Source organism: Empidonax traillii, unplaced genomic scaffold (genome assembly GCF_003031625.1).
Source record: "Empidonax traillii isolate 1590-97213 ecotype Southwest subspecies unplaced genomic scaffold, ASM303162v1 scaffold229:size1690559, whole genome shotgun sequence".
Lineage (NCBI taxonomy): Eukaryota > Metazoa > Chordata > Aves > Passeriformes > Tyrannidae > Empidonax > Empidonax traillii.
The window spans coordinates 1,033,157-1,144,531 of record NW_020955422.1 but is presented as its reverse complement, the minus strand read 5'-3'; the positions used below and the strand labels follow the sequence as shown (position 1 = coordinate 1,144,531).

At 38.4% G+C, this 111,375-nt stretch overlaps 4 protein-coding genes and 1 long non-coding RNA gene across 23 annotated transcripts in view; 3 read left to right on the top strand and 2 right to left on the bottom strand.

Annotated features, from left to right (window-relative positions):
- The window catches only part of ABRACL (ABRA C-terminal like), a 5,146-nt gene extending 3,343 nt beyond the window's left edge, over positions 1-1,803 (bottom strand). The window contains exon 1 of the mRNA XM_027888024.1: positions 1,725-1,803. The gene's annotated coding sequence lies outside the window, so the exon portion shown is untranslated. The remainder of the gene's footprint in view (positions 1-1,724) is intronic.
- A 17,200-nt stretch (positions 1,804-19,003) lies between these two features.
- Positions 19,004-79,267, top strand: REPS1 (RALBP1 associated Eps domain containing 1). 10 transcript variants are annotated; one of them, XM_027888049.1, is made up of 20 exons: positions 19,004-19,229; positions 34,506-34,629; positions 37,898-38,097; positions 44,402-44,555; positions 49,830-49,957; positions 50,444-50,606; positions 50,911-50,974; positions 51,835-51,989; positions 56,546-56,685; positions 61,215-61,295; positions 64,221-64,308; positions 65,132-65,233; positions 67,574-67,646; positions 69,843-69,961; positions 70,699-70,763; positions 71,801-71,986; positions 73,196-73,291; positions 73,835-73,940; positions 74,645-74,750; positions 75,840-79,267. In XM_027888049.1, exons 1-19 carry the CDS (start codon positions 19,077-19,079, stop codon positions 74,722-74,724), a joined length of 2,277 nt encoding a protein of 758 aa, XP_027743850.1. In that variant the 5' UTR covers positions 19,004-19,076; the 3' UTR covers positions 74,725-74,750; positions 75,840-79,267. The 10 variants fall into 10 exon arrangements, with proteins under 10 accessions (XP_027743850.1, XP_027743847.1, XP_027743846.1 ...); XM_027888046.1 differs by having other exon boundaries at positions 19,005-19,229; positions 49,830-49,894; positions 73,835-73,983; XM_027888045.1 differs by having other exon boundaries at positions 19,005-19,229; positions 56,567-56,685; positions 73,835-73,983.
- An 8,096-nt stretch (positions 79,268-87,363) lies between these two features.
- On the bottom strand, positions 87,364-93,970 carry CCDC28A (coiled-coil domain containing 28A). Of its 6 annotated transcripts, XM_027888037.1 has the most exons (6): positions 93,801-93,905; positions 93,086-93,286; positions 90,877-91,040; positions 89,777-89,931; positions 89,130-89,152; positions 87,364-88,111 (listed from the first exon to the last, which is right to left on the bottom strand). In XM_027888037.1, exons 2-6 carry the CDS (start codon positions 93,241-93,243, stop codon positions 88,057-88,059), a joined length of 555 nt encoding a protein of 184 aa, XP_027743838.1. In that variant the 5' UTR covers positions 93,244-93,286; positions 93,801-93,905; the 3' UTR covers positions 87,364-88,056. The 6 variants fall into 6 exon arrangements, with proteins under 6 accessions (XP_027743838.1, XP_027743836.1, XP_027743833.1 ...); XM_027888035.1 differs by lacking the exons at positions 87,364-88,111; positions 89,130-89,152; positions 93,801-93,905 and adding an exon at positions 93,927-93,970 and having other exon boundaries at positions 89,604-89,931; positions 93,086-93,280; XM_027888032.1 differs by lacking the exons at positions 87,364-88,111; positions 89,130-89,152 and having other exon boundaries at positions 89,604-89,931.
- A 1,333-nt stretch (positions 93,971-95,303) lies between these two features.
- LOC114059514 lies at positions 95,304-102,213 on the top strand. The gene is made up of 3 exons (XR_003571682.1): positions 95,304-96,310; positions 97,887-98,017; positions 101,072-102,213. It is a non-coding gene; the product is annotated as an uncharacterized LOC114059514 (long non-coding RNA).
- Positions 102,214-110,853: 8,640 nt separating this feature from the next.
- The window catches only part of NHSL1 (NHS like 1), a 177,422-nt gene continuing 176,900 nt past the window's right edge, over positions 110,854-111,375 (top strand). For 3 of the 5 annotated variants that reach the window (XM_027888001.1, XM_027888000.1, XM_027888009.1), the window contains exon 1: positions 110,854-111,355. In XM_027888001.1, the coding sequence (XP_027743802.1) occupies positions 110,998-111,355 (358 nt within the window). In that variant the 5' untranslated portion in view covers positions 110,854-110,997. The remainder of the gene's footprint in view (positions 111,356-111,375) is intronic. The other 2 variants (XM_027888003.1, XM_027888002.1) reach the window with 1 other exon arrangement.

Here is a 111,375-nt window from a genome sequence, read left to right as displayed (position 1 = left end):
CACACACGATGTCTGAAAGGACAGCAGCTCCTGCATACGTGCTACTAAGAGCAAAACTGATCCAAACTATGCCAGTGACCTAAGGCAGTCAACATTTATTTTCATTCATAGTGATCCCAGGGAACTGCCAAACATATCCTGGATACCTCTTTGCTATGAAACACAGCAATTTTTACTAGTGTACACCAATGCCTTGCAACAATGTAGCCATACGCAGCTCAGCATAGGGCAACACTACAGTCACACAAAACGCTATTCGGCCACAAAGCGTCCACGGTTAATAACTGCAGACACCTGGAAGGTATTTTGTCATCTAAGCTGTGCAAAGCAGCATCAATACAATGAAACCTTTAGATGTTGAACTCCTTAAGAAAAATCTTTGGCATTGAGGTAAGCACAAGAAACTGGGCCTCAAAGGTGCCAAAAATGAAGCCTGGAACAAAAACCACTGAGAGCTTCTGGAGCTGATCACTGTCTAAAAGGTGCTCATTGAGAACCGAGAGCCACTCCATTGTTCAAGAAGCCAGGATTTCTGCACTGGTACGTAAGTGGAGTTAAAAAATTGACATCTGGATGCATTACAAACTCTTCCTAAGAGAAAAATTTCCCCTCCTTTCTTTTTTTTTATTGAGCTAAAACAGGTAAGAGTGACATATTTACACCTCTTACAATAACCCCTTACAATTTATCCAAAGGGCAAAAAACCCCTTTGCAACAGAGCCTGATTTCTAGATCCCAAAATCACTTGCAAAAAAATCTGTCTTTTTAACATGCAAAACTGAGCAAGCTTAACTATCAGCATGGGTTTTGGGCAAAGCCCCTTTCAAACTACAGTTTCATCCCTAATACATGGTAACAGCAACAATTCAGAGCTGCAATTGCCTTGGGTAAACTCCTAGTTTTGTTTAACTCAGCCCTAAAGAGATTGTCACACATCATTAAGGAAAATATGACCCATTTATCAGAAAGCTTACACTCTCATTATTCATTTGTCAGACTGCCAGTTTTAATATTGGTCATCACAATAGCATAATTAGCTTCTCTTCAAAGATGTTCCTTTCACTTTAAAGGCTTGTTTTTTACTTTTAGTTGTTTAGGTTCACATTAATTTAATATTATTTTCCCTCATATACGTATACCATCAATTTAAATAGCAGTACTCAGAATGAAAAAAAAAATTAATTCTACATTATTAGGGCAAGACTGAGAGAAGTGTGGCTACGCAAGAAGTAAGGAAGTAGGGACGTATCACAATACTTGAATCTTTATATCGTCACCTACTCAACACAGCAACCATCAAAAGTGCACGACAACTATTAAGACTGTAATATTTCTGACGCCAACACACCGCTGGAAGCCAGCGTGGTTTTTCACTACGTGGCACGAAAACTAAACTTCTCCTTATTTGGTGGGAGCGCGCCGAACCGCTGCGAGCGCTCACACATCTCTCGCCCACCGCGCCGACCTCTCCCCTCGCAGACACCGATGGCTCCTCGGCGGGGCCGCGTCGGGAGCACAGCGCGGTCTCCCCTTCCCACACCCCGCCGGGATCCGATTCCCGCCGCCGCCCGCGCAGGAAGCACCGGGAAAGGGGCCTCGCCCGGGCCAGCGGCAGCCGCACCCGCTGCCCGGGCAGCGCCTCCCTGCCCCCGGGGCGGAGGGGTGGAAGCGCGGCCGCCCCGAGCGCGGTACCCCCGACCCGCTTCCCTCTCACCGCCACTCACCCGGTGCCGCCGCCGCTGTCGCCGCTCGAAGCCGTCGCCGCCGGAGCCTCGTCAGGCAGCGCGGGGGTGCCGGGCAGGGGGCGGGGGCAGGGCCAGGGGGCGGGCGGCCGTAGCCCGGCCTCCACCAGGGCCGGGCCGCCTCCCGGGCTCAGCTCCCACCGCCCCGGGGCGGTGCTCCCGGCCATCTTGGGCTCTGACGCTGCTGGAGGTAGGGGGAGTCACTGTGACCTGGTCTCCGTCTCCGCGTTGCGCCAGGGCTAAATTGTTAGTAAGGTGGGGTTTTTTTTAGGAAAAACGCCTTCCAGGGCCAGCAGCTCCCTCTCTTCTAGTGGGTCAGCTTTCAGTAATGCAATGTGTTCCTTCAGTCACTGTCACTGTACCGTGGCCCCATGCTCTCCATCTCTGCTGGCTTCCCGGGGTAACCTCGTGCCAAGTTCTCTTCCTATGCCCCCCACATTTATTTTCTTCTAGAAAAACAGTTCTCTTTCCAAAGAAAATGAAGCAGGTAGGTTAATGTTATTTAACTTCAATAAGGCTGTGTTGCAGTTTATCTGTTTTTTCATTCAGCACCCATATCCTTGCACTCTGCACTGCAGAAAGAACGCAGTTTACTTTTTTCTGTCTTATGGCATTCACTACTGCTCTCGTCTCTCTTGCTTCCTCTTCACTTGACAGAAATATTTACGTCTTCTCTCAAGGACTTGGGCATTAATGCTGAGTTGCATTAACTCCTACAAAGCAACGAAGCTGCCGCCAACCCCCTAGTCATAGTCAAGGCTCACACCAAACCTCTCCAGAAAATTCACACTGGCACTGCTGAAGGCGTTGCAGTTCCCAGCTGTCTCTCCCACCTCCTTATCAGGCATGACTGCCCTTAAAGCAGAGTTGATAAGAGAAACTATTTCCAGCCCTTGCACTTCACATTTTCATGCACTAGATTCTAAAGGTGAGGCTGAGATACTTTCTCAGACTGTGAGCTGTGCCAGTTGGGGCTGGTCCCTTATTACATTCTCCCATCCGTGGTGTGGGCGTGAGTAAATAGCTAACAGCACCTTAAACCACTGAGGCTAGCTCTACCAGGGCTTGAACCTTCAGCTAGATAAACGATTTGCACAGTGGAAATGATGTCAAGAAGATCACATTATTATCACTCCAGGGACCATAGTCCAAGCCCATTGCTTTTCCCAGGGATTTTTTTGATGGTGTTTTTAGGAAAAGATTAGCTTTTCCTTAGAATAATCACTATTTATCAGGAACAGAATATTTGGTTAGTCAAAAAAACCCCCATGCTGCTTTCTGCTCAAGGAGCTATATATTCATCTAGTGATAGCATATCAAAACATTTTCCGGAAGAGATTAGCTGTATTTTACATCAGTAAGGAGTGGTCTTTTAAAAAAAACCAAATCCTAATAGTTCAGAAAACAAGAATTAAAAGGGCTACATTCCTAAGTTGATAATAAAGTAACTGACATTTAAATCTGAATTTAATCAGAAGACAGTAAAAATTCTCAGAAAAATGTAGTATCTAAATAGCCCTGATGCTCTCTGGATGTGGTGCCGTATACACATACTGCTTTTCTGAAGGTCTTCATTTTGTTGGCCAACGCAATGCTAAATACTACAGTAAAAAAGGGTAGTTTTTAAAGATAAATCTGAGATAAACCTTTTAAAAGGTAATCTAATTAGTATGTTAGCAAATATGGTGAAGATTTCGTTTGTTTAGCAGTATAGAATAAAAGTGCTTACCTTCCAGTTTTATTGTTAACAACATGCTTTCAGTTGCACATACTCTAGATTTCTTAATCATCAAAACACCATTACGTTTGCACAAATATTTAGGCCTTTGCTTTGCATAATGTGATTGTTCTTATGGATAATTTACGTTTCATTGAGTAATAGTTTGGGACTTTTCAGACCAAAAGTATTATTGTTATGCTGTTGATGAAATTTATGTTAAAAATTCTTTTCTGTTTTGAATCATAACTCCTAATTTATGAGAAGCAGATCAACTATACATCTGAGAAAGATGAACAAACATCTGTAATTCCTTTTCTAATTTTTAACTCTTTTTTTGAGGAAGTACAATAATTTTTTTTAATTCTGTCTTTTGAAAAGAAAGTGTTATACCCAAATATTGGTCCCCACGTACAGAGGAGATTATCAAACCACAGGATGCTTTCCTTACTATTTGTTTCATATCCCTTTAACATTTAATGTTAAAATACTTTTAAGTAAATAAGAAATAAAAAAAAAAATCTATATACCATGAAAATTAAGGGAAGGGTGATGCTGCCAAAGTATGAAAATTAGCTACCCAGCATCAGAACTAAGTGACTGATTATGTCATTCCATGGGCAGCAGCAGTGAGCAGGAAATGTGAAAATTATGGAGATGGTGATTTTCAGTCATTCTACTTACATAAAATGATACTTTTTAAAAAAAGAAAGAAGTGCAAAATTGTCCTTTGCAAGCTCTCAGGACAGACATGGAAATATTGCTTATATATATTTCATATCACTGGTGAAAGTCATCATCAGACTTGTAATTCATTATGCATTTTAGCTGCATTTACTAGAAGTGCCTTAAAACAGACTATTCTAATTTGGCATCTAACTTCATTGCTGCTATCTCCCCAGATGCACAGTTTTACGTGAAGGCAGACAGAGGAATTAGACAAGATGTATCTTGAGAGCACCACAGTAGACATACTGCATCTGATCAAACCATCAATTAACTGGACACTTTGCCTCCAGCAGTGACCAAGAGCAGGCATTTGGAAAACAGTAAAATCAGTGAAATCTCCTGGTTTCTTTCCTGGCTTTTATTGGAGCAAGTAATTATTACATCTTCTCCTTTCTCCACCACAGTCAATGCCTTTCCATGTTGCTGATCCTTCTTGTTTCTCTTTATAATTTTTCAAATAATTCTGTGTTATTTTCTGGGATTGCATTAGTAGAACTCAGTAGCACTACTCAGCACATGTCTATAGTATATAGTATATACGAAGACATAAGGATGTTTTCTGTTTCGTTCTCACTCCTAGTAATTCCCAACATTTTACTTGCCTTTTGGAAAAGTGCTAAGCACTACTCACAGTGATGTAAAAAATTATTTCCAAAGTGGTAGTAACTAATTGTTCTTTTACAGATAAGTGGAATTATTTCTCCCATACTACTTCACATTTTTCAGTATCATCAGCTGTTTTGCTCTATGATTTAAAATAGGATCACCCAAACTTTGTCACCTATTTTCCCATGTCTTCAAAGACAGCTTTGAGCAGTACAAGTCCAAACCGAAATGGTACTAAGAATGCTCTAGTAACCTCTCTCCCTCATGACCATAAGTTGACCATCAGCTCTACCTTTTTGACTCCTCCTACCTTTCAGCTGTTTATTGATTCTGAAAGGAGCCTGTCTTCTTACCCAATGAGAAATTAATTTTGTAAAAATATTTAATGTTTACAGTAAACATGTTATAAACATCTCATTGTGACAGGTTTCTCCAGAGACAGGTGTGTAACAGCACATGGCCAAGACTGAAAAAAAGTAGGAGAAAGTCACAAGGTCATTTGCTAGGTAATGGCCATTTTTAATGTTTTCTAGCATATATTAACTAAATATTCTCATTTTACTAGTATATGTTGGTAACCTATGCTGTTCTTGTTTTGTAAAATACTGTTCTCTTGAATTTTTGTTGTGTTATATGTGCTTGTGAATAGGCAGACGCATCATGTGTGCATACACACAGCTTTCTGTTGAGATCCTCCCCAGCTAAAAACTGTTAGAACTGACACCATGATTTGCAGATTTCACTGTTAGATGAGATAATCTTAACAGTCTTTTTACATACTCCAGGTCTTGCTTTTGTCTTCCAGCACGTTTTTGTTTGACATGTTGATTTAGAAGAGACATGAATTCCTGCCGCATGTGCCTGTGTCCCATCTCTTTGCTTTAGTACCAGTAACTTACACCTGTGCAAAATGCCAGATTCTCCTTACTTTTTCCAAAGCTAGAAGGAAACTGTGGGGCTTTGATTCAAACAGGAGTGTGCATAAGTGTCTTGTCTTAGCCCAGTCCCATCATGTATGTATGTCATCAACCTGCCGTGAGTCACTTCTCATCATGGGTGTGCTGTATTACTCAACCCACCGCAGGGTTATGACTCAACATGAAGTTATAAAGCCACTTCAGCCCAGGCTAAAGCAGGTCTTAAAAAAAATATGTCTTCATACGATTTAAAGATTTCAAGTGGTAGAGGATCTACTACATTCCTTATTCCTGTGGATTTTGTAACACCACAGAGAAAGTAAAGTATCTTTTCTCTAGGACAGGACGGGGTCCTTGGGTCCGATGAGAAAATAAAACCCACTACAAGTCAATGCTGTTACAGAAATCTGAGGGGAATAAGCAATATTCAGAGAGTATGGATATTAGAGATGGTCAGAACAACTGTATTTTTTAAGACAAGCCAGTCAACCAGGAAAATAGCGCTCTCTTACGAACTTCGTATCCAAAGCATCTTCATAATTTTTGGTCTGATCACTGTCCTACTCGCCTACTCTCTCTGTCTTAAGTCAGCAGTTGTTTCAAGGGAGAAAATAATTTTACCAAAATGAAAAGCATAGCGATGCTCTGAAAAACCTTCCATGAATTTGCCTGTAGAGCCACATTTCAAATTATTAATTATATGGGCTCATAGCTTTACTTTTCCCATAATGATGAAAAAATCCCAAACCAAAAGAGAAAACAGAAAAAACCCACCAGTTTCTACTTTTTACTCTCTCAGTGAGTTGAAAAAGTAACCTAACAAAACATAAGCATTTCTTTTAATGTAAAAGCAAACACACCAGACCAGACCCAGAACAAGAGAGACTATAAATACAAACACAGTGGCTGCTGACAATCTTGGCACTTGAATGAGCACTTCCATTGAGGTAAATGGAATTATTCACTTGTGCTGTTACTCACTGGTGTCTGTCCAGGAGAGGGGACTTATTTCAGGAATGGCCTCAGTGCATCACACTGTTCTTGTTTTTCACTAAGTGCCTCAAACAATGTAATGCTGCTTCTTCCTAAATTTAGCATGTAAATCTTTGCTATAGTGGAATAGAAAAGAGAAGGAGTACATAAAATCCTGGAGTAAGTCACCGAAATGACTTGTTCTACATCTAAGCCAAGAGTAAACCTCTGCATAGAATAACAAAAGGATGCTGTATCAGTATAGGCTAAAAGACTGGACCCATAATGTTTGTTATACAGCACACACTATAAGAGGAACTATAGGATGACCCTAACCATATGTCTGAGACTAGTTACATGAATTGTGTTACACTTATATGTAATTGTGTTACATATATATAAATATATTTGCTTCTGAAGACACTGTGATGTCATATGTAAGATTGAACTCAAAGTGTCCTTAAATAGGCACAAAGTCAGAGTTAGTAGGGGTGTTGGCTTTGGTGATGCTTTTCTGCACAAGAGGATGTGAACTAAAGAGGATGTGCAGTCTTGAGTGAGCAGAGTATCAAAAATTGTTTGGAGATAGTTTACAAAGAGACAAAGAAATATATAAATAGCTGATTGTATTAATGTGTTACATACTGTTCTTTGCTATAACAGCTGAATATCTGAGAGAGAGGAACATGAAGACTGATTATTTTCTCAAATTCCTGGTATCAAAAAATCTCATGTCACAAGGAAACAGAGTACATCTCCTGATCCAGACGGCATGGTAGCAGCTGACTAATCCTGTTCCTCTGTCCTCTTGTTTGGCATGTGTAATGACAAAAAAAATCACCTCCCCTTCTGCCTTTCCCTCTCCACATATACATACTCATACTGGTATTTTGGGGACTTTTTCAGAAAACCAAAATAGAGGCTTTGCATAAAAGATGTCAAATAATGGCAGCAGAGATGACAGTTACATTAGTAGGGAATTACTATTCACATCAAATGCAGCTCTAGGTGTAATATCTTTATTTATTGCTTTCTTATAAATTTCCTTCCTAGAGCTCAGGCATTTATAGTGACTCATGACACAAGTACATCAAATCTTTTCCTGAAGGAAATCTTACTGAAATGGAACTGTAGATTCACATTTGTCAGAATGCAAGCATGGTTCACAGAAGTTTACAGCTGGCTAAAAAGAAGTAAGAAATCTTTCTTTATCACTAAATTAATAAATGTTAATAATCACTTACTGCAAGATTGCTGTTCATAAGCATTTTTGGGGATAAACTTGTAATTTTTTTTTGGTCTACATGCCAGGTTCTTAGCTGAAAAACTGTGCTTAAGGTGCAAGTTGGATCATATGAATCTGATAATATTTGCAGTTACACTGAATTTATACCATATTTTGAAGTCATATACAGAAGCATTTTATTGGTGCCTGCATATGGGGAAGTGTATTTTTTAGCGTATGATTTATATAAAAACTGCCTTTTAGGAATTCTTTTCTGGTTTTGTGATACAATGCCAGCACTGAAGTCCAAATGAGATTGAAATCTGCATGCCATCAAGCTTTATTAATTTCACTGGCACTGCAGCCACGAGTCATTTGATCCTAAATAATTTGATTTCATGATGTTTGAAACTGCAACAGGGAACAAGGATGAGCTTCCCACTGTGGCTTCCTACAGAGCATTGTGTGTGGGTCTGACCTATTGACCCAATAGCATAGGAGAAATTCCTGTCACAATGTAGCAGGTAAAACTGTACGTTGATTTCAAAGAGTTAACAAACATCCACCAGGGAAGTACTATGAGAACATCAAATCAATTTACACTTTTAAAGACACCATATGGTTTGATTACAAATTACATGCCCATTTTCTTCTTCATCTCACACCAAAGTGTTGTGAATTTTTCATCTGCAAAGTTAATTGTAATTGTGAATCGCAAGCTTCTGGGATAAGTCTTACCCTTTTTTTATTTTTCCTCGTGGAAATTATGTCCAAATATCTCTGACCTATTGGAGAAGCTTAGATTTAAAAACATAGTTAAGAAAAAAAGATATAACCATCTTCTTGTTTGCTTCATAGTTATCCTATGTAATTGTGTTACATATATATAAATAATACTTGCTTCTGAAGACATTGTGATATTACATTTTGAAATGTTATTTGTTCTGTGTCACATAAATAGCATAAATGAATCCCACTTCCTTTATGTTTACTGAAGGAAGCACAAAAACTGTCTTGCACACAGGCAAGCGTTTTCTTTGTGAACAGTTACAGAAAGTTTCCAATGTACTTCCTCTGAATCCAACTCTTCCTTAAGCAAGTTTAAACCAGCTTCAACTTCCTCCCATTTTTAGGAACCAGCATATTACTCCATTTTTAACAGTTAATCTCCATTTTCAATACAATATAATATTAGATGACATGAAAGTAGGCTTCTGATGGCCTGCAAATTTGCCAGAAATGATGGGAATGAGTGAGGGGGCTGATGATTCGAGCATTTGAGTATCTATTTCTGCTCTAAAATCCAGAAATATCTGTAATTACAGTGCTAACAGGAAACAGAAGTTGGAGGGGTAGTTTTATTTTTTCTTTAGAGGATCAGTTGTATCATACACCAAGCAAAATGCATCAGTGTTAAGTAATAATTAGTTAAGTGTTAACTAATACAAAGGCTCAGTATTAACAGCTTCTCATAATAGCAAATAGTCATCAATAAAGACTTGGTACATCGGTTAATTTTTACTATGGATCAAAATGCTTCCATCACAGAGGAAAACAGAAGTTGGAAAGACTAGTATCTCACACCAGAAGAAATGCAGGCATTTTTTCGTTTACTAACTTTCTAAGGGTATACACGTCCTTTATTTCACTACTGGGAAATAGAGCTTGTATGTGTTCCCAAGCTAAAAACTGACTGCACAGGCTATTTTTCTCACAGGTCAGATGTGAGGAAACAGGGCCATTTCACTTCCTTCATAATCTCTGTATAAAGAGAAGAGGAAAATGAGACCAGACCTATTGTTCTTGCAGTTTCCTGCCTCCCTTTTCACTATGCCTCATTCAAAAAACCATGGTTTGCCACTTCGAGTGCATCATCACTGTTTAATTTGGTTATCTAATTATATATATATATACGTATATATGGTTTTTGCAGTACACAGATGATATCAGAAAAGCCTTTACTGATAAAATGGTTGTATGTCAAAGTTAGCTGCTTTTTTTTCTTTTAAATAAAATGGGGTAGCTCTTAATAAAAACTGTTCTCTCTCTTCCAAGATAATCAAACTACACAATAAATCTTCCCAAAAATCTCAATAAACTATTTTTGAGTTCCTTTTTTCTCAGCTATTTTTCCTAACTCTTCAGTCAATTGAGTGGCTAGAGTACGATGATCAAATATAGAGAAAGGTTGGAGTTACAGAATCATAGAATCATTTAGGTTGGAAAAGACCTCTGAGATCATCAAGTCCAACATTACGAAATACATTTGGTGCACTCTTGGCTATCCTAGTCCCAGGCTTTTTGCCAGGCCTGCAGCGATTCTCATTAGAATGAACTGGGAAGTGGGACAAGAAATTTCTGTTCTCATTCAGCCACGAGCTGTAACTGGAGATCTGGGGAAGAAAGCGTGAGCCCACTCTGTGCTCCCAGCAAGCCCTATTTTACTATCTGGTGCTATTTCTTCCAACGATATGACATCCTCCATAAAGGAATTGCAGGGATCATGCCTGAGGCTTTCCCTCACTGTCTCTCAGCCATCTGTAAGACACCTATAAAAAGAAGCACTACCTGGATATTTCCCTTGAAGAAACCTACTAGTACATCACTCCATGGGTCAGGAGAGGATGAAGATGAGATAGTCTGCTACTTTCTGTCTCCAGTTCAGGCTAAGAGATCTAGGCTGCCACCTTAGCCAGGTAACAGCAGTGCTTGGATTCCTGCAAAAAATCAGCATTGCCTTTTAACACAACTGTTTTTTGGTCTATTGGCTAGTACAGAAAAGACACCAATTTGGGACACAGCCTTGCAGTCAGAGGGGTGGCTGTGCATTCTAATCACTTTCTAATTATTTTCTATAAGAGAGCTATACTGCTCTTAGCCTGAAAAAAAGGCACATGGGAAGAGTAATGATGCAAAGTTCTGCTTTTTCTTCACCTTTTATTTCATATTCCAGTATAAGAGAGATATATGCTTCTTGCACTCAAGAGCATTCTCTCTCCTCCGTCAAAGACACAAATGCTGGCAAATGACTTTGGTGGAAAGCACACAAAAGTTGACAGTTCCATGAAAAAATGTGCGGATAGCAAAAGATGCAGTCATCTCTCTTTATTTATGCACATATATTCATTCCATCCTGCCAGTCTCTAACATGCTCATTTTAGGAATAATTTAAATAACTGTAAGATCTGAACTTTTTTTCCTAAAGAAACAGGGAGAAATAAAGTACTTGGCAATGATTCCACTTAAATTCAGAAAGCTGTAGCACTATATAGGCTCAGCCCCAATTCTACCAAAAACAGTCCCTCTAAAATGACTGGAACGGAACATGATGTTACAAAAATAAAGACATTACATTTCTTTAGAACACTTGAATGTGTGTTAATTAAGTATATTTCCACTCTGTTCAAATCATGGGTTCAGTTCAAATAGCATTTATTGATTTTACATTACAGGACTGTCATTAGCATTCACTAACTGAGTCAAGTTTAGCAGGAAGTTCTGATGGTAAGAGCTTTTCTTCAGAAATTATTTATACACTAACAGGAAAACTACATCTTTCTTCTCTGGCATCTTGAGTCTCTTAATGCAAACAGAAGAAGTTTCAGTTCTGTGTATGTTGTATATATCTTACTGTCAAAATAAAAAAATGGAGTCTGTGAATTGAAATGGTAGTAAAATGAAAATGCTACCATATTTCTAAATCAATTTCTTCTCCCAAGTATACTAATGTAAATGCAAAGTTATGCTCCTCAGTGTGATGGAATTATTCTAGCTTTTATAATATATGTAAGCTGGGGTCATGGAGATGAGGTCAATGAGCTAAAGTGGGGATTTGGCTGTGGGGGTCAGGGTCAGTTGTGAATAGGCTGCCGGAGGGGCAGCCACAGCCAAGTCCAACCTTGTCCTATGGGATCTGCCTTCATCTCCCATTCTGCTGCAGGGCTTGGCCGGAGCTGCAGCCCCACTGCATTGTTGCCCTGCGTGTTCCTGGCCATGGGCTGCTGGTCCAAACCACCCAGCCCTGCTTGCTGCTCTGGCTGGGGGCAGCAGAATGGGACCTTTGTCAGCAAAGATGATCACTGCCTGTCTTGTCATCATGCTCAGATCCTTGCTTCCCTTGCTAATCTCACAAAACAAATGTGGATAGAGATGTAATTGGAAATAGATCTTCAAAATAAGTCAAGAGGTTCAGAAATTAAAAAAAAAAAAGAGAAAAACATAAGAGAGGGGACAGAAAAGAAAATAACATAAATATTGGAAAGTGTGAAGATATAAGAGTCTGGAAAACATATTAAAGCAAAGCTAGAGAGAGAGAGAGAGGACGACCTTTAATTATCAGATTCCTTCCTGCAGCCACCACAGATGGAGCATCTTAATCTCCCTCCCATACCTGACTGAAACATCAGAGAAATGTCACAACAATGTTGTTTTTAACAGATGAAGCATATTTGAAAGCACATGGGGGTGTTTTTGATCTAGAGGTCTTTAAGAAAAAGAAATAAACTAGATTACTGCTATTTTAAACAAATATAAGACACAGACAGAATTTTATTTTTTATTTAACATACCAAGAACAGCTCACATCACCATGGACAAAAAAGGCAGAGACTAAAATCCTTGGGAAACTGATATCGATGGAAAACAACTTAAAAAAACAGGCTGAGTAAAATTTTGACCAAGAGGGAGAATCACACTGTGAGATAAACACAGGAATCCAGAATTAAGAAGGTACCAAAGCACAAGGAAAAGGCAAGCTGGAGTACAAAACCCATGACTATCAATATTGTGGAGGATTGTATTGCTGGCTGTGAGGAAAAAAAATATGTAGAAAGAAAGGTTAAAGGGGAAAATTAAAAACCTTGTGTAACTGATTATAACTGAAAAATCTTTTCGTAAAAAATACTAAGATGTAAACTAAAATATAAGTGAAGTGGAAAAGGCCAGATACATTTATATACACAGCTAAAAGCAAGGAACAGGAAAAGAAGGGAGGGTTTAGTATGTATGCAATATGGGAGAGATATGAAATTTTGCTTTCAGCATTCCTTCCACCTTGTAACCAATTTCTGACAAATTCAGTAATGTGCCAGAAGCTTCCTGAAGGAGCCATTAACAACCCTCCCAGATGGAGACCATTATTCAGTGGAATACTGAGGAATAATCATAAAGAAATAATGAGGAATAATCCCATCAGGAAGGGATAACATCCTATTCCATCAACAAGTTACAGTGCACTTGCACATTCAGGGAGCAAGAGGAAGTAGTAAAAAGTATGAGAACAATGAGAACTGCTTAAGAATACAGGGAGATGGGAGATGAGTAAATAAAGGTAGTGGAGGAGGTTAAAACTCTTTTCAGACTAGCTGGGACTTCAGTAGTGAAAATTTTAGGGCTTCAAAAGAAAGATATTGAAGGACTACAAATGTAACCCAAATAATTAAGAAAAAGTAATTTGAATATACCCTTATAACACTTCAAGGAAGTTGTTATCAATATAGAAATAATTTCATTAATAATTATGTGTGTTAGTGTCAAAAAGTACAAACAAAAGTTAAATTATCTTACCACTCCTGACTCTGCAAATTATAGAGAATATATTTATAACAGAGAATGTAGACATTGTCATGAATAATCTGTAAATAAATATAACAGCAAGATTAGAGGGATTTATAGTTGAATGTTGTAAGGCTCTAAAAGGAATTTAATTTTTATAAGAGACTTATTTGATAGTATCATGCAAGGAAAAGACATCCTTTCCTTTGGAAGAAACAAGGATAGTTTTAAAATCTAAAGAGAGGTGGTATTTGACCAGCTGCTCATGCTTTTGAGGTGCTGAGGTAAATATGAAAAGTCACTCTGCCTTCAATACATCCTGTAAAGGAAATCCTCTCTGGAAACTACATATAGCTCTGCTGGGGTGAGGGTAGGTGGCCTCCACCTTTTGAGATGCAGAGATGAAATCTCTTATAGAAATTTGCCAAAATCATAAAAGAGTAAAGGTTGCCTCTTTCCAGTATCTTTCATTTTGATTGCTTTAACCAAAAAACATTTACTTTCGAGGCTTTCATTTAATTGCTGACAAAGAAATTATTATTTTCCATTTCAGGATGTGCCTGCACAGAAGTGCTGGAGGGACCAGAATGACCTTATTTTGATGAGTAATCACATTGGTTTAGATCCACTGTTTCCTTGATGAACATTCCTTGCAAAGGTGCTCTCCTTGTACAGAAGGAGAAGAACAACACCCTCGTTGTTGTTACTGTCTGCTCCATGGCTCTGTGTGGACAGGATTTTTTCATCCACCATGGAAAATTTCATAGCCTTAAATGTACGATGCACTTTTGATGGAGAAACAATCCCAGCAGGACTGGTAGAACTGGTAAGTTCTTTGAAATATGGATGCCACTTTGAAGAAGGTAAAAACAGCTGCAGATGAAACCTGACCATATCATGAAACCGATGTTTTTCAAAATTGAAAAAAATGCAAGGTTGGAAAAAGGTTGTAAACTGTAACACAGAACATACATGCAGAAATTTACAAAAGTCGGGGTGCAAACATCTCTAAAGTGGCTACACTTGCACTAAAATGTTGCTTCTGTACAAAGAAAATATAATATAGATGCTTTAAAAAAAGCACAACTGGGACTTCTTTCATTTTTAAGTGTTAGCACCATTCTCAAAATCTTTTATCTAGAATAAAGTACCTTACCTCCAAAGGTATTTTCTTTTTTGAAAAAAAATCAGGCAATAACAATAAACCAGTTTTAAAGTCTGAGACAGCAGATTTTTTTAAATATCTCCCCTTCTTTTCTAGCCTTAATCTACTTGTCTTTACACTGAAGAATCAGGATAGAACAAGTTCCCAGAACTCCTGATGAGCTGCAAGGAAAGGAGTATGTTGACAGAGATTGTAAAACCTGCTCCACAACATTATGTATGTGGAAGAATTTAGAAAGGCAATGACAAATAACCTCAGGGCCATTTTTCTAAACTTGGAGAACCAGATGCAAGATGGGAAGTGGACTTGCATACATACTTTACAAGGTTCAAAGTTATTTGGAGGTGTTTTAATAAAAAAAAGTAATAATCTGAGCATATAACTTACTTTAGTGCAAATAATATAGTGTATGAGATCTACTAAATGTAATTAGAACATTGAAAACAGGTAGACTCTAGACATGGCACACCCACATCACCTGATGAAAACTAGACCCTGCACCTGTTTATGAGCTATGTTTATCTTTAGAAATGAGTCTCAACATATGTAACAACTAGTTTTCAGAAACCAATTGTAAGTTCATAGCTGATAAAAGATACTGAAATGAGTTGTAACTGGTACTTACTTAAATGAATAATTTTTTTTTTTTTTTTTAATTAGCAATGAACATACATATTTTTGGTCACATATCAAATTGTAAAAGTATTCCTTTTCTAAAAATAGTGTTTCATTGTTCTGTAATTTAGTTCTGATTCTGCGTTTTGGGCAGCAAAATAACCTTGTACGCCCTTCCCCCTGGGTCATTAGACTTGGCCTTCCGACGATGATGATGATGATTTTTTCTGACTGTAATCTCTTAAAAGGATGATTGCTTTGATATCAATACATGTCATCTAACAGTTTTTTCACTGAAAATAAAACACAGTAAAATTAGGCACCATGTGGAGAGTAGCTTAACTCTTGGGTATTCAGAACTCTGAATTCTAAGAAGCTATATTAAAAAGAGAGAATAAAAGGTACAATACCTAAAAATCAAAAAATAAAGTTCCTCTTCTCGTTCTGTTTAAAACATAAATCAAAGCAGTTTAATCAAGTGTTTCATGTACCAAATGCTGAAACTACTATATCAAAAGTGTATCACTGATGTTATAGTTTGGTGGGTGTTTTGCCATAAACCTTCTTCTTTGTATATCTAATATGAGCTTTGGGAAATGCTGTGATGCAAATCTTTCCAAACAAAAACAACTAAAAATCAAAATGTGGTTTCACTGTTTAGGGTAGTTGCACTGGAAAGTGCAAATACAGAGAAATTACTTACAAACATGCAGGAATACTATTTTCTTCAATTCATTTTATAGCACACAGCACATTCTCCAGCCAAACAAAATGAATTATCATTGAGAAACCACTGAAAAGATTTAATATTTTTATCTCAGTAGATGCTAAGTCTGGCCTGATGGGCACCAGTAAAGTTCTGATGAGCAGATTCCTCCCTGGCCTGGAGGTTTCCAAGGGGCTGATTGAAGCCTAAAAGGGAGGTCCCACAGCCAAACACAGACACATTGTACTGGGACTCTCTGAGGCAAAGACTCTCTGAGGCAAAGATCACATGCAGATTGTGGGAGTTAGAAATTAATTTGCTACATGTCATGTCATTTTTATTGTTTCTGCTCAGTCTTTGAACTAGCACAAAGCAAGTAGGTAAGTTTATGGCACAGGAGTTGGAAATGTGACCCAACAATCTGATTTCCAAAATATCTACCTGAACAACTTCAGAGTGATGCTATAGCACAGAGAAAAGCCTGGCATATTCCCCTAATCACTGTAAGAAGCAAAGGCACTTGGAACCCAATCACCTACTGATAAGTGATTAAAAAACCTCTTCTAAAAATGGCTCTGAATAACTAATAGAGTTGCAATATGTAATTTAGCTGTGGAGAAAAGGTTTCAATCAGTTTACTCGCAGAAATACTGATGTGACAATAACTCCAAGTAAGTGACCTACAATGCTAAATTGTCCTATTCAAGTCTATAAAATCATAATAACTAGATGTAATATAAAAAAGTTATTTCTTTGGTATGGGCTATATTGAGAAATTTTGATCAATCTGTGGTTTCATCATTAGTATAACTTTGGGTTGCAAGGCTTGATAATGGTACGTTTCTGGGAAGATCCTTTTGTTATTTTATTTATATGCTAACATACAGGTGATTTTCAGAAACTTTGGTTAGCAGCAAAAGCATATATTGTGTATTTCAAAAGCAAGGAAGATGAATGCCTGCTTTAAGTTCCAAATGTAACTCCTTTATGAGGCAGAAAGGATAAGGTGCTTAAGGGAAGTAGAGCATTCAGCAACAGCAATCTGGAAAGAGAAAAATTGGAAGAGATGTGAAGGAAAGTGAAGTGGAAAAAGGGAAGAACCATAAATTCAAAATGAAAGGATGTATCTAAGTATGAAGTAGTGAACTGCCAACTCATCAGGATTTAAATCAGATCAGGTACTCAAAAGGGTCAAGCAGGAGACCACAGCTTTTGTTCGATTCTCTCTAGAAGCCACAGTTTGGAGGGAACTTTGTTACTGTACCGCAGCAAAAGCATAAATCTTCTGGGGTGACCTGACTGCGACCTTCCTGTAGCTGAAAGGAGCCTACAAGAAAGATGGAGAGAGTCTGTTTACAAGGGCATGTAGTGACAGTACAAGGGGGAATGGCTTCAAACTGAAAGAGGGCAGGTTTAGATTAAAGAAGAAATTTTTTACTGTGAGGGTGGTGAGGCACTGGAACAGATTGCCCAGAAAAATTGTGGATGCCCCATCCCTCGAAGTGTTCAAGGCCAGGCTGCATGGGACTTTGAGCAATCTGGTCTAGTGGAAGGTGTCCCTGCCCATGGCAGGAGGACATGGGAACTAGAGGAACTAGTTGATCTTTAAGGTCCCTTCCACACCAAACCATTCTAGGATTCAAAGAGAATCAAAGAGAAACTGTGAAAACATAGCCAAGAGAGACACAGAGAGCAAGAGCTCTGGCTGTGGAGATAAGTGAGCTCTTGTCTATTCTTCCCTGCAAGGCTGATGTACAGAGTTATTATCCAGGCCACTTCTTGCTTGTTGCTGCACGCAATGGTGGACAGATGAAGCACGCAGAGGAAGGCAACCACTTATAGCTGGGCCTACGTGTCAGAATCAGCAATTCTTCACCAGTTATCAGCAGAACCTGTACTGGTGATGATCCCATGTGCCCTGAGCCCATGGAAGTGATTTTTCCCCTATACTCGGCACTGGTGATGTACTTGAAACCTTGAGCCCTGTGTCCAGCTCTGGGCCCCTCAATTCAGGAAGGCCACTGAGGTGCTGGAGTGAGTCCAGAGAAGGGCAAAGGGCTGGTGAAGGATCTGGAGCACAAGTCTGAGGGACTTAGCTCAGAGATTTGGGGTTGTTTAGCCTGGAGGAGGTGCAGGGGTGACCTTATCACTCCCTATAACTACCCGAAAGGACGTTGTAGCCAGGTGGGGCTCGGGCTCTTCTGCCAGTCAGCTAGTGACAGGATGAGAGGACATAGTTTCAAGCTGTGACATGGTTTAGGCTGCCAGTTTAGGTTGCTGTTTAGGTTGCACATCAGGAGGAATTTTTTCACTGAAAGCGTGATTAAACATGGGAATGGGCTGCCCAGGGAGGTGGCGGGGTCACTGTCCCCGGAGGTGTTTAGGTAAAGCCTATACACGGCACTTGGTGCTCTGCTCTACTTGACACAGTGGCGTTCGGTCATGGGTTGGACTCGATGATTTTTCCAACCTTATTAATTCTGTGATTCTGTGAAGCCGCCTGGCACCGCCTCAGCCACTCACACGGCCCCGAGCCGCGCGGGACCCGGAGGGCCACTATGGCGGGGCAGCCGAGCATCCCCGGATGCGCTGGGCGGCTGCGGGCCCGTGCAGTGCCGGCCGAGCCAGGGAGCGAGACGCCGCCGCCGCCGCCGCCGCCGCCCTGGGGAACGCGGGGCGCAGCGGGGGCCGAGCGCGGACGGGCGGACCCGCCGCCCCCCGCCGCACCGCAGGGGGCGCAGCCGCGCACGGCCGGGCCGTGGGGCGGGGCCGCCCCCCCGGCCCCGCGGGCAGCGCCGATGCCGCCGGCGGGGCGGGGCGGGGGCAGCGCCGTCGGCCCCTCCGCGCGCTCGCTCCGCCCCCGCGCCCGGCGCTTCCGCCGCTGCCGCCGCCGCCGGCGCGGAGGGGGCGGGCTGTCCGCGGCTGGGCTGGGCGCTCCCCGCCCCTCGCTGTGCGCAGGCGCGGGGGAGGGCGCGCAGGCGCGCGGCCGCGTGGGCGGGTGGCGGGGGAAGGTGCGAGCAGCCGCCCGCGCGCGGCCGCCGGCGGCGCGTGTGTCCCGTGTGTGTCCCCCCCCCCCCCCCCCCCGCCCCGCTCCCCGCCCCGGGCGCGGATGGTCCGCGGCGCTGGAAGATGGAGGGGCTGACGCTGAGCGAGGCGGAACAGCGTTACTACTGCGAGCTCTTCTCCTACTGCGACACCGAGAGCACCAAGAAGGTGGCGTCCAACGGGCGCGTCCTGGAGCTCTTCCGCGCCGCGCAGCTGCCCAGCGACGTGGTCATGCAGGTACGGCCGCCGCCTCGGGGCCCCCGGGGGGCGGCGGGCCCGGACACCGCCCAGCCGTGCCGTGCCGTGCCGTGCCGAGTCGGCCCCGGCCTGGCCCGCGCCCCCTGCTCGCCCCGCAGCCCTCGGGCCGGGGCGGGACCCGACGGGTAACTCGGGAATCGCAGAATCCTTGGAGTTGGAAGGGACCTCTGGGGATCATCCAGTCCAACCCTGCTGGCAAGGCAGGGTCACCTAAGAGCAGGTGGTACAGGAACGCGTCTAGGTGGGTTTTGAATGTCTCCCGAGAGGAGATTGCATGACCACCCTGGGCAACCTCTTCCAGTGCTCTGCCACCCTCAACGTGAAGTAGTTCTTCCTCATATTGGGGTGGAACTTCTTGTGTTTTAGTTTCTGGCCACTGCTCCCTGTCCTGTCACTGGGCACTTTTGAAGAGTCTGGCACCATCCTCGTGGCACCTGCCTCTGAGATATTTATGTGCATTGATTAGATGCCCTGTCAGTCTTCTCTAGACTGAATGGGCCCAGCTCCTTCAGTCTCTCCTCATATGAGAGATGCTCCAGACTCCTAATCATCTTTGTGGCACTCCACTGGACCCTCTCCAGCAGCTCCTTATCTTTCTTGTACTGAGGAGTCGAGACCTGGACACAGTAGAGCTCCCTGCACAGAGTAGGGAGCTATTGTCTGGCCAGGAGCCGGCCACCTGAGTCCCTCCGGCGGCGAGGGAGGGGCAGGGGGGGCGCAGCAAGTGCTGCGCTGAGCAGCGTGTTGCTGCTCCCTCCCTCCTTGTACCTGCGAGGGCTGGGAAGGGGCTGGTGGCTGCTGGCAGCGTCCAACAGCTGGCAGGAAACTCTGTCTTGTTTGTTCCATGCCGGCAGAGGCCATTCAAAGAATGGGAATCCCGAAGCATTTTGGGGAGGTGGGTGAGATTCAGCCCACAGTCTGCTGGTGAAGAGCAACACAGAAGGAATTCTGGGTTTGTGTCACTGGGAGCTACTGATGCCGATCCACTTCACTTAAGCCGTGCAGTGTTTTGTGAACATCACTTGCCAGCAGGAATTAACTTACCTGTAGTCATCAAAGCGTATCTAACAACGAAAAATTCAGTGTTAAGACTGACGCGGGCCCGTACTTGTAATCTGTGTGCGCGCAGTTTTAGCTCTTACTTCCTTGGCCAGGTAACATCCAAAAGGTGTAGCAGTATTGCAGATCTACCGGCACAGGAAAGGGAAAGTCTTGCTTTGATGTCCATGTGTAATTATTTGAGGAACGCATTCCCAGTGAACCATTGTTATGAACAGCTACTGGTATTAATTTGCTGCTTCTGCAGCTCCCTCTGTCAGTGTTCAGTACTTTAGAATTCACGTATAGTCTTTTGAGCTGCTGTGGGTAAAGCTGTATTTAGAAAGCCATGCCGCCTTTCATGTGGTTTCATCCTCAGCCTGGTGAGATAAGCAGCCCTTTTAACAGAAGTATTAAACTTACTGTTGCCAGAAGTAGAGTGCAGAAACTTCAACATTCTGTAATTTAGTACCAGGAGAACGCTTACTGATTAGGGTTACTGTTGTGTTTTGGGCTTTCCAAGGGCAACTTGTTTTGCTGAAACGAGTTTGAGACACAATGAAGTGGAAGAGGGCTGAATAAGAAGTGGTTCTTACTGGTAAAACTAGTAATCTCTTATTTGATGACTTGCTAGACTGGACTTAAGAGAGTCTGCATGCTCAGTATTATGAGTGAGATTTCTCAAGGGCCACCCACTGCTGCTTTTGAGTGTGGCCAACCAGATTCAGAAAAATCATCCTAAGAAAGTGAATGTTTAAATCTTAGCTGTATTTAAAATCTCTTTTACATAAAACTTGTCTGGATCGGTGTATAAATAAAGTTATCTAGTGCTAGAGATTGTCTTATGCAGGAATTTAGTGCAAGAACTCAGAAAGACTAGGAATTTTGAATATAAGTGGATACAGATTATATCCTTATCTTTGGCAGAGGAGGTCAGATATTTTCCTGCAAAGTAGATTGCATCTGGGGAAGAGAGACTACTCAGGCGTCATTCAAGAAGCAGACCTGGCTTATCACTGTAGTAATCTCAAGGAAAACCTTGCAGTTAAAATGGCAAACAAGATATTAGATTGCCTGAGGAATGAGACTGTAAATAGTAAAAAGAAAGTCAAAATGCCCTTAGCAGTGTGACCCATTATAAATATTTTGTGCAGTGACTGTTGGTCACCTGTAAAGTACCTCGTATTTTGAGAAGAATTCAGTTGTCTAGTTATTTTATGTTCTTTTAAAGTATGGCTCTACTTCAGGTTAACACAGGCACGACTGCGTTGGATTGGGGTTCTTCAAAGGGAAGTCACATTTGATGCTTTGAAAGCTGAGACTTTGTAACTTAAACCTCAAGCTAATATAGCTTAAGAAATAAAGAAACCCTGTGAAGGAGATGGAATTTTCTTTTGACCACATGGTGGCTGTGTTCTTACCTGTTCATTTGAAGCACCTGATGCTTGTGGGGAAAGGAACTTGATTCAGTTACCCAATACTTACATAATCCTGGAATGCAAGTGCAGTACTAGTCACATGAATGCTAAGTACCTTTGTAGGTGTGCAAAACAAAGTATAAAATTGTTGCTCTTCAAACTCAAGGGGACCAAGTAGTCACGAAGAACTACCTCAAAGTTTTTCCTCTTTGGTAGTCCAGGTTTGTAGATACCTTTGAATAGTTCAGAACTGATTCTGTTGGAAATGAAAATGTGTGATGGTTGCATTTTTAGGCTCGTAACTTGTTTTGCTTGAAAATCTGTTGTCTAAAGGCTGGATATACGTGCAACCTTTGTTGCAAAGAGTTATGTCTATGTGAGAGATCTGTCTTGCAGCGGGAAGAGTTATGTGGGGCTCATTGTTCCTAATCATTTTCATTTCTGCCTCTAAGGGACACTGTCAGCTGCCTATTAAATAGGAATAAATGACCATGTATAAGACTAAAACAGTTATGATTGTTGTATACAAAGCTACAGCATCCTGGAAAACAAAAGCAATATGTCCACTTAATACACATATACAAAAGGACAACCTTATTCCCAGAACAAAAATACCACACCAGTGTGAGAACACCAGCCTCTCTTAACCCATATTTCTTCCTGTTTATGCACATCCCTGAAATGAGCACTAAGGTAGAAGACTTGCATAAAACAGTGAATAAAAGTATGTGTGTTGGGATAAAAAGTCCAGCTACTTCTCCATAGTTATGAGTCTTCAGATCGCTCTCAGAGTGTGGTTTCACACTGCAGCTGACCCAATCTGATGGTGAGTTGCCACTGAAGGAGATAGTTCAGTCTTCCCCCAACCATGTGTTTCTGCTTCTCCTTGCAAAGACATTAGCGTCTGTCCAGTGCTGGTGTATGCTGGCATCAGGGGCTGTGCAGGCAGAAAATTAATCACAGCTCTTTGTTGATAATAACTCTGTATCAGGTAACAGTGGAGTTGAATCACAGTGCTGGCACAAGAAAGGAGGCAGGAAAACTGCTGAGAGAGGGGGAAGTGGAGAACTTTACTTTTTCTAGAGCAGTTGGGTATTTCAGTTGTGACCTAGCATGGGTTTCGTGGTAGCTTAAACCACCGAAAGCTGGAGCAGCCTCATGCTGGCTCTGACTTCTTTCAACAGACAGTGAGCTAGTTCAGGGAGTATATTCAACCAGAAGTTAGAAGGTTTTGTCAGAGTTATTTTTCACTTGCCTCAGCTCATGGCTCAGTTGCATGTGCATTGGTGTTTGTATTAGTGTGTAGTATGGCACACAGTAAGTTATGCTGAGGAGCTGTCATCTGCCCTGTTTACGTATTTCAGAAGCTTTCCTTTGGTAAAGTTCCTGTACACTGATAAAACTTTGATAAAGTTCCTGGTCCTGTACGTTGAATGTTAGCTGGGATTCATTATGTGCCCTGCTTGGGTATATCTTTTCGGTTAGCCTCATACAAAAGAAATGCAGTTGCCCGTTCTGGAGTGGCTGCACAGAGGAGCAAGTGTGATCAGGAAATTGGCTTCAAAGGCACATTCCCCATTGGGCCTAAAATGCTTATATAGGTGTGCTAATAAAATCAGTTCTCGGTGTCTCTGGACCAGTGCTGAAGTTACTTGTAAAAGGAATTGTGAAGTTCATTAGTTGTGCATGACATTAATATGATAGCCATTCCATTTGTTAGATTTGTACAATTCTTACTTAGATGAGGTAATCATAAAATGTTTTATGGACTTGTACTCTTGATTATGAATCACAGAAACTTCACAAGATGAAACAGAACAGTTGTGCACGATACTCATCTGAAATTAATGAGTTAAGTCATCTTGCTTTAAAATACAATATTACTAGAAAACATCAAATATATGAGTATTAGCATGTGTTTTCTCTAAAATGAGTGGTCATCTTCAGTGCTGGCATTGTACAGCGTTACCTGACTTCTAATTTACTGTTAGAAAGTCTTTGAAATGACAGATGTATTGTACAATCATGATCAGTTTCTTCAATTACAGTATGCTTGCATTAGTTTGGTAAAAACCTAGTGTAAAGCCTATTATTGACTCGTTAGGCAATTTCAAGCTGTTTGTTTGTTTTTATGGAGTCCTTACAAGCGGATTAGTTTTGATTGTTCTTGTATCATTGATGGAAAAAAAATTACTGTCTCTGGTTGTCTACTTCAGCTCTCTGTCAGAGTTTCCTTCCTCATCAAAAGTTGTAAGAAAGTATACATACCTGTGACAGAGCTGCTGCGGTGAGAAGTACAGACTGAGCATAGAGCCTCATCCATCAGCTTAATTTTTGCACTGTGCGGGAAAACAGCTTAAGTGCAGGCATATGCTGCCTTGTGTTGTTGTTGGGGTGGTAGTTTTTGGCAAGCATGGGGAACAGAACATGCAGTGGTAGTTTTCTCAGATGCCCGAGCTCATCTGCTGACAGGCAGCACAATTATTAATGGAATTATAATCCACGGGCAGAACATGGCAAAATCAAATTGCAGGTTCTTGATTTAAAAAGTTGGCTTCTTTGCTGGAAAACGGATCTAGAGGGAAAGGGATCTAGGGAAATAAAAGCTTGTTCACAATGATTTTATTGTTTCAGTGAATTTTCCGACAGAAAGACTAACTCTGTCGAATCAGTAGAGTCTACTAAATGCCAATTTTAAATGGAAGCTGAACGAGGGCATGCTTAGGATTACCTGTGTGGTGGAGACATGCAGAAGATAAACTCATTCTGATTAATATGTGGAATTTGTTACTCTTTCGGAACTGATGGGGTAAGAAGTTAGAATTCTTTATGTGTAGCAAATTCTGTGCTTTCCTTTCAGTTGTATGGATTTGGAGTATATTTAAAAGTAGTAGTACTTTCAGATCTTTAAAAAACTGTGTGCTGTGTGAAAAGCTTTCCTCTCCTCATACGGACCTTTAACTAGTCTTCAACAAGCCCAAATTAAAAAAAAAAAAAAGAAAAATCACTCAATTGAATCCAACCGATACATTTATACATTTTGGGGTTTTATTATTATGTTATAACTTTTCTATGTGACATTTTAAAACAAAATTATTTCAAATTTCTTCTGAGGTAGTATTCGCAACAGGTCATTATCAAGGTGTTCTTCCAGTGTAGAAACTTCTAACTTATAGCAATTTTCCTACTAATCTGTAATAAATTGTTAACCTGAGTGCCATAAAGTTGATGATTCTGTAACCTTTTGTGAGTATAATAATCCATAATTTATATATAATATTTATATATGAAGGGTACATGCATTATGCTGTATCCCAGTCCTCTTTTAGGAAATAATAGTTATTAGAAATCTGTGCCTCAATCTGCAGTTAAGAATATTTGATTTGTGAATTACCTATTTTTTTCCCTTCAAATGTCACCATAATAGAGTATTTTGTTTTTAGCTGAGCAGTAGGTTAGCTTTGTTTCTGTTTATTGGTAAGATATATAAGCAGTGTACTTTGTTTTGGTGGCAGAAATGGCTCTTAGTATATGGTGTGAATTGTGCTTCGAGTTTCTGCAGAATTCTGGTAAAAAATATTTACTTAATGATGTTGCTTTCACAGAGACTATAGTGGGCTGCAAATTAATTTCTTTTTACATTTAATTAGTTTGAGTAGTCTCTTATCTCAGCAGCATTTAGTCAGAGAAGAGCAATTGTTTTTGAGACAAAAGGCAGGAAGTTAGTGGCAAAACTTTAGGAGTATAGATTAACTCTATTAGACTTATATTTGTTTTCAGTGGATTTCTTGGTGTAATTGTTTGTGAGACTTTGAAATTGACTGGCATTCATGCTGCACAGTCACTTATATAGTAAATAATTCCTTTATAATTCTGTATGCCAACACAGCACTCAGATCATGTTAAGTATCACAGCTCAGCTTTGTTGGAAAACAGTTTATTTTTTTCTTTTTAAATGTGCTGTCAGATGACAGCAGGACTGATTATTACACTTTCTGACATGGCTGGATAGAATTCTAAAATCAAATATCAGGCCTTTGGCAAATGCAACTGTCTTAGAATCAAAGCTGTGCAAAATTATTGATTGTAAACATGGTCTTTTTCCCGTAAAGATGATTCTTCTGCATTAGAAGTTTTAAGTACTTCGCTGACTGTGAAAAATGGCAAACATGTCTTTATCTTAGTCTAATCTTCAATAAATGTTACTGCAGATATTGTGAAATTATAGGAATTTGCTGTCAGTCTTTATGACTTTTCAGTTGTATTTGCTAGCTGTCAAAAATATTAGTCCATGCAGACAAGTTTCACACCTATCAGGTCATAAATGTTTGCTCTTTAGGTTAGTCTCTCATGTGGAATTCCTAGACTTTAAACTGGAGTTTTGCTCTTGGCTTAAAAAAGTTTGAAGTCAGAAGTGAGTGTGGGAGAAATATGTTGACTATCAGATTTTTCTCAGTGGAGTTCCAATAATGATTAATGTAAGATTATATTACTCATTTGTTTCCTTCAGTGTTTCTTTAGACCATATTCTTAAGCCAGTGCCGTCATTCTTTCTAAACTGATGTACTGAGCTGGCAATCATGTTCCTGACTTGCTTGTTTATCCACCTGGGGCTAGTGTCTGAAGAGTTAAACTATCACTACACTTATTATACAAAAAGTACATTATACTTAAGCGTTTCTATCTGTGTATAGGGACTGTGTTTTGATAGGTTAAAGGACTTGGAAAAGATAACAGTCTGACCTGAATTTCTGGAATGGTTGATTTCTGACATCTAAAATGCTTCTTAAGTACGGTAGCAGAGCAATGAGTAGGCTCAATTTTGAAGATCTTGAAAGATTTTTCAACTTCAGTAATCCCAGAAAAGGGTGACCAGGACTGAGCTGTGTAAAATTTAGCATTTGCTGCTAACTATACTCCTGCTGCACACTAGTAGTCGGGAATTTTGTAGAAAAGTCTATTATCACTTCAGTAGTGTGTGTGACTTGCTTTTTTCTGAATTGAAGCGTCTTAAATCATTTAAGACCTAGTGTTAACAGCTGAGTCTCAAGTGTAGCTCTGCAAACACACAGCACACTGTTTTTAGAACTTTAAGGGAGTTTGTTTAAACTTTGATAGACACATTGTTAAGGCTTGTAGGCCATGGTGGGAGAAGAACAGTGGAAAGCTAAGTAACAAATCAACACCGCTCAGATTGATGCTCAGAGGAAAAAAACATTGAGATGGAAAGCAACTTAAAGTAATGGGTACAGTAGCTTCAGGTAAACTTACATGCATGTGCTCAGGAATGTCAGGAACAGGCTGGAACAGTCCTATTTGTCCAGGCCACAGCACAACCACTAATTCTGGGATGAGAGAATGTGTTAATCTTCACCTTAAATTAGCAAAAAACCAGAAGCTTGTGTTCATTCTCTGAGGTTTTTCTGTGTTATATTTGTTCTGGTATAGTATGTGTGGAGAAAATGTTAAAACTGAAAAACAAAGAAAATAATTATTAGCAGGGAATATCAATCACTGGAATGCTTCAATTATAAAGATGGTCTGAAAATAATCAAAATGTCTATATAAATGCTACTGTCTTCAGTATTTAGCATTAGGAAAAACAGGAAAAATATTCAACCTAATGCTGCATGGCAGGAGCATCCACAATTGGAATATCTGTAAAATATCTCTCCAGTGCCTGCTGAAGCTAGATGCTTTCTTGCTACTTGTATGCAAATAGTTCTGTTCATTTGCTTACGTTTCAGGAAATTACATTTTGAAGATCAGCAAAGCTTCAGAAGTTATTTACTTAAACTGCAACCACAAGCTCAAGCAAGCAATATATAAAGTAAGGACAAACTTGATTAGTTTTCATAGGTATTCAGCTGAATTTTTAATTATTGCAAAAATAAGATGAAGTGCCTCAAAAGATTACAAATTAAGAGTATCATTCCACGTGTGCCAACTGGGGCTTGTTTGCCATTTCTACTTCAGAGTTTGTTGTCAGAAGCATAAACTGCAACCATAAAAACGAATACTAGATGTCTGATGTTGACCAGTGAGTGAGAGATATGTACTGAAGAGATTCATTGCAGCATGTTCACAAAAACTTGTACTTTTTCTACTGTAAATAAAGGTTGTGAGGAAGTAACTTCTGAAGTTCTGCTGAGGTGTTTGTTGGTTGTACAGTGGACAGATTCAGTTTAATAAAAGAGCAAATAACTAACATAGTAACTTTTTGTTGGTTGACTGAGTGGAGGAATCATCCTGTGTGACCATATAGAGGAGCAACAGGTAGTGCTCAGGAATGGGGAACCACCGTGCAGCTGAGAGCAGAGCAGGGAGAAGCTATTTAGATTAAGCAATATTGAAGAATTACGTAGTGGGAGAAGATAGGTATGTGGAATATCTCATTTTAACCTCTCTTTATGCATCAAAAATTAGAAATGGTTCTTATAAGTCCCTAGAATGTATCTTAACTGCTTCAGCTTTTTTTTATTTCCAGTTCTTCTGGCTGCTTTATTACCATTTCTACTTGTAAAGTGCCTTTCTCATGAACACCTACTCTGCCAGAAAAACAGCAGTAGAGAGAATCTTAATATAAGCAAAGAGCAACTGCCTTGAGGTCTTCTAGGTGTGGCTTGTTACTTGGGAGGATAGTAGTTGTTTTCTAAGTGAATGTTAGTCTGGCTGCCTGGATTTTCCCTTGTTGGTGCTATTGAACATCTCAGAAAGGCATACAATTCTTTTTTCTGCCCTCTTTTTGAGGCCATTTGGCAATAATTTAAGTTACAGTCAAGTAGGACAGCCTATGACTTAATATTTGGAAAAATTACCCCTCTAAGTCAGTATCTTGAACTCTTTTGTAGTTGCATGTAGGGGTGCATCTGCTTAGCTTTGTGGATTGATTGATTGATTGGTGGTGTTCACCATGTACTACCAAATCAAGAAGGGAACTGCTGACCTGTGGAGAGCTGTGGAGCTCTGCATGAGAGACTCTGCAGGTAAGACTCATGTATAGAGCTTGTAACAGCTTTTGCAGGAGCTGTTAGCAAGATCACAAACTTTGATTGTAAATGGAAAAATCAAAGCTACTGCATTAGGAAGTGTCTTTGATAAATGAGGCTTATCCACCATGAACTTCCATGCTAGTGGAAACAAGAGGTGTCACAGACCACTTTTGGAACAGCTTGAGGTCAGGAATGACCTAAAATATAACTGGTTCAAAAAGGACCACAGTAGTGAAAGTTCTATGAGGTTTTTTCTGTGCGTGTGGAGTTCAGCATATTAACTTGTTAAGGTTTACGTGCTTCTGTCATAAATCAGAGTTTTAAATTTCCAGTGCTTTTTGCTGCTTTTCTGTTTACACTATTATCAGAGTGTAAGCATGACTCCAAATCTGCCAGCACTTAGTCAGGGAGTGGACATGCTTGTAAAACAGATCCCAAAGTACAGGGGCAGAATAATTTGAGGCCTAAAATACTGGATCATTTTTTGAACAACTAGTTTTTATTTCCGATGTGATTAATTTTGAAATTTCATTTAAATGAAACAGATGTATGTTTGAACCTGAGATGACCTGTGGAACAGGGAGTTTAGTTCTAAGTATCTACAGAGAATTAATGGTCCAAGCTGATGAGTAGCTTGTTCTCCCTGCTGATATTTTAGCGGTCTGCTTGCACTGTGGATATGTGCAGCGTGAAAACCAAGAGCAGAGAAGTATTAGGAGAAGCTCAGACAGTAAGAGGCTCTAAATAGTTCATTGTCAGAGTGCGTGTGTCATCTTGGAAGTCCTCCAATACTATTTGGTTTATTTCTTTCAAGGACTGTGTTCTGAAGCCAGGTTTGTGGCATTGACTGAGATCCGTCTTCATGGAACAATCAGTAAGACTTAAAAGGAAGACCTTACTATTTGTTATGCAACGAAGTACAGCAATGCCCTAAATATACTCTGTGCCTTGGAATTCTCAGTATGAACTAATTAACTCTATTTACTGCAATGCTTTGAAAGTACCTAATAAGATAAATGTATATATTAGAGGTAATTTTATACTTGCTGTTCAACACGTGAATATTTCCTGCTTCACACTTACTGAATATCAAATATAGCATTTTTAGTTATCCTTCACAGATGCATTTTGCAAATGATCTTTGGATAGGTGTAAGACTGTTTAAATGTTTGTCATGTGCTGAAACATAGAATTCAGAGCAATACTTGGACTGTTTCTTTTAGTAGCATGTTTTTGTTCTGTCTACAATTGTGGTTTTTTTTTCCTGTGCTCCCACCATGTGCCAAGGTTTGTGGAGCGATGCAGAGAACTGGGTCAGAGACTTGACTTGGTTTAAAAATAACTCATCAAAAGAAGGATCTTTGTCAGTTCTCTGTCTTGTTCTTGCTGTGCAGTGCTGTCAACAACTGTTGCATCTGAGAAGCTGTCAAGTGAGGTTTTTTGAAGAGAAGTTAAAAATTCTAACTAACATTAGCAAGCTAATCAATATTGCTTTGTCCATTTGACAATAGGTGAGAGACTGTGATTAAAAAACTGTCACGCTGTGGTCTGCAATTAGTGAGGCGGATGGATATAAATGAAGTGACAGGAATTGATCTAACAGTGGTTGCAGAATAACAAGATTAGAAGGTAACTAATTGTGAGGAAAGAAATGAGTGAAGGAGTTTTTCATAGTACTTTGGTGTGTAGTGGTGGTCAGCAATGATTAGGAAGCATTTTTTCAACTTGTTATACATCCCTGATTACATTACTCTGCATTCTAGTACCCAATTTGAGGTTGTATTCCAATAAACTTTTAAATTGGAAAGCACCCAGTCATACCAGTTTAATGGTTAAGTTTGCCAAGAGCTTTAGAATTCTCATCAATGAATTGCTGCATATGACATACAGAAATAATCTTGATATGATACATTTTTTAGTTTTGAACTGTGAATTAAGATCCATGATCAGTTACATTTATATTAACTAACAAAACTGAAGCAAGTTATTCTATTTCATTTTTTCTTTATCTGAAGTAAAAAATTAGCTTTCTTTAATGTATTGCTTGTTTTTAATTTAAAGGTTATTGTTAATATGTGCAGTAAAACTCAAAATAATATTCTAAATATTGAAGGACAGGTATATTCATTTATCTGGTTTAACTCCAGTGCAGTGAAATTAATGTGGAAACTTGTTTTGTATTTCTGGTGCACGGTTTACATTATATTGTTCATAGTGATTGTTTCATTTAAGCGTAATAGAAAGCTTTCTTACTGTAAAGGTGATCAAACACTTGAAGAGATTGCTGGAGAGGTTGTAGAGCCTCCCTATTTGGATATACTTAAAATCCTAACTCAGTATAGTCCAAAGCAACCTGGTGTAGCTGAGCCTCCTATGAGGAGGGAGAGTGGAGCAAATGATCTCCAGAGGGCCTTTCCAAGCTGAACTATGCTGTGATTCTACACAGGAATTCTTTGTGTTTATTAGTTTTAAAAAAAACCAAACAAACAAAAACCCCACAACAAAACAAAATACAAAGTCTTACACCAAACAATACAAACGTGAAAGTCATTAATGTCCTGTTCAGATGAGATGATATAGAAGGTCCTTTTCTGAGTTTGTGCACTACCTCCTCTCATCAGCACATACCATGTGTTGTAATTTCCCACTCACAGAAGTTGTCTCCAGGTCTTGCCTCTTACCATCCTCTGGTGTGGAACAGTAGGTACTTCAGTAACTCTCTCCAAGCAGAAGAAATACTTTTATCTTTACTGTGTAGGTGGCATGCGTGTTGCTTCATTTACTGTTTTACCCTTGAGGTCATCCCTGTTTAAATACTGTTGTACTTTTACAGATAATGGGCTTGATTTGCCTTGTAGAAGAACCTTAGGGCAGGGAGACTGTGATATTCTGGAAGACTTTCCCAGATAGGTTTTCTGATTTCTGGAAAGTGTGTTTCACCGCATTTGATAGAGATGTGATTTGTTCCACTTCACCTGGAATTTGTAAAGGTTCTCAAGTTTTTTCAGTTCACAAACCTTTCCAAGTTCAAGGGTCTCTTATTGGAAACCTGGTAGAGTTTTAGAAGGTACATACTTCAAAGGGTGCCTTTGAGGCTATGTACTGCTTCTTATACATGTCTGATTTGCACCAAGTCGTCATATTGCTGATGCTGCTGTTAGTTCTTTCCAGACTTTTTTGCTGACTGAGAGTGCAATTTCATAATTTCCACCTACTGCACTGGCAGGGGGTTTTTTTTTGGTGTGTTTTTTGTTTTGTGAGTTTAGTGTTTAGTGGTTGGCTTTTGGGCTTTTTTTTGTTGTTTTATGGGGGGCTTGGTTTTTTTTTTTTGTTTGACTGGTTTGTTTTTTGTTTGTGTTTTGTTGGTTTTTGTTTGTTTTGGGGTTTTTTGTATCAATGTCTTCCAACAGTTCTGGAGTTTCACAGAGTTGTTGGCCTTTTTAATTGAAGTTGTGTGACCTCAGGATCTTCATATCTAAGGAGATTAAACAGTAGTGAAGCATTTTGTCTTGAAGATGGCTCTGCAGTCACTGAAGAGTTAAAGAGAGTTGCTTATCCTCTCTTCCTAAGAAGATGAAAGCCCTAAAGCTAAATCTCAGAGAAGCAATCCCTTGATTATTTTTTATTATTTTTCTCCCCTTCAGAATAGCTTATTACCTGTTGAATGTTTAAATCCTCCTTCAAGAAGATTATAGGTATGCTGTTTGGGTATGTTCAAGCATACAGTTAGCAGAGGAATCTCCACAAGATGCTTGTATTTAATGATTTTACTCAACCTTCAGTCACGTTTCTGGTTGGGATATATCCTGTATTTGAAATATAGCTATCGATGGGTGGATTTGACACCTACTTGTTCAGCAGCTGCAGAATATTCTTTCTTTTTTGGTTCCTTGTTGGTGGTGGTGTGGGGTTGTTTGTTTGTTTTGTGGTGGATTTTTTTTTTTTAATCCTTAGCTTTTTCCTTTTCTTGATACTTATGTCTGGTGTATTTTCTACATTTATATCTATTGACTTTGAACTGATGCTTGCTTTTCCTTTCTAATACTTATCTGTCATGGTAGCTTAATTATTAATTTGGGGTTTAGCTGAAGTTTTTTTTTTCAATCTGTTGGTATTGACTAGCTGCAAACAAGGTAATTTGTAGTTCAGTAGTGGCTTTGAAACTGAACAAAGCAGTTACTGCCTAATGATTCCATAGGCTCAAAATGCCTGCGTCATTGCTTCTTTTGATAAGACATTAGAGTCTGGTTAATTCGTTTGTTGATGCTAGGCCACGGAATCCACAGGCTTTTTTTGTTTTGGTTGTAGTCAAGTTTGTGGGTGCTGCATCATTCTTCCAGCATACAGTGCTTTAAAAAAATGAGTTGCTTTTCCTGTTGCACTGCTTTCAATTGCCAGCTGTCTCTTGAGTCTCCACTGCCTTAGCTCTGCTGTTACTTAAACTTAGTGTAATTATTTTTCGCATTAGGTTGAGTACAGGCAATGTATTTTAGATGTTGATGCCTCAGAAGTTTTATTTGATTTGTCATCTCTCAATGTACACTGTCACTTCTTTCCTGGTGGCACTTTTCGTAGTCCAGCCAACCTGTTGAAACTACTGTATCACATTCAACTATATTGAATTATTTTCTTTCATTTATTGGATTTTAGAAAATGTCATGTTGTCCCCTGACATCTCACCAGACATCATGCTGCAGAAATACCACAGTGGGAAAATACAAATATGCAGGAGCTGTAGGATGGTGTGTGAAGGTGATGCAGACATAACCGAGTGGTTTAATGCAGCTTGTTTCCGTCCAGTAGGATTTGAGCTGCATGTACAGCCCTAGACATGCTGATCCTCTTGGGACTTCTTTGGTACTAAGTGTTTGTCAACATCCCACACCTTCCTGTGACAGGTGTTACAGCAACTTATTTTCATGAGATCCTAGAATCCTGGTACATGGCAAGGAGATAACTAACCAGCTTTTTGCTGAGCCACATCTAGTTCAGTTGTAGTTGATAAACCCATCTGATTCATTGTATGGACTTACTGGAGTGGTGCTGAAGCACAAAGGCTAACTGCTTGTGGATCATGTCGTTCAGTTGTTGCTATGTGAAAATGTAGTTCACTTTTTCAGTTGGAACTTGCCTAACTCCCAGTAGTCAGGAAATGAGCAGATGAGATGAGACCAGGTCTGCCAAAAAGAGAACATGATTGAGCTCTGGTGGGAAGCACGAGGACAGAAATTAATGCCCGTGGATTTAGATCCTCTGTACCTTCTCTGCATTGATATTCACAGGCGAAGTCTCATGGACCAGGGTAGTCAGCTGCAGTTTGATCTCAAATCTGCTTGGAAACCATTTCTAGGCATATGAAGGTGAAAACAGTAAGATTGCCAAGGGTACTTGTCAATCAGATTATCTGGTGCAATAGAAAGACTACAACTGGTTGAGGAGAGAGCAGCAGTGATGCCACCTGCACTGACTTCAGCTAGTCTTCCACTGTGGTGTTCCATGAGCATCCTCATGTCTCATTTGGAACAATGCAGTCTAGATAAGACTACAAAGTAGATAAAAAGGTAGTCTGGATCATTTAACTCTGAGAGTCTGATTTGGGATGTGTCATTCTGAGTGTCTTATTAGTGACCGGCACAGGTCACTGTGCAGGGATGCACCTTGAGTAAGACTGCAGATCTTGAGTGTGAAGAGGGGTGCAGTCATTAATGTTTGGATCCGTGGCATGCTGCTCTGAAATGTATGAAGTCACCTTTGTAAAGCAGCTGTGTTTAAAGTTTCTTTATACCAGTAACTCTGTTTCATTTCAGATTACGGAGCTCTGTGGTGCAACAAGACTTGGCTATTTTGGAAGAAGTCAGTTTTACATAGCTTTGAAACTTGTTGCTGTGGCCCAATCTGGTCTCCCTGTAAGAATGGAAAGCTTAAATACAGGTAAATCACAGGACTGGGTGAGTTGCTAAGTGGAATTATTGGTAATTGGCTCACAGATTCTTACACAATAACCCTGTAAATTAGAGTGGTATGTGTTTCTATAGATGTTGCTAACTTAAAAAATGGGGAGAGACTATGAGAGAGTGTTTTCTTACCATGCAGTAAATATGAGGTGAAATACTCATTAAATAAGTATTGCATTCATCATGGAGTGGATGAACAGCTTGTACCTACTGTGTAGGTACAAGTTAATTCTGTATGTGACTAATGTGAGAACTTGTGTGCTATATCCTCTAATTAAAGTACTAATAAGGGCAATGTAAACTGGAATGAGAATAAGGCAGCATTTGCAGACTTTTGTAGTTGCTGGGTTTATGAAACCTTGATTGTGACGAACAAAAGGTTGTCTTTTCTGAAGTTACGTTTCTTGGCACTTGGCTTGATGTTTTTTTCCCTTCTTAGTGCAAATATGAAGATTGGTTTAAGATTTTTTTCTAGTGAAAAACCTGACCTGTGAAAGATCTTTGAAGTCTGTTATCAGCCAAATCACCTGTTATCCTACTTTTCGAAGGTCAGCTCTGGTGTGGGTGGGTGGTGAAATAGGAACATGAGAAAGACTTAGTCTAGGAAGATGATTCAGAACAGCAGGAAGAGCTTTGATATGAGTCTCTATTGTAGCCTTCTGAATGAGGTAAGTGAATCCATGTCCTTGTTGCTCAGTAAGATGAAAAGATACTTCGGAAGTTGAAGTAGTGAGTTTTAAGTCACTGTAGCCCTTGCAGTGTAGTAAACAACTCACAAGTTAAAAATATCTTTGGAGCACAACTTTGTGTTAAGGTGATTTCCCTAGTAGGTTTTATATCTGTAAAATACATGATATTATATGATTTTGATACGCTAGTAGTTAAAAAAAATCTTATGAGTTTTTTGCGTCTAAAGATTGTAGATTAAAAAGAGTAGTTAAGGAGATTATATTAAAAACAATCTGGTATAACTGAAGTATCTGACAAAGATATAAAAAAGAAAGAAATTGCTATGTATACGTTTACAGCTGTGTTTATTCTAGGCTCATACAGACTGTATATACTGCTTTCGTGATTTTTTTAGTTTTTTGGAAAAGTGCATTGTTTTAATCAACATTTTGGTAGTATTAAAATTCCTTTCTGCTCATAAGTCACCGTATGTTTATAAACCATTTCCCTAGTTTTCCTTATGAGCATTCCCAAATATAAAACTTTAGCAAGTTGTAGCAGAATGCCCTAGAATCAGAAAGTTCGAAAAACGACCTTTGACTCTTAATATCTGATAGAACTGGAACTTGATAAAACAATTGAGGGGTTTCTCATCAAATGCATGTTGAACAAGTAAAAGACAAATCTGTATGTAGCTTTTTTCAGGGCTTTTATAAGCTTTGTTTTAGTGCAAAATACGTTAACCAGAAGGAACTTTTCTATTAAACAAAAAAAAAAAATCACAAGAAATATGAAGCAAATAATTGAAATAAAGATACAGGGTTAATTCCAAAATATCAAATATGTTGCTGTAAAATTAGCAGCCATTGGAATTGTTATAATGGCATACACTTTCTTGATTCATGACAATACTAGCAATACTTGTAATGATTTCTGGATTTCTAGGAACAATTTTGTGTAAGAGGTTCGAAACCTACTAAAATACACCAAGTACAGTAGACAGAACATTTATTTTTACACTGTTTTTAGCTATGGCCTGTTGCCTTGGTTGCAGTGGTTCCAGTCCTATCTATGAATTTCCTGCTTCTAGAATGATTCAAGTGTTGTTGTAACAGCTAAAATGCAGCAGGCTGAAGAAAGATAAAATGATTCTGAACTTGGGTTCCCTTCCTTTGAAAACTGGCTTTTCCCTACAGTCCATTTCTAGATGTCTTGAAGAGGAACTGTTAGAGCCATCAGAAACTAAACTGTATACTCTCTCTCTTCAAAGTAAAATATTTTAAATTAGTTAAAGCTTATATTTATAAAATTCATTTTATGTATGTTTATTGATTTTCTTAATTTTATTCACTCTTTTATCTTAGAATTTTCTTTCCCCTTCACGTCTCTTTTTCTCTTTGGTGTGTGTCTCTTCAGTGGACAGGAAGCTTGCTTTGTCTGAGTTGCTGAATGGAAACTCAGTCAAATTTTGAATCCTAAGTCCAACATAAGTGTGGTCCAGTTAATTCTTAAGTGTGTGCTTTTTTGATTATTTAGATATGCAGTACAATAAGAATACTGGCATACTTATTGTACTACAAGCCTCTAAAGCTTGTTGTTCCTTTGCTGTCCCAGAAGATTTTTCTTCCAAGGAAGCTAAAAATTGAGACATCAGTGAGCAATGTCTATTTCAAAGTAATATTTATTTTCCAAGTATGGAATGCTAGTTATGGTGTAAGACAATGTTAGGAACGATGTGGGCATAAAAAGTATTGAGAACTTTTTAATTTATTCATTATCAAGCGTTAGTTCCATTCGTAACAGCTATCACATTTATAATTGAGGGATTTCTGAAGGGTAACAAATACTGTAGTGTTGAAATGAGGTTTTTCTACTGTTAGGAAGAAAAGTCAGAGAACAGATTAACATGTAGGAACTTAGTACAGCTAAACAAACCTATATTTATGTAGTCTTGTTTTTAAAGAAGACAATAGAGTGTTTTGTGTTTCTTTTGAGTCCTCTGTTTTTTTGTGAAATTGTGCTAGAGAACTCACACCAAAGTCTTATGTTGGAACAGCTGGTTGCATGAACTTTACCTCTGGATCATTCAGTATCTGTATTATTCCGTGTTTTGAGAACATAAAAATTTTCACTTGTATGCAATGACTTTTTCACTTTTTGGCTGGCTGTGATTCACTGTTTAGTTACGTGTTATGTAGGTGCTAGAAATAGTAGATAAATTTTGAAAATTACACTTGAGTAATGAAATGTTGGCAATGCTAAGAAAAAATGAACTAAATCCAGATTTTCTAATTGCTACTGCATTTAATGCACAGTTGTGCAGAACTGTTGTGGAGGTGTGTGAAGTCATCTTTGTATACCAAAGCCAGAACTTGGGTAGCAGGGTCCTGAAGTATAATGCACAATAGGTATTTGAATTTTTCCAACTGCTAGGTGTTGACTTGACTAGAGCAGTCTCTGTGTGTAAGGAATTGGTTCACATGTGAAACTTTTAACTTCAAAATAGAACTGCATTTTTATTTTTAAGCATCGTACTCATATATAGTAAATGGCCTGCTGTATTTTGTTTTTAACAGTAAAGGACCTCCCTCTTCCCAGATTTGTTGCATCAAAGAATGAACAAGAATCAAGACACACAGCCTTGTATTCTTCAGATGCTGATAACCCAGCTTCGTATTCAGGTGTGATTCCTCCTCCTCCACCTGGCAGGGTACAAGTCAAAAAAGGCTCTGTGAGCCATGATGCAGTTCAGCAGCGTACATCAACTGATCAACAGGTAAATGATCTTAAAAGATTAAATGGGACTCTTAATCACTACTTTGCTGTGTTCGTGTCAATTTGATAGGGCTTCTAAGCTTTATTGCTTTCAATATAGGTTCTTTTTAAAAAAAAAAAAGTTACATATTATACATGAAGACTATAAATGCCTCTGAAACACTTGCATGTAGGAGACATTTTTAATGAAGGCTTATAATCTGTGTTTAAAATATTGGGGGTAATGGACATAGAGTGTAGACAGAAAAGAAAATCAGTGTGTTAAGGTATGATGGCAAATAGCAAGTTGTAATCATTATGATACTAGTAGCTCATTTATTAAGTAGTTCCTGTCAGTTTCCTGGTCATCGGAACAGTGATACTGAGTCCCATGGAAGACAAGATTTCTAGTCCTTCAGCATTCTCCAATACATGTAAATCTGAAATACTTTATTTAGAATTTTTTTTTAAATTTTCACAGTTGCTTTTCTCTGCTTTACATTTTATTGTTCTACTGTTTACTTTTTGAGACAATGAGAACCAGAAATAACAGACAGAAGTTTTCACATAGCTTTTTATTGTGTTTGAATAAGAAGAAAACTGATTTCTTTTTGTTCACTGGTTCTTTCGTCCTCAGCTGCAGGATGTCTGAATAAATGAAAACTGTAAGGGCTTACAACTCTGTGCCACCTCATACATAATTCCTTGGGCTTACAGTCTTTATGCTCTTTTTCTATGGGGAAATACTTTCTGATTGTCTTTTCTACTAGCAAGAACTGAGTACAAATGCTAAATTTTGCTCTGTGTATTGAATGACCTGTTTTCTTCCCTATGGTATGCTTTTTTTCTGAGCTTATTTTGTAAAGAATCGAGGAACTTGCAAATGTCCCTTAGTGTCTCTGGGAATCAAAGAATCACTCATAAACATTTATTCGTCTCTATGGAAATAGCCCAGACTGATCCAATATAAAGAAAAAGTAAATTACTAAAGGAAATCCATAATCAGTATTTATCTGCCACTTTGTTTCTCCCAAAGGGGAGATGACTGTAATGAAAGAGAGCTGGCAGTAGGTCTGAAAATACCTTTTTGTTGTCTAGTTCTGGGAGGTGTGTTTGAGAGAGCTCCAAAACACTTCATGAAGAAATCAGGAATCACAGATTTCTGTGATCTGATGGTGGGGCAGAAATTGGTTTGGTTGAAATTGTGTTTTGTAAGCTTCCAGCATGATGTTGAGTTTATTTAGTGAACATCTGTAATTTGATACAGGAATCTGTAGTGGTGTAATTTCAAAATAACAACAAAAAATCTGGTGTTTGAGGTCTTCAATTTCAGGATAAAAAAACCCACGTATTTACAAAGGTGTATGAGCATCCAAATTTCATTTCTCTGTCTTGGCTGATAGAAGCAATGTGGTATATCTTTCACATAACTCTGTATGGGATCATAGGAATAAAGAAACTGTATAAACCCTTTGAGAGATCTGGCCCAGAAAACAGAACTTGGAACAAATGTAACAGACAACATAGCATTGAGTCCCGCAGTTTTAAACTGTATTTATGGTCTAGAACATCAGGGAAGTATTGCCTGATTTTGCACCGTATTGTAAAACTGCATGTTCTGTGGCTCATGCTACGTTTCTGACTGTACAATGAACCCATTCAAGCAGCCTTATTGTCCCAGTTATTATACTTACTGATTTAGATACCATGTTAGAAACAAGCTGAGAAAGGGGCTTGAGCCCAGATTTCTCATTTAATCACGTAAGTGCTCTAATTGGGTTATTTTCCAAAAGATGGGTGCAGCTTTATACATGTTTTTATGGAAATTGCTGATTCAGTTGTCTTCACCTGGAGATACCACTGAGATTTATAAAATCTAGAAAGAGTTTCAGATTCTGAATTCTCATGCCACCTTTTTGAGCAATGAGGATGAAAAGAGCTGAAACCTGAGAAGTAAATAACAATGTATCATTTCCTAGGCATAACTTTTTTCTGGAGGAATATGTCAGTTAAGCTTGGATATTTCACTTTTGGAACTTATCTGTATCTGTTATTATCTGTTAGATACTTCCTTAGGGAGTTTTTTTTTTTTTTTTTTTTTTTTTTTTTTTTTTTTTTTTTTTTTTTTTTTTTTTTTTTTTTTTTTTTTTTTTTTTTTATTTAAACTGTTTACTGGGTTTGATAATATGCCTGACACTTGAAAGTACATTGATTTCTTAAAACACTGTGGCTGAAATATTATTTGTATGAAATTGTAAGGTATCCTAATCTTCATCTTTAAAACAGGGTTCATTTATGTCCAGCTTTCCGTATTAGTGAGATTTGTCATGTGTAGTATATCATCTTATAACTGTAAAAAATTTATTTAGAAGAATTTCCCTTAGTATATTGTCTACTGAAATGTGCTAGCTAGAACTATTTCTTAACAATGCGTTATTTTGGCAGTTCCCCTCAGTGAACTTCACTTGGAGGCAAGGCATCAGGAAATGGCAGTCAGGTTGTTTCCAAAGAGTAACTATGAATTAGGTCATCACAAATACCTTTTTCTATCTCTAGCCATTTTTATGGTAGTGTTTTTGGTTTATAATGGCTAAGTATTGTGCAAATATAGCACTGGCCAGGAGTTTATATCTTTTTAATATTGTTAGTGTTATCAGAAGATGACTGAAGTCACACCCAGCTGTCATGTAATCTGCAGAACTGATTCTAGGAGTCAAGCTGAATAATGAAAGATGCTTTCACTCACTGGATGGCATGTTGACTGCACATCCTAGTGAAAATAAACAGTGGATGAAAATTTTTGTTTTTTTCTTCTGGCAGGATTTCTTCTTCCTTAAAAATAGAAGCTAAGTAGATTTGAGCACTTCTGGTGACAATGTGACATCTATACAAGCACTTTTGGTGATGTGGATATGTTACCACAGTGTATATACAGATTTCTATACCTTAATAGTAGCAACTATGCTACTAAAAATGTTAATGTACTGCAAATTTTCTTTGAGAAGTAGCAATGCTGAGATTAGGAAGAATTTTCTGTCTTCTTAAAGTAACTTACAAGTGACTAAATGTTCTCAATATTTGGGATATTTTATGTTTTGTTGTTAAGGCCAAAAAGCAAATACTTTTTCCAGTGTCATTAAGTATGATCCAGATGTTGATCAGGTACTGCTTTAGGATACTTTCACCTGTTTCCCAGGAAAGGGGAGTATCTGGCTTCAATAGATACTGATACTCTAACACTGAAAAGCATGTATCTGACAAATGCTCATAGGCTGAACCTTGCTATGTCCAGGTGAAAATAAAAGGTAAAGCTGAAGGTACTCATCTATCTTTGTGTGCATTGAGCATATTACTGGCACTCCAGATGATACTGATTTATTGCCATATTAGTGCAACCTTAGGAGGAGACAGCTCAAGTTTGCCACCTATAGCAGTCAGAATTTGATAATTTCAACATTTTTGACTATATGAAAAGTAGTGTGATTTTCTTTTAAGCTTTTTCCAGTAGTCCATTTCTGTTTAGGAGCACAGAACTGGAAAAGACCTCATATATAATTTAGTCTAACCATCCATTATTATGAGAAATTGTATTTGGTCATGAGTTCTTAAAAAAAATCAGAGTTCTCTCGTGGAATCACAACCTTTTATCCACACTGACCGTGTTGGGGAAAACTATTCCAGGGCCTTAGTGGGAATACAGTGAAATATCTGTTGGAATACTGTGTGAATTCCCAATTAACTTAGCTCACCCTGTTCTTTTAACAGCTTTGTCACTAGTACTTGCTGCAGAACTCTACCAGTATTTACTAGAAAACTATTGCATTCCCCTTCAGCTTTGTTTCGCTTGACAAGACGAAACAATCCATTGTCTCAGTTTCATCTCATAGTTACTAGTAGTCCTCATAATCCTTCTCTGCCTGTGATCCAATTTGAATTTGTAGTGATTGAAAATATTTTACATTTGCATTTCTAATTCCAAATGCTATTTCACCACTATTAATACTATTTTGTAGGGTTCTTCCCTACTTCTTCTTGATATATCTTATCTGATATACCTTTGCATCTGTGAATAAAGCAAATCTGTCATACTTGACATATTGTAGGGGTCTGATAGTTGACCTGTGCATCCAGTCTTCTCCTTATGCCCTTTGGTATTAGTTTTCATAATGCAAGAAACTGTGTTTTACATTTTAAAATTTGGTAGCTTATTGTTACTTATGTTCTGGAAGGGATCCATCCATCTGCCACCTTACATTTGCTGTCAGAATGCATCAGCGTGCTATTTAGTGTGCATAATCAGTTACCTGAAGTATCAAATGAGTTTGTTACCTGAATCAGTCATTCAGGAGCATTATTAGAAACATCCCTTCAGTCTCATAGTTCCCATTCTAATACAATGCAGCATTGTTCCTTCTGTAGCCTTCTGTTCTTTTACACCTTAGATTCTTGTATTAATCTCCACATTGTTGTAACTTTGTTGTATGACACCCCACTGAGGTATGCTGCGCTTCAGGGTAAATATAGCACAATTCCTTTTTCTAGAAAATCACAAAAATGTTTGCCAGTTTGAGTAAAATTTCTCATGCTGTGATTGATCCCTTTTTCATTTGTCTCTGTTGTAATTATTATTTTCCTGAAAAATCTAATCTAAAACCTTTCAAACTGCTGAGGTCAGACCAGCAAGTTTGTAATTGGCTGAACCACACGCTCTCTCTTGAAAGACATGTGGTGCTGCATTTAGAGTTCTTGTTGAACCTTGGGCTGTTTGTAATCAACTAGTAGTCATTCTGAAGAACATTTCATGGGTTCTGCAATGCAATTACCCTCTCTAGCATAAATCTATCATCATGATGGGTTTGTTCCCTAACTCTGTGTGGTATCAGAGTTAGTTTCTGAATTAAAAGTTGAAGTGAATTAGTGCTGCTCCTAGCCATTTTGTAATAGTCTTTTCCAGTACATATGGGCATCACTGAAATACTTTGAATGGAAAATTTGAATCTTGTGGCATAGAAACTTATTTAAAGAAATCCGACTCAATGATCATAACTTCTAGAAAATACTTCAGTTGCAGAATTAACCAGACTGGCCATGTTTCCCAGGAAATATGAAAATCAGAGGGCAACAAAAGATAAAAGTTTACATCAACACATTAGAAAGTAACTAATCATTGCCCTAAAACTCTTTTGTTAGGATGTGTGTGGTTTTAGAATGTACCACTTGGAGAAAAGCATGTTTATAGAACCTTGTTGCTGACTGTTAGACTCTTGCAAATGTAATGGTTTTTAAAAAGCATAATGGTCTTAGGATGTTCCAAAGAGTAAGCCAGTTCACTTAGGGGAATGGTGTGGAAGCCTACGATCAATCTGTCTGTTGGGACTTGATAATATGTTAACAGTTTTTGACATAGAATAGCAAACTTTTTGTCTACTGCTGAAACAGTATTGAGAATTTTAGCTTCGTTTTTACTTTTAAGGATATTCAGTCCAAGTTTTGCTTTCCTGTTTTTTGCCCTAGTACAGTTTAGCTCAAACAGGGAGAACTGGCAAATAAGAATTCCAAAAGGTCTAGGTATAGGGAAGAAATTGCTTTCTACTAAATAAATACTTTGTACAATATAAATGATTTTTTTCTTTGTATTTTATTTGAAATGGAATGATCTGGTAATCTGAGTGTCTTATGAGAACTGATTCCAGGTAGAAACTGCACATGTGATTCTCTCTTTTCCTACCTGTTCAGGAAGAATATAGTACACTATGGAATTAAGGAGAAGTGTGATCCTTAACATCAGGGCAAAATTACTTTGTAATTTGTAGAGCAGAGAAAATTACATCAATGTTTTTGCATATTAAAAAAACAAGTGACTTGTCTGATGATTCCCCCCCCCTCCCCAATGCTTAATTCTGGTTTGTTTTTTAAATGAGAGTAACTGATTGTGAATTACTTGATGAACATTAGGTACGATAATAAGTTGTACAGTAAGTAATTTTTTCTTTTGAGACCTGGTTTTAGATGCAACTTTTATCACAAGTGAAAGTGAGTCTTTAATTTGCTTTGTAGCTAAGTGATTTAACGCGGCACTGCTGTTGTCTTAAGAATGCCAAGTTAAAAACATATAAGATGACGTTGTTTGAAGTGAACATGTCCACTCCCAGTCATACTGTACCTGACTTCTCCTGTTCTCTCGTTTTAATAAGTACTAAAATTTTCACTCTCTGAAATGAGAGTTTAACTGAAGTGATGATTGTTTCTAGAAATAATGGTTTTAGATAGGCTTTTATGTACTTGGTGGTTTAGAAAAAACTTAAAAGATTCCTTTGTTTTATTAGGAGTCCACATCTCCAGTTGTTTCACCACAGCAATCCCCACCAACCTCTCCACATACATGGAGGAAGCACAACCGCCATCCCAGCGGAGGGAATAATGAACGACCTCTTGCTGGACCTGGGCCTTTTTGGGCTCCGTTTAGTGAAGTACAACCAGGTATAAACATCTTATATTATGCTTCAACTGTAACACAAAGTTGTGGAATTCTTAAATAAATATAATAAATGAGTTTAGGGCAGTTTATCATTGTACTTTTCAATCCTGAAAACTTTCTTATGGAACTTTCTCAGGTGTTTATACAGATGGCAGCACTGTGGAATCTGGGATCTTGAATATGACAGATCCATTTCTTAGTGTCACATGGGAAATGCTAAGGGTTTGGAGGGAGGGAAATAAAATATGTAAGTTTTCCAGTAGAAGGTTTTTGATACAAGTACTGATAATCCTATTGAAACTGTGCAGGAACTGTCGTTATACTTGAAAACACTGGGAACTCAAGGGAAGGCAGAAGATAATGTATAGTTTGTTTGAATTATGTTTCTGGTAGATTAGTTGACTTAAAAAATTTGGGAACAGTGGAGCACTTGTAATTCAGGTTCTAATGCTAAATGATATCTTGCATTTTGTCAACTGTGGTTTGAGACTGAACTGTGGTTGCTTGACTTATTTCAGTTATGATATTCGAAAGTTATTCTGATGCCTTTCAGTTTACTGTCATTCTGTAGTTGCAAGCATCCATGGAGGACCAGGGATTCTGTTATTAAAATTAGTTGGATAAGAAAATAAAACTTTTTCAAAATGAAATGGGTTGTATGCAGAGATTTATATCAGTGTACTCAATGTTGTTTGCTAGTAAGTGCCAGTCAATTTAGAATTTAAAAAAAAAAAAAATTAGTGTGGGCATTACATATATAATGACTTCCAAGAGTTCAATCCAAGCATTGTTATTTTTCAACACTCAATTTCTCAACTTTTTTTCTTCCATAGTTTAGCTAATTTGTGTTTCTTGGAAGCTGAAATACAAATATGTCTAGTGGCTGATTTTAACTTGCAAAGTTTTTCTAACTTACAATCAAGGACTCCAGGGCAGTATGCAAACTGTTCCTGGTGTTGAAGAGTTCAGTACTGACCTCTTAAAGCTAAAGGTGTTATTCCGTGTTAATATTTCAATTTGGCAGTGCTTTCCATGTGATGTTTAATAGATAAGTCTTTCACTAGTAGTCTGAAAATATTTCTGAACTAACTCAGGATTCCCCAGTTTTATATTGCATACTGAAACACATTCGTAGTGTGTTTAAAGTAATTTGAAAATACTGTTACAGAAAGATTGTCTGTTCTTCCAATGCTAAGCATAAAGCAAATTTTCATATATTAGTTTAACAAAAATTGCCATCCTAATTTACTGTTGGTGATTCTTTTGCACTGCAGATGACTAATTTTTCTTTTGACCTTCAGCTGTTGTAGGCAGTTCATAATTTTTTTTCTTCTCTAGAGGGAAGAGGGCATTTTAAAGACAGTGTTTGTAGAAAAATCATGTTATGATGACATTGAGATAGAAAACCAGATAGACTGTTAGTTACTTTTCTTACAATCAGCACTGCAAGCTCATCTTGATTCCAATGCAAGATGCTTTTGGGAAATCAGGTGAATTGCAGATGTGTGATATCATTTCAGTAGGACTATGCCTTTTCACTTGTTATCCAAGAAATATAAGCACCCAGGTCTCTCTGCTTGTATTTCACTTTATTCTCAAACACTATTTCACATAATGGGGTTGTCAACTGAAATAATGTGAAAATATTTCTGGTGGGTCATACAATAAACAGCATGTAGCTTTAAACCAGAAGGGTGAAAATCGAAACTTATTTTTTTTCTGTTTGGAGAATGATGTATTTAAATGGAAGGATTCTGACTTTACTGAGTTAAGACTCCATTGCATCACCATACTCCTACTGTGAACAAAGTTACAGTGCTTTCCTTATTGAATTGGACTGTAGAATAATGATTAGATAATAACTCAGTTGTTTTAAAAATCTTACACCTGGTACTACATTAGAAGTCCTAAGCATAACTTAAAGCTGTAGTTCTCTGTTTCTTAAGAAGAAAACCTGTTCGCATCTCAAAAGAGCAAAGGAATGTACTTTTTAGAATTTTTTGTCACTGTGTTGTCCAGTAATTCGGTTAGGATAGTGTTAGTGATGCTTTGTACGTAACTGGTTTTTGAGGCACTGTTACAGCTAGCTCAGTGTGCTTACACTTAAAGCTGTTAAAAAATCATGATGTTATGTCCCAGTTCTGGCTTGCATCTGTGATCTGGATTGGATCTGTCTTCACAGAATAATACAGTAGATGACTGAACTGCTTGTAGGAAGCAGAATTGCATATGAAATGAGAGTTTCCTGTTCCTATAGTTACAAGAGAGCAAAACCCAAAATACTCCATACTTTTACCTTTTCAGCTCATTTTGCACTACAGCTTCAGCAGCTAGAAGGTTGCTGATGTTGACGAACTTCGGAGAAAGAATTCCTTCCCTACTTCAACATGAGTGGCATGTCAGAATAGGGACTAGAAATTATTTTTTATTACCTTATAGTCTGTTTGGACTGGAAACAAAGCAGAACGTTTATGTTGGTAGTATCCAAATAATGATTTCAAACTACTAAAAAAAAAAAAACTTCTCTTTTGTCATAGGACACTTGTTAGCTTTTTTTTGTCATTACATCAGAGTTCTGTGTTGGTGTCTGAACATGTATGAGAAGTTGCAGCCCAAAGGCACACTTCTTTCTTTTCTCTTTGGGAGAGATTTTGTAGCAGTTCATGAACACTTCAAAGACAGAAGTGGAACATGTCTGTGCTAACATTTCAGTCGCATCTTTAAGGCCCTAAGATATTTACTGGGCTTGCAGGGTACTGAATAGTACTTTGTCTCCTCCTTACTCCTTCAATAATTGATGATAATTAGCCTTGTTACAAGCTATGGGTTACTCTTACCTGGGTGTGAGAGCTCTACAGCATTTTATCTTATGGTCAAAATTGTACTGAGCTTCTGGTTTTGTCTCACCACAGGTTGATGGTAAGGGGAACTCTTGCTAGTTTACAAAGTTAGTTGAAAATTTGGTCCTCTGTAGGTAAACCTGTATTTGTATAGTAATTGAAAAGTACGTATTATCAAGAAAGAACATTTCTTACACTTACATTTGTATCCTGAAGTGAGAGGGTAACTTTTATTCTAGGAAATGAGATCATTTTCCACAAGTTATCAATGTGTTGGTAAGATATTCAAGCTAGAGGAAGATACAGCACAGCAATGGGAATTTGTTAGGTCTTTGTACTAAACATATGCCATTAGACTTTGCCAGCTAGTTCAAATCTGATAATTGGTCTTAGGCTTACTCTTCATTCAAAGTGTTGTTAATGGTGTCCTTACTGATTAAAATTAACAGAGGCTGTTGAAGGTTGCTTCTTCATTGGGTTACAAATCATAAAATAAAAATACACTGATTGTTTCAAGTCTTCTCTGTGGCTGAGTTTTCTTCCAGTTTCTCCTCCATCTCTGTGTTTCCAGTCTGGTTTTGTAGTTGGAAAAAGAAGGTGTCCTTCAGCCATCCCATCCTGTGTCCTAAAAAGTTGCATGGCAGAGTGAATAACAGGAACAGTAAAGCAATAATATTCTTGTTGGGGTTATTTGAACAGGGGAGAAAGGAAGCAATCCTTGTAGTACTTGTAGACTACTCTGAAGGTGTGACAGTTTGGTGCTACTGGTATCTCCATTGCCGTCAAGGTATTGCTTTGGAAGAGAAATTCGGCTAAATGGGATATGAATTGAACTGTACCAAGACATGTTGTTGGGAGAAGTGAAGGAGGAGTAAACATGTATAAGGTTAGTGGTAATGTCAAGTGTCTGAGAGGCAGAGAAGGGTAAAGCCATTGTAGCACAAATAAAATTTGAGTGTGGCATATCCATAGGAGAGGTGGGAAAGATCTTGTCTGCATCTAGCTGTCCATTTGTGCTGTGCTGAGAGAGACCTGGCAGAAAGAGACTGAGCTTTTCTCTAGATATCTTTCTAGTGTTTGAGACTTAGGTGAACTACCGAAGAAGAACTTCATTGTCAAACTCATTGCCTTTATTCTCAGCACTTCTGAATACACTAGAAGCTCCAGCCCACATCAGAAGCTTCCAGAAGTGGTGGACAAATCTGGGACAAAAGGAGTAGTTGATAGAGCCTTTTTATTGTAGTAAAGCTAAGTTAAGAAGAAAAAATCATTTGATGAAATTCTCATGCAGATATTACTTTTTACTCAATGTAATGCAAGATTAAATGTGCTCTGCACAATTGTGACTATTTTATGTAGGAGAAGGGCATAGATAAACCGATTCTAAGCATTTTTCTTATTACATTTTATTTATGGGATGAAAGAGTAATTACATATTGCCAGATATTACATAGATATATTATACAAATGATTATATTATTTCATTTAATATATTTCAACAGAAAGCATTTAACTGTGCAAGAACAGTAGATTAATCAGTTTCACCACTGTTTAGATTTAAGGAGCTCATGATTTCTTTTAGGAATCAAAGAACAGAATGGGATTCTACTAGACTTATTCTAAATGGTTTGTTTTTTTCTTTCATCAGAGTTCCTTAAATTTTTAATCTGCAACTACAATTTAAGATATTTTTGATAGTTTTGTACATAGAGCAGTGGATGGCCAAATCTTTCTGTAGTTGCTTCATCGTTATTTTAATATTCAGATGTTGAACATTGACAGTACTTCAGAAGTAGATTATAGCAAGGCATTGGTTGCATCTCAATTGTTGTGTTCCAGATACTTAATACACAGCAGATGTCATCATTCTATACGGATACCTTTTATTACTCTTGGCCTGTTTTTAAGCAACTGAGTTAATCTAAAAATGATGTAGAAAAAAAATTACCTGTGCCAAAAAGGCTGATTCTTAAAGAGAATTTCCAAGGCTTTGTTCCTTGAATGGTGAGCTAAAATCTAAAAAAAAAAAGTTTAATAATAATGATAATGAAGTTGAATGCTAATATCATATTTCACTTTTAAATAGTATTTGTCCATACAAGTGTTGCTTATTTCAATTAAATGAAAACGTGGAGTGTTAATTAACTCATTCAAAACCCATTAATGGGTAAAATCCTATTTCCATTTTACATGTTTTGCAATAAGCTCATTCCTTAGTTCTGTCTTTTTTAGTGCAGATTGAAGCCGACCTAATGCAAAAATCTACGGGAGTGACTTGTCAGGAGGCAAATTTTGTCACCTTGGTGTAATTTGGTTTTTCTTTTTTTTCATCATTCTAGAGTATATCTCCCTGACAGGAGATATTTCCATATCCATAGTTCTTTCTTAGTTTCTGAGGCTGTCTTTTTGAAAAGGAAATATTTCTTCTACTTTCAGGCTCATCTACTTCTAGTGATCCCATATGGTCTGGCCATTCACCACCACCCCATCAAGAAAATTGGGTCAGTTTTGCAGATACCCCACCAACCAGTGCTCTTTTAGCCATGCATCCTGCTTCTGTCCAGGTGTGACACTTTATTGGTATTTGATTTGCCTCATTCAGATTGATGTTGCAATCCTTTTTTTTTTTTTTTTTGTTATTTTTCTTCATAATTGTCATTGCAGATGTTTACTGTGTATCTGTGCTATAGTCTATTCAATGCTATTTGCCCAACAGATACTTGTTTCAATGAGTTGACTTCATTTGGAATGGTTAAATAAAAGCTACTAACTTTAAAAATGTCAACAAATATGACTTTAAAACATTTATATTTAGCTTTTTATACATGTGTGCCATACTTTTTTTCTGCTTGCATATCTGCAGTCATTCCATATGTATCAGTGTGCAAAAATACCCCGTCATTATTCTGCAGATGCAATCTGCCAATGGTTTCCTGCAGTTTTTAAACTACTGCGAGATTTAACTATGCTTTATTTTTTGAAGGCAAGAAGTTGAGAATTCGTAGAAGCATTTTAGGTAGATAATACTGAGGAAAAATATTTCATTTCAGGACCAGACAACAGTACGAACTGTAGCATCAGCTACAACAACAAATGAAATTCGTAGGCAATCAAGTAGTTACGATGACCCCTGGAAAATAACTGATGAACAAAGGCAGTATTATGTTAATCAGTTTAAAACTATTCAACCTGATCTAAATGGATTTATACCAGGTAAGTTATTCTTTAAACAAATATAATTATGGGTGCATCTGTTCTGTTAAAACGATTTTGTTTGTACGTAGGTTTGCATACTATTTTGAAGGAAGTTCTGCATTTGGCTGATGTTCTAGTATAGTTCAATGTAATTCAAGAAGGACTAGAAACTAATTTGCCTCTTTCCTTTGTTTAACCCTAGTAATTAGTGCCATTTTTCCCAAAACCTTTGCTAAATAACACATCACCTTTACAATAAGCCTAAGTCTTCTAATGATTTAACTTGCCTTGAATATTAAAAATGGTTGTTGCCATTTTTCAGGATCTGCAGCTAAAGAATTTTTCACTAAGTCAAAACTACCTATTCCTGAACTTTCTCATATTTGGTAAGTGTGATAATTAATTAAAATAATTATTCATAACAATTGTTTAGAAAGAGGACAGCTCTCTGGTAGCTCTCTCTACGTAATAATCTACCTACTATAAAGTATTATTAAGTACAATTTCATTAGTACTCTAGTATGTTCAGTCCTGCTCGTATTTATGCCAGTATTACTTTAGTGGGCTTTAATGGTTGTAGGCTGGCACTATTGACAAGGTACTTTGAGTAAATTTAAGACTCTTCAGAGTTAGAAGTAATTTATTTGAGGTTTTGTTGTTAAAAATTCATTTAAATTTACCTAATTCCTTATCTGTGTTGATTTATTTCTTTCTAAGTAGGTTTAAATGAAACATGAAAATATTTTTAAATGGCCTTTGTGAAACATGATGACAAATTTAGCTTTGACTTGGTGCAAGCCTTCTATTTCATTGTATTCTGGAATTTGTACTGCATTACTGCATGCTATCATTAAATGGCTTACACTGGCAGATGTTATCTTCCTTTCAGTGTAATGATTTCTATTTCAGGTATTTTCCCATTTAAAATAAATTGCATTGCCTCAGCACTGTAATTTGGGTAGTATACTTTGCCAAAAATCTGAGACCAGTAATACTGTGTAGTAGTGTCTTAAATGAGTTTAAAATCTGGAAAGATAAAAGTGATTTTAAATGATCTGTACACTGTTATTAATAAAAACTCATCATCTTTGAAGGGTAAAACATGTAGCACTAATATGAAGGTTTAATAGGGTAAAATGAATTATAAACTGTATTCTTTGATCTTCTAAATAGCAAACCAGAGGTATGTTTTTTGGAAACAAAATAACCTTAAGAAATTTTATTTATACCAAGTTTTTCTTCTTAGGGAACTGTCAGATTTTGATAAAGATGGTGCACTGACACTGGATGAATTCTGTGCTGCATTTCACCTGGTAGTTGCTAGGAAGAATGGGTATGATTTACCGGAAAAGTTACCAGAAAGTTTAATGCCCAAGCTGATTGATTTGGAAGACTCAACAGGTAAGATATGGTTCTACACATATTTCATTATTTTAAAATTATAGTGTAATTGTTACAGTGCATCAGCAGGTATTTGTATGAGCATAAAGCATTAGTCACTATGAAGTAAGGCAGTGTGAATTTTTAGAAGGCTTAATAAATGCTCAGAGCTAATTTGAGCATGTATGTATTTCTGTACAGGGAAGTTATTTAGGAACATTAACACATTCACTATTACATTCGGAAATACTGACTGGCCTTTAAAGGTTAAGGAAAACAAAATTGTTCACACTATGGTTTTTATTCATGACCAACTATTGTATTCCAAATTCCCAGCTGAGGTTTCCAGATTTGCTTTCAAATGAATATGCTTTCTCTTCACCTTAGTTTGTGAAAATATGGCATGACTACTGAAGGTATTTAGAAAATACTCCCAGATTCAATGCTAGGTAGGGACAGTATTTTCTTTTAATTCAACTTCTGACTTGACAGCATGTTTATCCTGCATTGTGTTGGCACCTTGTATTTGTGTGCAGTCCTTTACCTTTGAGTGCTCCCAGATAAACGGTTGAATGTGTGAGTTCTGGTTGTTAATATGTGCCAAAACATCAGTCCCATAACTGCAAATATACCTTAGATTATTTTTTAACAAGCAGTCTTTGCGTGGGAAGTCGGGTTATATTGTGGGTGCACACTTACTAGAATTTACTAGAATTTTATTTCTTTTTACTAAATATTTCAAAGGGAATCTCTTCATATTGTGTTTGTAGGTTGTAAAAGATTAATCTCACAATTACAATGAGTTCTTTAACTAGATACTGTGGCTCTTATTTTGTATGCTTTAATAATGAAGCCTTTTTTATGGGAGTAAATTGGCTCGTCAAAGAGCTGGCACTGAAGGGTTTTCAGTATGAGTAAGCATTTGCTATGATGAAGACATTCATAAGAAATATCTGCAGTTAATTGAGTGAATACCTAGCAAATGTCTAAAACCTCCCTGTTCTGTCTATTTTTGTGTTAAGGTAATGGCCAAGCAAAAATCTTGGTGGGAAATGAAGTAACATTTATTTGTATAAACCGTTTTTGTTCAGGAAAAAAACCAAATCACACAACAATTATATTTGGACCTGATCTTCTATTGCCTTTATGGATTTCAACTGAAGTTATCTGGAAACTTTATACATCAGGCATTCAGACAAAAAGTGTCATATGTATGTTTATTGCTCTTATTTTACAGGCAACTTTGCTAATATAAAACTTCTGACTTATTTTCATGAGGTACAAAGTGGTCTTTAAATCTGAGGAAAAACTACTTTTGAAAGTTTTTCCCTCTGTTATTAAAGGGAAGTTACCCTGTTCTAGTGAATTATAAATGGTTACCGTGCTATGTAAGCTGTGCTTAAAAAAAAATCTGATTGATACTTGATTCTGCCATTATTAATAGCTACAATGAAAAGTGATAGTTCTTGCAAACTTGTGAGATTTTATCCAATTAACTAGATTTTTTTAAAATAATTTTGGTTTTTATTTGGGCACATAAGATATGCTATCTTATGTAGCATATACATGATTTATCACCGGAACTTCTGTGTTGAATAAAATACTTTAAAAGGAGTTACTGATGTGGCTGTAGTTTTACTTCTAGTTACACACAGTTCAAATCTCCAGTATACATTTACTTTTTTAAAAGGTACCAGTAGGTCTATTTGCCGACTAATGCACAGGCTAAATTGTATGAGTTCTTATGGACTCTAAATCAGTCTAGAAAGATCAACCAATTAACTTTTGGTAATTTTTTGGTTTTGGTTCCCATAGAAGTTTTATTTCAATAAAGCTTACTTCCAGCAGTCATCTTAGAAATAGGAACTGTAAAGTGTGGCACCGGAGTGTCTTTTTGAGTGCACTTTTTTCATGGGTTAAAACTTTCTCAAAGAAAGAAATTGTTAATGATCTTTTGCTGACGTGGCTCAGTTCAATAATGTACAAACTGTTTTAGAAGATGAATTGCTTGAATACCGGTGTGTAAGGTGGGAAACTTTATTTCAGAAGTGTTAAAGGTACTGTTATTGATTCTTTTCTTCTGTTAGAAACTTTCCCACTGATCTTCCACACTTCTGCTTTGCACTTGAAACTTGCTGTCTCCTTCCATTTTGACTTTTGAGCTAGTGGTCAGCAGAAGGAAGAGTGAAAAAAGAACTCCCTGCATCCTGTGTCTATCTTTAGACAGAGGGAAGGAAGAACTCTCCTGGTCTGGCTCTGGTAGCCCTCTGTTTCATCAGCCCCTGTGTTCTGAACCTGTTTTAAGATACAGCCTTGTCTTACATGTGGCTTCATGACCAGAGATATGTATTTCTCTTACATGACTCAGACCTATTGGATAGTCGGTCATTTTTCTGTTATAGCAGTACATCTCCACAGAATTTTAATTCCTTCAAGCTCAATTTTCTCAGTTAGTAAAAGCTACCAACCCTTTACAAAACTTAAAGCAAGTTTTGATTTTCTGTGGACTTGTTTTTTGTTTGGGTTGCTGACACAATGCTGTTTTCTTGTAAGAAAAATAATCTGCCATGCTTTATGTCTTACACAATGTAATTACTTTAATGCCTGAAGATTCCCATGGAACATGTTCTGCATGTTTCATGTAGATGTTCACAAAATTCCTTGAATTACAGGTAGCTGTGTAGTCTATCCACAACAGTTTTCAGCCTTGTCTTTTTGACTTTGTATTTAACACTAGAAGTTAGCTATCCACTACTGAAATGAGAACTTTGAGTTTTTTAACTTATAAAAAAAAATTTATTCCTATTGCACTTCAAAGTAACTGATATGCAGTACATATTCTCAAAACTTTGCCACTGGCATATATCGAATTTAGTGTATTATTTTGTGTACAGTGACTGCAGCACGTCAGCTTGACTACTTGGTGACATCATGACACCTTATTGTAACCTGCTTTTTATTGCTAGATGCTCTCTGTCTGACATAAGCTTTATTAGATGCTATTCCTGCCTGAAATAATTTATGATGCCGTTTTCCCTAAAGGACAGTAGTACAAGATGCTAGGTGCTAGTCACTATTTTGGAAACATGAAATCTCAACCTGATGTCTGACTGTTTACAGGAAGTTTACATGACCTTTGAAATTTTGATGAGTTATTGGTTTCTGTGTGTGGCTTTTTTCATGTTAGTACCTCACTTGCCCTTGACCTCAAGATAGCACAATTAATTTCTTTTTGTACTTCAGTGTTTTGGGTGTTCCTCTTGCTGTCCTCAGTGTCTCTTTGGAGACAGTAATGGGTCATTACTTTTCAAAGACGCAATTGGTTACCATTGATTATTCAAGTGTTTTCAGTTGAATTTGACACTGGATTTGTTATTAGTTTCTTCTGAATGAAGATCAGCAGGCAGAATATTGAACTATGGTAGCAGAAGAGCAGGCTGCAGAGTTCAGCTCTTCAGGAACCTAAAACTAGTCCGTGTTATAAATTTATTTCCATCAGTTTTTGCATTTCACATACTCTGGTGGCAGTCACCTTCAATCACACACCCATCAAGCAGTCCTTTTAAATGGTAATTAATTTAACCATCTTTCCTCTTGTGTAGTATTTTGTCTTGCTCAGAGTTTTTAATTTTGTGGACTACTGACATCATGTTAATATGTCTAGGTACCTATCAGTCACTCTTTTGGCTGTTCCTATTACTTACATTGTACAGTTTTGATTGGAACTTCCAGATTTTTTGAGGCTTTCAGTGCCTTGCTTTAGCTTTCATTATGGTATCTAGCAGAATAGGAGACATCATAAGCAAGATTTTCCTGTGTTAGGCAGAATGCTTAATTTGCTCTTCATATGTTTACTTTGCCCAATTCTTTTATAGTTTGAACAGAACAGAAATAAATGTGCTGCATCATGAAAACTTGTACAGTTCTAAAAGAGTTTCTGCAAGGGACTGTACTTGCTCAAAATTCAAGGAAAACTAAAGAATACCAGTGGTCATTTGCAAAGTGTCAGCTGCTAGACTTGTTCAATTTGCAAAATGTTTGCCACTGTTTTAGTAAGGAGGCTTGAAACTAATATTGTTTGGAGAATAATCCAAATGAATGGCTTTCTTAATCGATTTACATATTTTTGTTTTGTGTTTGCATTGATATACTGGTTTTGATTTGACCTTTCCTATAAGAAAGTATTTTATTCTGTAAGCTGAACTTCTCAGTGCAGAATTTGATGTAATAAACATTAGAGTGAAGTTATTCTCTCATACTGGAAGAAAAACTGCGTTTAATTCTATACGTAATCAAAATCTAAAAAACCTAGTCTAAGGCCAAAGTACAGGGAGATAGTATGGTACAGAGTAGTCTGCAAAGTCTAATTTTCAGAAAAATCCTTAAAATAAGAGTAGGATCTGATAAACAGTGTATTTGACTTAATTGACTTATTGAGCAGTGGTGGGGGTTTTTTTGTTTGCTCTTAAGTATTTACTTGCAAAAGAAAACAAAAAAAGTGTGCTTTGCATTTGCCATGAAATGTGAGAAGCTCTTCTAAAAATAAACTGAGTGCAGTTTATGATTTTGGTTTATAGTGATTTCTGTCTTTCCAGAAGTTGGGGAACAGACTGGTGAGGTAGGTTACTCCAGCTCTCCAGCCGAAGCACCTCCAAGCAAGTCTCCATCAATGCCATCCCTAAACCAGACCTGGCCAGAATTGAATCAGAGCAGCGAGGTTAGCGCTTGTATTTAAGAGTTATTTCATTGTCAGTCAATAACTAAATTGTGTTTGCATCCATAATTTGTCATAAATGGATTGTTGATCACAAACTGTGAAAAAGTTAGCAGGACAGGTTCTGCATGTCACGAATTGTAAAAAAGGTAATGTTTTCCTTGATTTTTCTGTCTCACTGTGAGATGAGCTAATATTTAAAATGTTGTCATTAATGGTAATCAAGTTTTATATTAATCACAAAATTATTTCATAGCATTTATTGGAAAAGTTGAAATAATTTCTGATTTTTTCATTTAGAGCATGTTTTTGGTTGGATTTCTTTTTGTTACCTCTGAAGAACTTTTATAGCAATCATTTTGCAAAACTACAGAATTCATTTCTGACAGATCTGAACTTTTAAGAGTTATTTCTGTAAGTGATTTTAGCCTGAAGTATAAAATATCTCACTAGTAGCACAGAAGAGTCATAGCCCTGGGTCTGTTTCAAAAGCAAAGACTCAAAGTTGAATTTAAAATCAGCTATTGGCTAGATTTATTTAAATCGTAAATTTTTACGTCTCCTGTATCATCCTTAACCATACATATTTGTTATATAAGCAGTGGTGTGTAGTAGAGCTGTATTTTCTCAGAATTTCAAACTGAAGTTAGCAAACAGTATCTTTTCTCTTCTCCACAAAATGTCCGTTGTTTAAAAGGCTTGTAAGGGATTGATTCCTAGATTTTTCTTGTTGCTCTGTTTTAACCTTTTTTTGCGTCTGACTTGGAATAAATCGATGTTTTATTCTAAGAGCTACTTCAGAGTCTCAAATGAGTTTCTGACGGGAGCCATATATAAAGATGGTGTAGGCTTGTTTTCCATTATGAAGGGGGAAAAATGAAAAAGTACCAAAATTATATTTGGAAAACTATTTTTTGATTATTTAAGACTAAGAATTGAAAACTTGTTTTAACATCTAAGACGTTTCTGTCAGTAGCCAAGTATGACCTTCTTCTCTTATTGAAAGAGCTTTTTGTGGCTTTTTTTTACTCTCTTCGTTAGAGTTCAAGTTAATAAAACACTGGTAATAAAAGATTTAGACAAACCAAAGGAAAGTCAGCATGGAGCAGAAAATAAGCAAATTTTCAGGATTAAAGTTATGAGTAGATGAAACTTTCTTTCTTGGGAGGAAAGGACTTTTTAAAATCTGCCCTTCTTTTTAAGCGCAAATGCCAGCTTGGAAATTATTTAGTGATTCTTAGTTGTTCTGTTTGACAGAGTTGACTCTTAGACTGCTGGTAGGAAGCTGTGTTTTAGGAGGGAGGTAGAGCAGATATTCAGTTGTTGCTAAACACCTGTAAATGTCTGCATCTGTATTACAATTTACATAGATAAATTCCCTTGTGTTGTCAATAAAGATTTAATAAGCTAATCATTTGGTAAACTGCATCATAATTTAACAGATTTCTTCAGTGTCTAATGCACCTTGAACCACCTGAATGGGGTAATTGCATTAGTGGAAAAGAGTGAATTACAATTCTATCAGCCAAAATCTTGTCTTACATAGATAATGTGGTATTTTCTTTCTGAAAATCTACTAAAACCTAAGTGGTTTGGAAAAGTTCTCACACTAGCTATACTACTGGATACTAACTATACTAAAATAAGAGTTGAATATTTACTAAATGTTAAGAGTTTTTTTGTTCTAACACAAAGGAATTTCTGATTTTTCAGCTGTGTTGCTGTGCATGCTTCTTGCTCCTCAGCATTTTGTTTTCAGCATGAGTCAGATCAAAGTCCTCAAGGTTTTAATTCCATGGAAAATTTGCTGGTATTACTGTAGGCACCAATCGAATTGTTTCCTCTTTCAACCTCTTATAACTGTCATCAACAAATTAATTGCTTGTAAAAGCTCTGCATCCTTGGATCATCTGCTATACCAGGCAGTTTAATCCTTTTAGTTTCAAAACTGTTGGTTACTCTGTTCTTTGTAGCTCATAGTTGATTTATAGACTCCGTTTACCAGGCTCAGTTACTGTAAGCTCCCAGGTATAGACCAAGGCATTGATCTCTAAGTTCAGAATAAGGGGCACCATGAAAACCTACCGAACTCTGGGTACTACGTGCTTCACGTTTTCATCTCTTCACTCATCGCTTCTTTCTCACTGCAGACGTCTTTTCCATCCAAGTCTCAAGGCTGAGCACTTAGTTCTGGAAGCTTAAAAAAATTAAAAAGCCTACTAATTTTTTGTTGAAAACTGTCTCATGTCATATGGTCATATTACTTTAACATAGGTAGGGAGATTTGCTTTTAATTTCACAATTGTTACACCTTGTTTCAAATGTCTTGGTGTACTCTTAGCGTTCAGGTTTCTATGAATTTTACTTTCTAGTAATTAACCTTTTGAAAGTCTTTTTGAAACATTTTTGCTATTCTAGAAGACAAGTATTTTAGTTTTAGCTAGCATGAGTTTTATCCTGTCAGTACTCTTAAATTTTGCACAGAGTTTGAGATACAGTCCAGTAGTTCCTTAATATATTTAGCTTTCTATTAACCAGGGAATTGGCAATAACTACCCTCTGGTAGTATTTCAGGATGGAGCACAACAGGATATTTCCTACAGCAGTCAGGAGGTGTTGGTGTTCATTTGTGTGTGTCCAGCTTGGGAGCCTGTGGACAAGTAATAAATGTATCTGCAGTTTGGCTTCAGAGCACTAGAGCATCATCTGTAACAAATGATATCACTTATCTCAACTGTAACATAGATGCCCTATACCCTATGCAAGTTTTGAAAAATTAAGAAACAGTATTTATGTGATCAAATGCTGTGTTTGCCAGTCTCACTAGTAACTTTGAAGCCACTGGCAAAATCAAGTTTAAAAGGTAACCCTAAAACAAATATTAATACATTTGATGAAAATGAGCAGCTGTGTAAACGTAAGAGGCCAAATCAGGGGAAAGGCTGGCAGAACTTGGCCATTAAGTTTCTGAGTTAGTAAAAACTGCCTCACTCAACTGGTTTGTATAGCTCCAAACTACTTGCAGTGCTGCCTTTTCATGAAAGGGATGTAGTGGCACAGAGATGAACTGTTTAATACAGAGAGTATTAAACAGGGACAGAGCAGTTAGGAAGCCTTACTAAAAAGGTTTTGTTAGATTCTGTCCATGAAAGAGGATAGTTTTCTGTGTTAAAAACAAATACAAACAAGCTAAAACCTCAAACCAACACAAAATAATCACAGCAAAAAAATAACCAAAAAAAAATACCCCCAGGAAAATCCCATCTGAATAGAATTCCATAATGTTTGCCCTAATTTAAAGTTTGAAATGAGGAGATAAGGCTCTGTCTCTACTAGAAGTGTCACCACACGTGACAACAGTTACAAATTTAGTTAATCTTTTTGAATTTAATTTCATCAGATTGAAAACAGTTATTTAGGGATTTCTTTAAGAACTTATTCCTGAAGTAACTATTTTAGACTTGGTTCACATACAGGCCATTCACTGAATATAGTTTGGAGCACTTATATGGGAGCACATGAGATTAGGTTGACTAACACTGTATAGTTTGTCCTATATCCTCTGGAATCGTTTACGTTGATTTGCCTTTAGAGATGGAACAAGAATATTGATTTGTTTTCACAACTGTACTGACATAATTTTTGTCAAATTTTCTCAGCACTAAAAATTCTGTATTTGTAATTTTTGAATCTTCTAGTGTTTGAAACTTGCTTAATTTTTACTTGTTATTTACCAAAATATAACAAGTTTAGCATTCCTGTTGTGATTTGTAATTTGGTTTCCGGATCACAGACTAATTTTATGTACTTCTATACTTTTTTCGATCGACTCGTGGCTGTAACTTGACTCAGTTTGCATGAGGACTCTTGACAGCCATGCCTATATCTTATAAAATTGTTCAGAATTTGACTTATTTGCTTTTAGCAATCAACAATATGTTTGAATTTAATTCTTTGCCTTGTCAGTGATTTAGACTTGTAAAAATGCTCTTTTGTAGCGTAGAATCATTTCTCAGGGGTTGCACTGGCAAGCCGAACTGGTGTAATTGGAGTACTCTGCTCAGTGTTCCTATGTCTGGATTTTTTGAGAAAATCAGCATTTACTAAATATGTTTGAAACTTGGCAGCTACAAGCTGAGGAACCTTTCTGTGGACTACAGGTCCACACAGTGTGTGTCTCTTATTTTTATCTTTACAGTATTTGAATGGCTTAACTAGTTTTTTTACTTGGATGATTTTCATTGGCAAACATGAACTCTGAAGGTACTTCTGCGCTGACTCTGCACCTGTATCTTCATTGCAAAATGTGAATGTAAAGATTAATACTGACAGATAACAAGCGTGGTTCCACAACAATATCAGGCTGAAATAGAAATACTTAATATTTATTAGTGTGATTTCCAAGTCGAGTACTGTCCAGTGCAAATATAGTACTTTCCAGTACAACCTCTGAACTACTATGCTAAATCTCCTCAGTGATCTTTTACTCCCATCTTCCTTATCATGCTGACTTCTCTCCTCTGTCTGTTCAGCAGTGGGAGACATTTAGCGAACGCTCTTCAAGCTCACAAACTCTGACCCAATTTGATTCTAACATTGCACCAGCTGATCCTGTAAGTCAATCACTTAGCTTGCTTGTTTGAAATTAATTTTATTAACACTGAATTTCCATTCATTGTATTTATCTGTTATGCATGATTCCATGGACTGCTTTTTGGGGAATGGTGGCAGGTTTCTTAACTTTTTTTCCTTATTTTAGGAATATAAATTTTCTAGTTACTGCTCATGTTTAATCTCTGATTGCAAAGAATGCTTTTTTCCCTCTTGATTTTGCCGTAATACAACACTGCTGTCAAAACCTATCGTACTCAAAGCATTTAAACATAATGTGTTTTTGAAAAGATTTTTAAGTCAATCCAAGGGCCACTCCCAATGATAAACCAATCCTGGTTTAGATTTTGTCTTCAGTGTTGTTTTGGTTTTTTCAAGTTGCAGAGCCTGATTTGCACAAACTCTTAGGAGTTGACAGTATCAACTTCACTGAAAAAAAAATACTGGACTTTAATGTGTGCGGTATTTCATATTCCAAATGTTTTCACCAAGTTGCATATTAACAAGGCTTTTAGTATTTCTACAGCTAAACCTGTGGTGTTCTAATGCTTTACTCAATGAGGAGTACTCTGAAGGATTATGTAGTTAAATATCTTGCCAAGTTTTGGAGCCAGAAATACACTACAGTGTTTCAAGTTCTGCCGGTTTTAAGCTTCACAGCATGTGACATTAAAGCAGTTTTGAAAAGCATTAGAAATGCTGTTTTTAGCTGCTGCTTTCATCCTGTTTTTCTTACAGACTTAATTACCACTGAGTGTCCATTTTAATTTAATTAATTACAGGGTTGGTATCCATTTGATTCTGTAACAAAATATAATAGGTGTACATAATACACATTTAACTGTGTATTTAACTTTTAGTATTAAACATGTCACTTCTGAAAAGATATATATAAATATACATATATTTTAAATACATCACAACTCCAGTCTCAGAGTTAACACTGATATTTATGCAGAAATAGCATTTCCAGATGCCAGAATTCAAACTGTGCTGTTCCCCATGCTCAGAATTACCCGATATACATTCAAAATAAATGTAAATGTCCTAGTTAGTGAAAACCAACCCTTATTCATCTGAGATAGTTTTAGTTTTAAATGTGCTGTATTTTTATGTTTTAATAAAGTAAACATGATGTAAATCAGTTTGTAGTTGTTTCTTACTATGTATAATGGCTTGACAGTGAAGAACTATCACTGTCTTGTTTCCACAATAAGTTAGTCATTTATTTTTACACATAATTAGCAAGTGACAGAAATCTGAAGTTTGAATTTTTTCTCATATGTTGATAATCTGAAAAGTAGAACAGTGATGATATATGGAAAAATCTTATATAGCCATGTGCATGTATACATGTACACTACGATATAGTTGTGTGTGTGTATATAAACAGAAATTCACTAGAAATACAAAAAATATACTGGACAATCACATTCTTGAGTCATTCTCTTGAAATGCTTATAGTTTTGGAAAAAACAGTGAGCATCTTTGATACTTCCTAAGGTAAAAAAGGCTTTGGGGAAAGAGTCTTTGTTTTCCATATTTAAAATAAGAACAAATGACAAATTTTGAGTAGCAGTGGGCAGGCTTCTTGTTTTAGCAGTCTCAACAGTGATGCATAGGACTGATTTATTGAGCAACTCCTGCTTTTCCAGGGGAGAGAAAATCAGATTTCTTGAGCATTTGTTAATAACTGTCAAAAGAGTAAATTCATAGAGCAGTTCTTACCTCTTTTTGTTGGAAAAGTAGCTGCTTTGGAGGTAAAAGATAAGTGGAAGGAGTAAAACAGTACATTCATTCCTTAGCATGGGAGCATAATTGGCCTTTTGTAAGTGAAAGTTGGTAACGTTTAATTGTTTTATGTAAAATTAGATTAATAATGTGAATTAATTCATTATTTAAAAATCCATTTAACTATTCAAGACATGATTTTTGTACTAGCTGCACATTAGATTACAGCAGGGGTCTGAAGTAGCTCCAGCAACAGTGATCTTTTCATGATAATCCCATTATGGGGGTGGGGGGAAAGCAGTATATTTTAAAGTGCTAACTGTTCCTAAAAACCTTGTGCGACAATTGTGTTTGAGCTGTGACTAGAAAGAGGTTTTAATAGTTTATATTTGCAACAAGAGTACTGAAAGTCGTTGAAACAGTTTCAGAAATTATTAGTGTAAATGTGTTATGCCTGAAGTTGATTTGCTTGAGTAGTCAGAACAGAAGACATTTCTGATACAAAGGTAGTGTTGAATTTTCTTGTTATTTCTAGAATAGAATATAATCTGGGGGTAGTTTTGTTCTGTCACCCATTCGTATATTCTAAATAAAAAAACTCAAACAGCTATGTCCATGTATTTAGATTGCTTCTATAGGAGCAAGTGTAAGAGTTGAGGTTTTTTTTTAAGCTATCTGTACTCTTTCTCCAAACGAAATTGAAAGGGCTGCCTATAAAGTACTTTCAGTGGAGCCCCTTGTCTGAACTACAAAGAGAATGTTTAAGTGTGAACTCAGTGCCTATCTAGATGTATATTCCATAGTGTTTACTATACTGAAGCTAAGATTTTGCTGTTTTAAGGATTCCAGAAATAAATTACTCCAAAGTACCTATTTCATAGAGCATTACTCATAGTATGTAAAGAGGCCATAACTTTCTGAGGCATCATAAGTAAAGCTGAGGAGTCAGGTTTTAAATTGTAATTGGGTTTTTTTTGAAGATATGCTCAGGGTAACAGATGTCTGATATGCCAGAGTTCAGGTCCTGTTTACAGCGCAGTTATCTATAGAAACATTCTAGTACCCTTGAAAAGTAGTGGTTACCCCTTATAAATCATGAAAGAGACTACAAATTTTAGAGCTTTGGTTTTGTGGGTATTTTCAATTCCCTGGAACTGTGTAAATAAACTAAATTTATGATGTTTTGTCCTCCACAGGACACTGCAATTGTGCACCCAGTTCCCATAAGAATGACTCCAAGCAAAATCCACATGCAGGAAATGGAGCTTAAAAGAACTGGAAGTGGTAAGGTATTTTCTCCTGCTAATTAGAGAAGTTTTATACAATTAGAGTTGGCTTTATTTCCTTGAACATACTGACTTTTTTTCTGAAGTTGTAGCTACCATAATTAATGAAGTGCTCTGAGTTAAGAATTGGAATGCTGTTCAGATAAGTGCAGAGTTTGATTTGGTTATTTGATACAGTGAAGATTTCACCATCTACAGGATATTATTGCTTGGAGGTGGTTCGGGAGCATCGTGATATTGATTCAATTTGGGCCTCCAGGACAATGTCGAGGTTTCCTCGACACTAAAGGAGACAGTGAAGATGGAGATCGTAGCCTGCACTGATAAAGCTTGTTCTACTGTGGTCAGAAATACTGAGTTTATTCTTTTGAAACCTGACAGCATTTAGGAGTATTGGCAGGCCTTTTTTTTTTAATACTCTGGTTAATAATAAGCAAAGTGGTTTGATAAATTTTCTTGAGGGATAGTGGAGTCTTCATTGGCAGTTGTACGCCCATATTTCCTAAAGTCATGGAACTCGTGCTGAGGTCTCATGCACGAGAACTGCATGTGCAGTATCTTCAACATATGAGAGCAAACAAGTATGAAAAACACATTTACTCAAAATTTCCTTGGCCTTGTGAATTGGTGAAGATTCACAGCTCTCAATGCTGGGAAATAGTAATAACAGTTACAATGTAAAACTTCAGAGTTAAAATACACCGGTTTTGGTCTTGAGTGCAGCACTTCGATAAGGGCAGAAAACTAATGTAAAGCTTTGGCATCAGAAGTAAAGGCTTGTTTGAATACATTTATTTATTTAGATTTGTTTTTCCATCTAGATCACGCTAACCCTACTAGCCCACTACTTGTGAAACCGTCAGATCTCCCAGAAGAAAATAAAATTAGTTCATCTGTGAAATTTGCTTCTGGAAATACAGTTAGTAAGTATCAAAGTGCTTTCTGGTCTCATGTCACAGAACATAGACCTTCAGTGAATGAAAACTTGCTAGACAGCAGCAGCAGCTCTAAAATTATCCTAAAAAATTATCCTAAAAATAGAAGCATTTCTGATATGAAGTGTATGTTAGAGTAAATAGGAAAGTTTTACTGATGGTAGGAAACAACTGGAGTTGGTTTCCTACCATTTGTGTTCAAGAATGTTGATTTTTGTCAGCTCCTTTCCATCTTCCTGTGGTTTTTTTTAATCTTAGGATGAGAAATATAAGGTATAGAAAGTGGAATTGACTAAGTAGCATTTGATTCTGCTTCCTCAGAACCGTGGAACAACATGTTTTCTGAAGAGCCAAGATGTGTTGACTACAAAATTTCCAGGCAATTCTTCTATGGATTAGCTACTAAGAAAATGCAATAGAATTCTTGAGTTTGTTTTTAGGTACAGCTTTACAGCTGTTTATTTGCTTCTAATAGCCTTTTTAATTTTCAGTATTTCCTGTTTCCAAAACCTGTTGCATGAGTAGTGCTCTTGTCTAGGTTGACAGAAGTCTAAGATCCTGTGTAGCTTGAATGAATCTCTGAAGACTTTCTGAGACTTTTGTTTTCTTCAAGCTGGAAACTTTTCTCCAGTAAAAATAAGTTTGAAGAACTCTTTACATCAAGTCCTTTGCATTACTAAGACCACAAGTATTTTGGTTGGTGTGCTGGTTTCAACTGGGGCAGAGTTCATGTCCTTCACGGTGGCTGGTGCAGGGCTGTGTTTTGAATTTGTGCTCAACTAAGGGTTGATAATCTAGAGATGTTTTTGTTATTGCTGAGCAATAACAGAGTGGCTCACACAGAGCCAAGGCCTTTTCTGCTTTTCATACTGCCATACTGGCAAGGAAGTCAGGAGTGCATGGGATACAGGAGGAATTTAGAAAGTACCTTTTTGCAATGTGTTTTGCTTTCCTCATAAACTGTTTGTGGCACTATTCATTCTGACCAATGTGTTGACTGTGTCTTGAGTTGTACTTTTCAAGCAGAGTTCAGTTTTTGCTAGGTAGTTTTCTGATGCAAAAGAAAGAATGAGCCAACATGGTCTTTTAGTGGGGAACTACTACTACATGCAGGATCTAAGTTCAGAGCCATTCTGTACTCCCTTTTCCTTACTCAAGCATAGCTTAATCATTGATAAAGGGCTTGTAACTGTAATTGTACCAAGTATTCTTCCCTAGAGGAAGAACAAAGTGAAATAAACCAAACCGCATTGCAGTGTAACATGTATCCACTCTGTAGTTTTAAGGCAGAAAAATACAAAAAAAGTAACAGGTAAGAATGTGCCTTGCTGATCATGAGTGTCATCTCTGCAGGATTTTCATCCCTGAGGCCTGGTTAATGTGTCTTAACACTTTTGAAAACTTTGGTGTCCTAGGAGGTTAAAGTAATCCTTTGAGACTAGATAATTCAGAAAAAAAATCTTGATGTTTTTGAGTAGAATTTTCCTCTTCACTGATAAGAAATTAACTGAGTCTCATTGCTCCAGTGACTTTCCACCTTAAATTTTGCTTTACCTGGTGCTTTAGAATAATCCCTTGTGATAAATTATCCTGAAATATTATTTTCTGTCTACATTTGTTCCACACAAATCTTGTGATTTTCATGAGACTCTTCATTTCTGGCGAAAAAATCAGAAGCTTTGCAGAGCTTCTAAGGGTGAGGGTGTACTTGCAGAAACTATCTATGTGATGCTATAATAGCACCTTTCATTTTTGTAGGTTACCTTAGCTGAAAGTTTTTAAAAAGATTTAGTCCGAAACAAAGCTGACTACTAACCTTGAAGTACAGAAGTTACAGTAGTAGCAAAGACACTGAGTTAATCTGGGTTTTGTACCTGTCTTTTCCTTTTTTTGATTTCCAAGGTTGATGACAGTCCTTCAGCATTTCTAAAATCAGACGTGTCCTACTCTTAGCTTTTTTTCTTGAATGTCCCTTACTCTTGTTCACCAGATTGTTGAAGTGATGGAATGTCGAGTCTAAAAAATTATTGTTTTTGAAACTTACATTTTGTATTTTAAATACAACATTTTTTGTCATTTTTATTCTTCAGTACATGCCCATAATAACAAACACCTGATAGTATTAAGTCAGTGGAGTTGGTTTGTATTGGATCCTTCAATTTTTCAGACTCGATTTTGAATCCTGACCAGATACCTTACAGGGAAGCAATAGAAGGACATAAAGACTTTAACAATGCAAATTGGATATTTGGAATTATTTGTTACTTCTATCTCTCGGGGCATGCTAGTGATGCAAATCAAATATTAAACTATACTTTCTTTTCCCAGCAGATGGTTACAGCAGTTCGGACTCTTATACTTCAGATCCGGAGCAAATTGGAAATGCTGTAACACGGCAACGGTCAGTAGAGTAACAACTGAAAAAAAAGGAGGTGAAAGGTGTTTAAAGAAGCCTGTTCCAGGCTTCTGGTTATTTGACAATTAGCTTGTAAAATGATGGCAAAATAGATTCCTAACTTTAACACTCAGCAGTCTGGAGACAGTCTGTTTTCTAATGCATTAACAATGTATGTTGCTTCTGTTAATGTAAAGTGAAAATTAAAGAAAAAAAAAGTTGTCTAAAAAGGAGATTGGCCAATCAAATGAAGCTCCACATTGTCAGAAATTTTAAAGACTTTCTCCTTAAATACATGGGAATGTAAGCAGAGGAGATCACACTATTACTTGAAACCAATTTTTTGTATTTTAAAAATATATTAGACATTATTGGAGGAAAACCTTGTGACACTGTAGTGTAAAAAAAGAGTAAAACACAAATTAGGAATGCCATGGAAGTAACTCAATTTTTTTTAATAATGGGCTTGTAAAATAAGGGGCAGTCATAGGTCCAGTGTAATTTAAGGAATTGGAGGAAGCTATGAAAGCACATAACCGAACAACTACACCATTTGACATAAGAGAATGTGCTGTACTAGCTGGTGCTAATTCTTCCCATTAAATCTGCCTGAATAGGATTAAAAACCAGCTACGCCATTAACCATCTTACAATCAGTTTCAGAGGTAAGTTTCAAAACAAAAATAATTAGGGTGATGACTTCAATAGCCAAGAAGGATTTGCAATTGCCACTCAGTACAGCAGCTTGAAAAATTGTTTCTTCTATTGTTACCTAATGGCAAATTTGATTCTCTTCCTTGTTCTGTGTGTTTTTGCACTATCAGTGTGATGGTTTCAACATGCTCTTTTCATCTCTGATTTTGGATTGGGTCATCTTGCTGAACTCGTGTAGATGAGTGAAGTTTTCTGATGATTTGCCGTGTTATGGCACAGGTAGCTTCTGTCCAGACCTGGCAGTTCTGGCAGTATCCACCCAGGAAATTTTTTATCTCACTCTTTTACTTCTTTCCACTGGTACCTCATCTACCAATTGCAACTTTTTATAGAGATGATATTGTCCTTGATCCAACAAGGCTATGTCAGATAATGATACTTCAGGAGTATCCTTAAACCACTTTCTTCCGTTTTTAGTTCTACTTGTGCCTTTTACACTAGACTAGCTAGAGGTACTACCCAAGGAGTCAATGTAATTAAATTAGAATTTCGTCAGCTGGAGAGTTAGACCATGCTACAGAAGCATTGTCATAGAGTATATTAAGAAAATAAACTTTTCTGTTAGGATAACTCAGTTTTCTGTCTGGACTTACACATTTGAGAATTCCAGCTTTTGTTTGAAACTTGGATACCTTTACCTCTCCTAGTTTTATATCCTTAGGTTATAGAAGAATGTTACTGAAATCAGTCATAGAAAATATTTTATCACGAGTTGAATAAAAGAGTAGCTGTATTTATGTCAGTGTTTCAGTAAATCTGTCCTGCTCAAACTGGACTGGTTATGAAGCTTCTGCAAACTGTTTTTAAGTGGAAGCTGTACAAAAATTCTCTATATAATTAATCCCACTTAACTGGCACAGTACAGTAGTACAGTACTTCATCCTTCTTTCTGCATGTGTTCTCTATGAGCTTACAACAGGTATCCACTAGATGGTGATCCTATCTAAGAATGAGTTAAAATTTCTGAAGATTCTGCCAATTATATAGACTTGGAAAAACTCAGGCAGGGGATTCAATTGCTATCTCATACACTGAGCTTGATATATGTGGAGGCAGGTCCAACAGAAACTTAATATTCTTTTGTAATGATGTTGAACTTACCCCTTTAAAACCTAAACAGGATGTTGACTACATCTTAGAAATTGTAGTGACTACCATCTGGATGGAATTACCATATTTAGCACTCTCTGTTCCTGAACTATCATTGTTTGAGGTGTGTGTCAAGCTGTTGGTTTCCCAAAGATAAATTACTTTTGGTAATATAAGAGTAATTTGGATAAGGGAGGTTTAAGTAAATGGAAACAGCAAAACAATTGTTAAATCGAAGCAGAAGTTTAAAACTGATTTGATAATCTTCAAAATCAATGGCAATCACGGTTTTTTACCTCTATCAAACTTCATTTTTTAATTGCATGCTTTGAAGAACTTTTGAATTTGAGTGCTGTTGTAGCTGCCTAAAATCACTACAGAAGCTTATGTGTTTTGCAGATCACATTCAGGAACCTCTCCAGATAACACTGCACCACCTCCACCTCCTCCAAGGCCTCATGCTTCTCATTCTCGATCGTCATCTTTAGATATGAACAGATCCTTTTCAGTTACCCCAGGTACATATTCTGTGTTCCTAGTGTGTATCAGTTTTCAGCACATGGATTCCTGAAGCAGAAAGCGTTTTTTCCTCTGAAGAGGGGTTTAGGGTGTGGTTTTTAAAACCCTGTTTATGAATAAAAAAAGCTGAAAATGTTGTCTCTCTTATTGTTTGCATTAAAATTTATACTGCATTTTACTTAAACAGCTAATTTAAAAATAATTCTGAATTCTGGCATTGTAGTCCTTTGGATGAATGTGGCAAGAAAGTCAGGAAATAACATTTTGGTCGTGCACCAAATGCAACAAATTGCATCTGCCAGTAAATTTTCAAGGGGAGTTCTTTTGGTATCAGATGTATTTGAGATGGGTATTAAGTATTTGACTTCAGGAGAAATGATTAAATGTTGCTTCTGCTTAAGGGGTTTTATTGGACTTCTGTTTTGTCAGTACTTTTGAATTCAGGATCACAAAGTATGAGAAAATGTTAAGAGCCTATAATGAGGATAGGGAAAAAAAAAAGGACTAAGATACTAAGACCAGAAAAGTATGACCATGTCTGGACTTTGAGCTGAAACAAAGGACATGATCCATGTTCAGATTATTCCAGTTTAAAAGGAGGTGACATTACAGTTATGGGCCTCAATATGACAGGTAGGCAAAATGCCGCATATCTTCATGTTGACAATTAAGAAAATTTGAGAGCACTCTAATGTTGCAGAGTAACAGTCTTGGCCAAATGTGTTCTCTTTTACAGGACAGCAACAGGCTGGAGTTGTTGCCTATCCCCCTGCAGTGCCTCCAAGACCACAGCCTTCACAGGTGATTTCACTTTTTAGAAATCATATTCTGACTCAGTGCATTATTTTTATCTAACTGAATTTTAATTTACCTCTGAAATCAGCATCATTGCTTGATAAATTTTTGAAACCACCAGGATGTGAATGATGGCAAAACCTAGACTATAGATGAGTATTAGCCTTTCCTCACTAAAAAATGCTTCTGACAGAACCACAGATAGGGATTAAAGTTAATATTGAAGAGGAATGAGTGGCTCTGGAGCTCTGAATTGTAGGAAAGAGGGAAAAGTTATCCTTTCACATTTCTTCTCCTATCCCTGTATAGCACATAGGCCATAACAGAGACTGCAAGAGCAGCTTTTCAAAGTTTTGCAAAACAAGGGTTTGTCTTACATTTGTCTAGCACAGAGTATAGTTTTATGTAACATGCCTGCTCCCAAAAGGAGTGATCCCACTTATTCCTTTTTCATAGACTTGGTGATCTTAGCAATCTTGATCTGAGTGATTTCAGTTAGTGATTTGGTTGAAAACAAATCCTGAAAAAGTTGTTTTTTCTTTTATCTCAACCACATAAATCCTTCAACCGCTGTGCAGATCTGACATGGGACAGTTAAAATTGCTTTTCAGGTTTTTTTTCACTTGTTAGAATCTGAGTTACCAACAATTGAAGTCAGTCAGTCCTTCAGAAATTATATGCAAGGATTTCAAAACTTATCTGCAAAGGAGGAGAGTACAATGACAGACATATTTCATACAGTGTGATCACATGAGCATGTTTGCCTATGGAACTAGACTCAAAATCTGTATCAAGCCCACCTGGCTCTGTCACAGCAGAAACATCTACTGTTCAATGAGCGTAGCTAGTGCTACAGTGCATCCGTGTTTGGTCTTATTCCCTAGTTAGTAGCATATCTGAACTTCTTTTTCTCATAAATATTTCCGTGTGTATGTCTTGGATGAGGTGCACTTTGTCCTACTGACAGGACATAAATTTTTGTCCACTGAAAAGGAAAATAATCTTTAATGCTTTCTCTGTATATCTTTGTTATTTTATTGCAGGGTGCAGGTCCTCATGTGCATCGTCCAGTAGATGCTGAAGGCCTAATAGCTCATACCAGTACCTCACCTCAACAAATACCAGAACAGCCAAATTTTGCAGACTTCAGCCAGTTTGAGGCATTTGCTGTTTCAGGTGTAAACAAAGAAGAAGAAGATGAAATTGAAACACACTCAGAAGTCTTGCAGGTGAGAAGAAATTAAGGTCTTGTCAATTGTTTGAATACTACCAACAGTTATGAAACTTTGTTATAACCTACTTCTGCTGTTTTCTGTCAGGGGTTTGTTGTTTGTTGGTTTTTTTTGTTTTATGTTTTTATGTTGCCCCAATTCATTGCTAGAAAGCAGTTGCATTGCACACTGCTGCACTTACTTGGTAACTGCCAAACACCTAAGCAAAAGAAATTCTTTTTATCTCAGTTCTTGATTGTAATACAGAAGATTTTGTACTTATTAGCATATATATGTGCACAATCATAATTGCATTGGTTCATTTAAGACTTAGCACAGGCAAAACCTTTCTTCTGCTCATTCTTGCCAGCCTTCAAAATGACTTACTACATGTCTTAATAGTGGAGATGACTGTCAAGTGTTGTCAACATTGCTAAAATTTCATTAATTTGCTTCTGTTCAAAGCCACTGGACAAAAAGCTAAACTGAATAGAACTCTGGCATCCTTTTATAGTAGATGGTTAGAGATGTTTACAAAACCTTGTTTCCTAGCACAGACATAGGACTTAAAAGTTTGAAAGCCTCAGGATTTATTCCTATTAATGTCATAATAGCCAACTGCTATTACAGGAATTACTTCATGTTTTCCTTTCATAATTTGTAGCTTTCATCCAGATTGTAAGTTCTTTGGGGCATTTCTGCATCCTCAGTTGCAGAAGTCCCTGTGTTGCTTTAAGGTTCTTCCAGCTGTCAGCAGCACGTTCTTGATTCCCTTGTTTGGGAAGGTCAATGACATAGAACCATTTGAGCGTTCTGCATGTACCTCATTGCAAAACCAGCTACATTAGCTTAAGCTGCCCCTGAAAACTGCTTAATTTAATCTTGCTGATTGTTTTGCATTGAGGTGGATGGGGAGCAGTCACATTGTGTTCCATTGGAGGGATTAACCTTTGGCAGTAACAAATAGAATAATGGTGGTACTGTAACAGCAGAAACAGCTGTAGCAGCTTGTCATCAGGCCACAGCCTCTTTTGTACTGTACAGGGCCTCATAACATTGGACTTGTGCTTCTAAAGAAGAACTGAACTGGAATTTTTGGGTGTTAATTGTATCCATGTATCGGGAAACACAGCATACTTGTATGTATTCTAATTGTTGCAAACAAAATATTTGTTAAGAAGTAGGTTTTTTTAGGCAACATTCTAAATACAGTTTATATCCCTTTAGGTTGAGAAGCCCTCTGATTCTGCGGGTTCTCTTAGAGTTGCCAAAGCAGATGGAAGAGTTGAAGACAAAGCACCAGCTAATGTCCCCACTAGTGTGGTATGCAAAGTACACTTTTAAGGAGATTGCAGTTGTCTGATGTATATGAAATTATATGGCTGTTTTGATTTGCAACAGCAGTTTTATACGATTCCACTTGAACCCAGTTTTCTTAGGTCCGATACATGCTTGAAATAGGCAAATGTATGGTGAATTTTTGCAGCAGCAGCAGCAGATGATTAGCTTTATTCTTGAGACAGCAGAAAATTAATATATTTGTAAGTGGTCAAATTTTTGAAACAGATCAAAACGTTTAGGGCAGAAGTTGATTAACAGTATCTTTTGTTTGGTTGTGGACACATAATTACTGGGGGTAAAGTGTGCTCTGAATTGTGTATATGCAGTACTCAGTTGTACCATGGTGTTTCTGCTTGCACAGTTCTTTGTTAGTGTGTAGCAGCTTACTGCCCTTTCACCAGGGGGGGAGAATTTACTACTTCAGATATTTTTCAGACCACGTGAGAATGCAGCTAATGTACATCAGAAAATATCTGATGGGAAATATAGTTTGAGAGAATTAATAGGCTGTGTTTTGCTCTGCAGGGTAAAGGCACTACTCCACTTGCTCCACCACCGAAGCCTATTCGTAGAAGATTAAAATCAGAAGATGAGCTAAGACCTGAAGCTGAGGAACATACACAGAAAACAGGTGTCATAGCTGCTGTTCTTGCTTCACAGCCATCTATTCCTAGGTAACCCAAGAAGTGTATAAATACATCTGTTACTGGAAAGTTTACATTTAAACAGCATACACGCTTTCTGTTCCAGGAATTGCAAACAATTTCTGTGTGCTTAATGTAAATTAATCAAACAATTTAAAAAGTTTTTGGTTTTTAAACAAGATCATCACAAAGCTTCTAGTAGTGGGAGACCATTTAGAGATCTTGAATTTTGGAGTGTGAACTCTTTAACTTCTGCAAGTATGTTGTAATTAAGTGGTGGAAGTATTAATATGGAGTGTTTAATTCTAAATGGTTGTTATGAACAGTCCAAAATGTGCAGTCTGTGTGTCTTAGCATGAAAGTAGTCTTATTACATTAGTCACTTTGAGGTAAATGAATGTAGTACGGTGTGTTGGGACTTCAAAAAATCCATTATGACAAGTTTTTATAATTCGCTGTTTGCTCTTTGATTGAAACCAACTATGTGTGCATATGTGAAACACATATATCTGTGTTTCCATGCAAACAAACATGATTAATCAAGCCAGGCAGAAGATGGAACATTTAAAAACGTAACAAGTAAAACAACTTGAAAAAGGGGATTCCACTCATTTAAAGAAGGGTGACTATAAATAAGATATTCAGTTAAGTGGCAAAATGACTTACTAAAATACTTCTAATATATTCTCAGATCAGTGGGGAAAGACAAGAAGGCAATTCAGGCATCAATCAGACGTAACAAAGAAACCAACACTGTTTTGGCCAGATTGAATAGTGAACTACAGCAGCAACTAAAGGTAATTCCTTCATCTTTGTCTGTTTAAGAGAAGAGCCTCAGAGAGCAAGATGTTAGTGATGGACAGTAACAGGCACCTCTGCAAACCAATGATATACAGAATAGAGGATATTGATGTGAAATATTTAGCTCTTTTTGTAGGTCATCGAGTATACCTAATTGTGACAAGCTTTGTGAAATTACAAAGGATGCTTTTGCTACTACAAAGCACATTTTTCAGTGCACTGATTTGCTTTCAGCTGTGCTAAAATTTTGCTTCAAATTATTAATACTGAGTTATCTCTTGTGGTCATCACATCCTTGAAAAGCAGTACTGAGACAAGCACCCAAAGGGGTTTATGTTCTTCTCAAGGAAAAAGTAAACCGTAAACTCTTTAAATAATTATAAATGTTTTTAAACAAATACCGTAATCTGGAATACAAAACTTGCAGCTCAGTAATTAGTACAGTGATAGTCGTCTGTTTATCTAGGTCAGCTGTCATTATTTTGGAGCTATCTGTAGGTACCATCTTAATGTCCTTCTCTTGCCATCTTTCTTACCTTAAGATATCTAATTTTAACTATCAAGGTAATTTTAAAAAGTCTTGAATATAAACACGAATTAATAAGATACTGTCTAGAATGGAAGTTAGGCCATTTTAAATACTGGTTTACCAAGCCTGAATTTCAGTTGTTACTGCTTCAGAGTCAAGGTGTATAATTTCACATAAGAGGAAAAGCTCAGGGGGGAAAAAAAATTGTGAGTTTCCTATCCACTGACTCAGATGAGAGCTTACCCCTTTAACATTTTAGATGTCATTTGAAAATATTAGAGTTGGGTTTGCATCTGATTACAGCTGTGTGGGTTTGGGTGATTTGAGAGAAAGGAAAAAGTTCTAAATGGCATCACATTGGAGCAAAGTATTGATTTTTAATGATAAGTAATTACTAGCTAGCCAATCTTCCATTCAGATTGTGGGAGGAGTTACCAGATTCTAGAAAATACGTTAGTTCTCAAAACTGAAGCTGATATTTACCAGTTTTAAATTCGTGAGGAAATTTCTAATACTCCATTTTCTGGACAGTCAGTAGAAAATCTTTCTTTTGTAGGATGTTCTTGAAGAGAGAATCTCCCTGGAAGTTCAACTGGAACAACTTCGACCCTTCTCTCACCTCTAAGCCTACTGCCGTTAACTGTGAATTTACTAATTTTGAAAGGGGTATTGGTTTCAAGGCCTATTTAAATATCCATGCATCTAGCTCAGTGCGCTCTATTCTACATTAAATGTTGTGATTCTGTTTTGTCAGTTTGTCCACTTTTGTATTTAAGTATTTTAATTTCAGTACAGAGAGAAAAAAAAACTTTTTCCTTGAATGTGACACTGCCTCTCACATCACTTTCTGTGGGCATCTGTGATCTTTGTTGGACTTGAGTTTGCAGAGTTTGTCGCCAAAATTTCCAACTGGAATTTTTTAGTGATTTCTTTTTTCCTGCTGAAACATCTTTGCAGAAGAGGGTAGCTAATCAGTTGTCTTTAAGCACATAAACTCTTCTTTCACTATGGCATTTATTTTATTGTGCCGGGAAAGAGACAAATTAGTGATCTGTCATCAGCCAGTGTTACTTCCCTTCACAATTGGAAAATTGTTTGCAATTCTAGAAAGCCTGCCTCTTTGCAATTCACCAACTTACTCAGGTTGGGAGAGTTCTTGCAGGCTGTTTGCCATATCAACTGGATTGGATTTTGTGATTTTCACTGCATACATTATAGAGTATGTAACCACAGATTGCCAGGTGTTCACGTTTCATCCATTCATGGTCCTGATCCAGCCGCATGCATATAAACATTTATGGCACAATTGGTAGTCTGTCAAACAGATCACTTTCAGTTCTCCCTTTTGTGAAAAGAGTTGGGTGTAGATCCCAAACATTAATTACACTTTACCTAAGCACCACCTGTAATTGCATGTCTCACACGTTACCTTTTAATAACAGATCACGTCCACGAGTGTTCACTATAACAAATTGTATTGTCAAGTAATGTGTCAATACCTCTATAAACTTCTAATTCCCAGAAAAAAAAAAATAAAACCAGAAATGAACAGTTTGCTTCTTAGGAATTCTGGGGTACATTCTGTCATCTTGTTTTCAGGCCTTATTTCTCTGCCATATAGACAGGCTTCACTATTAACAGAGTTCCTTGAGTGTATCCTGCTATTCAGGTTGATGTACTGTATTAGGATTTGTTGTATATTGTACGATACACACCTTTTGATCTCATATGTAAATTTGCATTAATTGCTGACTAACAGCAGATATTCTATTTAATGGCTTCTTCTGGCTGTGGGATCATAGATGTTTAACTGCATGGATGTATCTCTGCAGAATCAGAACTAGCAATTGTGTGATTTTTACACCAATAAAACAGCACAATATTTTAATTTTGTTGATTCATCTTTACCTGGGAATTGAAACTCATTCAAATAAGGGGGAGGGTCTTATTACAGGTCTTCAGGGGATTTTTTGTAATTTTGTGTCATGTGCAAGAAGTGGTTGATCATAATCCCTTGACCATTTTCTTCCCTCATTTTTGACCTCTGTTGGTCAGAAGTGATCAAATTACCTTGGTAATCTGTGGCTATACTCCTTTTGTATCCTTCTATAAGCAAATTTAATACAAATGTAATTTAAAAAAAGTAAATGCTAATACTGACTTGGGTCAAAGAAATTTACAGTTCTTTAGACTTCACTTCTGGTTTGATTTTCTTGAGAGTACCTTTAAAAATTAAAGATAAATGATCTCCTGTTAGCAGTCCTTAACCTCACTGTCTCACTTCTATGTTTAAATGAAATTCTCTTGACATCTGCTTCCCTTCCAAAAGGATTGTTCAAGTCAGATTTTTCCACTGGTTATGGCTGTTACAGTGAAAACCAAATATTTCTCTTTTTCTCTTCCACAGAAAAGTGGATACACACACTCTTCTGTGTATCCATCATACACAGACTGGATAATTGTGAATTTTTACTACTATAACTAATCCAACTTTTTTTTCAAATGTCATGGAAGTGTTGCAGATGGCTTATGTATATAATTCAAAGCAAAATTCCCTGGTATGAAAGAATGTCATGGTTGCATGAAAGTTGGTACTTTCTATTTGCTTGTAAAGGGATTAAGAAATTATGGCTAAATGGGCACGAGGGTGACATATAAAATACATATAAAGTTGACTTTAAAAAACTATATAAATAGGGAAATGTGAAAAAAAAAACAACAAAACAAGTAAATAAACCCCCTAAAACTAAACTAAAGTTTAAAAGTTGATGGACCAATCACTTCTATTTCAACTGACAAGGAGCAGGAACAGAGTGGGAAAAGCTTTTTCCCCATTTTAAGGAGTGGGAGAAGTGAGTCACTGCAGTTAAAGAATGTTGACCTTTTGAACCAACTATATCTTGTCCATAGTTTATTTTAAAGTTTAAAATACATTTTTAAAATAACACTATTTTCATATTAATATTTAAGTATTAAGCATATGTTTGTAGCAACAGGATTCTTAAATCAGAATTTAACATTTTAAACTTAAATGTAAAAAGCCTTTTACATTCAAATGTTACATGTACACATGAATTTCTCTAACATTCATATCTTTGTAGTAGAATGACAAGTTAGTGTCTCAAGTGAAGAACTTAGGCAATCTGAACATTTTTGTGTCTTGCCAACAAGTCTATTTTTAAGAATTTTGGTTGATTACTTTTAATACATCATTCTGTACATTTTAAACCAGTTTTTCATGATCAGAAGAGCTTCTAACTGAAAAACAACTTATGTCTTAAGAACATCACTGCCAATGATGTTCAGAAGTTACCTCACTTAGTAATGTAACCCAGTTTTGATTTGTTATAAAATTATCTTCCTGTCTTCTCCTTTTGTTTGATCTTGATCCAGCTACTTGATGCATTCTTTTTTATGAACTTAGATTGTAAGCTCTTTGGGGCAAGGAATTATGTACAGTACAAGAGAAGTGCTCTCTCTCTTGCAAGCATAAATGTAGACTACTAAATAGTGTGGAGTGTGATTTATGTACCCAGCTGGGATGGATGGACAGCAGCATGCATTTCTGAAAGACTTGCAAAATGTTTTTCTTTGGACTTCGTGACTGGAGGAGTGTGTCTTTTCTCATTTGATTTGAGTTTCCTTTGTTTCTCTTAATAATGTGCCTCTTCGTTCCATCTGCTTTGGAGATGCTTTTTTCTCCATTTGTTGCCTCTCTTTGGACTGCAGAGAATATTTCCAAAATGCAAAGGTAAAAAGCTGAAAAGCCACTTTGTTTTGAGCAGTATTTTAAGTCTATCCAATGTAAGCTAGTACTTTCTTTTTTTTCTTTTTGTACTTCACATGCACCTCATTCTACTTGCAATTGTATAGTATATGAACTAGAAGAACTCATATTACTGAAAATGTCTTATGTGGGATAAACAGAGTTGAGGTTATAAAAACTTAAAACTAAAGAAAATAAATTTGCAGCTTTGTTTCTTGTGCGATGTCTCTGTCCCTTATGGATGGGGTGTGCTGTGTTTCCCCTGTGTTTAGGGCAGAGTTGTAAATTACTCTTTTGTTTTCAGCTGTGTATACAGTTTGTCTCTCGGTGTCACTTGATGGGTGACCTAGTCTTAATCACTTTTTCCTAAAACAGTAAAAAATAATAAATCACTGTCTCCTGATTCCTGACTCATTCTAGTCTTAGTTTCTAGTAGAATGCAGCTTCATGAAATCATAATGTGACGCAAAATCATAATACTTCCAAGTGAGTGATAACAATGCCATTCTTATCCTGTGTCGAAGATTTAAAAAATAACGTGTGTATTTTAAACATATTTGCATGCTTATGTTACTTAAATACTTTACAAATCAGTCTATGTGCAGTTGAGTTCATTTATACCTCCCAGAGTTCCATTTTTGGAGACATAAAATTTAATTTCATAAGCAGAAGTGCAGCTTGTCTTACCAAGCATACTGATGTAGTAATTTTTAATGCAGCTCTCTAAAAGAAAACGCATGAAAACCAAGGACTTTGTTACCTAATAACAAATAAAAAATTGAATCTTGTGTTCTCTTAATAGTCTTTGAAAACAATGAAGTAGGGGTTATAATGGAAAAATTATGATAATGTCTGTATACTGGTAGCCAAATGAGACTATACAGGGTTGTCCAAATAATTAGTTCACAAGCAAAATATAAACTTCACATGAGTACTGGAATTAATTGCTTGTGTTTTGGGAGTGAGTATAATTTCCTTTCAGTAATATTACTTTGAATTGGCAAAATGGCCTTAAAGGTGCAATTTCTGCTTTAAAGGTAGATTTTATGTTATTTTTACCTAAAGTGTATATTTATTGTACACCAAGTGTACCTGGTTGTACATTATCAGTGTGTTCCAAAGAGATTTTACAGTACTTTTTTCCAGCTTACTGGTATATGGGTATTAAATGTCTTGCATGTAAGTTATTGTCCAAAACAGCCTTTGTTAAGTTATAATACTAAAAAATTCAGAGTAGTGACTCTATGACATACAAAGTTTGTGATCCTACAGCTTAGATTCAATGTTTTAAGAAGACTGTCAGTACTATTTATCACACTTTGACAGCATACTGGAGAACAGAAAGCTAGATGAATTCTTTCATCTCTGGTGGAATATGTTTTTGACACTTTCACTCTTAGAGATGTAAAGAATGCATCTAATCTGGAAGCAGCTGAAATTAGTCATTTAAGGCCTAGGAAGTTAACAAAAGATCATAAAGAGTAAAAGCAATTTAAACTGACATTCAGTGGTATATTGATGAAAACCCAAATTTTGGCTATACTGTTGCAAATTTCTGTCACATCTGTGACTGGAGTAGTAGTTTCTCAGTCTGCAGAGGAGCTGACAAAGATCAGAGGTACCTCCTACTCCACAATGCGTGTGAACTCTTAGGTATATCCCACAAAGCAGCAATGGTGGCTTTTGCTTTCTGTCATCCAACTTCAGTGGTCTGACTGTATTTCTGTCTTCGGCTCAAGACTACATTTGAGCTGACAGAATGGCCTGTGAGGTGGAACATGTTCATTGTAAGAAACCGCACTCTGAATCAGGAATGTCTTCTGCAAGGACCTCATGGTCTTGGTATTCATTCAAAAGGCAAGTAAGAATGACTAGCATCTGAAAGAACTGTTGCATATTGAGCAAATAAATTGATTGCATATTGAAAATCAATTATTTTCCTGACATTTAGTTGGGGGAGCAGGGAGCGGAGTAAGCATTACAACAGTTGCTGTGAACACTTGCCTAAGGGCTTCTGAAGGTCTAGTATACATGACTGGCTATGTCAGACATACCAAAAAAGGTAGGTGTATAGGAGGTAGCTTCAGCAATATATATGATTTGTCTGCAGAAGGCAAAGCAAAGTCTTTGGCAACCCATATGGTGGGTTTCATTAAACTGCTGTGAAATTCAGTAGATGCTGTTGTGCCTTATTTTGCTTATCTTGAACTGATACAAGGCTTGAGCTCAGTCTAAGTATGGAAATACAGTCTATTTCAAGAAAAAGATGATGAAAAGAATTTATAGGAAGTTGTCATTCAATGCACACTATCAGAAAATGCAGAAGTGACGTGCCTCAAGCTTGAACTTGTTTTTTCTGTTATGTATCCTGCCTTTGGAAGGATAGTGCTTCAGTTTACAACAAACGCTTCTCCTAGAGCTTCAATCCATTGACTTCCACTGCCCTAGTGAAGGAACTTGGTCACCTGCTTTCTGATCAGAAGGAACTAAGAGATCATAGAAGAATCAAGGTGTTCCTTTCTCGTAGAAGGGTACCTAAAAGGAATGTATTCCCTAGTTTGCTCTGCACTTTGTCTTTGGGCATAAAGTAGTATTGAAGCAAGAAAATTCCTGTGGAGAAGCAGAATTAATTCACATGTCACTTTTTCAAAATTAGAAGGCTGGTAATTTTGATTTGGATTCCATGGTCTCACCAAGTTGCTTCTATAGGTGGATTCACTAACCAAAAAACATGCTAAAGTTGAGAATGTCTTAATTCACAAAACTGGTACTTTTGACATGAAAAGTTCTTTCTTCCTGTAGCCTTTTTGCAACATTACAGTTGAAGTTTTTTTAACTTTTGAAGTTTTAAAACTTCCTCTTTGCAAGTATCTGTTCATGTAGAATAGTAGAAAAAAAAATTTTTTTCACTTGTGAAGAAGAGTTTTACCTGTTAAGTGGGGTTGCATTTTAACTGTCACTGGTCAAGGCTGTCCTGATCTGAAATAATACAAAGTGAGTACTGTCTAAAACAGAAAGTAGAGTTCAACATTGATTCCAAGCTAGGATTTTGGATTTAAAATTTTTATAAAGATGGCATTAGGATGTATTATTTTACCTACTATTTTGTATTTCTGTCCTCACACTTTAAACCAACAGGAAGGACAGGAGCAAAGTGTTGGCAAATAAGAGTGAATGCTGGATCCAAAGGAAGCTTGCAACTGTGTGTAGTGGTGTCGGTAAGATGTGGTGGTGTTGCCCAGCTCATGTTGGGCAAACACTATGTGTTTAAGTCTGAATACCTATTTAGCTAGTCTGTTTAAACTAAGAAAGAACAGGGTTGAAATTTGCAATTTTTATGTTTCATCCACATGTTTGTATGACAAAGCTGGTAACTTATAAATGAACTTACTGGATAAGGCTTTTGGTAAATTACGTGTATTTCTGTGTAGAAAGTAAGAAAAAGGCATTTTCTCAGGGTGCATATTCTTTCCTGTAAAAACAATGAAGGCTGAAGTAGCTCTGCCAAGGTTGCATATTGAACCAGCTGAATTGCCAGCTGAAAACTAAAAGAAATGCTTACTTTTTCTTGTAGTTTCTGAGAGGTTTATTTTACAGTAAATTAGATTGAAAATCCTGACACAGAAATGAAGCAATATTTATTTGTTGCAGTTGTAGTCTGAATGGTTTTAACCTGGAATACTGGATTTTTATTTTAACGCACACCTATTTCCTTGCACAGGTGCATTGCAATTTTTAGGGTTCCATATAACTGTTTCTTGTATTGGCACATGCTTAACTGTTAGACTGTGTTTGTTCAAGTATTTTATAATTTTCAGTCTTTCCAGCAATTTGGCCTTTGGCTTGATGCTGCAATATCACATTGATCAGTGTGGCCAGTTATTTGCAAAGTACTCTTTCATTCACTATGGTCACAGCCTTCCAGCTTGTGGAGAAGCCTTAGTTTGTTCTTAGTTATTTCAAGTTATGGGTTTTGTTGTTTTAATACAATTAACGAGCTGTAAGTTGGAGGTCTCATACTCATCTTGCTATTTCTAAATAGGAGGGGGGAAAGTTGTAGTCTATTACAATGGTTTACTTTTAAAGATTCAAAATTTTTATCTAAAGTCAACCCCTAAAAATATGTATTTTTTTTTAGCTTAAGATAGAGAGATTTACAGCTCTCGAGGAAGGGTACCGCAAGTCTCTTTGTAAAGCTTTATTTCAGCAAAGTTTAGTGCTAATATGGAAATCTGCCCTCTCTTGTCTGATTGCAGAATTGGTCCTTCCTGAGAGGTAAACCCCTTAATTCCTTTGACATACTTCCCTGGTGTTTCCCTGTTGGCTTTTGTTACCAGAAATGTCCCTGGGTAGCCTCTGTAAGACTGGAAGTGTGTTCCAGTGTGGCCAGCGCAGTTCAGAGTCCTTCCCCCATCACATCTAGTTTAAAGCTCTGCCAATGAGCCCCACTAGTTCCGGAGCAAAGGCTCTCCTCCCTCGCTGAGAAAGATCAGTCCTATCTGATGCCAGCATGCTGCATAGGCCATTCCATTGTTAAAAAACCGCAAATTTTGTCTGTGACTCCAGCCATGAAGCAATGTATTAAGAGATGCTTTTTTGAATCCATGACTGTCAATTTAAATCAGATCTGCTGTGGCAGGTTCATGAGCTTCCAAGAACAGTTTTTTCAGGACAGTCTAGAACTTAAAAAGACACTGCCTTGCCTTAAAAACTGAGTCTCCTGATGGTTTTCCTGATATTAAAGACATAGAATTTACAGTGCATCTCCTGCCAGTACTTCTGTGGAGAAGACAACAATCACTGCTGCATCAGAAGGCAAAGACGTGCCAGGTACTTAATTAGGATGAAGAGAGAAGTTCAGCCCCTCCATCAAGGTGTTTTTGCACCAAAAACCAAATCGCATTGAGTCTAGATACTTGCATTTTTGTTGCTGTTTCTTACGTGCAGTACACTCTGTTATTCTTACCAATCATTGCATTCCAAGATTTACTTTATATTTTGTGTTGGATTTACCTTTAAACATCCAGAGCATTGATTTTTAAAATGAGTGATACAATCAGTTTCTCTGATGCTGTATTAAAAAAGGTCTTCAAAAGCAAAGTTGAAAGGGTGACATTTGGAGCAGTACTTTTTTTTTCCTGCAAGCTTTTAACCATTTTAAAGACATTATAAGATTCAGTATAGGAGTAAGTAGTGTGTTCTCAAGAGCAAAGAAGCAAACATGCAACTAATTAAAACATGCTGGCTGATCTGCAGCCCATTTGCATTCACTGTAACAATTGGTGTTCTCTCGTAAGTCCTGAGAGCCAGCTCAGGCCTTGAACTGTGCTTAGATTGTTCTGCTTTCTTGATATAGGTCTAATAAAAATATCTTCTCTCATTTCCAGTGCAGTTGTTACATGGCACCTGCTCTGATGTCTTCCCACTATCAGATGTTTTACGCTACATGCTGGTTGGTAATTCCAGGCAGTCAGTCAAGGATTTGGTATGTGCTCATTCCTGATAACTCTTCTGAGGTTTATAGAGAAAGAAGAGGTCTGTGCTAAAATCCATGTTTTGTGATGACAATAGTGAGATGCTCAGGGCATAGATCGCTGACACTGAATGTAATTGTACCTGAAAAGGATCAAACTTCTTGTACTGCTGGCTAAAACACGTTCTGTGTTAGCAGTCCCCAACAGTTCATGAACTCAGAACTCAGTGCTTGCACTTGGACAGAACTGATTCGTGTTTGTGACATGTGGCATTATCACTCCCCAATCACATGGGACGTGATAAAATGCAGGTGTATTCAGAAGAAACAACTCTGACACATTGCAAGCCTGCTTGCATCTTCCTGTGCTGTGGTATAGCCTTGGACAAATTCGGCTGCCATCAGTAATTTCAAGAAGTGAGCTCTGTGCCCAGCTTCCCTATGATAGATAATTTCCTTTATAGAAGAAAGTACTCTCAGAGCACCTGTGACACCTGCAGTAGTTGGTATCTACAGAAATTATCCACATGAAAACAGAAGGTTTGGTTTCTTGTAAGAAGCTTGAGACCTTATGCGCACAAAGCCATTCCTGCATCTGCTCCTGTCCCAGGGCAAGAGTTGTGTTTTGTTGCCTTTTATGGGAAATGTGACATTTCCTTAATTTTTTTTTTTATGTGTAAGATTAGAGCATAATTCATGCAAAAATTGTGAACCTGTGTTTGAGGAAATAAAAGACAATTCTCTGTCTGCTTTGGGATAGAGAGGAGTGTGGCAGCATTTTTTAAATTTCTACAGTGAATAGAACCAAAAGTAAAAATACATAGTGTTTCAAGAGTTGAAGCATTTGAAAAATGCTAAATATCCTACACTGATGCTGCAGAATCCCTGTATACATTGGGTTAATATAAGGTGTGATACTTTGAATTGCAATGTAACAGTGGTGAACTGGGATCAGTGGGGATACTGAATAGGCATTAACAATCAATAGCCAATATAAAATAGAATGTTGTAGCTCTGAAGTCTCAGTATGTTGTGTGTAGTTTAACATGCCACTGAAGTCCATAGTAAATACTTCCAATTTCTTATTGATTGAATTAAATTTACAGGTCATGATGCAGACTTAAGGAGGCTTTTATTTGTTAACTCTTTTATTTGTTAACTTAATATCAAGACATAACTCAGCATGGGTATGTTAGTGTTTGTGTATGTCTACTACTTTAATAAACATAGGGGGGGAAAATACCAGTCCTTTCCTATTTATGTTGAAAGTTATTTTAAGAGTTCAGTATATTTCCTAAACAAAAATTAGTTCATTGCCACATAAGAGTTCAGTCTCTCAAAGATTTTGATACAGAATTTTCTTGTGTGAATCCAAAAATTAGTAAGCTTACACCATTCATGGATTGCATAAAAGACACAAACTTGTATCCAGGAGAAGGTAAGGGAGTAATAATTTCTTTATTATTTGCAATCAGTGCATTCTTTGTGTCTTGTGATGGCCTGTGGCCTTAAGGTGATCAAAGAAAAAGGGGTGAATTCTTGTATAATTATAAACAGCTGCCTGAGAAAGGTATTTGGTTTAGTCTGTATCTCACATTATACTTATGAGCTCTGTACTTTCATAAACTGCTACAGAAACAAGAGATCAAGACATCCAACATGTCTGTGATTTGAAATGTATTTGAAGTTATAAGGCTAAGCAGAGTTAGATGACAGAGCCCAAAATGGAAAAGAACTGCCTCCATTGTAGAGTACCTTAACTATGAGGTTAAAAGTGTGGTTTGGGACCACGGTGTGTTACAATGCTGCGATACACTGCACTCACTGGCATGAAGATGCTAGTGAGCACATAGCGCTGCTCCTGCATCCAAGTGAGCTCCAAGAATGTCTTTTTGTTCATATAAATGCAGCTCTACCAGGGACTTTTGCCCCCATCACTGACCTTACACCTTTGCACACCTTTAGTGAGGCATGAGGCTAAAAAATGTTCCTTTTTTGCTTCATGTTCAGAAGTCTGCCCAGAAACATGGCCATAGTGCTGCCAGTGAGAAGATACTGTGCAGAGAAGGATAATTGCCCAATTATTGGTTAAAGGGGGAGGGGGATAAACAAACATGAATCTTGGCTTTACTTTGTGAGAAGCTTGTTGCATTCTAGTTCTCTTAAGCTGTGGATTTCACATCACAGGTACGTCCCCAGCTGCAGGTGAGGACTCCGAGGTACTTTTACCAGCCTGCAAAACTCCTAGAGAATCTCAACAGCAATAAATTGTGTAAAGAACAAGAACGTCCTTAGGGGACAAAAACTGGGATCCCTACTGGTTCATTGATCACTGAGATTTGCCTGATAGGTAAGGCAGGGAATAACAATGGTTATAGCAGAATCTGTAGCCAGAGAACCCTGTGTTGTTTCTATCCCTAGCTGCCATGGTGCAAGCTTGACTCTTCATGAGATTCAGACCAGAGCCAGAGAAAACAGAATCCAAAACTACGTCTTGTGGCTGAAGAAGCATCTTCTCCCAAGACGCCGAACAAAAGGCATTTTTTGTTCCCTGGCCACATGTCCACATTGGGCTGATGAAAGCTCCGTGCTCAAGTAGAAGGACAAAGATTTCATTCCTTGTTCAGTAAGCATATACAATATAGAATCTGAATGTATTACCTAAAACCTGAATGTAAAATAAATCTAGAATCGAAGGCATAGTTTGATCGACCAGGATAGAAATTTTGGATCTAAAACCAGCCTGATTTTACACTAATTCAGAATTTTTTCTCTGACTGTGAACAGAAAGATGATACCAATTAATACCAGACTACTTACAACATAAAAATAACTACAATATTGCATATATTGGATTTATTGAACAATAACTGTTTACCCGATTTTGGAATTTCACAGTACTTAAATTATGTGGACTGCTAGCATGCACACTAGTTTTAATTTATTGACATTTTACAATTATTCACAGTAATGGAAAAAAGTAAACTCTGCAAACATTCAGACAATGCCAGAACTCATCTTCTTAACACAGCTGAACTGACAGCAGCTTCTCTAAATGAAACACCATATATTTAAAATTTTTCACTTTATTAACAATAAATTAATCTGTGGCATCACCAATCAACAAAACACTAAAGATACAGTGTGCAGATTGTCTGTGTAGTGATCAGAAAGGCAACATTATCACTACTTTCTTAAAAACCAGAGAAGTGACAGTGAACTTGTAGACTTGTATCATTTTCGACCATGTGAACACTGAGAAGAAATGTACTTCCCCGTGTCCCCAATTTTTCTGTTAAGTAAGGCAATAATAAAAAGCACAGCATGACAATAATTTACAATTCTAGGTACTGAGCCCTGACATAACGTGGTTGCTCAGAGGAATGTGCAAAATAAACACCTGAATTTGCACTTTGATTCTTTGTTATGTAAAAGAAAACAAACCAACACAAAGTCACAACTGTTCCCGATTCCATTGTCAGGAAAAACAAATTAAAAGCTTCTGTGAGAAATCAAATTGCCAAAGCTGTTCTCTCAGCCCGTGGTACCATTTGGAATATCTTGAGCATCTGCTAAATGTAGTTTTTGGCTGAAGCAAATCATTAAGGAATAATATTTTCTCATATATAGTAAAGGTATAAACAATATAACAGTGTTACATGAAACTGTGCTTACTCTGGGGTGTACACCAGTCCCGACAAATTCCATTCTAGTAAGTTCTATGCTAGTTCTCAACCAGTAGATTAATATTCCTCACTGAGACTTGAGCATTGCAATACTTCCAGAATTAGACTGCAGATCAAGGGGGATGGCAAATTATTTTTATTGCTATTATGTGATATTCCATTTATGAGATCTGCCTTAAACAGCCTTCCACGGATATGCAGGGCATGTTGATACTAAAGCAGGACCTTAAGCCCCAAACCCGAGTCCCAGCTTACTCAGTGCACGTAACAAAGTGTGTAACAACAGAAATAACTAGACTGTGGAATAAACTGAACACATAACCCCTGGATTATCAACAGCACAGTGCTAAAGACAAGCTAAGACATTCAGCTTTATCTTCTTCTGTGTTGGCTAAGAGCACGCATTTGTTCAGTTTCTAAAGCTCTGCTGAAGTATATGAGCCTAGAAATAAAAAATTAGGTCAGTTTATTATCCACAGTCAGATCAGTGATAAACAACCACACATATTTCTAAAAAAACTGAAAGATAATAGGATTCATTTCTTAATGGGACAGACACTTCTGAATACTATGGGAGTACTACTATGGATGTTTGAATGTCTCAGCAAGGCATCTCAAAAGACCCTGCTACTGATGGGCTTTGCCATCAATGGTGAACACGTTGTCTAAAGTGGTACACAGTAGTTTAAAAATTCACCACGTGAAGAAAATCACCTGTAATTACAAGTATTAAGATCCAGTCAATTACGTACTGGAAGAACGTAAGATCCATGCTGTATTATAGCACTAATTTAAAAGAAAAGGCATCATTGAAGTGACCTGACTCCTATAAAGACACCAGTTAATGGGGAAACACACTGTAATTTGATTACAGTTAACGATAACTACAATGCAAAAACAGACATTTTAGGAAAAGGATACATAGATGAATTCAGTTCTTCTAGCTGCAAGATAAATGTAGAAAATATCAGAAATGGCACTTCCCTTAGTCAGATAAATGCAACAATTATGCTAGTATGATCAATTAAATATATTAAAACAATTAAGGAAATAACTGCTAGTTTGGGCTGAAATGCGTGATTTATTAGCAAAGCAAACCTACATTGAATTCTGTACAAGGAGCGAAGTTCCAAATTTAAGTTAAAATTTGCTGATTTGAGGAAATTTAAAGAAACTTTTAGTAGTTTTGGTTTTTATGTAAATACACTGGAGAACGGACAGACTGAAAGTGTAGGATATACAGATGTATATTCCCTGTTACGTTTCATCTTCCCCAGATGCAGGAGGGTAGACCATATGGAAAATGGCCATAGTCCCTGCGTACATGGGCTGTCTCTTAACAGGCCTACATGCTCAGGCAGCTTGCAGCTCACCTGCTCAACACACCAAAGCAAATGCAAACAAGATCCTGTGTTTCCTCAAAACCAAGATGAGGGCAGGGTTTTCATACTGGTTTGTTACAGAACTATGTTGTCCTCAATTGTAAATCACTGCCCACCCAGTAGCAGTGCTTTCCTGAGCTGAATGCTGGGGCAAAGTTCCACATTTTCTGCCTGCCCAGTACTTACATCTGACAGCAGCCTATCCAGGTTGGAATCACTGGCTAGTTTTCTTTTATCTTCAGGCAGTTCTTCCATCTCCCCGTAGAGCTCCAGGTTGAGGCGAGCAAGTTTCTCCTGCATGCTCCGTACATGCTCCATCTGCTCTATGGAACATTCATTTCCTAAAAGGATGAGCAACAGCTTTAGATAAAGGAACATGAGAGAGCAAATGAAGATGTGGAGATGCAGCTTTTTACATCAGAGGAATTTAAACATCAAATTTACAAGTAAGTGTCCTTTCTCAATGATTTCCACTACTGAAGTTTCTGTTATCCTGTTTGATGTTATGTTGTGCTGAACTGAAAATAACTACCAAATGTCCTAAGAGGTTTTCTATACTCCTGAATTTTAGTCTGACTTAGAAAAGCCCTGGTTTTTAGCTTTAAATATGATCACAACAGAACTTCTAATTTTGAAAAATCTGGGGGTTTCTTTCTTCTAACTAAAACTTTATATAATACAGACTTCTTTGGTTCCCTTGTAAAATCAGTGTGGAGTTAACATGACACACTGACCTAACACTAAACTTGCAAAAGCACGTTTGCATCTTTCTACTTAGTGCAAGGAAAAAAAGAAGCAAAAATGTGTGATGTTTTTTCTGAAACCTCCATCAACTGTGAGGCAGTAAGAATAGTAAGAAACTAAGCAGAATAAGCTGGATAAAATGCAGCTTGCATTGGATTTCATAAAAGTTGTTACCAATAGTCAAAAGTGTTAATATGCAGCAAAACTGGGTGCTAAATACAGTTACTTCTTCCTACACCGTCATAAATAGCTCGGTCAAGGCTTTAGACTTGGTATCTTAAATTAAAATAAGCCAAGGTGCTTCCATGCTAGAAGGAACAATTAAATGGCATACGAATAATCTCAAAACAAGCACAACCTTAAAATGGGACCGTAATTTAAAAATGCAGTAAGATGTATTAATTATGTTAAACCTAATTTCACATGGCAGAGTCCAGCTGACAAACTAGCTATGCAGTTCAAGTCTGTCCATGCAGTGCACTTGTTAGCAAATGTTACTACTGTACAGCTACAGAAACCACACACTCAATTCATGCACTTACCAAATGCTTGAAGTTTGCCAGAGTGGAAGTCATTCAAGAGACTCAGAAGTCCCCTTTCCATTTCCTGGACATCTGATACATCTGTGAGAAAAGAATGCTGGATTGGTGCTGCCTGCGCCCCTTTTGCTTCACCTCCTGGAGGTTTGGCTTTCTCTTTTATTACTCTGGAAAAAAAAAAAATAAACAAACCCAATATTACTTCCTGCTTTCACTTTCACTGTGAATCTGCAATGTAAGAAAAGTATACATCCAGGCTTTAAAAACAAAACGGGAAATATATAATACGTAATCACTCATTTTAAGATAAAAACTGCATCACCACCAGCTTGTCTTAAAAATAAAGGACATTGCTCTCTTAACAGTTTGATACTGCAAAATGAAAGATTCCAACAATCTGCTCTCCTACTAGTGGTAGGAAGCATCAGTGGACCATATGTATATGATGGCCATCTTAATAATCCAAAGTGGACCATCATTACCCAGCAGTGACATGTGAGGCAATATCACAGAATTGTAAAGGCTGGAAAAGGCCTCTAAAATCATACCAACCATAAACCCAGCACTGCCATGTTGACTTCTAAACCAAGTCCCCAGGTGCCACATCCACACGTTTTTTGAACATTTCCGGGAATGTTGATTCCACCAGTTACCCAGGCAGCCATTATCTACATAAAATCACTCAAAAACCTATTGCAAGCTCTAAGCCAGAGAGAAACCCCTAAAAATCATACACTTCTGTTGTTGCAAACACCTACAGACTGCAACAAACATCGGATGAGCTAAAAATTCTCTACAGCCTTTCCTGCAAGAAAACATCAAAATTTCTGGATCTCAAACACTTTTCTCTAGACATAACATTTATTCAGAGCACCATGTGCCCATAGTCTATATGCTGAAAAAATCAGCAGTCCAACAATGGTATCTGGTTCAACTCAAGAGCAGCAACTTCTCAATTCAAGTTTAACATTAGCTAGTTCTGCTTCAATTTCAGACCTAAAAGTTTCCATGACAGGAAGGTCATTCATTTCTTTCACCTGCTTCTGCTCTTTAATAAAATGTATTATTGTTCCTGGAAAAGTTACTTAGATTCTTGTAGATTAAACGAAAGTTAATTAAATACTTCTCCGCCACTATCACAACAGCAGTTAATCCTCACACAGTTATGTCAATTAACCCTCCTGCTTGGAAAGTTCAAGAAAGTGTCTGTGTCAGCACTGCTTGGTAAGCTTAACAATTGCACAAAAATGTCCAGAACTTAAAGCAGAAAGGACTTTTTTTTTTCTCTAGATAATCTTGTGGACTGCAAGAAAATAATTTCTAGTACATTCCAGAATAATGTTGAGACTGTACAGTCAGCTGAAGAAACCACCAACTTATGACACATTAGTATTTACTAATATTTGCCTCAAAATATTGACACATTTTTCCTGAAAAATAACATATAGCCTTTACTTTGCAGAAATTCATCAGGACAATACCAGTTCCTTCAGAGTTTCTGTGCTAATGATGGCAGTTCTGTATTTAATCTTCAGCTAATACTCAAGAGGTCAGTAAACTCTGCTGCCTCCCTCTAGCTGACATTTCACTTTAAAATCCCTCTTCGCTTATTTATCTGCTCTGTCAGCCACAGCCAAGCCACAGCATATTTTGTAACATGCACAAAAATTGATGTTCTCAAACTGAAATAGATATGGTATCAATAAAACACAAACTACTCTGACGTGGTACTTTCTGAAGAACTGAATGTCTCTCCTTACGCAAGATCCTGTCCCAGCTGAGAGGTCCCCAATCAAAAAACACCCAGAAATTCCAGTTCTAGCTCATCCTGCTCAATTTATGTCCTTCGTTTCCTGCCATACTTGTCAGTTCCAGCCTTGCAGTCATGTACTGTATTTGTTCCTCACAGCTGTGCATCTTGGGCTCTGCTATCTGGTGCCCAGCTCTGTCTTTCAACAGTCCCCTGCTTCAGGTGAATTGTTACGAGTCTACAGCATCGTGTTACGTTTTTTAAAGCTTACAAGAAGAATAGTGAGCACCTTCCTTTTCTGTAAAATAACCATTATACTGCATTAAACACAAATCACTTGTAAAAAAAGATACATCATCAAAAACGTTCACAAGACTGTCACAGCCAGTCTAAACATCCTTTAGCACTGACAAGTCTCTGGCTCTCATTTCCTCTGAGCTTGCAAGATGCCCCCAAGCTTACCGTTTCAACTTTGGTTTCTGCACAGCAGGCTGTGGGGCAGGGTTGGAAAAGGCTGTACTCTTACTGACTGGCACTGAGCTCTTTTTGGAGTTAGTAACCTGGGCAGGGTGACTGGTAGATGATTTGGGGCTCCTCCTCTTGATCTTCCTTTCTTCCATTTCTTCCAGTTTAGTGCATGTAGACTAGTATCTTGTCCTTCACAGGGAAGAGAAGAAAGTAAGAAAACATCCATTAAAACGGGCGTTTACAATAAAAGCCAAGGCGGAAAGCAGCTCACGGAAATACAGCCCTCAAAGATGAGCAGTCACTTGTTCCTGAGAACACGAGAATCCAGTTTTCAGGAGAAGCTGCCCAGGCCTGCAGTAATTAAAATCTCCTGCACCAGCCTTCAGCCGACAGGTACCTCCACGTGATCTCAAGCTTTGTGTCCCGTGGACTTCTGCTGGAGAACACCGTGTCTGCCGAGCCCACGCCAACGAAAACACCGAGGAGCGATGGTGACGAAGAACCTCCTCCACGGGGAGCGGCAGTGCCCCGGCCGAGCTGTCGCTGTCACACGGCTGTTATTGCCGGTGCCAGGCTACCCACGGGCGCTGCCCGGCCCTGCGTGTGCCGTGGGAGGGGCTGTTACCGGGCGCTCCCTCGCCACCTCCTCGCCGGGGAAGCGCCTGTGACACTCACCTCCCGGGGAGACGACAGCCCTGCCCGCTGAGGGTTTATTACCGCGGAGCCTCGGGACGCCGGCCGTGGCCCCGGCAGCAGGAGGAAGACGACGGACACCCCCTCACACCCCGCCCCCGCCGCACGGTGGCCCCGCCCCCCCGGCCGGCCACGCCCCTACCTGAAGAGAGGCCCCGCCCCCCGAGGCGCGCGAACCCTCACGGAAGCGGGGCTCGGTGTGGCCCGGCCCGGGGGTCACGTGACAGCTGGGCGAGGTGCATTGTGGGAGCCCCGCCCCCCCGGCGGGCCGTGCGCGGGAACTACAACTCCCAGAACCCCCCGCGGCGCCTGCCCGCCCTCACGGCCCGGGGTGTCTCTTAAAAGGTGTGATCTGAAACACGCGGGGAAACTCCCGCACTGCCACCTCCTGGACCTTTTCCCAGCTGACACCGTGGTCTCCTGCCTCTGCTTGCGCGGTCTTCTGCCTGTAGTTACCGGCCACGACCCGCCCTGTACTAAAAACGTCTCACTTGCTGTTGCTTTTTAAGACCATTAACTACCCTAAGCACTGAGTGCCTCAAACGAGTGTCTTACATGTACAGAAAATCACAAGACAGAATTGTTGGCGTTGAAAGGTACCTCTGGGGATCATCCAGCCCTACCCCCCTGCCAAGGCAGGGTCGCCTAGAGCAGGGGTCCCGGGAACGTGTCCAGGTGGGTTTGGGATGTCTCCGGAGAGGGAGACTCCACGACCTCCCTTGGCAGCCTGTTCCAGTGCTCTGCCACCCTCAAAGTAAGGAAGTTCTTCCCCATGTTGAGGTGGAACTTCGTGCATTTGACCTTACGGAGCCCTAATCGGGGAGCTGACTCATTTGTAGCTTTCATTACCTGTGTTTCTTAGTACAAGTTTACAGCCAATTGAACTGTGCTTATACAGATGACAAGAGCCCTCCAGCGAATTATCCTCAGACGGTGTGAGGCGTTTGAACCTTCAGATGGGGATAGCAATAGGAATTGTCTCTGAGAGGACATGCTGGAAGCGCTCCAGTTCTTGGATGGAGCTATATGGGCTAGAAATGCCACTAGTGGAACAGCAAGGTCAAGATGACGAGAGGACATGGTCTTAAGCTGCGCCAGGGAAGGTTTAGGTTGGTCATCGGGAAGAATTTCTTCACCGAAAGGATAATTAGATGCTGGAGCGGGCTGCCCAGGGAGGCAGTGGAGTCCCCGACCCTGGACGTGTCCCTCAGTGCCATGGCCTAGCTGACAAGGCGGCGTGTTGACCCGCAGGTTGGACTCGATGATCTCAAAGGCCTCTCCCGAGCTAACTGTTTCTGTGGCTCCGCAGCTCCGGGAGGTGGAAGCTGTGAGCGGCGGGCAGAGGGACGGTCCCCCCGCGGCACTCGGGGCCGTGGCGGTGTCCCCGCAGTGCCCCCGGCAGTGCCGGTCCCCGCCCGCAGGGGGCAGCGCACCCCGCAGCTCCCGGCCGCCGCTCCTTTCCCAGCTCCCGAGCGCTCCGCGACGGATCTGCCCAGGACGGCTACCGGTCTTGGTTAAACGGGGAGCCTTGCTGCCACGTTTAGTGGGATTGCAGCTCCCTGTGTCACTTCCGACCTGGATTCCAAGTCCTGAGTCGTTGGCTTGCAGGAACTTAATTTTCAAGGCAGGCAGTGTTATTAGCAGGGCGTGCCTATTTAGCCTTAGTGATTAACGAGTTCAGCCCCGCCAAGTCTGTTTCCTGGTGCCGTCGCTATTGCATTTCTGGTCATCCCTTGTCTCCTCAGTGCTCCCTGTCATTGATGGCTTTGTGGACTTGAATGCTCGGCACGTGTTTCCTAGCTATGGCTGGTAGCCTAAGCTGGTTTTCCCTATGTCATCGTAGTTTGCTGCCTAGAGAGATGAACTTAGCAGCTCTATAACCTGTCAACTCGAATTTCTTCCACCTACAACGAGATCTTGGGTTTTACTTTAGAAGTGTATTGTTCATAACTATGTTTTCTGATGAAGACTCTTGGACGTTATTCACACACCAGCTGGAAAGGGGGCTTAATCTGCATTACCCACAGTGGAACATCAACCAAAACTTTATTGGTGCTTGCAAGTATATGTCTCAATATGAAGCTATCTCATGGCTTAACAGGTGTGCAGCTAGGATGCGTGCCTATCTCTGTCTAGACCTTATATGATACCAAGAGAATGATTCTCCAGTTGTACTCTGATCCTGAACCTTCTTATAGATCTTGAATTAGACCTGACGAGATGGCAGTACCTCGTCAAGATTTGCACGGCATGTTGCAGCTGTGGACTCAATGGCCACTTTGAGTCCAAGAATGGGTGCTGTCAAAGGGAGATTGCACTTGAAATGACTCTAAGGACAGGGACTGCATGTTCACTGAAGGTCACTCTGCAGTGAAAGTAATTCCTTGCAACAGGACATAGTTAGGGTCTGAGGAGCTGGATCAGTTCTAATGAATTAAGATCAGTGTTGCTGAAAGAGATCTGTGATAGGCCAGTGGTATACTGACAGCTTACCTGTGGGAATAAACAGCCTAAGGGTGTTTGCATGTAAGTAACTGAGAAGAAAGAAATTAATCTCTAATCTGTAACACTGGAGATGCATTAAACAATAAGGTGGTGATACACGACTTAAGGGACAGGTAGAGAAGCCAAAACAGTTCATTCTTTAATACAAATGGCTTCTGATATCTAGTTTGGCATGCATTACAGGGAAACAAGAGCTAGCAAAATTCACACAGGCTGTAAGCCAGACACAAATTCCCAGCCACAGACCTGCCCAAGGAGAATCCTCATTTACACATATACATATATGTGTATACATATATATATATATATATGGGAGACTACAAAAAGAGAAAAAAGCAAGACTTACAGACAAAATTGTGTAGATATTTGGGAGATTTGTATGAGGTAAATACTGTTTCTGCAGGGTAACTTTGAAAATGTTTGTGTTCATTTAGCTGATTTCTCACATGCTGTATGATCAAGAAAATGTACCCACCTTGCAGATGATATATAGAAGTGGGGTTTGTTTTCCCCCCTGTGATTAAAGGTGTTCTGTGCATGCAGAATAAAGCAAAGAGGTTTGACAGTTTGGATGGGAGGTGACTGGGTGTTCTTTGTTTCTAGCAAAGCATTTCAAATGTCTGATGGCCTGCTTTTAAATAAAGGGGAAATCTTTCCATCACTAAGCAATTTTAAAATAAAATTATATTCAGAAAGCAGTTGGATTCTACAGTTAACCCTGCTTCAGTTTAGTCTCTCAGTAGGAGGGATCAAGTACCCCAGAAAAGACATGCAATTAATTTTAACATGCAGGTAATGCTTTGCTCCAAGTACCTTTCTTATCACTGCACACTATATCACATTAGAATTATTTTTAAGGTGTCTCTGCTAGTTCTATATCTGATTTAGCAGAGCCTACAAGGCCAAATAATTGGGAAAGCATCAGACTTTGTTTTCATAGTGAAAGTAATTTTATAATGAATAATTAACTTCTTATAAAAGATAATAGCAAGTATCAAATAATCAAAGGTATCATGGTCATTATTTGATATTACAAATCCTATTGCTGATAACACTGTTGCCTTGAATCAAATAAGGATATCATACATTCACCAGGAGGGAGAAAAAGTGTGGTTTGGATTATCTCCATTTATCTGAGCTTTTGTATAATTTTGCATTGTGGTAATGATTCACAGTCCAGAGAAGGCTTTTTTGTTCCTTTATAAGGCTTTTTTTCTGACAACTCCACCAAGCATTACAGTGGTAGCTTTTGTATATACTTGTTGAGTGAAGTGCTCCAAGGGTAACAATATTTTAATAGCAACAAAGTTATTGTTAAAGCAGCAAATTAAAAAGTTAATTGAATCTGATTTTATTTACATGTATATCTCCTTATGAACCGGAGGCCCACCCGTGAAGATGCTTTGAAGAAGAACTTCAAAGAAGTTAAGTCTGTATTTTGTATTGAGATATGCATGCAAAATAAAATCAGATTCTTCTTTCTGAAAACGCTATTCAGTTGACATGAGATGGCAAGTTGGTTATAAAAGCTTCCCAGGCAGTGATGAAAGCATTGGGCTCTTTAGATTCTATAATTAATCTTGGATATATTTCACAGGGTGACACCTTGTACTCATGGAAGCATGACATTGCTGTAGCATCACCTTCCAGAAAAGAGCACAGTTGGGACATACTCGTTCATAGGAAGTAAAGTACTTACTGCTGGTTTGCAAGGAGCAGTATAACAAGGTGTGTGTGTGTATCTATCAGCCAGCTAAATGTGAAGAGCAATGCAGCAGAGTAAAAATTATACGTATAATTAATTAACATTGGATTAATATGGATGTAGAATTGCGTGGGTTAAGGCACACGTGTATTCTGCTTTACAGAATGTTAACATGTATATCCTCAAGAAATGTCACTGAAAACGTGTCAACATGTTACCTTGTATCTCTCTCTCTCTTTCTCTCTTTCTCTCTCTCTGTCCTCTCTCTCTGGGATAAGTGAAGTAATATAAGCATATATAAATATTTAGACTTCTATATTATTACTATCAGTTTCCATATCTCTAGCATGAATAGTCCATTGAAGTCAGTGCTATTACACATGAGAGCAAGCAGTTTAAAACCTCCACCAGTATTATGTGCTTATAAAGTGTTCTTACTGCAAAAAAAACAATACTTGATTAGCTACTAAGACATTAAATACATGATCTATTTGAAAACTAAACAAATCTTTTGCCAGAATGTGGGTATTGAGTAAACCACCTCCTTGGGCCAGCAGTATGGTGATTCAGACACCCAGAACATAGTAACAAGGTGAAGAAGGAGGAAGAACAGAAGAGACTTGCTGAATCACTTGGAAAGTGGCAGTCACACCAAGAACTAGGCCTCTAGGGCCTCCATGGCCCTGGTCAGCTCCACCTGGGACCCCCTCACCTGGGCCCAGGAACCACACTTCAGCTCAGCCCAGGGCCTTCAATTCCTGCCCAAACTAAGGGTCTCCAGCTCTGTCTTCAGCTTCTTAATGGGATGTATGCTTTGGTCTTGTCTCCAGGGAAAACAAACAAACAAACTAACAAACAAACAAACAATTAAACACCTGATTTCTTTATATGCCTGGAAAATTGTTTAAATAATGTTATTAATGTGTCCGCTAGTTAGTCTGGACTTCATATTCACAGTGTCATGGAAGCATGGAAGTAATAGTGGTTGGAAAGCACCTCTCAAGGTCACAGCATCACAGGGTAATTCAGGTTGTAAGAGAAATCATGAGGTCTCCAAGTCAAAGGAGGTCAACTGCATGCATAGACCAGATTCCCAGGGCTTTATCCAGCCTATCTTGAAAAACATCCAAGATAAAACCTGCACAAATATCCTGTACACAGCCTCCTGTCAGGTCAGCTGTGGCTTTGTCTGGCCAGGCCTTGAAACCTTCAAAAATGGAGACTCCATCACCAATGCAGATTACTTGTTCCAGCACTACATTACAGTCCTCGTGAAGGAGTTTTTCCTTACACAATTTTTAGTTATGTAAAAACATGCTAATATGCTATATGTGTTCAATAGATATAGAAGCTATTGTACAGTTGCATTTGCCCTCCTTTAAATACTTAAATATTTGCAATATGCATTCAAGTTCTCCAATGAAAAAGCACTTTAGAGATGCACATTAGTTGTTTTAACAATCCCAGTGCTCCAGATGGAAAAAGAAAAAGTCTGTCATTGGCTCTGCCAACACAATCAGTATTTCAGGTACAGTTCCAAACCTAATACAATTTTTCAGACTCTGTCAGGGATCTAAAACTAAGATTATTAATAAATGCACTGGTGGTTCCCTAGTGTATAATGTGTTCTCCTTTAGAATTATTTCATAAGTGTTTCCATGGCTTTAGATGCTGGCACATTGTAAAAAGAGTAGGGTTTTCTGAAGAATAAGGATGATAACTAACTTCCATCTTGCACGATTGTCTTGTTTGAACAGTGCTTTTCCACATGTTAAAATACATTACAATCAAATTATTCCATCTATCACAACATTTCACTATTTTTGTCATAATAACCTTTCTCATGGGACTCGACCCATTGGTAGACTTGAGAAAAGGCTGGGATAATATGACACTACTCCTGCATTCACATTCAATAGTAGACAACAATGAATTTCATATGAGGTTTTAAAATAAATCAAAATAAATGTTAGGTAGATTCGCCATCCTTGGGCAGCCTGCTGAATTATTTTTGCAGGTACTCATCGGGTTACTCACTGTAAATGTAACAGTGTTTACAATCACTCTAAGATCGGTAACATGGTGTTTACGGAATTCCATGAAAGTCAGCAAAACTGAGCCCTCGTGAACCAAAATGCAAAATAAATTCTAACAACAAGACCAGATCAGAAGACACATGACAAAAGGCTCTTCTTCTGCACAGCTGGGGAGGTATTACTGCAGAGCATGTTTTCTGATGTATATTATGGAAATAATATGTGGAAAGGATTGTTGGATTTTATTTAACCTAACATTTGTAACACCTGTTCCTGGCAGGCACCTGCTCTTTCCCCCTTTTAAATATTGAACAGTTTATGATTAATTTAGCACAAGATAGAACATGCAGCTTATATCCCAAAGAACCAGGGAGCATCTTTTGTTTTCTGTAGCTTGTTTTTTAAACTGTTCAGTAATTTATCACAAGAGGAGTAAGACCTTGCAGGAAAAAAACAAAACAAAACAAAAACCCAAAGAGTCTTAAGGTCACAATTGAAATAAAATACTTGCTCAGTTGTTTTAATAATTTGGCTAAGGGCCTACAAAAATGGTTTTATTTTCTTTGCCAGTGTTTACTCTTAATGTCAGCAGGAGGAACTACTAATCACATTCTCTTAATGAAATGCCACTGAACAGTATTGCTAGTACAGAGTAACATAGGCATGCTAGGGAAGGTCCAGTAAATAAAGTTTAACTTTTCAAAGCAATTTCAGCTTCACCTGTAGTGTGTACAGCACACACCTCTGAAAGTCAGCGCCAAGAATCTCAGTGGTGTGAAACAAATTTGGGGAGCAAATAAATGCAATTCCTACCACACAGACCATACAACAAATGAATACAAGACCAAAGAGGAAAAAGGAAGCAATTTGATAGCCTGTATCTAAATGGTCCACCACAATTTTTGTCAAAGGTTCTGCTGGCATCACATCTTACAGGCAAACTTACAATTTTCTTGTTAAGCCACACAATATAAAACTATCTCAAATATGCTTGTTTGTTTGTTTGTTTCATGATGGTAAACTCCATACGCACAATTACAGGTCTCATTTGGAAACTTCAATTCAGCTCAAGAAAATCCAGTAATTTTTCTCAGTGAGATGATCTGTGAAGATCATGCTTGTAAAGAACTGTGAAGGCAAGCAGCTAGGCTCCCTTTATTGAATGTGCTAAGAGCATGAAATATATCTCTTATATTTACAGCTATAGAAATAAAGTTATATTCTAGAAATATAACCTAGATTGTTATCATAGTAATAAAGTAGGTCTGTGAGTTATTTGCAGTCTGCAATTTTTCCTGGTCAGATTTGTAGTTGGCCTCAAGTAATTTCTTTGTGTTGTTTGGGAAGTTGAATTCCCTTCCCCCTCTGTAGCTTGGTGGCTGAGTACAAATACAACTGCTTCAATGTTTTAAGAGCATCAAGTGACTATTTTTTTCCAGGCTAGAAGACATAATGCTGAAAAGTTCCACTGACTAAATGTCTGTTCTCTCAAACAGACATTAGAAAGCGTGTTTGTAATTTCAGACTCTGTTTTGTTAGATATATACAAATGCAGAACTAAAACCAAACAAAAATCCATTCCCTATAGAGAATAAGTGTACAATCTGTACGGAAAACTGTTTCCAAGCAATACATGCACTAAATCGTATTCCTAAGTTTTCTTTTTAATATCATTTTACTCCAGTAGCTCTAATTAGCAAAGGCAATAATAAATACCTGAAGCATTTTTCTTTGCATTGGAAATGTGAAAGATAAACAGCAGCAAGAGGTCTCAGCTCCAAAAAGGATACCTGTGATGGTGGGCACCATACTGCTGTAGAATAAAGATGACCTCCAGAGAAAATTGTTTAAGGCTTAAATACATGATGGAATACAGTGGGCATGCGAGCAGCCCTGTTTGACTGAAGGCAGTTGTATAAAGACTAATGTATGGTACAGTAGATATTAGTGAGAAGGATTCTATTTTAAGCTTTCTTTAAATTAATCATAATAGAATCGCGGGTTTAAATGAGACTTCCTTTTAAAGGTATATTAAAAAAACACAACCCAACTCTACAGAAAGCATTGTAAAAAGTTATATAGACTTCAGTGGAAAATAACTGACTATGTGCATTATATGTTTTGGTTGTGGATCCCAACCATTGTGTTAGCATTCAAAACTGCAATTGTAACTGTCATGAAACGCAAAGCACAGAAAAATTGACACAGCGAAGAGCCAAAGAGGCGTCATTGTGACACTGTGTTTTTGGTTTTGTTTGGGTTTTATTTCTTTTTTCTGTGTATGTACAACGAGGGACTAAATTTGCAAACTTTTGGAAGGAGACAAAAATGGAGACTCCTGGAAGGAAGCTCAAATACAGTCAACTTTTTTTTTTTTTTTTCTTCTAAAGAAACTACGCCGGAAAGGAAATAGGCTGAAATTCTTTACACCTTCTTTCACCCTATTTTTAAGCAAAACTAAACAGACCATTTTTAACTGGATTTCACTGTATTTAAAAGTTGATTCCTATGCTATTAAGCAAGGAATTAATATGGGTTTTTTTGAAGCAACTAAAAAATGATTTTGCTAGAAGTGCTTAAAATTTGGCATGTTCATAGTCCTCTAAGGAACGTGTACTCTGCCAAGTCTGAAAACACTTGGAACAGAAAAAAGGTCTGAGTATATCTTGCATACAGTGCTACATTTTTTTAACTGATTTATGAACAAGACACCAATGCTTAGCTTGTACAGTTTGTCTGATCCATGCAGTGAAATAAACACAGCTGCATTTATTACAGGGATTGTATAATCACATATTTGATACCCACAAACTTCTGGGAGTATTCAGAGAGCAGTATGTGCTAAAAATCCTAATTACCTTTAGTTTCTCTAATATCGCTCTCAATTTATTTTATATTTAATATAAGTTTTTTGTTTATGTAAGTTAGACATTTTAATAGTAATGATTCTGCAACAACAGTAGTTCAGATCATTTGCATCAGTTGTAAAGAGTGACATTGTCATTGCACGAGTCATAGAAAATACAAAGGTGCCAGTTGTCACAAGTATTGCTTTGAGCTTCCTAATTTGGAGGTGTATAGATCCTCAGCTCTTACTCCATGTAGTGTAGGCTTTAGTACTCAGTGTAATTTCTAGATAGCCATAATACTGTCAGTCTTTCAAATCATTATTCTGGAATTTGAAAATATTTCCCCATACTTTATTTATTAGCAATATGCCAGCTTTTGAGACTGACTGTGTATATAAACAAAACCACTGAGCTTTGCAGCATCAACACACTGGATCTCATCACAACCAAGGTAGATGAAATCATGCAAAGGAAAGAGACCTTTAATGATCTACCATAGTGGCAAATTCTCCCCATATGAACATTTTTAAAAGTCAGCTTAATACCAAAAGATTTTTTTTCTGGCATCCTGTAAATATCCAGAACATGGATAGTATACTATACATATTTAGGAAATATTTTGGTTTTTTTTTAATGTGAAAATGGAGAGGTGAGTTTAGGCAGTGGTTGAATCTGTTGCAGATTGCTGCACACATACCCACTGTAATTTCACTCGTGACTGATTCAGCTGTGGTAGAGATTCCAGTGACAAGCCATGCCCACTGACAAGGAAGAGAATGGGGAGATCTGTGCTGGTTGATAGATGGTTTATCATGCCCTGCGTTTTTTCAGTGACCAAACCCTGTGTTTTATTTATGAGGTGGGAGCTGCTGCAATGTGTCAAAACTCATTTGTGACTGACTGGCACACCATATGTGTTCATAACTGAAACACAACACAGTGGCTTCTTTTTAAAAAAATGTTATATATATATAGTTTAAACTAGTACTTTGCTGTAGCTGTAGTGACTGGTGGTGGGAAGATAATACCTAAGGAGAAATTCAGTTCTGCTTTAGTGACCAGCATAGTCTGCGTGTTTGGGATGCAATTAAGAGGCTTCTGTCTGTTTGATGTATTGTTTGCTCTGAGTCCCGAGGCATTCATTTGAGAAGATAATCAGCCTTGTTAAAAGAATACAATTTCAAGTCTTGTTGGAATTGTTTTTCAAACTGTTTTAGGGTTTTTGTTATGATATTTAGTTAATTAATCAAAATGTAAACTGTGTAATTGTTCAAAGGAGACCACATATAACACAATTAGAGAAGACATAAATGTGGTCAGTGTCTTAGATAAATAATAAAAATTTTATAAATCATTTACACAAGATTTCAACATGATCTGTTGTCATTAAAGCCAGGGACAGCAACAAAAGACTTGGATCAGTATTTATGAAATCTTCATATCTTTAGTCTGATTTTCAGCTGGTAATTCCTGCAGCCTTTGCTTTTCCAGATGAAAGTTTTCTTGCACAAATAATGGCACCCATACTCCTGTCCTACAGTAAATTGCTGTTTGCATACCTGTATGCATACTCAATATTAATGAACAGTTTTATGTGACTTAGATTAGATTTATATGAGATACAAGGAGGATTTTTTTCACCATAACAGTGCTGAGGCACTGGAACAGGTTGCCCAGAGAAGCTGTGGATGCCCCGTCCCTGGAGGGGGTGAAGGTCAGGCTGGATGGGGCTTTGAGCAACCTAGTCTAGTGGAATGGATGTTTATGTCCACAACAATAGGGGTGGACTAGATGGTCTTTAAAGGTCCTTTTTTGACCAAACCATTCTATGGTTCTGTGATTCCATGATATTTTGATTGCTGAAGTCCTTGTGAAGCAGAAACCTAAACACTTTATCAATTAAAAAGTCGAATATATCAGAAGTTTTTCTGCCATGGAGGAAGTGGAAGTGCAAAATGTACTTTGTTAAAAGACACAGACATGCTTCAACCAAATGAAGAAAATCAGCATGGCAACTCCAGGAGTATTATTATTGATCCACTGATGTAATCTTGCAGCAACTTGGTTTCTCTTTGGGGAGATGCAGCTTGGGGTTGTTTCCATTTTCCAAGAACTGCAGTCCTAAAGGTGTGTTGGACTCCATCTCTGAGTCCAATGACTGGCAGTCTTCTTTTTGCCCTTTACTCAGTTAAACACAAGGACCAAAAAACCTCTGATGATAACTTCTAGCTCTTAGGGGGCTGTTATGCTACAGTTGTATTTTCACTGGCTCTATAAGCTCTTGCATGTGTTTCTATTCAAAGCCTCAATTCCCCACCCTGTTCTGCTCCCCTGAGAATGATCCAACATACTGCTGTGTCTTGACGTGCAGAGAGTACATTTTCCTGCCATTTTTCTACAGTACATCAGCTGCCTCTTTTCACGCAGCAGAGCTACAGCAATTCTACACTGATGACTTCAGACGCTTCCAGTGCAAGCTACAGACCATGCGTTTGTGAGCAGGAATGGAAGGAAGGAAGCAGGGGTGGGAGAGCTCCTCTTTTAGAGGCAAAGAGCTGTTACACCTCATTGGTGTGTTGTTGAATCATATCCTTAGGCCATCACAACTACCGTTTCCTCCATGGTGTCATTCCTACTGCAGTTACCTTTGATTGTCCCATTGCACCACTGCTAGCATGGCTTTTATCCAAAGACAGCTGTGCACAGATAGAAAAACTGAGAAAGAGTTTGAGAGATTTTAAGCTGGCAGAACACAGTGTGCTGACTTGTTCAGATATGCAGAACTCTGTAGCTCAGAAAAGCTCAGGGGCCAGCAGAACAACCCGAGGTCTAAACCACTAGCTGGACACACTTGAAGAATAAGTTTCAGCCTAATGTTAGGATGGAGAAAAGAGAGCAGGGAGAGAAAAACCACTGGGACTGGGCAACAAACCACTAACCTTTAAGACAGAGCTCAAGAAAATACTAAACTCATTTACTATGAAAGTGTGGATACATCTGCTAAGTTCTTTGAATAATAGTGATGAAGGTGTTGGAGTTACACTGCCGCCTTTGTTTAATGGTGATGATAACATGGTGAAGAAAATCAGCCAAAATATTACAGAACAAAATAGAAAAAGGAGCTCAGCTCCAGGCTTCAAGAAGGTGCCTGACCCAGGGATACGCCAGACAAGGAGAGCTTGGGGTTGACAAAAGTTTGAAACAATTAATCTCCAGGGAAATAGGATCTTGTAAGTAATTTGTGTCAGAGAGAAGCCTGTCATCATCAGAGAAGTTCCACTATTAGTTTTAAAAGAATATCCACAAGAATCCATTTCTGGACAAGGAGGGAGTCTTTTGGGCCATGCTGGGTATGGATTCCAGTACACAAAAATACCAGTTCCTGGTATCAGTAAGTTGGAAGAAAAGTGAGGATTGAAGTGTTGCTGCACAGTCAGGCAACAGTGATCTGTGGCCTAATATAGTATTATAGCAATTTAGGGAAACCCAGCAAAACAGCTATTGTTTTTTTAATAGTAACTAATTTTATCATTTGATAATATTTCTATAATGTACAAAAAGTATGCAGTCATGAGGGACAGAAATAGGCATAATTCTGGTACCATTTAACTTTCTCAGGAGTCATATCTACTCCCATATTCTGCCTACCTTATGCAGGTTTCTTTGAGAAAGGTTTTCTGTTGAATACAAAAATGAAATGCATGATGATTAGAAGAGCCCAGTGGCCCAACAAGACTGGGAGCATCCACATACTTTTGGTTAACCAAGAAAGAATAAAATGACAGAAAACATACTTTTCTTGCAGAATTGCCTCTATTTTAAGCTTACACCAAACTTCTACAGCTCAACAGCCAAAGTAAGTCAAGAATACATAAGCTGACTATGTGCCCAGGACACTGAGTTTGCTTTCTCAATTACAAACCAGTGTTCAACAGAACTGCTATGGGTGTGACCAAGAAATGTCCTCCTCCGTGCCTTCAAGTTCTACTGTTATTATTTCTGTGTATCCACTCGGTTGGGTGTTCCTAGCCTACACAGGCAAATAGCAAGCTTGAATCTGTGGCCTAAAATGCAATGGATGAGCTTGGTGCCTCTAGCTGGCTACATCTAAACTAGCCCAGGAAGAACTGTCTGATGTCTCATGGTTGGCCATGTGGCTCTTGTACTACTGCTTGCTATTTGCTTCTGAGAGCCCAAAGGGATTGCAGAAGCAAGACGAGGGAACAGCAGTGTTCATTCTGCAGTAGGTGATGAGTAAGTCCCACAAGACTTGTCTTCTGTTTCTTGAAATAGAACATGAAAGTTATTAGGTCTTTCATTTGGTAATTTAACTTGAGGCTTAAAATGCTGAAGGATGAAAACTACAATTCAGACATAATTAACTTTCCAGTGAACTTGGACTTTCATTAAAAATGAAATCAATATTGACTTGAAATATTTAGTAAAGTCTCTGCTGTCCTTTTGTCTACCTTTCTCCTTTTAATCTCAGTTTTCTAGGCTCTGTTCCTCTTCTGAGAGGACCTTCCACTTGTGACTGAGGGTATTTGGAGGTGCGAGACCCAGAACGCTGCATCACGGGTCTGCCACGCTTAGCTGCGCAAGTGGAAGTGACTGCTGCACGCTGAGCTCACAGACCTCCTTCTCCAGTGGATGCAGCTAAATGGCAAGGAGCCCCTCGCTCCCACCACTCACACACCACGATTGACAAAAACGGTGTGGTGTGACTGTGCGGGGCTGTGAGCTGCAGGGATGGCTCACCTGAGGGCAGCGGCTTGCTGGACAGCAGGGAGCAGCACTGGGGCTGTCACCCATCCTGGGCAGTGGTGCCCGCCTTGCCTCAGAGTCCCCCTGGGCCTGTGGGAGTATTAAAAAGAATCAGGAGCATCCTCACAGTTCTGCCAGAAAAGGAAACATTTTCCAGCCATAACCACTCAGCTACCTGAGGGGGATGGGTGTCCCTAACAAAGTCTGTATTTCTGCTGACCTTAGAAATTTTAAATGCTTCCTTTCCAACATGATGAATACTTTAAATCTCCAACTGTGTAAGTTTTAAGCTTCATTTCCTTTCCTATGTCCCTTCCTTTAGTACGGGAAGAAACAAGCTCTGAGACCACCCTTTACTGGTTTCAGTCAATCAATATTTACATTTTCTTTAACACCTGTTTTTTTCTGAGTGTTCCATACAGAACAGCCTATCCCAGAAAAGCATTCCACATGAACTAATGAGGAAAAAAGTATTGTTCTGCAATAAGCATACAGACTTTGAATGTTTCAGGAGCATCTATGCATTTAAAATTCAGATTTATTTCTTAACTTGGTTTAACTGGCAGTCCTAAAAAGACTTTATTTTTTAGTAAACATTATTCCCACCAGAAATATTCAAACTGTCACAGTGATTTATTTTAACAGTTTGCAAACATATAAACCAGTGAAATAGGTAAAGTAGGTTTCACTAGCAGTGAAATTCCACACAGTAGCTGAGGCTCTTTACTGAATTTAAGTGCTGTCTAAAGCTTTGATTTCTTGTTATTATTCTCCCTATGTTCAAATCTCTTTTAAGTATTTTTCCCACTCACAGATAAGAAAAAATGCAAAAACATTTGCAATATCAGGATTTGATCTGAATTTTCAGAAAAGATTTTAGACTGGTTAATGTACTTTTTGAAATTACCTATTGCTAAACTCAAAAATTAGTAATTTCCAATCAAACAAACATGCTCACAGTCCTATGATATCTGCCCTGGCAGATATGTTGCTGTGGGTTCTTTTCAGCTGACACCTGAACTAAGCTCTTTGCTCATTTTCTTCCTACTGTGTTTGATATCGAATTCCATCTCATCCTTGGTTTCCCCATGGTACTCCTACCATTTAAACAAAACATACAAAGAATCACTCCTCTCCATTCAATCATACCCGTGAACAGGACACATTTTTTATCAAAGGACTACCCAAACAAGCATGTCTAAGAACTAATGAAGACATTATGTCCCAAAATAAAACCAGAAGAGTCCAATATGAAAGAATGCTGCTTTCCATCTTCTGTTAATTAATCCTGACGGCTTCTTCATTGCAAGACTATGGTTTTGGATTCCTTATATGCTTAAAGCCCTGATTAAACACCATTTCGCCTGTTTGCACCATGTTCTCATCAGTTTCTACAAATATTGCACAAGTGCACTCTGTGGTACTGTCTGTAACAGAAAACCAGTGGTAACATTCCAAGTTGCAAAGTTATCTATTGATAACCTGTTTGGACAGAGGTGTAAAGGAAGGTGGTTTTGTTCTTTATTTTTTTAACACTAGATGGCATTGCTTCCTCCTCCTCCCACGTTCCCCCTCCCACCCCCGCCAAGAAATACTTGAAGATGAAACTTTCCTTAATTAATGTAAGAGAAGAATTAGCGACTTGCAATTTTTGCTATGACTATCATGCCAACACACATTTCCCATATATCTGAACTCTCATACATGTTACCAAGCCTTAGGCTTATATTCCACTGCCTGCAGCCTTGTCCACAAACTCCTCCATGCACCAAAGAGTTTCTGAAGCACTAGCGCTGGAATAGTTTTTTTCGTGTTTCCCTTAAGTAACCAAGGCTAAAATTATGGATGATAAATACTGTGATAAAGAATATTTTGTTACATAAATTTTGTGTCCCCAAGATGCTGATGGAATGGCACAGTGGATATGTCCCTGGATATGTCCTTCTCCAGCAGATTCTCTTTCTTTCATCACATAGTTTCATCAGTTGCAGCAGGAGCCGGAGCAGCTTATGAGGCAGGAAGGGACTACACAACCACTTTTCCCCAGGGCCCTTTCCCACAAGAAGAGAGGGATTGGGTTCCTCTCTTTATCATATAGCAGGAGCCAGAGCCAGTAGGGCATTGTCCAATTAAAATTAAATAGCAGCTGTTGACAGTTGCTAGTAGGCTAAATTGGTTCTGTAGGGAATAGCTCATTAGAGCCGTCATCTCTATGAAGAGCTGATTGTGTCCTACGCGGGAAAAGTACAGGGGCTTCTAAGGCTGGAACCTGCCTTCGGTCCACACCAGCATTACGTGCAACGTTCGGTGCAACTCGATGTCATGCTCCACCCGAGCCAGACTTTGCTTTTCCTACCTTAATGTCAATCTTACTAAAAATTAACCACAAACAATTCACCGTTCCCAGACAGGGTGATCTGCTTTCCCTGCCTTGGAGCAGCACCTCCGGCCTAACCCGCGGCGCGGCAGGGGAAGGGGCTGGGGCGAGACCTGCCCCCTCTCCTGCTTGGCCCCTTTCGCCGAGCAGGGGAGGCCGGAGGGGCTGGCTTCTCCCTGGGGAATCCCGCTGGCCCCAGCGCCGCGCCGCGGGGCCGGGCCGGGAACAGCTACCTTGGCTGTTGGCTGGCCGGGAAGGGTGAGGCTCCAGTTTGGGGAGCCACAGGTAGGCGGCGGCCTCTTTTGCTTTTCCCAGGTTCGTGGAGGTTCCCCTCCCTCCTCTCCCTCCTCTTCTTTTTCCTGCTCTCGCTTTCCGGGTTGGGAGTTTGGTGCGTTCAGAAAAGTGCCTGCAACAGCGCGGGGTTCCCCAGGTGGGGCTGGTCCGGGCTCTTTCTCTCCTCCTCCTCTGTCTGGCTTTCCTCCTTAGTGGCCACATCCAGGGCGCTTCAGTCCCCCTCCCACGCTTCCTCCTCTTCCCCCCGCCCCATCCCCACTTCGGGGAGAGAAAGCCGGGCTCTTTCCTGTCTCCCGGCCGCCCCGGGCTCTCCCCGCGCCCGCCGTGCGGCGGAGCTGCGACCCGCTTCGCTCCCCCTCCTCTCCCCTCCCTCCTCTCCCCTCCCTCTCCCTCCTCTCCCTCTCCCGCCTCCGGGGGCCGCTCCCGCACATGGGCGCCGCTCGGGGCTCCCCCTCCGCCGAGGCTGCGGCGGCAGCTTCCCCCCGGCCCCGAAGCGCGTAGCCCGGCTGCCCCTCCCGCCCCGATTCATTTGTTGTTGTTGTGCTGTTCTCCCTCCTTCCCTCCCTCTCCTCTCTCTGAACTTTTGTCACCGCGGCCGCTGCGCGGATGAAGACTTTTCGTGCCGGGGACGCCTAGCTTCTCCCGCTGCCGTGCCCGGCGCTGCCCCCCGTGCCCCGGCCGCGATGCCGTTCCCGCTGCGGACCCTGGAGCCGCTGAAGCTGTGCAGGTTGGAGGAGGCCGGCGGGGATGGCGCGGAGCGGGGCGGCCCGGCGCCAGGAGACCCCACCGGGGCGGCAGAGGGGGGCGGCGGGCGCCGCCGCGGCGCGGTGCCGCTCTTCGGGACGCTGGAGCAAGTCAGCTCGTACGCGCTGGTATCGCTGCTGATGCAGCTCTCCGACCTCTCTCGCTGTGCGGGCGACATCTTCGGCGGGATCCTCAGCGAGGCGGACTCCCTCTGCCACCGCAACGCCCGGCTCCAGCGCCGCCTCGGCGCCCTGGAGGAGCTGCTCGCCCGCCTCGACCACCGCAAAGTCAAGATCCGTGAGTACCACCCTTCCCCG

What these genes read in the sequence shown, in the direction of transcription:
- REPS1 (XM_027888038.1), top strand. Translation starts at nt 19,077, where the DNA reads ATGGAGGGGCTGACGCTGAGCGAGGCGGAACAGCGTTACTACTGCGAG. An exon ending in TGCATCCTGCTTCTGTCCAG is followed by an intron (nt 49,958 to 50,443) that starts GTGTGACACTTT and finishes ATTTCATTTCAG; the next exon opens with GACCAGACAACAGTACGAAC. An exon ending in TCTAAATGGATTTATACCAG is followed by an intron (nt 50,607 to 50,910) that starts GTAAGTTATTCT and finishes GCCATTTTTCAG; the next exon opens with GATCTGCAGCTAAAGAATTT.
- CCDC28A (XM_027888035.1), bottom strand. Translation starts at nt 93,243, where the DNA reads ATGGAAGAAAGGAAGATCAAGAGGAGGAGCCCCAAATCATCTACCAGT. An exon ending in CAGAAACCAAAGTTGAAACG is followed by an intron (nt 91,041 to 93,085) that starts GTAAGCTTGGGG and finishes TTTTTTTTCCAG; the next exon opens with AGTAATAAAAGAGAAAGCCA. An exon ending in TGGCAAACTTCAAGCATTTG is followed by an intron (nt 89,932 to 90,876) that starts GTAAGTGCATGA and finishes TCATCCTTTTAG; the next exon opens with GAAATGAATGTTCCATAGAG.